This window comes from Cupressus sempervirens, chromosome 9, assembly GCF_028749045.1.
Source record: "Cupressus sempervirens isolate cs-2001-9-10 chromosome 9, ASM2874904v1, whole genome shotgun sequence".
In the NCBI taxonomy this organism is placed as follows: Eukaryota; Viridiplantae; Streptophyta; class Pinopsida; order Cupressales; family Cupressaceae; genus Cupressus; species Cupressus sempervirens.
Window position 1 is genome coordinate 401380582 of NC_143126.1, and position 136008 is coordinate 401516589.

Sequence of the window (136008 nt, forward strand, 5' to 3'; positions counted from 1 at the left end):
TATTTAGAAATTTATATTGAGATGCTAATTTTGGATTGATGGTTTTTTACACATATGTTTGTCATCAATGCCATAGGTGAAGATTGTTGGATATTAGATGGAATTGTAATTGTTTGGGATGTTGAAATTGATGTCAACATATATTTTATTTATGTATTGGTTAGTTTAGATAGACTATGATTTTGCATATTACAAGAAATTGGACAAAGCAATACAAATAGTGTATGACACTTCAAAGTATGTGAGAACAATAATATCATGATTAGTTAGTATAGACCATATGTCTAAGGTTACATGGTCTAATGTGCTGAGCTATTTAAGTTACAATTATTTGGTGAAGATTGGTTGCAAACTAGTGATAAAAAAAATTTTAAAAAGCCAAATATAGTTATTGCGTTGTGACTATAAGTTGGTTATGAGATGGAGTCTTGGTATGTTAGAATAATACATGGTATAAGACTCAAATTAGAGTATATTTTTGGATTTGTGACCTATTTGGGTCATATTGCAGCTAACGTATCTTGTATAAAGGAAAATAATTCTCCTATTGTAATATATAGATTGTATGGATGAAATAAAAATCTAGATGTGACCCTTGATGTTGGATATCAAGACATAGTTGAAGGATTGGTCAAATGCTTTGATAAAGGTATGAGTGGAATCTATGATTATTCCTTATCAACTTCAATAGAATATAAATCCAATTAAGTTATCGCCATTTAGTTCATGTAAGGTGGATTTGACCTTCTTAAAAATAACAAGTCTTTGAAGGAGGATTTAACCTTCACCCTTTGAGTAGTGTACCTAGGCAATGGGCCTTTTGTTCTCAACAAATCCTAATAGGGTTGAAGGACCTTTTAACATGGTTTTTATTTATTTAATAAGAACATCTCCTTTAACATGGTTTAATGTACTATATATATATATCTCCTTTAACATGGTTTAATGTACTATATATATATATATATATATAATCGACTCCTAACAAGGGCATTATTTTTCTAGTAATACATAATCTTTTGGTATCATCCTTGCAATGGTTCTTCCTTTATCAGGGTTTTCCTTGAGAACAAAAAATCTTGTGTCTTATGATGTTGGTTTATATCTTGTTTTGAACTTCTATATCTTACATTAGTGATTTGGTTGATAAGTATAAAGTTATAGATATAGCACACAACTAATTGACCCCTCTCTAGTCTCCCTCTTAGTGTGTTGTGTATATTTTTATTCCTAACAATTTTCTAGTCCCTTGTTTGTTCCTACAACTACATGAAATTAATTCTTCTATTAGTTCATGTAACCAAAGCGAATAGAGTAGTCACTTCATAGTAACCTTGAACTTTGTTTCTATGCTCATTTATGATTGGGTATTCAATAGGCTTACTTCCACATGTTTACTTTATTACAAGTTTTCTTCATAAGCAATAGTTAAAATGGGTACAATGGAGACTTAATGCATAGACTATGCAAAAGAAATTCAAGCTTAAACCCTTGTGTTGGCCTATTGAATGAGAACTTTCCATGGGATGAATAGCTCCTAAATGTAGATGTCCAATATGTATGGGAGTTGTACCAAATCATTGATCCATTTGGAAAAGTCTACACCGTGTATCCCTCACCTCCTCCCCACAAATTTGTTGAAGATCTGATTGAAAAGATCATTATTGAAGAAGGGAGATTGTTGATAAAGAATGTTTTCAATCATTGTTTTGTCGCTGATACCAAACCTGCTATTTTCTAGAATGACAATTGCTTATATGATCCAAGTACTATCACTTAGTTGATTGATGAAGAGGATTTAATCAATAAGATGTAACAAAAGAACCTAAGGGAAATGTTGAGTTATGGTTTTGTAATGAAGTACAAGGATCAGTTAAGACAATGGTAAAATGATGTATTGACAATACACTTGAAGATACAAAGGTCGGCTACACTTAGAAACTCTTAAAGAATAAGTTGTAACAAAGCTATCTACAAAGCTTGACTAAATTCATTAGTAGGTGCCAAGCAAGTTAGTTCATGCCAAGCAGATTATCAATAAGTGTCGATAAAATGCAAAATCTAGTGTGTGCTAAGTGAAAAAAAAGGTGCCAAGCGAGTTCAGGGGCTGAGCTAGACAAAATGTAATAGTGTCAAGCATCAACAAAATTTAGTTGATGCTAAGTGAATCCACAATAGGTGCCAAGTAACACAGTATGTGCCAAGCATCAAAAAGTCAATAGTGTCGAGCTGCTGCATTATTTGAGAAGTCAAAGATTTTCCAGATCTAAGCTGATAAGTCTATTACTTTGAATTTTGTGAACCAGATGGAAGATAAGGATGATGAGTCGGTGGTACAGAATTCTAGGTAAACTAGTTTTAGGCAAATACAGGTGGATTCCTCAAGATGTTTCTATAAGAAACAAGATAAGGGGAAGATACATTGAATCTTACCTAATCCATTCGAATCCAAAATAAGAGTGGGAAAGTTAGAGCGAAAAAGTACTCCAAACTCCTATTTAAGGAGTTATAGATCAAGAAGAAAAATGGGTTGGAGAGAGTGTGTGGTGTCAAGGAGAAGGCATCAAGAGGGAAGAATAGAGCATAGAAACTCTACTTCAATAGGTGACCATAGAGGTGATTGCATTGGCACAACGAGCATGGAGACTCAAGGAGACAAAGCTTGAAATGAGGATAAGCTGTCAGAACTACAGAGACTAAAAGCCAAGAAAATTTTTGAACTCAATTGAGATCTAAAATCTACAAGTTACATTGTGAGTTATATCAGATCAAAAGCCCTTATTGTTACTCTCTAGCAATTGTATCAGTTAGGGAAAAATCCTATGGACTTAGGTTGGTTTAATAGCTATTTTGTAAATCATTTAACAGGGTGACATTCCAAGCAAATGTTCTAAAGTTCTTTAACTAGGCTCACTTCTAACAGGGTGGTTGAAATCCCTTAACCGGGTCACATTTAACAGTGTGTTTTGTAGCCTTTAACAAGGTAGACCTTTCATAAGGCATCACTTTAGAAGAGTGAGAAAGGAGTAGCATGTTACTGGTGGTTTTTCCCAAATTGGGTTTCCACGTAAATCATTGTGTTATGTGTTGATCTTTCATGTCTTATTCTTGCATGTTGATTTATCAATAATTTTCTAAAAAGAATGTTTAGCTTGGATGCATGGTTAGTTTAATGGGCTCACTATACTTAGTGAAAAAAAAAATTATTAGGATATTTGGACCTTGAATAATTGATTCACCCCCCCCCCCCCCCCACCCTAGCTCAGTTATTCTAAAGCATTTCTAACAAAATCCAAGTAGAATAAAAAAAAATTCTCCATTTTCAAGGTTTCGCATTAGTTTCTCAATGATTGTATTTTTTTATTCAAAAATTAAGTTTTAGATATGTGATCCCTTTAGAGGGGTTATAGTTCTAAAGATGCTTGTACAATCATCTTTATGTAAATAATTATGTTTGAGGATTTTAACCCACTTTAAATGAGGGTTTTTTATGCATTTTACAAATTAATTTCAATCATAAAGCCTTACTATGTTCTTTAATACTCTTTATCCCAACTCTTTCCTCTTTGGGATTATCCCATGCTAATAGTGACATTTTCTTTTTGTTTGACATCCCTTTCCAAAAGAAGTTCTTTGGTGTTTATTTAGTTCTTCATTTTTTACTATTGGGATGTTTATGCAAGACATTTGGTAGATTGGAATTGTTGACAATACAAATTTTAGCATCTAGTAGCTTCCTCACCATGGATAACCATCTTCCTTTTGAGGCTTCTATTTTATTCCCAATTTATAATACTAATGGATCCCATGATTTGTAGACTGACAACCCTTATCTAGCGAGGGACCAAGGTATTTACAAGGTAGGTCACCTCCTTTGAAATTCAAAATGTTAGATATTGCAAATTTTGTGTTGCTACCAATACCAAAGAAAAAGGTTTCTAATGTATCTTTACTTATTTGGTATCTTGAAGCTTTTGTATAGACACTAGTACAATTGGGGGTAATTTTTGACGTTAATTTTTGATAGCAGGCCAATTTGGCTTGTCAAATTCATTTTTAAAAAACTGATCCTATTAACATCAAAATTTCGATGACAATTAATATTAGCTTCAAAATTTTGACATTTTTAGGGATATAAAAAAAGAGTGAAAATTCACTTCATATCACGCAGCAAAGAGCGGGCAGGAGGCTTCAGGCATGACCAATTAAGAGATTTTCAGTGCCATCAAAGTAAGCTTGATGGATTCATTTGCATTATTTGTGTCCTCTTCTGTTTGGAACTTGCTTTCAAGGTAAGGTCTCATTCTCTTATGTTTTCTTGTTAAATTTCAATGTAAGGGTTCAAGGTATTTATCATTTTTTTGTAAGGGTTCAATGTAATTTATGTTTGCAACTTGCTTAATATCAAGGTAATTTTTACTTTGGCCATCGATTATGGTGATTCAAACAATTTTGAATAGATTGCCTAATTAATATGAACATATAACCCTAGAAAAAAATTGGGAGACTTGTGGACATTAATTTTTTTCTCTTCCTTGATCTCCTAGTGAGAGTGTTAGTGAGAAATCTTCCATGGAGGTGTTGATACCCTGGTAATGGATATGTATGCACAACCGCTAGAAGAGCCTATTGGACCCAGTTTTCAATAGTGTAATTTTTATCTTTCCAAAGATTGGACGAACACCTAGATTTAGGATTTATCACAATTTTTTTATTAAGGTGAGAAGGGATTTTAAAATGGCCCAAACCCTTGAACAAAGGAATGGGAAAAAAGATTTTGATCCTCGATTGGATTCTATAAAGACCTAGCCATCTAAGATTTTTAAGTGTTTACTAAACCAAAAAAGTACCCTTGATGGTATGAAATGATAATAAAATGGGTCTAAGCCTTGATGGTATTTATGATAAACCTAGGATAGAAGAACTCAAAAATGTCTAAAATACACTTGATATTTGTTTTGTGGGTGCACTTGGACTTGGATGTCTTACACCTCTTAATATTCATTTGTGACTTTCTTTTGCATTTCATTATATCCAAAAAATTTAATTGATTGAACCTATTAGACTACAAAGATTGGTTCTAATGCTTCCTTAGCTATGCGTTGAACCACAAGAGTATTGTCATCCTCTTTATCCTTTGCATATCTATCATTGCTTCGTTTCCAACATTGGATTGGTCTATCTCCATTCTTCTCTCTATTTCAGTTTGGTTATTATGTTTCCATCTTCTATTAATGAGCCCTCTTCATGATAAATATGTGTATTGGGAATCACAGAGATGGATATTCATTCGCTTACCTATTTGACTTTCCTCCATGATTCCTTTGTATGATTCCAATATTTTAGTTCCTAAATTTTCATTTGAAAGTAAAGTTAGTTAAATGAGGTGACAAAATTGCATATGCAAATGTATGCATGCATGCATGTATGTATGTATGTGTATATATGTATGTATGTATATGTATTTATGTATGTATATGTTATGGTGGGATGAAGACCGAATCAACAAGAGTAAGGATTTTCCCACCAAAAGGATTGCTATTTCATTCCAAATTCATACATTACTATTCCAACCCCAGACTAGGTTGAACATAATGAATTTATAGGTCACAACTCTTGACCTTACAACTTCATCCTTCCATGCTTGATCAAAATAATGATCTGACTCTTACACTTCCAGATTGCAAGAAAAATTTAAGTTTCTTATTCCATATTAGCACTCTATTTTGTAAGGCAATGTTCTTCAAACACAATTACAGGTCATGTGAAAAGGCATAAAAAAATGATCAAGAACCTCTTTGGGATGTTGGAGAAGTTCTAGGAAAGGCATTTCTATCACCACAATATTTTCTAACTTCAAATGTCTCCAAATCCTTGTATTTGCATATGTTCATCATGGCACTTCTTTTAGGACAATGCACTAAGCTTCTTATAAATAATATGTAATGGTAAAAGGCCTCACTACTCATTGTTAGACAGTAAATACTGTGCAAATTCAGAATGAAGAATACATTGATTGTATGATTCTCATTGTATGGGGATTAGGGAAGGTGTTAATTTTTTCTTGGTTGTCTTGATAGTTATCTTATGGGTTTGAATCATAACCATTGCTCCTTGTGAAGAATTGACCATGAATCAGCATGTTAACTGTTGTTGCAAGTAAAAACATTGAATCAACACTCTTGGAAAAAAAGGTGACAGAGGCTTGGTTATGGTGTGCATGTGTGTTTGAACATTGGTATGCATTCATGAGATGTTGAAGATTATCTTGGAAGGATGGAATAGATGAGAGACTAACATTTATGAGACACATACCTATTTTTTCTAGGTGGTGGGTTAGTTCCTTTATCCCTTAGTCTCTTCTCTTTTGCATCTTCAATGATTTCATTCCACTCCAACTGTGGCACCATAGGAGGAAACTCGTATTTTGGGTTGAGCTTTAGAGCCCTTCTGTACTGGTCTCTCATAGTCTTTAGATGTTTGCAAACTATTTTTATAAGTTGGGCTATGTTCAAAATATTTTGACCAAATAACTCCTCCATAGTTTTTATGAGATGATCTTTTAATTTAGGAGCTTAGTCAGTCTAGCTTTTAACAAAAAAGAAAATTTTAACATAAAAAATTTAGTTCAAGGATGAATGTAAAAATGTAGCAACCAATTATAGAAACCATAAAAAAATTAGTTCAGAGATAGCAGTGGCATTGTTTTCATGTATCATATCAATTGTATAACATAAGAACAATCATTTAAAAGTGGTATCATAGACTATTTTTCTTACATCAATCATTATCAATTTTAAGTGTTTTTTGAGACTTTAAGGAAAGAAGTCAGTTGCACTTGAGTTTTGTAAGTTATTTGTACCTATTTCCCACATTTTAATAAAAGGAGACATTAAATCAAGGGCATTATCAATGAGGAGTAACACAGATATCAAAGGCATATATAGAAAGTTTCATAGGCATATTTTATGACAATGACAATGGAATCATATCAAAGGCAATGATAGAAAATTTTAGATTAACTGTTATGTACAACACAAATATCAAAATTATATCATCACAAGCTCATGGACATGAAATTGGTCTTTATATATACCAGGAGATCTTTTTTAAGTTGCTTATTACATATTTGCACAACAAAAAAATTGTTCCAACTGCATATATATTCCAAAATCTTAATAATAAAACAATAAAACTCACTCAACCCATGCTAAGTGACAAGCCATAACCTAGTTCAATTGGTGTAGTTACTGATTAGTTAGGTTGATTACAAATTCTTGTAGAATTGTCATCAGATTAGGTACAATAAAATGAACAATCAAGTGTTCCAACTAGCATTAACTTGACTGGTCTATTTAGACCCACTGATTATTGTCACAAGCTTTTAAACATAACTATATAAGGAGTGAGTTAGGACGTCTATAGGCTAACTTTACATTAAGTGTAAACTATAACACAAAGGTTGCACTAGGGTATTACAAGATTGTAATTATAGAAAACTACTTGATTCACCCGAGTGGGTGTATGATGCCGAAAAGTTGTATTAGGTGATTAAAACTTGTCAGTGGTTATAAAAATACAACTACATCAAAACAATTAGAAACTAGAACTACATATTTGTTAGAGTGAGTAGTTCAAGGGACTTGATCCGATGTATACGAGTATGAAGGAAGCCTGGTAGGTGGAGTATGCCTCCAATGTCTAAACACCTTGGACATAGTTAGGTAGCACTTAACCATGTATGCATGTATGTATTTATTTATTTATTTATTTGTATTTTTATTTATTTATTTATATATTTATATTTATTTATTCCACTTGGAATGAGTACCATTTAATTCACTTGTAATGAACTCGATTTCATCCCTTTCCACATCCTTGACCACCAAAATCTTTGTCTTGGACAAATAATACAGCGAAAGATCAGTGACAACATCTCATAGAATATTCTTCTAGATCAATAGCACATTGCATCCAGTGGCTTTGATCTTCTTTATCAGACCCAAAATATAATTCCTCTCCTCCTTCAAATTCCTATCCATCATTGCCACAATGTTCTCCTCAATGTCCATCTTGGGAGGCAAAATTTGGAATTGTATTATGCCAATCTTCACATTCTCAATCCTGGTGGGGCTTCCAGCCATATGGCTTGCTTTTTATCAAACAAAAAACCCTTAACCATCTTTGTATCATCAACAGTCCGACCCAATTTTTGCAAAACTTTGATGTCCCTCAAATCCACAATGTTAGGCTTCGCAGGGTCGACGACATTCAGGACAATGTCAATAGCAAGTGGGGCCAATAAGGTAGAATACCAACTGACAACCTTTATTTATTTGTATTTTATTATATTTATTTATTTATTTGTATTTATCTACCTGTATTTATTTATTTGTATTTGTATTTATTTATTTATTTATATTTATTCCACTTGGAATGAGTACCATTTAATTCACTTGTATCTATTCACAATGAAGGCAACAACATCATACTAGTTGTAATGGATGGTAATTATTTATTCTCTTGTTTGAAAGCATTCTTGTGTGCTTAATACTTTCTTTGTCAGTCCTTGTCTTTGTAGTTGTAGTTGTCTATAAAGTTCTAACCGAAGAAGAAAATAAAGAGCCAAGGTATGTTACACTAAATATTTTGTAATGAATTTTTGGCAAGTGGTGTCAAATTGATCTTGTGCTTAGTACATTTATATGACATTGGATTCTGTTTTTGTGAAGTAATTATCAAGTTACATTTTTCAAGTTGTTTTCACCTTGAGCTCCACATTGGTTTGGCAAAGAATGATTTCTCATTTTGTTGAAAAGATAATACACAATGAACAGTACATATAATACACATTATAAGAATAAGTTTAGCAAATCAAGACCAACAATGTTGTCAAAATAATAAATTTAAATTATTAAAGACATCCATTTTTAGCCTCATGGATCAAAATGCATTGTCTAAATTATTAAAGACATCCAGTTTTAGCCCCAGCTTCTCCTCCCTAAAGTGTTCAATAATAGCAATGGGTAAACAATTCAATGTCTTGGTAATGAACTTGATTTCATCCCTTTCCACATCCTTGGCCACCAAAATCTTTGCCTTGGATAGATAATGTAGCGAAAGATCAATGACATCATCTTGTAGAATATTCTTCTAGATCAATAGCACATTGCATCTAGTGGCTTTGATCTTCTTTATCATACCTTGAATATAATTCCTCTCCTCCTTCAAAATCATATCCATCATTATATAATCAGAGACCACAATTGATGCAAGAAGCTCCCCTTAATACCATAAACTCATAACAGAAACATAGAAACAATAGAAAATGCGAGAACAAAATAAGGACTTCTTATTTGCAATGCAGATGTAGAATTATAGAATTTGTAAGTACGATATGCTAACCCACAAGGGTGCCTTCAATACAATAATTTGCAAGATAGGCTGCAGACTATCACCTAGAATTGTCCTAGACAATGTTTGGGCCTTTCTTAAATAGCCAGTTTTATGCTGCCCGAGAAGGTTCTAGATGCTCAAACTTAATACCTAGGGCTAACAGATCCTAACAATACACATAGAGTCAGCCAAATACATCTTTGACAAATTATTTTAGAATTTTGGTAGCCCAACTTTCGAAGGCCATAACTCATGAACCATTGCTTCGATTGGCTATTATAGCCACTTTTCGGAAACACTAACTCATGGTCTACATGCTCAGAACAGCACCAATGCCCTTCCATTGAGTTTTCAGACCTCATCTAGGCACTCTAAAGACTCCAACCGTGAGCCTGAAGATTTTTTCTATAATTTTTTCCACCAAAAATCTGCAATAATTTCTCTGATACTCAAGCTAGAGAAATGAGATTTTTATGGTAGGCTTATATCTCTAAAATGAACCTTCCTGTAAAAAATGAGAATATTTCGAGCTCATATGACAAACTTACTAAAAATAGTAAGTTTCCATAAATAGTAACCTCTATGTCTACTAGCTCTTATTAAAATAGAAAAGACCGAAAATAAAATATTTTTGGGTGATGCAAGATTTCCTTTACACCTAGGATGCTCTTGCATCAGACACCCAGGGTAATTTGAGAAGTGACCCTGTCACATCTCAAGTGTTCAGAGGAAAACCAAGATGGTTGACCTCCTCCTTTACTAGCCATGATGAATCCTCAACGAGTCTCCCTTTCCATTTGATTAGATATTCCTCATAAGTTTTGTTTTTGGTACTTTTTCCAACATGATTGTCTAGTATCTCCTTAATCTCCTTTATAGTCGAACTAGATGCTGGAATGCTCCATTGTGCTTCTGCAACTTCATCTCCATTACCTCCTTCATAACACTCTATCAAATCTAAAATATTAAATACTAGTGAAATATTCAATTTAGCAGGTAACTCCACTTCATATGCATTGCTAGAATCATGTCTCTTCACTATCTTGCACAGTCCAAACTTCTTCATCTTCAACTTATTATATGTACCCACTGGGAAACCCCATCATATATAGACCTCTATGGGACAAAAAAAAAATTCTCTTCACTGATGACAAAGGAGAGTAGATTTTGTAATCTATTTTCCATAGTAAATAGTTTATAAATAGTATTAAATAGCATAATGGTCTAAAATCATCAATGTTATCAACTTTTTCTTTCTTTGGTATAAGGACTAAGAAAGTGGTGTTTATTTCCTTGAGCGTACTTCCAAAATTTATTACTCCCTCCAAAGCCTATGTAATCTCATCACCTAGAAAATGTCAACATTTTTGAAAAAATTGAAGTTGGGAGTCCATCTAGTCCTAGTGCCTTTTCTAGGTTCATTTTCATTAGTAATGCTTCAATTTCAACCTTAGATAATCTAGCCCCTAAACTCTTTCTTTTCTCATTCAAAGTATTCTTTGGAATAGTGCTAGGATTTTATTTCTAGCACCTAGGATTGATCCCTTCCAATTTCTTGGAGTATTTTTCATAATATATTATCACTTTAACTAATATCATATTGGTTCCTCAAATCTGATTCCTTTATTATTATTAATCTTAGTTATTCTATTTATCGTCCTTTTGTGTTTGGTGTTGTCATGAAACAATTTTATGTTCTTTTCGCCTACAATTAGCCAAGTTTATCAAGATTTTTGACATTGAAAAAATTCCTCCTTGGTCAAGATATCTTCATATTCAACTAGTAATATTTTTTCCTTAAAGAATAGGGATCATCCATAACTTTTTTTATTACCTCTTTATTGAGTTCTTCAATCTCTTCTTCTAATTTCACCTTCAACCCAAAGATGTTACCAAAGTGATCATTATTATATAACAACAAAATATTCTTTATCTCCTTGTGTTTGCTGACTACCCTAAATAATTTAGAACATAGAATTTTTATTCTCCTTCCATCATTGTTCAGTCAACCCCACAATGTTGTCATCTTTTAGCCACATCATTTCAAATTTTAAGGGGCATTTATTAGGCCTAGTGTCTTCGATGATGGATAGTTGAATTGGAAAGTGATGAGATCCAAATATAGGTAGATTTTTAATGAATAAAGTATTAGGGAGGTCAATTAGACTTCTCCAAAGAAAAAACATGTTGATTTTTTATGCTATGTTGTGAAATCCTCACCTATTGTTCCATGTGAATGAATCAATGGTCGTGTTTCTTTCAATAAGTTATTTTTGTGAACCCACTCTTTAGAATCCAAATGAGATATTTTCATGCACCCTCCCCACTTCTCATTGTGGTTTAATTTAGCATTAAAATCGATGCAAATGATACATACCTAATTAGGGATTGTAAGCAAATATTATTCTATTTCACCCCATACCCACCCTTTTTCTATGTTTTGTGTTGGGCAATATACATGTATGAGGAGGAATTGAAGGTTTTTTAATGCTTTAACCCACCCACTCCTCATTTTTTCTTGGTACATTTCTTATTTTGAAAGAGACAAATCTAGGGTCCCTAAGTACTGCCAACCCTCTAAGGCACCATTTGTTGGTGAACTAACTATTTCTTTAATGCCTATTTTTTTCCTAAAGTTTTCTAACTCCTTTCAATTAACTTTAGTTTTTCATATCATCATTATGCCCAAATTAGTTATTGTAATGCAAGATTTTATGATCCACTACTTGTTAGGGGCATTCATATCCCCAACATTCCAAGTAAGGAGCCTCATGGCTCTTTGGAAAGGACCTTCCTTGCATAAAACACAGATGTTAATTTAGCCCACTCCTCTGAATCTTGGCATTTGGTTCTCAACTTTGTCCTAGATTTTCTACTTCTTTCCTTGGTCTTCTTGGCACAATTAAGAGTTTTCATTCCACATTCCAATTGTTCTATTCCAAATGTCTCATTAACATTCTTGTTTTAAATGCTACAATTATTTATGTTGTCTCATCTTGTTCACCCTCCTCAAGTTCCAAGATTTTTGAGCAATAATGTTGTTAGCAATTTCTTTTGCAACTTTCTCTATGAGATTGCTAATTATTTAATTGTTGATTTAATTAATGTCATTTTTCTCATGCTTATCATTGTCAAGAAATTTATACCTACCTTCCTCCTATGAATCCTTATCTTCTTTTCTGCCTTCAATTGTCATTCTATTGGGTCCATCAACATTAGTAATAATAGTCTCCTTATCTACCATAGTCCCAAATTCCCTAATCACATTGTTAAGTAAGCCCTCTTCCATAAAATCTTTCATTCCTTCCATAGGAAGATGATACCTTAGCACAATGTACATTTCATCTCCCATAGCGACCTCGTCTCCTAAATCTACATTCCTAACCCCATCACTAATCCACTTTTGAGTTCCCCTTCTCATCAATCTTTACCATTGCATCTAATGGATGAGGAGTACTATAATCCTCAACTTCATGTGTCTCATTTTTCAAAGCTACTTCAGTGGTTTGCAAGACCTGCATGGGATCATCCTTTTCCAATTGGGCCTCATTATCTTTTAGCTCCCCTTCTACCTTTGGGTCCTCATGGATGCCCATTCGGTCATGATCTTCTATGGTTTGTGCATTATCCAAATGTCTAAGAAATACTAAATCCTCCTATTTTGCATCGAGGTTAATGATAATGTTATCATATGGTCTATCTTGGTTATCTCTATTCAAAATCTTAGTTAAGGGCTCACTAGCATCAAGTAGATTTTGAGTATTTGGTATGTTTAGAGTAACTATACCATGAATCTCACCACCGTATATTTTAGGGTTCAAAAGGTATATTGATTGGTTAATAATGATTTTAATTGATTTAGTCATGTGTGAGCTTAGCTCCAAGTTAACTAGAATTTTAATATTATATAAGACACAAAAATTTCCTCTAAACCTTCAAACCCACCTAAAAGATCATCTATCCTTATCAAAATGTAAACTATGTAGTCCTAAAGGTAGATTGGGAATAATGATCCATCTAGGTACTTTGATTTGTGAAAATATTTTGGTTCAAAATTTTGTTTCCATTTTAAGAATTTAAGATTATATTCTTTAAAGTAAATTGGCTTCTCATATAAGAATCACTTTTCAGAGAAATTTTCTTACGATTTATAAACAAAAATTCTCTTTATCTAGGGTAGTAAAACTAACCCAAACCCTGAATGATTCCTCAAGCCAGTGAGCAATGCATTTCACGGAGGACCTAAATCCACACCACTTTGCATATAGACCATGATTTTAGGAGCCTCTTGTCTGAATTTATTATCATCATGTATCTTATTTGGAGATGGGGTTTTTTGGGCAGAGGAGATCTAGTTGGTCAATTGTTAAGAGTTTCTGCAGGTATAAGAGCATTTTTTAAGAACGTGGCCTTTCAGCCAAAAGTCTTCCCCACTGGATTTTATTAGCCCTATATGTACACTGCGATATCTTGTTTGTGATGCAGATTATCCATAATTTGTTGGAGCTATTCCTCTTGTTACTAGCATTACACTATCCATAATTTATATAGAAACGAGTTTGTAATCATTGCACTACCCATCACTCCATAATAACATACAGTTTACCAGTGTTAACTGTGCCAAACATATGTTATTCCAGATTGGGTCATACATAAAATATAGAACAATAAAAACTATGGAGCATGCAACTTTAGAGAGAATTACTCCCAAGCTTAAGCCCAAAGTTTGAATGGCTAAGTTATCCAATGTCCTGAAAACTAATAACATATTTCCTTTATTATAGCTTCAAATATTAAATAACCTTAGATGAAGGCCTTGCTTTGTAAGTAATGTAGTTTAAGCGCTACTACTTAACAAAAACGCTATCGTTTGTCTTGTAACAAGAGTACTACAAAATTAGAGTCCCGTCTTATATGAAAATAGCAATAAACTACATAAGATTAAGTCAATCCTTAAGGCTCCTCAATTAAAATATAGTACTAAGTTACACATTTACACATGACATATCACATTAATAATATCTGAGAAGGAATTAAGATAGTTTTACACTATTAACGTGTAATTATAAGAAATGATTTTATTGATCTGCATTAGTCCAAGAGATGCCTCACTAGATAACATCAACCTAAACGATTCATCAAGCATATGGGATGCTTGTAATGAGAAGAAAGTAGAGGTAATGTATATAATTTCAGAAGTTCCCAGCAATAACTTTACAATAGAGTCATTTGGTAACATGGCACATGCACAGAGGGACAGAGATTTCATTTTTTTTTTAAAGGTATAGAAGCACACAAATAAGGTGTGACTTTGTTAAATTTGAGCAAGATTGGCAGGAGATAATGCAAATAATATAGAAGCTACTTTTGTAATTTGGAATGTTAGAACCTTTATAGTAGTCTCACCCGCAACTGTGAAATTTGTCAAAGGAATGAAGAGATTATTTTATAAACACAAAGATATAATTCTTTTGACAAAAAGTATAGAAGCACACAAATGAGGTGTGACTTTGTTAAATCTGTGCAAGATTGATAGGAGATAATCAAAAGAATATAGGAGCTACTTTTGTAATTCCGGATGTTAGAACAACAGTCTCACCTGCAACTATGAAATTTGTCAAAGGAATATAGAGATTGTTTTATAAACACAATATATGAGCATAAATAAAGCTATGGCTTTATTTATAGTTGCCACAGGATACAATTATAGGCACACATACCATGAACCCAAATTCTTAGTAAGTATGCTTTAAGGACCACTAATATTAGCCAATAAGACAGAAGTCTCTGTGTAAAATTGTAGCCTACGTAGTGAACATTTAAAGAATAGGACTGCAAAAAAAAATTAGGACTGCTCGAAAAAATGATAAAAGTTAAACAATTTGCTAATAACCTGCAAGTTCTTTATTCATAATCTACCAAAATATATTACAAAAGTATCATCTTAAACTGCCCCAATTCACTCTTAGGTGAAAACTAATTTTTCCATACTCTATTCACGATAATGTTTCTAGAGGGATTTTTACATGATGACTTCCCATCTTTGTTGAGACATGTTTTATGCACTTGTAAAACACACCTACTATTATGGATTTGAAATATTTTATAATCTAATTTTTGAATGCAAAATAATGGTTTTAATGTCATGGAATATCTAGAACTAAGGTGATCTTTTGACATTAAAGCTATGAAGTTTCCACAATCAAGCACATGGCCTAAAAAATGTAGTCAAATAAGATAGTGAACTGTACATCATTAATGCAAATAGGTCTTAAACATCTGCTGACTTTTCAATGGATACTAATTTATCACCAAGGTCTTAAAATGAAAATATAAATTAGAAAGAAATCCAACAAGAAATATCTTTCAAATGCTAAGCACTCATGACTATAGATAATTTGATATTTAATTTTGAGATTTATCTATAATATAAATTCAGTAGTTGTATTTTATGTTTTGATATAATATATATAAAATTTACAACACATAAAAATCCTATAGATTATTTTTCTCCAACAAAATTTTGTAGTTAGGGTAACAATAAACGCTAGATAGTATCATTCTCCACGATTAAAAAAATCCATTTAACCATTGCAACAATTAAATATGAACAAAGATAACCTTAATTTGGCCAAAAAAAAAAACCTCTTTTGTTTGAAAGCTACATAATTAAATCCCTTCCCAAATACAAGGTAAAAATTAGAATAATAAATGTTATTATGTTCAAAAATAACTTTATAGTTTATTTGAAAGAAACCAATAATATTGCCCTAAATTTTTGCCTAAATTATGAAGCAATCAAGTTATGTTGGACACTCCACTTGGTGTGCATTCGGCTATACTTGTATACTTATTCTTTTTATACAAATAATATTGTCTCAGCTCCCTTTCTCTGCTATTACCATCATAATTGAATATCTAATTCCTTAGATGATCATACAAGTATTGATTGCTTGAGTGTTGTAAAATAAAGTGTTTCCTCAAGTATCTCATAGTGAATGTTGTAGCTATCAACTCTTGGTGTTGCACTACCTTCCCTTTGCCACTTTTCTTAGATGTCTAAAAGTTTCACATTTCTCATTTCTGTCAACAATTTTGGATCTAGAGACATATCTGGCAAAGAATTTTGAAATTACCCACATCTCTACAATGTTGAGAACTGATAAAGGAGCATCAACAAAGATCCATAAATGTTGTGAGTTCTCTTGAGTTGGGTAACTAAAATTGATACCAAATGATGGAAAAGTATACTACCACAAAATGAGCAGTAGAAAGAAGGAAGTGGAGAACACGTTTCTACAAAATACGATGCATTTGAAAGGAACTTTATTTAAAGAAGTTTGAAGTACTCCATTAGCATTAAAAGAGTTAATCAAGCTTCATCCCTACTATCTTCCCTTTGTCCACCTTTGTCCACCTACAATTTTGTCCTTTGAACATGATTATATCAAATTAGTGGGATTCAAATTATCTACATTCTTAGTTGGTGCTTTTAGAAGCCGTATTATTTAGGCGAATGACAATATAAAATTTTACTTAAATTTGATACTATTGTTTATTCCTTATTCCTTAGATACTAAAGCTAGACATTGATACTGGGTTGCAATATCAGACACTATGATTTGGAAGTTTCTGTTACTACTTATATCATGTCCCATCTAATGGTCTCTCATGAGTAAAAGTTATTTTGGAATTATTTTTTGTGCATGTTTCTCTTCTCTATTGAGAATAAATTTTTTATATAGTGTATTGGTTGTTAGTAACTTCCAACCCGACAGTAATAACAATGAGTGAGTGTAATGGAAACATACCTGTGATAGAGTTATGGTAACTGTAGAATATGTTTCCTTCCACTCCCTGTCATTCTGAGGATTGAAGTCATCAGAAGAAAAATACATTAATCACATGCCCAACTCCCACTAAAAACTCCATTCCACACTATTATATTTCTACTATTGAGAAGGTGATTTGACCTGATATCAGAATGGACACTCTGTCACACCAAGCATTTAGTAAGAACTACTATCGCTTATACTCTCATAAGTTTACTCTATAATTTCTAAGATTTAATTTTTCCTTATTCATGCCATCTATTAATTTTATGTATCCTTGTCTCTGGAGTGCTTCTTCATCTACCACCAAATAACTTGAAAAACAAAAACATGCATACATGCAAAATGATGAAGTATATCCAGCCACATTATTTTTAGGTTTACATTTGTTTAATGTTGAAGATTCCAGCTGTCCATGATTTGTAGGTACATGGACCATTAATCTTTTTCCCAATTTTGTTAAGCTAAAAACATAAAATATTATCAACAAAATTAGCCACGACCAATTATAAAATAGAAATAAATACATACAAATATGTTTTAAGCAACAATCAAGACTTGGGAGTGTGCACAAGTCAAAGGCCTTAGGTTATGTATTTTCAGTATTATGTGTTAATTCAAGTAGATTTGAACCTAAGACCTTTTTGAAGAGAGACTCACAAATTACCATTGTGTTATACGATCTTGCCTAATATAACTTTGATTTACATGTCCAAAATATAATGCACATGAATATATATGCAATTCCAACTTGATTAGTTTAACTTCTGTAGATCATTTCTTGCTCCAAACACTAGTCATGGGTAATACAACAACTCCAGTTTAAGTTTTAATAAATTTTAAAAATTCTAATTAACGCGTCCTTGCAAAAATTGGAAGTCAACAAGTGTGAGCAGTATGAATTATAGGTTCTCAAAGAGAGCTAAAAGAAGTTATTTAAATGAAGAATTCAATAGCATATCCTCGAGCATCAAAATGTAATGTGGCAGCTCCATAGACTATTAAGAGCAAGTAATGGCATCCACATAATCATAATTAGTATTTTCTTCAAAGCTGAGGGTATGCGACATGGACCATAAGCACTTAGAGGTGGTTAAAAGAATATGGTTACATGAAGAATGGCACACCGCCTACCTAAGTATTAACATGCAACATGCTAGATTCATATGAAGAAGGAATCTTGTAAATTAAATCAACATTTGAGCCAATCTAATAGCAATATTTGTTTTAATGCCAAATGCACTTCAAGTGGTTACTATGTATTAGTTTTAGGAAAATTAGGTTCCCACAATCCATCCTAGTGAACTTTTAGAGATTATAGAGAAAACCATGTACAGATGTTTACATCAATATCTGAATTTTTTGAGATTATAGAAAAAACTATGTACAAATGTTGACATCAACATCTCATCACATTTCACAAAATCAATCTTCAAGAAAACTAAGGCAAACTAAATTGTGAAGATTGCAAATACCAGATACATATGTTGGCAGTGAGCCAACATCTCTCATTAGATCCGCAACATGGTTTAATAGCTTCATGTGTCTTCTACAAGTCTAGTGGTTGTATGGACCATTAACATGTCAATCTTTTGGTGCACAGAAATCCTAGCAATTAACAAGTGGCATCAAACTTTGGTCACAAGTTCAAATCATTCCAGGCCATGGTGAGTAATGTTGGGAGGGGGATTGTTGGCAGTGGGCTAGCATCACTTGCTAGATTTGCGACATGGTTTAACACCACTTGTGTCTTCTATAAGTCTAGTGGTTGTATTGGACATTGATAGGTCAGACTTTTGGTACAACAATTGTTAAAGTATGTAGCTTTGGTTAAACAAATCTCTGTGGTTGATGTATGTATGTATGTATGTGTGTGTGTGTGTATCCCTATTGAATTTGATATATATATATATATATATATATATATATATATATATATATATATATATATATATATATATATATATATATATATATATATGTATGTATGTATGTATGTATGTATGTATGTATGTATGTATCCCTATTGAATTGTATTCAACATTTAATAATCACTATTTATAAATCGATGATCACATATATATTCATCTGAGATCATGTCTTAGTTGAAATCGAAACATAGTCTAATCCTTGGTTGATCATAATTGATCTGCAATATAACATTATCAAGATGTCAGTGGACCGACCCTATTATGGTCGTGAGTGCAAGTTTAGACTATTTATTAAACTATCATTGATCGGACTTGCTAATACATCACCGAATAATTGTGACCATGAATGGTCACGTCTCCATTTGGAGACATGCCCATTCACCGTTGCCTTCAACTAGTATATATGCTCAATCGACCCCATATTGCCAAGCATCAAAATCAATAAATGTAAGCCAAATCTGCAATATTAGAAGAATTTAAGTTGAAGATTATTTCCAATACATTTCTGAGAAATCATTTGAAGAAATTCAGATCAAGTATTATTAAGTTTTGAACCTAAGACAAAAATTAGATATTAGTCAACATTATTCATTCTTGGCCTGTACAATCTGATATAAACTTAAAAATTTACATGGTATCAAAGCCTCCTTAAGGAATGATCAGATTAAGTTTGAGAGTTTAGATTTATATCTTGAATTATAGTCACATATCATTCTTCTAAGATGTCAAACATAATAAGATTTGAAGACTGCCTTGCACATGATAACAAATTTTCATCCTAGAAACTTAGAATAAGAATGTTGCTAAAAGAGAACAAGTTAGAATATTTCATGGAAGAAGAAAAAGGAAGAACCAAAAGATGATCCAGAGAGAACTCAATGGATTGAAAACAATAAGAAAGCCATGAAAATTATAGTTGGTGCAGTTCAAGATCATATATACCTGTTGTGTCAAAACATGAAACAACATATCACATGTTCAAGGCCCTTGAAAATACATTTATAGTTATTTATTTGGGCATAAGACTTGCCCTTAAGAGACAAATGAATCACATAAGCATGAATAAAGGAGAATTCGTAAATACTTTCTTCACGAGAATCACTAAATGAAGAGATCAATTGTCATCAGTTGGATATGAAATTGGCAATCAAGAGTTATCTCTAATAGCCTTAGGAGGACTACCAAATTCATGGAAACCATTTGTACAAGGCATAAGTGCAAGATCTAAACTTCCAAAAAGAGATTGATTAAGATCTGATTGTCTTCAAGAAGAGTCGAGATAGATGACTAAAGGAAAACAAAAGCCTATAGATGAAGACATTCATGTTCTCAATACCAACTCTCATAAGAAGGGTAAGAAGAAGAACCATAAAAGATAAGAAAAATTTCATGGAAAGGGATCTTCAAAAAAAAAAAAAGATTTGTCTAAAATTCAATGTCTCGGATGTAATCAATATGGACATTATGCACTAAACTTTCTTGATCGATCAAAACTTCAAGCATCATTTTCCAAAGTAGATAAGTCAAATGAAGATCAAAATCCTGAAAGTATGCCTTCTCCTCAGCTTTTTCTAGTGAAGTGTCAAACAAATCCAACATTTGAATAATTGATAGTGAATCTTCAAGACACATCAAGGGATATCGAGACAATTTAGAAAGCATTCAAATAGAAACAGATGAAGAAGTTACAATTGGAGATGATTCTGCACATTCTAGGGAGTGGGACCTGCACTATTAAACTAAAATCTAGAAACACTATTCAACTCTTAGGCGTATTTTATGTACCATGTATTAAAGGAAACTGTATATCTGTATCAGCCTTTGAAGATGATGGATACAAAATTACATTCATGGAAGGTAAAGTACTAGCATGGGCAAAGAATTCAACTATAAAAAAAGGCTCATACCATATGTATGAGACAAGGACTATTATATGAACTTTGCACTAAAACAAATCAAGCTCTCATTCATGAAACCTCAAACTCTAATGAAATCTGTCATCAGAGGTTAGGTCATTTCAACTTTCGTGCCCTAAACTCCATGGGAAAGTTAGTAACTAGACTGCCTAAATTAAGTCAATTTCACAATGAAACTTGTAAAGGTTGTGCCTTGGGAAAAAAAATAAAAAATTCATTTCCTATTAGCTTGAGTAAAATCAAAGATGTGTTGGAATTAATACACTATGACCTATGTAGACCCATGTCGACACCATCCATAGGAGGATTCTTGCACTATGTAATATTAGTTGATGACTTCTCAAGGAATACATGGATATACTTCCTTAAATGCAAATAATCAAAAGAGATTCTTAGAAAGTTTAGAGAATTCAAAGTTGTCACTGAAAACTCCTCTGGAAAGAAAATCAAAATTTTAAGAACAGATAATGGGAAAGAATACACTTGTCAAATATTCAAAGAATTATGTTCAAATGCTAGGATTAAGAGGGAGTTCACAGTTCCTTACTACCCTCAATAGAATGGGGTTACTAAAAGAAAGAATGTAACTATTGTAGAAATTTCTAGGGCTATGATATATGATCAAAATTTGAGTATGTCATTTTGGGTTGAAGCCTCTAATATAATAGTCTGCATTCAAAACAAATGTCCTCACTTACACTTGGGCAAAAAAACTCCTGAAGAAACCTTTTCTGGTGTAAAACCAAACATTAGTCATTTAAGGATATTTGGATGTCTTGTTTATATCCATGTACCAAAAGAGAAAAGGACAAAATTAGAACCTACTAGAAGGAAAGGAATTCTTATTAGTTATAGTGAATCTGCAAAGGGTTACAGAGTATACATTCTTGGACAAGTTCAAGTAGAACTCAGTAGAGATGTCATATTTGAAGAAGACATAAGCAAAAGGTTCAAATGAAATAGAGATGTATTGTACACTCAAATCCATAAAAGAGGTTTCTACTTCTAAGATTCTGAGGGAGTACCCTGAAGACACTTTAAATGAAAATGAGGTCCTTCCAAAGATTCAAGAAGAGAGTCTTGACAATAATCCTAAGAGGCCACTTTGGGTAAGAAAAATAATAAAGGAAGGGGATCAATTTCTAGAACCTAAGGGCACATTTAGAGAGGGAAAAAGACCTCACAAATTAACATGCAATGCGTTAATGTGTGAGACTCCTAACTCTGAACCTTCTAATGCTTTTGAAGCTATCAAGCATCAAGTTTGGAGAAATGATGTGATAAAAGAATATCAGTCAATACTAAAGAAAGATACTTGGGACATAGTTTCTAGAGCTAAAGGGAAATCTATTGTTTCATCCAAATGGCTCTTCAAAATTAAGTATGTTGTAGATGGCACCATTGAAAAACATTGGGCATGTTTTGTAGCTAGAGGATTCTCTCGAAAGGAAGGAACAAACTTTGAAGAAACTTTTGCAATAGTTGCTAGATATACCTCAATCATAGTTGTAATAGCCATTGCAACTACCAAAGGTTGGAGAATCCATCAAATGGATGTAAAATTTCCTTTCTAAATGAATCTATTGAGGAAGAAGTATATTTGGAGCAACTTGAAGGCTTCATGATTCATGATGTAGCTACTCATGTCTGTAAATTGAAGAAAGTTATATATGGACTCAAACAGGTCCTCAAGCCTGGTATGAAAGGATTGACAAATACCTACCTAGTCTTGGATTCTCTAAGAATGATGTTGATCCAAATATTTATTTTAAAGTGACTAACAATGATATGTTGATTTTAATCCTTTATGTTGATGACCTTTTGATTACAGGAGAAGACCACCTCATTAATCAATGTAAGAAAGAGTTGGCCTTAGAATTTGAAATGAAGAACTTTGGGATTCTTCATTATTTCCTTAGATTGGAAGTCTGACGGAAGTTGGGGAATATCTTTCTAAATCAAGAGAAGTACACTATTGATATTTTGAAAAGATTTGGAATGTGGAACTGCCAACCTATGTCCACATCTATGGAAACCAATTGACACAAACTATAAGAAGCAACTATTGAATCCAGACTAGTAGATCCTACCCTACATAGATAGATAATTGGATCTCTGATGTACCTTGTGAATACTCAACCAGATATCTACTATGATGTGAATACATAAAACTGATTCATGTGTGAACCTCGAGAAGTACATCTTGTTGTTGTGAAGCATATATTGAGGTATATTAAAGGTACTACTGGTTATGGACCTAATTATGAGAATACTAGTTTGGAACTACATGGATATACTGATTCTAATTGGGTTGGAAGTGTGAAAAACCAAAAAAGCACATCAAGATTTTGTTTCTATTTAGGATCAGCTATGGTCTCATGGATTTGTAGGAAGCAATCTTCAGTTGCTCAAAGCTCAACCGAGGTAGAATACATTGTAGCAACAATGGGAGCAAGAGAAGTAGTATGGCTTCAAAAACTTCTTATGAGTTTATTTGATGAGCCTCTAAAGCCTACCATTATTTATTGTGATAACCAAAGTTGCATCAAGTTATCTGTGAATCCAATATTTCATGATAGATCAAAGCATATAGAGATCCCTTACCACTATGTAAGAGACATGGTGGAAAGAAGAGCTATCCAATTGGAGTATATTAATACAAGTGATCAAAAAGTTGACATTTTCACCAAGCCTCTTCCAAAGGTGAAAGTTGATCACTTCAAAAAGAAACTTGGTATAGTTAAAATGTAAGATTTTGAGACTAAGTCTCAAAATTTTAATAATATTTATAAAGATGTTTAAAGTGTAAACTCTTCTATCATATTTGTGACTCTATGATTTATGGGCCTATCCTATATACACTATTAAAAGGTGGTGTTCTTTTAATGATAAATTGTTGACTCTAACAATATAAGGTGATGGTTTTATAATGATTAGATTACTATCATGATGAATATCATGTGACTTGATATTCATGGACAAGTCATGATAGTTAAAAGAAAATATTGATAGCTATCATGAGACACAATATCTACAATAGATCTTTATGTCTTCTTATTATGGTGAATATTATGAGACTTAATATCTATGGATATTGTACATAGTGTAAACGTATATTCAAGAAACTTTAATGTAGAATGCAGATAGATTGACAATGAACTAGACTAAACCCAAGAAATTATTATAAAAATGTAAATTCTATGAATGTCTCATGTTTCCTTAACTACAACTACTAAGAAAGCTCTCAAACTAGCATCTCAGTGACAATTCTGGAATGAGAGAATGCTTAGAATGCAGATCTACAAGAATGCATGCAAGATCTATGACTATAGTGCAGATTATATGAGGATAAAAACTCTTAGAATGCTATGACAATGGACATGCAATGAGCTAACATGTAATAAATGATGCTAAATGACATAGAAAAAATACTAAAATGCTATGAATTTGCTAGAATGATAGTGCTAAAATGATAACTCAGAGTGTGCCTATAGTGCAGATGCCTAAAACTTGGGTGCTTTGGATCTTGGATTTCTCTTCTATTTATAGGATTTTCGAAGGGGTTGGGGTAAGAATCAGGATTTTCACCTTTGATTGGTGGATGAAAGTGAAATTGAAAATATCTCATAAGAGACCAAGAGGAAGAATCCAATAGACTTGGTTTTGAGGATAAATGGGGATATTTCTAATTCTTTTAAATGAAAAAGGAAGGTTTTCTCTTTTGTGAGGATAATTGATTTAATAAATGTTTATTTATTTCCAAAACTTTGTTTTTTTCTTCCTCCCTTTATGAATTTCATTTTATGAATTTGAATTATTTTTCTCCTCTTTTAAAGTCAATTTAGGTCTTCTCGATTCAACAAATAATTAATGACTTGATGTAATTTTGATTTGAAAGTCTGTTGTGTTTCTTTTAATTTTCTCCTTGATTTGCATTGATTGATCGAAATTGCGTAATTCAAGTCTTTGCCAATTTTTGGGTGTCTACAAATGCCCCTCTTTGAGTTAATGTGCTTTGCATATTAGTTCCAACACTATCTTGATTTTTCTGATTTTAGGTCAAATTTTGATGATTGAATGATGTCTTGATGTTTTTCAGTTGTCATGGTATCTAATTGTTGGTGGTTTGATGTCTGATCTTTGATGATTTTATGTCTTGATTGTCATTGATTCTGTTGGTTGATGTTGCAATGTTTTTACTTGGATACCTTGGTTTGGGTTAATTTGATGTTTGAAATTTGGTTGGGGTAGAACATTTTTTATTTTTCAAAAAAATTTAATGCCCCAATTTGATTGCCTCGATTTGATATGAATATACTACCCCCTCATAAATGAAATTGGAGAAAAAATGGAAGTGCAAAAATTAAGTAGGTTCCAATTTTATTTCTGAAATGGTGGATAATTGACAAATAAAGATGGTCAAGTTTATTTATTGCAATACCCAATTTTCAAAAGGGAGCAAATATAAATGCCCCTAAGGAGGGTTAAATAGGTCACAAGACCTTTTACCCTTGTCATTTTCACACTCCCCTTTTTCATTCAGTGATTTGGAGCTTTGAGTCAACAAGGATGGTGTTCCCTTTATGAAAGCATAGATTTGAGAGGGGTCACAAGTACGAACATCCAACGGACTACGGTGCCCCGATAAGTTATCGAGACCCTCCATGTTTATTATTTTGCATTTGTACCTATGTTCTTGGAAGTTTGTGCAAATTTTTATGATAAATGTGGTGGTTTGAGTCTTTTAGCGCATTTACCTTTTCTTTTAGTGCTTTTGAAATATGTTAGTGCATTCAAGTGATCCTTTAGTGCATGCATGGGATGAAATAGCACATTCAAAAACCTAGTTTTAAAGTGCATATTGGTAAAATGTAACACATTTAGTGGTTTTAGTAGTGCATATGAATGATTTAGCGCATATAAATAGTTTTATAGCACATATGTGTAATATTTCGACACTTCTATTTAAAATAGTGCATTTTCCCTGTTTAATAGCACATGTGGGCACTATAATAGCACTTAGCAATCTTGTAGCACATTTGATGTATGAAATAGTGCTTTTGATAGTTAAAATAGCACATCCATCTAGTATAGTGCATATGATTGATTAGGTAGTGTGTATGTCCTAGAAAATAGCACAAATGATCATTGAAGAGCGAAAACTAAGTGTAGGGTCTAAGTTGAGCGTAAGATAATGCAAAAGGCTAGATGCTACATCTGTCAACCAGAGATCGTCAGAACGAGTAAACAATAGGAATTAGGTATTCATGAAGTGATATTGTAGGATCAGTCTGATGATTGATAGGTAAAGAGTGATGCCCCAGCTCAGGATACAGAGTAGGGAAAACAAACAAGTCTGACTCGAGATAGAGAAATACCAGTAATAGGCTCAAGATAGAATTGGTGGCTAGGTAGCTAGATATAAATATTAGACTGATGTCTGATGATCACTTTGTGACAAGAATTGATGTTTTTGTTTTTTTGATGAAAAATAGGTACATGGGTGAAAGCTCATGGTATGAGGACTATATCGGTGGCCTTTAGAGGTGGTAGGTCGATTATTAGGTGCAAACCACTAGGTGATAGATGGATGTGGGTTTAGTCATTTACTACAGATGACCCAGTTCTAAGTGAACAGGGGGCTATTGCCAACTGTGGTCGAGTGGTGGCACTCGGACCACAACACCTTTCGCTTTCCAATGGGGGAGGTGACAGTGACTCCCAAGGATGTATACTGAATATTTGGGATCTCGACGGTAGGAGATTTGGTGTACTATGATCAGACCGCTGATGGTACTACTTTTCAAGACTTGTTTGGGGATGACAGCATTGAGGATGACAGTGTATCATGGTTTCAGATGCTGTAATATGAGGCATTGCCAACAATTTTGGCTAGTTTGATAGGAGGATTTTTGTTGCTAGACCAATGAGGGTGAGGATGTCTATTTGAATGGGGCCAATTGATATAGGATATGATTGATCAACTACAGAGATTTGCATGGGGCAGCTGCATTTTGGCCCATTTATATCATGACTTACATCAGGTTGTATTCTAAAGCATCCTCACTATTAACAGGGGTGATTTTGCTATAGTTATGGGCATGGGAGAATTTTCCCATTATGCATCCGGTGTGTGCGACAACAGCCGCAGGGTATGTCGTACATGTATACTTATTCTAGTTGATCATGCAGCCCCATTTGGGCAAGATAGAGTATTGGGGGCAGATTTTGGATGACATTGATGAGGTTGTGTGGAGACCTTACCGGTTCAAAGAGCCATGGGCTGAGGACGATGATGAGATGTATACTTCTTTGGTCTAAGGTATTTGTTGGGCCAGACACCTGCAATGATAGAGCAATTTTGTTTCAAGCAGGTGGTGAGACAATTCAATCAACGATAAGGCATGCCACAGGGGTCACACATTATGCTCGGGTGCAGTCAGAGAGAGCGGTGTGGGGGCCAACTTTGGAGTATGAGGCTTGTCTAGAGGCCTTTTTTTAGATGATAGACACACCACAACCATGGGCATTGCAGAATGGGGTGGCAGACATAGGGATAGAGGGGGATTATGCATGGTGGTTTTGGGAGCATCCCTTTCCTAAATACATAGATCTGGCCAAGTCTATTATGGGGATCGATGACCCATCAAGTGGCGAAGAGGATGAGGATGGTGAGGGTGGTCTAGGGAGAGGTAGAGGGAGACAGCGGGCCAAAGTCAAGGTGAGAGGTGTGGTCAAAGCACGGGGGAGGTGAGGCTAAGGTCGAGTAGTTGTGGTACTAGCACAAAGGGGTTTGGCACAAGGTCCAATGCAGGGACCAATAGGTGCAGGGAGGGTTGGAGGGATCTGAGGTCATGGTGGTGTGAGGGTGAGAGGAGGGATGGTTGGGGGGGGTGGGAGCTAGGCTGTAGGACAGAGGTGTTGAACAGGTTAGGGCAGAGCAGGTGAGGGCCAGGTTGCCTGAGGATGTGTAATTTGTCTGGCGGTAGAGGCCATGGGTGCAAGAACCTATTGGGGATCTACAAGAGGCATAGCCACATGTACAATAGGTTCCACCAGATGCACAACTGCCACCAGAGAGGCCAGGGGGATCGACTGATTTGGAGGCTAGGATGAGTGCCATGGAGGCTCGTATGGGTGAGGTGTTGAATACATTACAAGCATTTATAGCTGCAGTGACACTGAGGCCACCACTACCACCACTGAGGATAGATGGGGTGTCGACCAGTCAGAAAATCAATGTTGCACTGATGATAGACGCGACAGGGCAAGCACCCCAAGAAGATACAAGTGCCCCTAGTGAGCAGGTACTGTCAAATAAGGCACCTACACATGGATGAGTTGACATTATGTGTTGTGACAGTATTCCTCATTATGTATGATTATTCTTTTGGTGTTCATTTGATACTCATACTTATGTACTTGGTTGATGCTCATGTGGATAGATGTTGTGTTTTATTGGCGTTCATGTTATTGGATCTGTTGGATGTTCTCATTGATGTAGTTTATCTTATATTCATGTGGATGTTGGCCTATGTATGTATTGTCCAATTGCTATTTTTTCTTTATGAGATATTTGAGCTTATAGATGTTCAGATGTGTGCACTTGTTATATCATGGACTCATGTATGCATGTGATGGTTTGATTTGATGGATATGGTAGTAGTAGATGTTGATGCATATATATATGTGAATGATTAATGGAGCATGACATATGGATAATGATTAAAATAAATGACATGGAAATAATGATGTAATAAAAAGGTGATGTGATAATATGAGTGTAATGTCATGAAATGAAATATGGTAAAATAAAATTGGATTTAATGAAATGAGATATAATGGAATGTAATAAAATGGAATATAATTAAATGATATTGGGTGTAATGTAACATGATGTAATGAGATGTAATGTGATATAATAAAGTGATTTGTAATGTAATGTAATGAAATGAATTGTAATGGGAAGAATGATGTGGTAATGTAATGAAATGTTGATAAAATGTGGAAAGAAATGGTATGTGATGAAATGATCAAAAGTAATGTAATGAAATGAAAAGAAATTGTTAAGTAAATCAAAAATGTAAGGAAATGGAATTAATATGATGTAATGAGAGGAAATATTGATATGAGGTATGATAAAATAGGATTGTATGTAATGGAATAAAAATTAATGTAATGTGATGTAATGAAATGAATTTTTTTGTGATGTGATGCAATGTAATGTAATGATATGTAATGAAAAGAAATTTTTTGTGATATGATGGAACGTAATGCAATGATATGTAATGAAATGAAGTTTGTTGTGATGTGAAAATAAAAATGTAAATGAACGAATGTGTGGCAAATTGTCATGGAAGGGAACATGGTAAAATGAGAATAAAAATCTGAAGATGGGAACGTAATGACATGAAATGATAAATAAAAATGTGAGAAAACTTAATGGGAACGTAATGAAATAAACTATGATAAAATGTAATGTGACAAATGGAATGTGAAAGAAAGTGAAAATGGAAGGAAATGGAATGGTTTGAGATCTAAAAGTTATGGGACGTGATGTCAACTTTTGAGATTCAAAAGCCACGGAATGAAATAGATGAAATGCATGAATTAAAGGTAATGTGATGAAGAACACAAAATGCAAGTCACAAATGTAGAAAAATAGGGAAAGTGAAATATAATGAAATGAAATGAACTGTGATGTGTAAGGAAATGAAAAGTAGGGGGGGGATGATGTGTGATGTTGTGAATTATGATAAATGAAATGGGATGTGACAAAATGAAATTGTTTGAGATTCAAAAGTCACATAATGCAGTAGATGATGTGGTAAAATGTGATAGTGACTAGAATTGTTTGAGATTTGAAAGCCACGTAATACAGTAGATGATGTGGTAAAATGTGATAGCATGGTGGCGATATTCTGAGGAGATAAAGCCCATGATAGTTGAGTGCTAAAAGCTTGCTTTGATGTTGATGGTGTTGTCTATTATTAGATAACCAATCATGAATTGGTTGAATGATGTCGTGAGGGCCTCCTTGTGTAATCTTGATTCATGTGCTAGCCATTTTTTTTAAAGAACCCAAGATAAAAATGTAAGCTAAATGAATGCAACTAACTGTCACTTTGTAAAGAGATAAGAAATTAATTGTCATCATAGAGCATTTAATAAAAAGTGACTAAGTACAATCACCACTAGCTCACTATGGTGATATGAATACTATGTCATGTCGAGGAGTACCAACAAACATGAACAATGTACAAGAAAAATATGACAATTATTAGAAAACAAAGTGGTACCTGCAAAAGAATAAAAATAGGCACGCAAATAGTCATATGTTAGATGAAAAACCAAATAAATATCATTGCTTCATCCTGGCACCTCTAGTAAAGCACATCATCGAGGCACTAGAAGTAAATAATAGTGAAAAAAACATTATTTGTGGACCAAGCATGATGTTAGTGGTGTGTAATAGTGTCAAGTTTGTTCAGTTTTGCCTGGGAGCAACTGGTGTACTAGTCGAATGAGCAAGTGTGGGATGTGTCAGCGGTGATTTAGTAGGGGCAATGTGCGTTGGCGAGAATTGGGGTGGCTAAATGTCAGAGCCAAGGGTCAAGTGTACTGAGTAACAGTGCAGCGGGATGCAGAGAGTGGATATGTGGAAGACTAGTAGAGAACAAGTCTCTGGTGAGTGGCAACTATAAGTAAGCAGATAACATGGGAATGGAACAAGGCGAGGTGAAGAGTAGAACGTGGCTATTGGATATATTAAGAATTTGCAAGAAGTGTGCAAGTGAAAATATGTCGGGCTCACCAGATCAATCACAACAGGAGGGTGATGCTAGCCAAGGAAGGTGGGTGAAGCAAGGGCGAAGAGCGAAGCACATTCGGTGAACCTTTGAGGAACTGGTGTATCAGTTGGAACTACAAGTGTTAATTCCAGAGCTAGGTGAAGCAAGTCATGTGGGACAAGGGTTAGTGCAACTCGAAGAGGTGGGGAGTAGGGCAGAAGAAACACCCTTGTCGACATTAATGATGTTGTCGAGGACTACAACGCAATAGCCATTGTAGGTGGTATTGGATGATGAGCCAATGATGTAGGTGGAAAATAGTTCACCTGGGATGACAAAGAGTATTTTAGGAGTAGAGGAGGGGATGGGGGAGATAAAATCTCCTGAAAAGTCTATGGGAGAATCTCGAAAGGATGCAGGAGGTGTTAGTGGGGTGAGGAGTCGATCACATCAGTTACTTCACCTTGGGATTTCGGGACAAGGGTCAATGGAAGGGGAAGCAAGCAATGTAAATGTGAAAGAGCCCTAGCTAGAAGCGGGGGGTGGAGATCAAGCATCAAGTGATGTGGAAGAATTACAAAGAATTTTGGTCGTAAAAAGAGTCCAAGCAGAGAATATAGAACAAGAAGCCATGTTTTTGCTGGGATTAATGGAGAAGGCATGGGAAGATGGAGTGGAAACAAATGCAAGATGGTTGCAAGAGGTGGTAGATGTAGAGTGGGCACAAGTAAAATCACTAGAAGTGGAACTATGTGTGGAGCAATCATGGGCAGAGGGAAATGACACGAGAATGCAGGCAGAGCAGTCGCAAGCTCAAAGATTGTAGGAATCTCTGAAGATGGTGCAAGTGGGTTTAGAAACTGCTTAGAATGAGCTGGTGTTGTCGTAGTTACAGTTTGAGTCATTTAGGGAGGCGATTGCAAAAGAAAACTCCCTGTCATTGAAGTTGTAGGAGCAATTAGCATTAAGTGACGGGAAGGTTAGATAGTTGTAGCAGCATTTAGGCAAGACAAAAGTAGACATGGAGCGTTGGTGAATGGTGACTGATCAAATGCAGTAGGAGCGAGATGTGGCCCAATGAGCAATCACTACACTGGGAGCAACCAAGCTAGTGGAGAATGTGTTCGTGGAAATGCACCAAATGAAAAAAGTACACTGGGAAGCTGCTTATTATATGGGACATTATCATCAAGCGTTCTCAAATGTGGACCGGCAAGAGATGTAGTTCGTGGATAGAAAATTCACACAACTGTTAAATGCATAATTGCATGGCGAGAGGTTTCCAATTCCCATGGATGCAGTATGGGTACGTAGAGGACAGACGTTAGGAGCTTCCTCTTCTAGAGCTGGGTCGAAAGAAACACCATTGGTTGGACACCATATCTTGCCACCTCCTCTAGGGAGGCCAAAATAAATAACCCACCAGACATTTATCAAATGTAAAGTTGTTGTTGTTGTAATAGTAGAATAAAAGTTTATGCCTGTTGTTGTGGAAGCAAAGGGACAACTAGTGTTTATTGTAATATATTGTCATGTTTGCTTTCAGTATTTTTGGAATATATTTGGATGTTTTTAGCATTTTGAGGAATATGTGAATGTTTTTAGGATTTTTAATAGATATTTGAATGGTTTTGTGATTTTTGAAAAATGTTAGAAAGGGTTTAATCTTCGTAAAAGTGGGAACAATATGATCTGTAGAGTACGGGTAGCCTTTACTAGTGTGTGGGGGAACAGGATGTCTGTGTGGGCTCTTAATGGAAGATGAGGAAAGATATGGTGTAATATTTGGGGAGTCGTAAGATGTAAGGCATAATTCTATGTATATTAATAGCCTTTACAGATGATTACAAGGCCAGCATTGGGATGTTTCTCTAAGTGTGTTCTGAGATGGATTCTCTCAAGGCCTATGGAAAGGCATTTGGGGACCTGAAAAAGGTGCTTGAGGGGCTTGAAAAAGGCATTCAAGCCTAAAAAGGTGCTTGAGGGGCCTAAAAAAGGTGTTTGGGCCTAGAAAGGCATTTGAGGGGCCTAAAGAAAGGCGTTTGGGCCTAAAAAGGCGCTTGAGGGGCTTGAAAAAGGTGCTTGGGCCTAGAAAAGTGTTCCAGGGGCCTAAAAAGGTGCTTGAGGGGCCTAAAAAAGATGCTTGGGCCTAAAAAAGGTGTTTGGGCCTCAAAAGGTGCTTGAGGGACCTAAAAAAGGAACTTGGGCTTAAAAGGCGGTTGGGGGGGGGGGGGGGGGGGGGAGGCAGGGTGGCTGAAAAAGGTGTTTGAGCCTAAAAAGGCACTTGGACCCAAAAAGGCACTGCAAGGGGCCTAAAAAAAGGCACTGCAAGGGGCCCAAGCTCTCACACTTACGCTTACTTATTCTATGCCCCTAGTTAAGTGAGGATGAAAGAGTTCGACGGATATCTCGACTTTCGAGATAGCATTGATATATTTTTCGAAGGGGTTAGACCAAACATGGCCATTGCAACATAAATAAGACTAATGATTCATTGGGAATTGTTGTTCTTGACAAGAGGAAGGAAAAGGGGACACCTCTTGCACTATTCAAGTTGTGCCAGATTTTCCAAAGCCCAGCGAGATGTTCCAGGACATAACTACATTGCTTCTTAATACCAGTGTAGCACACTGTATTCAAATATTTTATGTCCTACTATATGGCCTATTTGAGCTAAAGTGAGCCACGTTTAATAGGAATTTTGAGGTGTTGTTAATTTTTTGTGCTTTTGCAGCTATGTTTGGCAATTATGACCCCCTTTTGAATGGATTTGGCAATTTTTGATAATTTTTGAATTTTTTGATAATTTTTGGCAATTTTTGAATTTTTTCACTAATTTTTGGCAATTTTTTTTTTGGATGATTTTTGGGTCTGTGGGAGTGGAATGGAGGATTTGTTAGAATATAGGGGTAACCAAGACCATATGAGGCACATAAAGAGGCCATGAAAGGAGTTTGGGATATCAAATGGGTCGAGTGAGGGCTAAAATAAACATTAGGGATCATTGGTCAAGGTGGATAGCTGAGATGTGCATTGATTTTCCTCCAATTCATGTCTATGGTATCTCAATACATAATCTGACTCCATGTCTCTCCTGATCTGTTGTGCTTCCCTTTTGTGTTATTGTACTAGCTATCTCTATTGCAATGAACTACATATAAAGCCAAAGAACCACTAAATGGTAACTCACAAGTGTTTCTCAATTGGGTATATGTGAAATTAACTCGACTATGCTAGATAGGCCTTAAATAAGAAAAATTTGTCATAGAGACAGTTGGTCGAGTATTGTCGTGATTTTTTTCAGCATTGAAGGACTTGTGTTGTTTAGGGAAGTCCAAAGGTGCTATCTCTTGCTCCTTTACAAACCAAAGGTGGCATTCTTGCTTCTTTTGTAACCTTTTTTTTTTTTTGAAATTTTCCTGTCTTTATGATTTATTTATTTTGGTATTTTTGATGTGTTTCTCAAGGTTCTAGACATAAAATCTCTTGAGATGAATGCTATTAATGGGTTCTACTAGGTTTGTGCCATCACAATCTGAAAGTCTGTAAGTGCCAATCCCAAAGGACTTTATGATAATGTAAGGACCAATCCAATTGGCCTCCCACTTTCTTTTCTTTTCCCTAGCCGCTTGGTTCTTAGGGTTTTCCTGGAGCACTAGGTCACCAATCTGAGAAACACAGGGTTTGACCCTTTTGTTGTAATGTCTTGATAACCTATTCTGATACATTTTGAGGTGTTCATGTGTTGCAGATTGATGTTCTAAAAATTCTAGCTATTCTAGACGAGCCACTCTATAATCCTCATTTGGTAGGATGTCTCGAACAGTAACTCTCAAGGATGAGATCTCAACCTCTAAAGGAAGAATAGCTTCACAGCAATAAACTAAGGAGAAGGTGTTGCGTCTGTAGGTGTCCTAACACTCGTCTTGTAGGCCCAGAGGGAGGGGTTCAATTGTAAATGCCAATCTCTACCAATATCATTGATGGTTCTTTTGAGGATGTTGATAATGGTTTTGTTGGTGGCCTCTACTTGGCCATTGCCCTAGGGATAATAAATTGACGAGGAGTGGTGTATAATGTGAAATTTTTCACATAGTTCATCAATTATTTGATTTTTAAAGTACAAGGCATTTTTCGTGAGAATGGCATGAGGTATGCCAAACCAAAAAATGATATGGTTTAGAATGAAGGAAGAGATTTGTTTTCCCACAGAGTCAACAAGTGGCACCACTTCGACCTACTTGGTAAAGTATTCTATGGTAGTGATAATCCATTTATGTTCATCGAAGGAAGGTGGATGGATAGCTCCAATCAAATCAAAGCCCCACTAATAAAAAGGGCATGATGTGGCCAGAGGGTTGAGCTCTTGGGCTAGTACATGAACACCATGGATTTCACATTTTTTGCAAGTTTTGACATAGTCGATAGAATCCTTTTCCATGGTTGGCCAAAAATAACCCATCCTAAGAATCTTCTTTGCTAGTGTAAACCCATTGGAGTGTGACCCACAAATCCTTGCATGGACTTCCTGCAGAGTGACTCTAGACTCGTCCTTTTCAAGACATCTAAACAAAGTATCATCAAGACCCTTCCTATACAGCGTATTGGCCACCAAAGTGTAATGTGAGGTTTGTCGTATGAAAAATTTGTTTTGGTTACATGAGAGGTCAGAAGGAATGGTATTATCACAGAGGTAAGTGATGATGGGGTTAGACCAAAGGGAATCGGGAGTGTCTAAGTTGCAAATGATAAGGGAACTGGTTGAATAAATGCAGGTTGAACCATCTCTTCTACTAAGAACTCATACCACTCGTGCTGCTCTGAGAGCTGGAGTAAGGAGGCCAAGGTGGCCATAGCATCTACAGCTCTGTTTTTATCTCTGGGAATTTGTTCAAAAGTAATATGAACAAAACATGTCTTGAGGGTTTCAACCATATGTTTGTAAGGCAGTAACTTTTCATCTTTGGTCTGATAAGTGTCAGTGACTTGATTGATGATCAACTCGGAGTCTCCAAAAACCTCTAGTGTTGTCACTTTCCATTCTAAAGCTAGTTTGAGACCCAAGACCAAAGCTTCATATTTTACCATGTTGTTGGTGCAAGGGAAAAGTAGTTTGTAAGACTTAGGGATGGTAACACCTAGTGACGTGATGAACAAAATGCCGACGCCTGATCCATGATGTGTGTAGGAACCATCAAAATGGAATCTCCACGTTACTAGCTCTATCTGAAGAATGTGTGTGTCTGGAAAATCAGATAGGATAGGATTTGAACTCTCTATAGGCACATCTGCCAATTGATTGAAAATGGCCTATCCTTTTATTGCTTTCCTATCAATGTACTCAATGTCAAATTCGCTTAGGATCATCACCCATTTGGCCAATCTACCTGTTAATGCTATTTTGCTAAGAAGATATTTGAGGGGGTCAATTTTGGAGATGAGCTTGACTTTGTGTCTTAGAAGATAATGACATAGCTTTTGGAAAGCAAAAACTACGGCTAGACAAGCCTTTTCAATAAAACAGTAATTGAGCTCATGGTTGACCAAGGTATGACTGATGTAATAAATGGCCCATTCTTTTCCTTGGTAATTTTCTTGTGCTAGGAGGGCTCCAATTGATTTATCCATTAGAGAAATGTACAATAGCAAAGGTTTGTGTGATACTAGAGCTACTAACACGAGAAGATTCATCAAGTAGGTCTTAAGCAAGTCAAAAGCCTTCTGACACTGGTCATCCCACTAAAATCTTATATCTTTGTGTAGTAAGTGGATGAAAGATACACATTTTTCTGCCAACTGAGAAATAAACTGATGAACTGATTGAAGCCTTCCTTGAAGAGAGCACAACTGACTTAGGTTTTTTGGAGGTTGCATGTTGATTATGGCTTGGACCTTTTTAGGGTCAACTTCTATCCCTTTGGTTGAGACGATGTATCCCAGAAGCTTTCCTGATTTGATGCCAAAATAGCATTTCTTGGGATTGAGCCTAAATTTGAATGCTTCTAGGTCGGTGAATATCTTGGCCAGTATGGGGAGATGTTCTTCTTGACTATGAAATTTGGTGAGGATGTCATCCACATAATCTTCCATAAAGATATGCATCATATCGTGAAAGATAGTAGTCATGGCGTGTTGATAGGTGGCCTCAGTGTTCTTTAGCCCAAAGGCCATCACATTCCAGTAGAACATGCCCCACACACAAATAAAGGTTGTTTTCTCTTGATCTTCTGGTGCTATCCTGATCTAATTATACCCTAAAAACTTGTCCATGAGTGAAAACATGGAATGGCTTGCTGTCAGGTCTACAATGGTCTTAATTTTGGGAAGAGGGAAATCATCTTTGGGACATGCTTTCTTTAAATACTAGAAATCAATGCAGATGTGCATGCTACCATTCTTCTTTGATAGGGGAACAATGTTGGATATCCATGATGCATACAGCAAGGGCCAGATGAAATTGGTGTTGATTAACTTCTCCAACTCTGCTTTGACTAGTAGAGCTATATGGGGGTCTATCTTTCTATGCTTTTGTTTTACTGGCTTGATCTCCAAAGAAATGTTGAGATGGTGAAGGATTAAAGTTGGGTCTAGTCTGGGCATGTCTGTGTAAGACCACACAAAGTTTATTTGTCTTTCCTCAAAGAAGCAGACAAATGCATTTTGTTCTTTTGTGCCTAGGGACTGTGCTAAATAAATGACCCTCGGTTCTTGCTCTGTGCTAGTTTTGACTTACTTTGTTGGTTCAATCAAGATAGAAGATCTTACCTCGGAGTGTTCGGGTAAGGTATCAATCACTACATCCGTGGGTGCCACAATTGGGTTTTCACTTTGGGATGCATCATTTCTATTTGTTTCTATTTTGTTCTCGAGATAAGCTATGACTTGGTAGTGATCATTAAGGCCATGAAATGCCTGACCTATTCTAGTGTGATAGAGGTGATTGATATTATACCCAACTATATGCATCTCTTTTGTTCTTCATTGACAAGATGGTTCAACCATTTTAAGGTAGACGAAAACATGATAGTCTATGTCAAAATGAGGAATGTGGTGAGGCTCAGTTGTATCCCAGCTAATAAGCCCGAGATGGACAAGGAGAGTGGTTGGTAATATGGAAAGGGTCTAGTGAGGTTTAAAGACATGATTTCATTGAATGGCTCATACGTTGTATCCTTTAGATCTATGACATGAGCTTCTTCTAGAGTATCAGGATAAGTAGAGCTTGTGAGAGGCTTGTAGTAGTCATCTTCAACTTCTATAGGAAAGAAGTCAGGAAATAGGGTTTGAAACCAAAAACCTTCAACATGTTCATCATCTTCTAAGCTCCTTTGTTGTACACTGACTCTCGGTGAAGTGAGTCTCGGGCAAGAGGTTTTTCCTTGCGTAGCTAAACTGTCAGATGTGGGTATGTGAACAACATCACATTATTTTTCGTGGAGAGACTCCTTGGATAATGATTCAAATTCCCATTTAGTGGAATCATCATCATCTTCGTTATAGGTGGGATGTGAAACTAAGAGGGATAGATTTACATTTCTGATGTCATTTGTTGTCTAGCTATTACCATCCCTTTGTTTAGGTACCCACACCAAGGTGGAAGAGGAGGAATCACTATGCTTAGGACAAGCCTTAGAAGAGATTTGTATCTTGTCTTGTTCATCATACCCTACCCTTGTTTTGGACATGTTGGACCTAAATTGTGCTATTAGAGGTTCAATGATGCACGTCCCTTTCCCTAAGGGACCATCTCCCTTATATCCCATTTTTTTCATGAGATCAAAACCTTTTCCATGTGGGTGGGGGGAGATGTCAACATTTCTTTGACTATTTTCTTCTACTAAACTTGGAGGTGCTCCCCTTGCTTTGATAAAATGTGTGTGATAAGGCCTAGTGGTGGATGATGGTTTCCCATGAGATTTCAGAGAAAGTGGGGGATCAAATAAGGAGACTAAGTACTCGCCCACCCCTTTGCCTTGCAATTTACACTTTCTATCAAATTCTTTTATCAATCTATACATTTCTTCATAGTGTGACTATTTAGGGTCTTTGGATGATGATGGTGAAGGAAGGGAAGGACCCAAACAACCAACTTTCTATTTTCCCTTAGTTGATGTTGATGAGTGGTTGTCATTTCGACCGATAGAGCATGAAGATCTGTAGATGTGGACTGGCTGATGTTATCTGTCAGTCTACCAATTTCTTCCCTGTTATGAGGGATAAGGGAATTACAATATTGGGCAAAATGTTGTTCTCCGAGTATGGTCACCTTTTGACCCATGTAAGGAAATTTAAGAAACTGATGGTAAGTAGAGGGAACAGCCTACATATCATGAATCCACGATCTTCCCAACAAAATGTTATAAGCTAATTGTAGGTCTAACACCTGATAAATAGTTTCTTTCACAACTGGCCCTACTCTGATTGGCAGGATAACCATGCCTTCGGAGGATCTTTGCTGATCGTCGTAGGCTTTGATGGTGATTTTATTTCTTGGGTCAACAACATCCTCTAAATACCCTAGGGCTTTTACTAAATTGAGTGTGCAAATATTGAGGTCTGCCCCACTGTCAACTAATGCTCTCTTAACTCTATTTCTATGGATAAAGACTTTGATATGCAACAGAGAGTTTTGTGGTTGGATTACAGACATGTCATCTTGGGCTGAAAAAGATACACAATGAGGGGCAACTAGATTGTTGATCATGTTCTGAAATCTACTCACATCTAAGTCATTTGGCACTAAGGCTTTAGTGAGTATTTCTTTATGTTACGAGGAGATCTGTAATAGTTCAAAAATGGAGATATGGGTTGGAGTCTTAAGTAATTGGTTGACTAGGTTGTACTTAGGCAAAGAGGAAGTAAAAATTGCATGGTTGGGATTTGTCACATGTCTTGGTAGAACAACTTTAGAGGCTTGGCCTCGAGTGACATCATTCGATGATTGTTTCTTATTTTTGTCCTTAACTATGATAACATTCACAGCATCATCAAAACTAGAGATCATGTTAATGGTGTTGTCATAATGATGCACGCAATTAACCTTAGTCTGATTAGCTTTCGAGGATTCCCCCTTTTCATGGCTCGTGAAAGGGTTCTTGAAGGCCGTGTGGTCTTCATTATTGGTAAGATTGTTTACTTCGATGGTTCCATCATTGATTAATATTTGTATTGCTCCCTTAAGGGAAAAACAATTGTTTGTTAGGTGCCCCCTATTTTGATGGTAAGCACAAATGTGCTTGTCATTCCACCACTTCAGCTTGACTTGGGGTTCATAAGGTTTGGCCTCAAGAAGTACAATGAGTTCATCAGCCAAGAGAGTTTGCAAGGCACTTTCGCAAGACACCTCGGTAGGAGTATACTCCTTGGGTATATCAAAAGATTGATATCTGCGAGGAGGAGATTGATTGTAAGCGACTTGTTGATTAGACATCGAGGGAGTTTTCGCGTTAGATCGATAGAATGGACAGGCATTGTCTTGCCGACGTGTATTTGAGTTGGTGTTGTTGACGACGAGATACAACTGACTTAGATTGGTTTGAGTTTTGACATGGTTAGCTTCGTCCATCTCATCATTAGCGGTGTTCTTGTTGTTGTTTCTCCACCATGACTTTTGTTTATTGATTGTCCAGTCAAAGGAATTATGATTCTGTGTGGAGTTTTTTTAAAAGCTTGTACGATATTTTGATAGTTTAATGATGTCATTATTTAGCAAGGTCTCTTCTACCTTAGCGGCATTTTCTAAGGTAGTTTTGAATTCTTTAGGCCCTTGGAGTTGGAGCTAGTAATTCATCGATTTGGAGACACTATTAACAAAGATGTTAGTCTTCTCTTTGTTTGGTATGTCTTTGTGATACTTTGTGAATGTGTGTCTCCACTATTGTAGGAAGGTCTTAAATGACTTGTCGGGAAGTTGTTTCATGTTGCATAAGTCAATCATTGTAACTTCCCTTTCGATATTGTAGGAATATTGGGAGATGAATACGGAATCCAATTGGTCAAATGTTTTGATATTGGAGGGTAGCTTGGAGAACCACTCCATGGCTTGCCCTCCAAGGCTCCCATGAAACAAACGCATCAGGTATGTTGTGTCATGAACAAATTCCATACTCAGGGTATAGAATTGTTTGAGGTGATTTTGTGGATCTGATGTGCCAAAATATTTGTCATATTTTGGTATTTGTACATTTTGTGGGAAAGGCGTGAAGGTAATGTTCTTATCGAAAGGGAGAGGACACACCTTTTTGAGGTTGAATTCTATGGGTTGTGTCTTTCCTCGCTTGATCCTTTCCATCTCCATTTGTAGGTCTTGTAATTTTTGTGTGACAACATCGAGGGGTGACTCTTCTTTGTCTCATCTCAAGTCAGTCACATCAAAATCGAATGGCAATTTTGCACCTTGTTGTGTTAATGTTAGTATATAACGCTCCTTGTATTTCTTGAATATCTTGTCCATGATGTTGACAAGTTCGAGATTCTGTTGAAAATCTTCAATTTTAGTTTCAATACTCTTGTCATCCCATGCGACAGACAAACCCATTGTGGCTAAGGATTCTAAATTTTAGTTGAACAAGGGTGATTTGTGAGTAACTGTGTTTGTTGAGCGATCTGTTGGTGTGGTAGGTTCAAGCAGATTTAGAGGTTTTGTGCATTTGATGGTTTTGCTAGCTATTCTAGCACTCTCATATAGGCGATTGTTTTAGTTTTGTATCTACACTGGTTTTATGCGGTGGCATGAAATGTGAGTTGGATTCCTTCAATTTTCAGGTCTTTTCGAAATGTGAGGGTTCCCGTTGACTGCAATTTGTCTATAGTAACAAGCTAAGTTGGACAAGACATTTGCCAATGTTGATATGATGAGTTTCACTTTTGCGAAGTCAAGTAAGGGACGGATGTGTGTCTCCAAACGTCTCTGGCTTGATGTGCAAAATGAAGCAATGATAACTATTGGGTTGATAATGATGTTTGTAGCTCTGCTTGTTTCGAAAAGATGTTTTCGGTCAGTTATGGAATCTCTCAAACTTGTAATATACGAGCAAGGAAAAGGGTATCCAAATTTTTTGTTTGTTCACAATTATCATGCTTGCAAATGGCCTCTGTTTTATGTTTTTTCTCAAATGTGTCACAATTTTGATTAAATGTATTATTTAACAGAACGTATGTGCTTTTTAAATGCTCAAATGCACTATCTAAATTGTCATATGCATTGTTTGGGTTGGCAAATGCATTGTGTAAAGGCTTGGATGCATTGTTTTACAGGAATATGCATTATAACAGAGATCATAAGCATCATAGGAATATTCAAAAGTGTTGTTTTATGTAGTACATGCGCTACTTCAGGGTTGTTCTACAATGTTGTTGTTTTGGACTTGGTTTCTTAATGTCAGTTTAAAGTTGCATCTTTCGGAAGGACAATGATCCACACTGGTGTTTCTTATTAAATTTTTAAGACACATCCAAGCATAATAGTAGTATAAATCAAAGTAAAACATAAAACTGCACACACCTATAAATCGAAAGGAAAGAGCTTCCTAACAAGGTCATCTAAAGTCGGTGACTAGTGGGTTTTAGTGTTTAACCAACTATGCTTAGATTTACCTCTCTTGTGATAGAGAGTTTTCCACCAATGCTAAGGAGGTTTGGTGCAATCCCTTACGGGACTACTGGAGGAAGGCTATATTCCGAACATGGATGGCTTGCATTCGGTTGGGAATACAAGATTAGAGGCAATCCCTCTCACTGTCCCTGCTAAGGCAACTTAGGAGGTAGCCCTTCTATGGCTAGATAACCCTACCTAGTGGAAAGTAAGAAATGAAAATCACAAACACCTTTGGGAATCTGATCACTCGAGAAGAGTGAGAGCATATCCCTACTACTTTTGGCTTCTCAAACACAACAGACACAAAGTTTTAATCACTAGCCCTTATACTACTGAAGACAGAGGGGCTCCTAGTTGAGCTATGTGTGGATTCTTTCCTCATTCAATTGTGATTGATCTTTACAAAAGGTCAAGCATTCTGATCAACTTGAAGGAGTTGAGAGTGTAGGCCTACTTCTACATTAGACTAGTGAAATTGAATGCTTCTATTAAGCTATGTTTGGAATTTTGAAATGTCACACTTTATATTAACAAGAGTCGAGGTCCACTTACCTGATTCGGAGCTAGCAAAGGTTAGGCACATTTAGGAGGGTCTTTATTCCTGTCGTACGTTGTCTACAATCTAAGAGCTTTTGTTAACTCGGAGGGAACCTGTAAGAAAACGATATTCGGATGTGGAAGTTAGATTTAGGAAACTGTAATTTTTACCCGATGCGCTATAGGAATACTCATATGTGTTACAAGAAGCTTTGTACACGTTAAATCTATCAAATGCCCTATAATAAAAGCAAATGCACTGTAAAATAGTTTATATGCACTTCAGAAATTATCAATGCATTACAAAACTCTTTATAAGCACTGCAGAAAGATTAAATGTGTTAAAACAAAGTTCAAAAGCGTTAGAATATCTCTCGGAAGCATTAAAACAAAGCTTAAAAGCGTCAAAAGATTCAGATCTAGCTCTCATGTGTTCGAGGAAGACTTTGGGACTTTACTCTTGTCGATACGAAGCCTCCAAAACATTGTAGAACTTGTAATCGACCAGATCTGCACAAGGAAACAGCAAGAAACACATATTTATATTAAAACTGAAAGATTCAAAAATAGAGAGGCTTTGAGCTCAAGCCCCACGATGGGCACCAATTTGTACACAGTATAAATGCATATTCATGAAACTTTAATGTAGAATGCAAATAGACTGACAATGAACTAGACTAAACCTAAGAAATCGTTATCAAAATGTAAATTCTACGAATGTCTCATGTTTCCTTGACTACAACTGCTAAGAAAGCTCTCAGAATAGCATCTCATTGATAGTTCTAGAACAGGAGTATGCTTAGAAAGCAGATCTACAAGAATGCATGCAAGATCTATGACTATAATGCAAATTATATGAGGATAACAACTCTTAGAATGCTATGACAATGGGCATACAATGAGCTAACATGTAATAAATGATGCTAAGTGACATAGAAACAATGCTAAAATGCTATGAATTTGCTAGAATGATAGTGCTAAAATGATAACTTAGAGTGTGCCTATAGTGAAAACGCCTAAAACTTGGGTGTTTTGGCTCTTGGATTTCCCTCCTATTTATAGGATTTCGGAAGGGGTTGGGGTAAGAATCAAGATTTTCACTTTTGATTGGTGGATGAAAGTGAAACTAAAAATATCTCATAAGAGACCAAGCGGAAGAATCCAACAGACTTAGTTTTGAGAATAAATGGGGATATTTCTAATTCTTTTAAATGAAAAAGAGAGATTTTCTCTTTTGTGAAAATAATTGATTTAATAAATGTTTATTTATTTCCAACACTTCGTCTTTTTCTTCCTCCATTTTTGAATTTCATTTTATGAATTTGAATTGTTTTTCTCCTCTTTTAAAGTTGATTTAGGTCTTGTCCATTTGATAGATAATTAATGACCTAATGTGATTTTGATTTGAAAGTCTATTGTGTTTCTTCTGATTTTCTCCTTGATTTGTATTGATTGATCGGAATTGTGTAACTCAGGTCTTTGCCAATTTTTGGGGTCTACAAATATACCATGATCTCTTATGGTAGACATCATGAGACTTGATGCCAGTGCACATACCATGACTGAGAAGAATATCATGTGACTTGATGCTCTCAAGTATTTCCTTTAATATCACAAGCTAGGTGATATCATTTATATGAGGAGAATATATTGAATTATATATATGTGTACTTTGTATTTCCTAGTTAAGAGGGAGTGTTAAAGTATGTAGCTTCGGTTATACAAATCTCTATGGTCAATTATATGGGAATATATACATACCAATATGTTATATATATATATATATATATATATATATATATATAAACCAATGATCACATATATATTCCTCTAAGATTGTGCCTCACTTGAGATCGAAACATATTCTAATCTTTGGTTGATCATAATCGATTTGCAACATAACATTATTAGGTTGTGAGTGGACCGACCCTATTATGGTCGTGAGTGCAAGTTTAGACTATTTGTTAAGTCTATGTATCATTGATCGGGCTTGCTAATACATCACCGAACAGGTGTGACCGTGAATGGCCATGTCTCCATTCAAAGACATGCCCATTCACCGTTACATTCTAATAGTATATATGCTCAATCGGCCTTACATTGCCAAGCATCAAAATCAATAAATATAAGGCAAATCTATAGTATTAGAAGAATCCAAGTTGAAGATTATTTCCAGAACATTACTGAGAAATCAGAGCATAGAATCTGGAGAAATTCAGATCAAGTATTATTGAAGTTTTGAACCTGCAACATAAATCAGAAATTAGTCAACATTATTCATTCTTGACCTGTACAATCTGATAGAAACTTGAATTTTTACAACAACCACCCTAACAATTAACAAATACTACAATTTATTGTTCAAAATGCCAAAACTAAGTGGTCTCCTGAAACATAAAAGAAGGCTAAAGGCGGTGAGCCCTCATGGTATTTGTTGTTAAAATTAAGAAATTATAATTTGACACTCAGAGTCAGCTAATAGATGCAAATTTGAACAGACACACGAGATGTTAAAGAAGAGGAGAAGAGTTTATAAAGAAAAATAATAATAATAATAATACAGAACTATACAACTGCAAAGCAATTAAGGTAAAAAAAAAATTCTTTACTACCCCTTCTCCTCCCTCCACTTTAAACTCTCTTTTGTCTATCTTTTCATATCTTTTGGCTAGCACTCTAAGCTCAATCTTTTATTTCTTAATTTTTAGCCATTTGTACCATTGTGGCTCATCCTTTCTCAACGAAGTTACTTTATGAGTGAATTGAGGAGAAAGAATCACCTCCCATGGTGAACTCTTCTTTTGAGCTCTTCATAGTAGAGGACATCAATGGAAAGGCAAGTGATATAGAGGGGCTACAAGCTGAATTTTTAAAATAGGGAGTTGATCTCCTAGCTCCTCACGTAAAGGGGATCTTTAACAGGTTCATTCAAGATGACTTTCTAGATGATTGGACCACTAGTGTGGTTATACCTTTATTTAAGAGTGAGGATATTAACAACCCATCTAATTACCACACTATAATGGTCAACCCACTATTCAAAAAACTCTTTGGGAGCATGGTGGAACACAAAATCAACAAATGGGCTGAAATGAAAGGGAAAAGAGTAAAAGGACAAGCAAGTTTTAGACCAAGACATTCTACTATTGATCATTGCGTCACTCCTAGACATTTGATAGAGAAAGTATGAGACTGCCACGGGGGTAGAAGTTGTTTGCTGCTTCGTAGACTTCAAAAAGGCCTTTGATATGGTGCCTAGAGACAAGCTATGGAAAAGAATGGAAGAATTCGGCATCTCAAATGTGTATAGAGCAGCAGTGCATAGACTTTATGAGAAAGTTAGAGCAAAAATCAGAACTAAAGAGGGAATGTTGGAGTGTTTTGGGAGTGATATTGGTGTGAAACAAAGGTGCCCGTTATCCCCCACTTTGTTTGGCTTATATATTGATAAACTAGAAGCTTGGCCAAATGAAATTGATGGGGAAGGGGTCCAGTTAACTAGCTATGTGATGAAACTTCTTTATCCAGATGATCTAATCTTAATATCAAAAACGTCTCACAGATTAAAAGATCACTTAAAGGTGTTAGAGAACTTATGTCAAAAAGTGGGAATGCAGGTGAACAAATCCAAGACGAACATCATGATTTTTTATTTTTTTTTGAAAAGAAATGACGATCATTCGATTTTTTTTTTTTTGAAGGCAACCCATGAGAAAATGTGAAAGAATACATATATTTAGGGATTGACTTCAGCCATAGGCTCAACTGGGAGACTTGTAGAGTTAAAATGATACAAGGGGAATGGAAAGCGCTATATCTACTACAAAATAGATGTAAGAACACCGAGCTATGTGACTAGAAGACCAAGAAAACTCTATTTGGTTTGTTGGTCAATCCAGTTGTTCTTTATGGTTGCGAGGTTTGAGAGGGGGCAACATGACAAAGTGTGGGTGGAGACCACTAGAGAGGATCTAGAAACATTTAATCACTACTAATATCAAGGTCAAGGCATCTATCTTATGAAATCTTGTTAACAGAAACTGGTACGTACCTGCTAGAGGCGGCTGCCATAACTCAGTTAATAAGTTATTTAAAGAAACTTGACAATATGGACAGCCAATATTGGCCCAAAATTGCAATGCAATTCAAGATGATTTGGCTCATAGGAAGAAGACTTGGATGAAACAAAACATAAAGTGGTTAACCATGTGGAATATCAAGTTGCAACAGTGTCCTACCACTAACATAGAAATAAAGAAGTTTGTCAAGGAAAATTTTCAAAGTGCCATGTGGTTTCTTAACATGGGTCGGAAAAAGACACATTATATCAAAGTTTTCAATCCTTCTAAGGGGCGTGAGGATCAAGCATATCTGAGATCAGCTAATAATACTAATGCTAGGATGTTAATTGCTCAATTGAGGACTGGATCACATCATCTCAGATACGAGACTAGTAGAAGGGAGAAGCCTAAAGAGGAGTGGGAGGACAGGATCTTCAAATTCTGTAAAAAAAGGGTGGTGAGATGGAATGTCACTTTCTTACTAATTGCAAGGCATTTGAGGATATTCGAGCTCAGTACAAGGTCGTCTTAGGGGATGGCATAAGCTTACACAATTTGTTCGATGATGATAAGATACGACAAACTGTTGGTTTGATTGTCAAGATTCATAGTAAGAGGTTGGATCTGGAAAGGAATCAGGATTAATGCTTCTGATTTGTGGTCCCTAAGGCTGATGGTCTCGTGGATGTCATTAAAATCCTTTATTCATCATTTACCCACTGAGATTATCCTCCTTTCTTGGCATCTTCGGCATTATATTGACACGTCTAGCAATTGCCATTTTCACAAACTATCTTTCTTAAGTCATCCTAAAGATGGATCATGGGTTGTGATAGATAAAGTTGATGTAAAAAATTCAAGAGAGTTTTCACATAGAAGAATTATAAATTCATTTACTATACAATTTTTTGGTGGTGACAATTTTTAAGGATCATACCAAATTAGATGGTATGATAAGAAATTGCACCTGTTACGCATCTATTTAAATACTTTCATGGATTTCTTTCTTGCATACAATGTTTTGGGAAATCTTGATTTCTTGATCCAAAGAAAAACTATTATTGTTGCTAGCAAGCATTAATTTATTAGGGTATGTATACTGATTTTTAGTAAACATGTTCCTGCTTGTATATTAATCCAACATAAATCAGATGGCTGATTACTCACTCACACTGGATTTTAACTTCAATAGAGAAACTTGGCTGCCTTTTTAAGCTACATCAATTTTTCTCACCAAGAATTCTGTACATAAATTCTTCTTGTTAGTCAAATGGATAAGAACAGAATCAATGTTGCTGTACAAGAAGCATAATATCTAACATGAATGAATCTGAATTTCTGAGAACCTGAATTCATTCAGATTGTGTGCACTGTGGACTATAGCTTCAACGGGGAAAAGTTTCAATGAAGGAAAAACTAGAATTCTACTCATTATACATACAATTTCTAATCAAACTCCCAGTTTAAAGACAAGATTTACACAATAGAGATCCCTGCTTGAAAGAAAATTCTACTTAGAATCTTTCCTAGCTGACACTCCCTCTCAGATGGGGAAGTGTAGCTTAAAAATAAATTAGTAAATGAAATGAAAAGGATGATATATTTCGAACAGGGAAAGGTCAACTTTTTTTGTCAAGGCTCTCACAGATTTTTAACATTGCCTGACCGATTTTATTCAAAGCGGTAATTAATTCTTGTTGTGCTTTAACCTTGCACTCCTCAACATATATCAACCTCTGTACATTCATGGTGTGATCTTTCAAATACTTCTGATCTATTTCCATTTGTCGCTCCACAATGCTACAATACTTTTCATGGCGTTTGATGTGCCCCTGCTCAGCCATCTTAAGATGAGAAATGGTCTTCCTGTTGTTTTCAGTCAATGTTGGTCTAATGCCTGTGGCAGTGGGAACTGTTTTCCGTTTTTTCCCAGAAAAATGAGTCCCTCTATCAATGGAAGCATCTCCTCCATTCTCATATGGTGTCTCCAGCTTTGTATTCTTCTGCAGTGGGTTACTTCCGACAACAGTATCATGTTCTTCCAGTGCTCCATAATCTGAAGCTGATGTGTCAATAACCATGTCCCCAGGATGCACAGTTCGATTCTGACCAAAGTGTTTTTCCATTGCATCAAATATATCCCGTGTAAAATTTGCTGGTAACTTCTTATCAATGCGCTCTTTTGTTGTCATGTTCCAGTAGCTCTCTTGTTCAGATAGAATACTGTGTTCATAATGCCTAATTTTCTTGTAATCTGGCTGAATATGATCCCATCTGTCCCTGCATTGGGTGGCAGTGCGATTGAGGCCATTTGAACAGCATTGCATGGAGGTGTTCCTCCATTTCTCAATGGCTGATTTAGTCTGTTTCATGAAGCCACCAGGAGATGGAACATTCTTTTCGACTTGTTTTGCATTGATAAGAGTCAGTGTTTCATCAATAGTCCACCGTACTCTCCCCTTTGGTTGTTTCTTTTGTACTATTGTTTTCTGCAACTCACTTAAGGGTACAGCATCATGTACTTCTGCAGTCGTCACCTCATGGTTGTGTGGTATGCTAAAAGCATATGTAGCTTCACTGCTCCCTTGTGTACAAACAGAATTAGAAAAAGACTGTGAAAACATTTTCTCTTCTTGGAGGCAAATGTTTGCAACTGAATCAATCCTCCCCCAATACGATTCTCTGATGTCCTGGATAACAAGGATGTTCCAAGATTGGGTAGTAGGTGTGCTTGTCCATTACACCCAAATTGACTCAATAGAATATCTGAAAGAATACTGCAAACATTAAATCAACTATTAAGTATCTTGCAAACTTACAAATGCTACTTGCAGCAGTATGTTCTAGTATCAAGAATAACTAGGTAAAACCCAAACAAGAAAATAATTAAATAAAAAAGTTCCATATATCTTACTCTTTTGTTGCAGGAAAGCTGTCTCAATCAGAGGTAATGACACAAAAGATCGAGACTGAAAATTCTTGCGAGCAAGCTAATATATTTCCAAGTTAAAGGAATTTCTAATTCCGATCTGTATCATGTAGTAATCTACTAGATATGAGAAAATATATTTTTGGCTCAGGGTTGATCTGCAGGTGCTTTGACCTGAACATGTGCAAAATTACTAAAATGGAAAAAAATTTAAAACAACTGGTAGAATTATTTCATGTTAAATGTTGAACCAGAAAAGCATAAAACAAATAACAGATATCTTAAAAACACAAGAACACCAGAGATACCCTAGGAAAACAAAATCCTCCTCCGCAAGGAAAAAACCCAGCCACACCAAGAAAAATCTTTCTATTGAATTATGAACAAGTCCGAATACAATTCTAACAAAATAATTAAACTGAACATTCTTAATGAACACTACACTATCTTCTCTTTACAACAATATTGACCCAAATATACTTCACTCACAGGATAATCAAAGTCTTCACACAATACTGATAAAACACCAAACAATACTCAACTCTTTATGACTCGTGATAAACCACAGGATGATTAGATACACACGATAATGATACAAAAAAACGACCCTCTGCTAATAGTAATCACCATAGCATTAAGAACGCCTGCTACAGTAACAACACTAGCCACCATCACTTCAAATTCCTCACCAAAGAAAATACACTTCGGCTGACATATCAAAACGTCACTATAGGAAGTCTTGTCTATTACATAGAGGTGAAGCTTCATTGTTTTAGCCATGCACACAGCAGTTTCAACATTGTTGACTTCCCGATGACCAACAATAATTACAATAATGCAAACATAAGACGCTTCACTTACCAAAGCCACGCAAGAAGAGTCTCTTTGATGCCCAACAGCACCGCACGCACACGACATTATGATAACTGATGATTCCCAAGAATAAAACTCTTCAATCATCCAGATTCCAAACACACAAGGTCTCCATAAAATAACGGGACTGATTGAATGCAGTCTTTCAGCAAGCGAGTATATCTAAAATCAAACGCTATGACAATTTCAGATAGAAACACCCATCGCAGGTATAGTAGATAGCTTCTCCAGCTACCAAACTTCATCACTCCCTTTTAGAAAAGGAGATGTCTTTTGCAAAATACTTGAGCCATGGGATATCCTAACGTGACACTCACAATGGCTTCACCTTTTGGGAGGAAAACAAAATTTATCATGAGTCCCTCAACATGATAGCATCATGAAATCACTAAACATGATGTTCACCATGGCTACTCTCATGTGAGAAATAAATGTAAACACAAGCTCTCATCACGGAGTCATTCAACGTGATGTTGTCATGGAATCTCTCAACACGGCATCCACTATGGCTAATCCCACAAGTGGAAAGAGAAATATCTGTCTCAGAAGCAAACAAGGGCTTTACCTTAAAAATTTGTCTCAGAGAAATAGGCATTATAAGGCCTTTCACCTCACATTTCTTCGTCACAAGGAAATATGCATTATTAGCAAGTAGCAAGAATCACAAATGCTAAGACTCTCTCAGCAAGAGCATTGTTCTCCACAATGCCGAGCTTATCTTACTTCACTATGGAAAGTGACTTGGTGAGAATGTCAGTTGTTTGCTCATTTGTACAAATTTACTTAGAGTTGAATTGTTTTCCTTTGAACCATATCTCTTAATTCATGATATTTAATCTCCACATGTTTTGTTATATCATGAAATATTGGATTACATAAAGCTTCACATAGCTTTGATTATCAGAATGTATTATAGTTGTTTCCAAAGTCTGCCCAAACAATCCTGCAAGAAGCTTTGAAGTCACACTACTTCTCGAGCTGCCACACAAGCTGCAATGTATTCATCTTCTTCTGTATTTTAAGCCACACGACTGTTTCCTGTTGCACCGAGTAATCATAGTGAAACCTAAGCTGAAACAACCAGAGGTGTTTTTCCTATCACGGACACACCTGACCATATTAGAATCAGAATAACCTTGCAATTTCAGATCATTACAAGTATATTTTAGACCATATCCCATTGTACCACTCAAATATCTCAATATATGCTCCACTGCAACAACATGAATGTCTAGACTCACACATGAACTGAGTAAGAGTGTTAACAGCATAACAAATATCTGCTCTAGTATTGACTAGATACATCACTGATCCAATCAATTGTGTGTACATGTTGAGCTCTACTAAATCTAAACTAGTTGCACATTCATACAATGTTTTCAAATTTGTTTCCATAGGTGATGACATGGACTTGCAATCTGTGTACCAAATCTCTTCAAACGTCTATAGAGTATTTCCCTCGACTTAGAATAATCTCATTAAGCCTTTGCCACACTTCTAGTACTAGAAAGTAATGCATAAGACCAAGATCCTTCATCTCAAAATCAAAAGCTAAATATTTCTTATAACTGACAATGAGAATATGTGCCCCAGCAAGAAATAAATAATCAACACAGAGAACTAAATTAAAGCTTTATCATCAATTGTCTTGAAGTAAAGATTTAGATCTGCATTGTTCTTGGGAATCCCAAGCTCATTAAGTATTGATCAATCTTTTCATGCCACGCATGTGGTGCTTGCTTAAAGCCATACAAGCCCTCTTCAATGTGCATGCATGGGAATCATTCCCATGAATCACAAATCCATCTGATTGTTCAATAAACAGCTCTTATTTTCATCACACCATTGAGAAATGCAATCTTTACATTAATTTCATGTAATTTCTAGCATTTATTTGTTGTAATAGCAATGATAGTTTTGATAGAAGCATACCGAGCCAAATGAGCAAATGTCTCCTCATAATTTATACCTTTCTTTTGAGAGAAACCTCTTGCCACAAATCTTGCCCTATTCTTTTCAATACTCCCATCAGCTGCATGCTTGATTTTGAAGAGCCACGTAAAATAAATCACTGATTTTTCTTTACACTTAGGAACATCTCAAACATCATTCTTGATGATAAATTGATATTCTTCAATCATAGCATCTCTTCGTACTTGCTGATTTGATTCCTCCTCAAAACTTGAAGACTTGGACTCAATGATATGACACATTAATGCAACATAATATGGAAACTTATGTGATCTCTTTCTTTCTCTAAAGGTTCCACGAGGAGCTACATACTTTTCAGCACCTTGCATAATGTCTTTAGCCCACTGAGGTCTATTTCTATCTAATGAAACATTACTTCATCCACTAGTTGGTTCTATGGCATCAACTGGATCGATACATTCTTCTAATTCAGTAGACTCCCTCTGAATCTCAGAAGGAGAATCAGGAGTAGCAATGTCAATACCCTGCCGTGTTGCTCTATCTATCTCCATAGAAGACCCTTTCTATCTTTTGAAAGCTACTTCTTCAGATGATACGTCCCTGTTGATCCCAATATGTTTTTGTCCTAGAATGTGGGTCATGTAGGCCTTAAAAGACTCATTGTGACCAACAAAAAAAAAAAATTCTTGCCTAAGGTTCTAGCTTAGATCTTTTATCTTTAGGCACATGAATGTAAATAGGACACCCAAAAAATTTGAAATAACTAACTTCAGGTTTAATACATGTGAATGCCTCTTTAGGAGTCATATTTTTCAAAATTTGACATGGACTTTGATTCTGAACATAAACAGTTTTTCTGCAAGCTTCTGCCCAAAGAAAAGTTTGCAGATTTTGATCATGAATTATAGCTTTACCTACCTCAACAATGAATATATTCTTTCTTTCTGCAAATCCATTTTTCTGTGCGTTATATGAAACACAAAACTCCCTCTTGATCTCTACCTCAATACAGAAATTTTGAAAAATTCTAGAAGTATTTTCAGATCCATTATCTGATCTTAAAACTTCCATCCCTTTGTCAGACATGTTCTCAACTTGAGATTTGAACAATTTAAATCTTGAAATTACTTCAATCTCTTTAGATTGCAAGAAATGAATCCAGGTCTTAAAAGAAAAGTCATAAAAAAAATCATATAGTACAAAAACGAACTCGAGGATGCAACAGAAATAGGTCCATACAAATAAAGAACGAATCAGATCAAAAATTTCTTTTGCTCTACTTTCACTATTGTGAAAAGGACCTTTAACATTCTTAACTAAAGCACAACTTTTGCAAATACCATCATGCTCTTGATTAAGCTTTGGAAGACCAACAAACATCTTCTCCATGAAAGAAAGACTTTGGAAATCTAAGTGAGCAAATCTCTATGTCACTGCTCACTTGTACTAATAAAATCATGTGCTAAAGCTTGAATAGGATGAACAAAAAGTGTGTATAGACTCTCTTGCAAAACCCCAATTTCACACGGTGTCTTAATGCTAGTGTTTTTCTTCCATGCAAGCACTTTACCTTCAGCAAATGCAACATGATTTCCTTTGCCCTCCAACACAAATTGAAATCAGATTTCTCTTGATTTTCGGAACAAACAAGACATCACTCAAGTAAAGAGGGATGTCTGAATCTAGATGAGAAGTAGTCCAACTCCTTTCACTGAATAACAAGCATCATCACCAATTATTACTTGCAAATGAGTTTCGTTTTCCACCAAGTTAGAAAGATGCTTTTAGTATCCTGTAATATGACATGAAGCACCACTATCAATTAACCGAGCATTACTATCAATTGGAACATTGCTTGAAAGGGTTGTAATAAATAAAAATCCCTCTTAATTGTCATTAGATTCTTTATAAGGTGAAGCATCATCAACATTTGCAACAGCAACATGATGTTTTGGTCTTGTTTAACAATCTCTAGTAAAGTTACCATACTTGTCACATCTAAAACATTGAATTCTAGAGAGATCTTTCTTCTTTGGTTCAAGAGCTAAATCTGAATTTTTATTTGCACTCTTGTAATTTCCTTTTCTTCCTTTCCTTTTAGATGTTTGAGCAGTAAGAACATGATCTTCTTCATGATGAGATTTCAATCTATTTCCTCTTGCTTCTTATATGCATTTATCTTGAATGCAATCAACTCTAAGATGAGCAAACTTGGGTAATTCATCTCTTCCACTAATACCATGAATAAAAGACTACGAAGAATGAGGGAGACCATTCATGGGAAACATAACTAGGTCTTTATCTTCAATTGAATCTCCAATGGCACTAAGCTGGTCTTTCAATTTTGTAATCTTCATGTTAAGGAGATGATTGATTCTACTTTAGCCATTTTTATATGGATAACCTAGCATCTCATGGCCAGAGGCCAGCTACTATTATTTAACTCATACAAGTTGTGAAGATTCTCAAACATTTCTTTACCTCAATTCAAAATGGATAAAATAGGCACACGATGATACTTAATAGAATCAATCAATATCTTCCCTGTCATAATGTTATTCTTCTTCCATTGAGCTTTCTTAGTATCATCAGTTGGCTCAAGCACATTATCCTTCACATAGTTGAGAAGATCATTTTCTTCTGGTGCAATAATGACTCTGAATTTCCATGATGTGAAATTTAATGCACCATCTAGCCTATCTTCAACCTTGAGTCCATTCACCATATTTGAATATTTGGTATCTAGATCTTTACTTAAACCCACTCTGACACCATGTTAAATTTTGAGCCAAAATAGCATACAAGTAGTAACAATTATCTTTAAAACACAAGAACACCAGAGATACCCTAGGAAAGGCCTCCTCGAAGGAAAAACCCAGCCATGCCATGAAAAAATCACTTTATTGAATTATGAATGAGTCTTGAGTAAAATTCCCCCAAAATAATTAAACTGCACACTCTTAATGAACACTACACTATCTTCTCTTTAGAATATAATTGACTCAAATATACTTCACGCACAAAATAACCAAAGTCTTCACACAATACTGACAAAACACCAAACGATACTTGACTACAGATGACTTGTGATAAACCACATGATCAGATACACACGATAATGATACACAAAATGACCCTCTACTAATGTTTATCAGTATCACCATAACATCAACAACTTTCTGCTACAGTATCAAAGCTAGCCACCAGCAGTTCAAATTCCTCACCAAAGAAAATACATTCCACTGAGATATCAAAACGTCACTATAGGAAGTCTCGTCTATTGCATAGCGGTGACACTTCATTGTATTAGCCACGTACACAGCTGTTACAATATTGTTGCCTTTCTGATGATCAAAAGTAATGCAGACATAAGACTGTTGGCATAAGAGAGCCACACATGCACATGCCATTATGATAACTGATGATGCCCAAGAATAAGACACTTCAATCATCCAAACATTCAAGGTCTTCATAAAATAACGGGACAGATTGAATGAGATCTTTCAGCCAGTGAGCATATGTAACATCAAACACTGATGGAGATGACAATTTAAGATATAAACAATCATCACAGGTATATATAGGGACAATCTAAAGGCTTTCTTTAATGTAACCCACAACAAACACATTGCCTTGGCAAGATTACTGGGTTTTTTAAAAGCTTTGGTTTAGGGTTAGTCATTTCAAAAAGAGGGCCAAGAGAGATATTTGGAAAAAGATATTGGACAGAATGCATGGTTTACTAGCAAATTGTAAGGCCGCCAGTTTTCTAAAGTAAATACTTTCTTTCTTTAAGACAGGTTTTCAATCAATCCTTGTTTACTGGTTTACCATTTCATGTCCTCCAGCAAAGGTGATAGAGAATATAGTGGAAATCATGCATGATTTTCTTTGGCGTAGCACAAAGGTTCAATGAAAGTTTCCTCTTATAGTTTGATAGAAAGGATGCCTCTAAACTTCTTAGGCATAGCATGTATCAAGAATTGGAAGCTAAGTAACATCACCATCAATGATAAGATTGTTTGCCATATATATATATAAGGAATCAGGCATGGAGAATAGTTGTTTGTAAATAAATATTTCAATATCTTGGAACCAAAGAGATTTTCACAAGAACCAAAAATCCACCTTGCCTACTTGCCAATATGTTCACGACCACATTTTATTAATAAAAGAGCATTTTTAGGAAACATGGAAAGGAAAGAAAAAAAAATTGTAGTACTCATGGATTGTAGAATACACTTTGGATTTGGACAATAGCCTTGGGAGAAATGCAAAGCATTTTATATCGCGATTGGAAATGGTAATTGAAAGACTATTGGGCAACTGTTGTATGAGATATAGGCGAGTGTTTGGAAGGACCTTATTACTGTAAAGACTGTCCCTTCATATACTCTCATCTCAGTTAACTGCTTAGCTCTAAGAGACTAATGCAGGGACGGGAAAGCCACAATTATACTAGAACTACAAAGGTTTCAGATGATTACTCCTTTTCAACAAAATATCTACTGCCTGCTAAAGTCTTTCACTGCACCTACTTTTCAAATGCTTTATCAAGAATTTAAATATTTAAGGATTTTTCTTTGGTTTACATTTTATGGGAAGATCTTTACTAGATGCCTGTTAAATAGGCATAATTTTATGGTCCTTTTCAATTAAGATTGCTTTTAGTCTTTAGAATTAAAGATTAAACTAACCATCTTCTACACTGTTAAATTTCCTGGGAAATCGGATACAGATTTTTTAGCTCAATAAAATTTTCATGGATGAGCTTCAAGAATTACATATGCATCTTTTAGGTTGGCCAATTGAGAACTAATGCACTGTCTTACTTTGCATCTAGAGCATGGTTCCTTCAATGATCGATTAGGCAATTAACAGGAGAGGAATTGTACAATGGAGTGTTTTGGAGTTTCCTTGTAGAGCACTGACCTGACTTGCAAAGATATGAATGTCGTCAAGATCATCTATCAGTGGGTATCTGGTATACCTTTGACTATGAAGAAACATATAACTGTCATGAAATGGATCTCTCCTTCTAAACAGGTCAAGCTCAACTTTGAAGGTCCTTCTAACAGCAATTATTGAATTCCTCAAGCCAGCTCCAATCAGAAGTCCATATGAAAGAAACCAAATCTGATGCAAGGGACACATAATAAAAAATTAATATCATCACTGAAGGAGCTTCAAGGTTGGGGTTAATAACTGAACCTGAGAATTATATTCCCAAACTAATTATGGAAAAGGATTCTTTTGATGATGCCATGAAAAGTAAATGCATCTCAGTTTTATCGTGTGCATCTCCATTTAATTGTGTAGCAGGTGGTCTAAATGAATAACTTTTTCTATGGTGCTTTTCACTTGTTACTTCAGAAAAGCTGTCAGAGTGAGCCATTGGCTTTCCAACTTTGGTGTCCAGCTTCAGGTGATAAGCACCACAGGTGAGCCTCTAAGAAATCCTAGAGTTAGGCAGGTTTCTCAACAATGAGAATGAAGACATAAAAAATAACTGAAACTGGTTGGTTTTATTTGTTAGAAAATTAAAGATCTCCATGTAACAATATAAAAAGAGGGGACCTTAATCTGGCTTAATTGCATGACGGGTTATTCATTTGTATGGATTAAGCTGCTAATACTAACAATGATCAATGTAGTAACGGAAGAGAATGGTGTTGGAAGATACTTTCCTTATAGCTAGTAGTGCAATAAACTTGCACCAAATGCTGGCATGATTTCATTTTCATATGCTCTGGAGATTTGCAACATGGCCTGCTTTTGACAATGTTAAGCTTAGATCATGTGGAATTTAAATTACACTTTAATTTGCATGATATGGACATCCCACTTGGTGGTTTCTTCTTGCCTTCTTAATTCAACTCGCATTGTTTTTAGCAAGTTCCCTTTCATAAGTACTATTCTCTTAGTAAATATAGTTTTTGACTTGCACTGAGTGAGTCCATTTTGCCAAATTCTTATCTGATTCTACACAAGAATGAGCAGACTAGAGGCTTTCAGACTGACACACTGGTTGATTCCTTAGATTCCTAGATTGATGTGGTCTTACTCAGCATTTGTGCGTTTAACCCGTATATTGAATTGTGTGTTTATTAACTTTATTTATATAGAAATTTTCAAGCTAGCATTATCTGCTCCCTAGATCCCACTTCCAATTTGTAGGATTGCAGGGTTGGAATATTGAGATGTCCATGCCTTATTCAGGTCAGCATTCTTTTAGATGCTTTTGTCATTCATTTCTAGCATAAACTGTTTCTATTGGGTCCTAAGTCACAAGGTTCGAATTCGAATTTGAATTTGTCGATCATAAAAATCAGATGAAATTCAAAGGGTAAAAATTTGGGAAAAACTCAACATTAAATTTAACTTATATATATATATATATATATATATATATATATATATATATATATATATATATATATATATATATATATATATATATATATATATATATATATATATATATATATATATATATAGATTTATTTCTTAAATATAAGTAAAATTGTCAAAATAGTTTGACATTGTTAAATAATTAAACTAAATAACTCAAAATTAATTTAAAATAAAATATTATTATAAATAACAATTTTATATTAAATGTCATAAAATTCGGATAAAGTTCAGAAAGCGTAAACATTTGCTGAAATTCAAAGTTCATGGATGAAATTCAGCATTTCCTGCGACTTAGATTGGGCCAATGGCACAGTTTTGAATGGTGGGCCTTTCCTTTTTTTCTGTCTCTTCGTAGTGCCAAAATCCAGATAACTGATAAGTGATGGGAATTCTATAGACTTGTTGAGCCTTCCTAGTCTTATTTTCTGGATAGGATGGTATGGTTGTCTTCATCTTATCAGCTGAGGAAAAAGAAAAGATGGAAATTTAGCATCCAATTGAGGATAGGCCCTTTCAAATTGATGATTCTTTTTTCTTTATCCTTCATATCTTTTGAAAGTCGGAGTTCTCCTTCCTGGCGAGTTTGCTTTTGACATTTTTTTTGCGTGTTTGTGCTTTCACTTCCGTTAGGTTGCTGCTCTCCTTGTGCGCATTGTTACTGGCTTGCATTCTGAGGTTTTTCCTCGTGCATGCTTCCTTCCTTACAGTTGTTTTCCATCTTCTTGTTTTTGTTTATGTCTTCCGTGGGCTGGTTCCTTGAAGCATTTGTGTCATTTGGTTCTCCATGGTGGTGAACTAGGCCTTCCTCCTCTCAGCTCCTTGCCAAGGTATGTTGGGCCTCTCTTCTATGTCGTCTTGTACTTCCACCTTCTACATTTTGTTTGTGGTCGCATTGGCTTGTGCTTTGAAGTCCCTGTCTTTGCTTTGTCGGGTCCTACTTGGTTGCTTCTGCCAATTCTGTTGTTCAAGCTTCCTTGCCTGCCTTTTATGATGCCTACAATGGAATTTGCTGCCACTGAAACTTCTTTATCGTCAACCACACCTCCACAAACTTACAAGCAGAAACCATCAAAGGGTGCTTCCTTTTCTGGTCTTCTTGAGCGAGTGCTAATTGGAAATTGAGAAAAAGCTTCTTAGAAAAACTATTTCCACCCTATCTAAAAAACTCATAGACTTTACCTCTGACCACAATGTTTTGAAGAAACACCTAGACACTAACCTTCTACTGGTATCCAATGTTTCTTCGTAACTTTCCTTAGCCATTGCAAAAAACACAAAGATTAAACAACAGTTGGTCTCCAACCTTGAACAAGTTGCAAAGATTAAGGATAACAAAAATAATCAAAATGAACTAGACAACAAACCAAATTTCTTGAAGTAAAAAATCGAAACTAAGTTTAACTCCTAGACCATTGTTCGTAATAGCAGAAAACACCTCTTTTCGGCGTGGAAGCACTTGTTCAAGCCACATTGGTTGAGCACACCAAAAGAGTGTGCAAACTAAATTTGAAAGTTCTTGGTCTCCCTCCCTCAAACCCTATGATCATCTTGGGATTTCAGACATCACCTTAGATAGGGCTTGGTTTAGCTACGACAACACACTTTTCCTCTGGTTCTTGTCCTCTATGGATCACCTTCAAGTTCCCAGAGCTAGGAGGAAGCTATTCCCTCTCCCTACAAAGATCTTTCTCAATGAAGATCTCACCAAATCACAAGAGACCGAACTTAAATAGTCCAGGGAGCTTGTGGTATGAGCAAGATACAATGGAAAATGGGTAGTTATCAGGGACCTGAAGACGGTGACTAGAGACTCTTTCACTTTGGGTTGGAGTAACCAGGCAGCAACTATTGCTAAATGACAGCCACTAGTGCAATTGGGCATGAGGGAACACAATGGTGGTTCCTTGCATGTTAATTATTGGAACAGTAATGGAACGTTTTGGTCCTTGCAGGGGTTACTTCACCATGCTACTGGTTCAGTTGATCTTTTTTGTGACTAAGATGTATGAGAGCCCTACTCATCCACTTCCTGGTGTCTCTAGGTTTCACTGGTTATTAGTTTACATGGATGAGATTCAGTGCTTGGGTGGGGTTGGAGGTTTTAGTGGGGTTTCTTGCCTTATCAGTAGCCAGCTCTAGAATGTGACATTTGTTGTCTACTCCAACAACTTTGCCAAATTGATGTGGGTTTGCGTTTACCAAATGACTTCTCGCAATAGGGATATCTACATTGTCATTTGTTACTTTCCACCAACGTCCTCTTTCTATGTCATTCATAACGGGTCGAATGGAGACCCCTTCACAAACTTTGGTGATAGCATTTCTCAATTCTCTATTGTTGCGGACTTCAATGTACGGACTAGAGACCTGCAGACCCCCCTCTATAACTAAGTGGCAAATTCGATGTGCACTTCTAAGTCAAACTTGTCACCTTTGGGCCTCCAGAGATCCTCCGATGATTGTTGGGTCCTGATACAAAGTACGACCAAGACCTCCAGTTGTGTGAGTCCTCAACTTTGGTGATTCTTAACGGTCTTCCTTGCTTTCCGAGTTCCATCTTGTTTACTTATTGGTCTCATTATGGGAGTGCAAATAAGGCTGACTATTTCATCTCCTCTTCCTCTCTCATTACCCTTGTTATTCATTTTACAATCATCCCCTTCCCCTCGCTGACCATGCCCTCCTCAACCTTACTATTCGGGCCTACCCCCCTACCCTCCCCTCCCCTCACCCCCATTTCGCCCCCTCACTTCTCTAACCCCTCCCCTCTGCATCTCCCTTTTCTCTAACAAAGGCAACTAGGACCTCTTCATCCAACATCTCAGGCAACTCCTTCCCAGACCCTAAATGCACCTCTACCATGTATGACCGCCTTTTTGCTTCCATTTGGAAGGTCGCCCTCCTCTCTTCCCTCACCACTCAACCACAATGATCCCTCACCCGAAGCATAGTAACACCTACCCTATGAACCAGTGATACAATGATGATTGTAAGTCCTTCCACCACTACTTGTGCGCAGCTTCTATCCTCCATGTGACCTTTCCACAATTTAAGCTCTCCTACTACCAATTCTTTCGCTTCACAAAGTGCACCTTCATCATGCATTCATTGCCCCAAAGCCTTTTGGCCGACCTTTTTCACCTGCCACTCCCCCCTCTCTCCCACCTTAGTTCACAACTCCTTGGTCTCCCATACCTCCATGATATCCTTGGCCAACCCTCCATCAATCTCACCCCTTCCCCCCACTACCATATTTTCACTTACACCAAAAGCAACAAGACATTTAAATCCATGAACAGTAGTAGGGTCACGAATGAAGAAGGGTACTAGGCGGAACTCCTCAAACTTGGCATTATGGCTTTGGGTCCCTTTCTCACTGATCTCTTCAATAGAGTTGTATGCAAGGGGTTCCCATCCTCTTGGTCACAACATATCATCCATCCAATTCATAAGGCTAGACCAGCTTTAGATCCCAACAATTAAAGGACTATTATGGTTGGGCACACTTCCTCAAACTTGTTTGCTTCAATCTTGCATAACATCCTTTTCTATGAGCAACGACATCTTTAGGCTAGAGGTCAGGCAGGCTTTCGACAAGATTATCAAACCATTGAGCAAATCTAGACTTGGGGCAATGGGTTAGCACACTTCCACCAATGTCCCCAAAAAGGGTTGGGTGTGCCAAGGCCTCTCAAGTGCATGTACAACATTTGTTCCATCATGGCTATGAAAGCTGCATTTATGTTCCTAAAGCTATCTATTGTGTTTGAGAGTCTAGTCCAAGCAAAGGAACCTTGTCATATGTGCTTCTGTGGCACATGATGCATAACTCTTTTTGCCAAATTAAACTAGGGTGTGCTCTTCGACATAAGCACAAATAAATCCTATTGAAATCATGTAGTTAAGGATTCATTATGCATGTTGTTTGAGACAAGGGTAGTTAAGGATTCATTATGCATGTTGTTTGAGACAAGGGTTATGTTTATTCCCCCCTCCTTGGGCCCCTCAAAAGCTTATATGCAAATCATGCAAATGTCCAAAATCTTGGTTTCCTTACTAATTTCCTCCTCGTGCCATTTTCGAGAAAATTAATCAAAATTTCATTTTTGTCTGACTTTCTTGAGGGGGTACCCTCCTCTAGTATTGTCACTATAACACGACTCTTAGATTTGTCTCTCCCCCCAGGGCATCTTACATTTTTATTTTTTTTGATACAATGTCAATTCTGATACTGCATCAAAAAGGGGTAAAATGTAGACTCTCAAAATTGTCTTGTAACACTTATATTAATGTATATAATATTTTTCATAACACTATTTAATTATCAAATAGTTAATTATATTTGATATATTCAACTCCCTATTTAATCGAATTTATTTAATTAAATGCTTTCATTTCCCTAATGCATTTGAATATTATCCCCTAATGTATTAAATTCAATTTAATGCATGTTGCTCCAAAAATCCCTTTTTAAATAAATTTTTTTTTTTTTTTTTTCACAAGACTTAATTTTTCTAAACCTGATTTAAACAAATCCTAATTAATTTAATAATAATCTAACCCTAGATCCTACCCTACTAACATCCATTTCTAGCGAATAGGCCTATCCACTAATTAACAGAGGTTAATTAAACTAATTTTCCACTTCCTACAAATATTAGTCCTAATAATTTGCTGAGCAAATTTCCAAAAGTTGACTTTTCAAATCTGTCATATCCCCTACTTTCATCTAATAGAATTTACTAATAAAATAAATAAATTGATTTAATAATAAATTATAATATAATTTATTATTAAATTATCTATAATATTTTTATATATAATAAATAAAGAACAATTCAATAAAAGAGACTATTGCAAATTATAAAATTCAAAGAGACATCATATTTGATATCTATCAACTTATCCCAAATACTAACATCACATAATATATAATATTAATATCCATATCAATATTATGTATTAAAGATATTATGATATTCTCCATACATTAGATTATATAGAGACATAATTAATAGCCATTTAAGAAAGCCCAATGGATTACCAAGGGACCGTTAATATTAATAATAATTAATAACACTCACCATTCAACGGGTTAATAACTTGCATCCTCAGTCCAGTATTGTCTATGGGCCCTTGGTCGATTATTGACTACCTCCCTTGACCGGCATGAGAGATCTCCTTTCTATACATGTTGACGGCACAAAGGGACGTGTCTTTCACCCAGGGAATTATCACTCCAGATATATAAGGAGGAATCGATGGAGGAGACAAGGACCATATTAGGAAGCAAGTATCTGAACCAGTTTACAGAGATCTAGTCAGCAACGAACATAAGGAATAAGTCAGTCAAGGGAATAAGCATCTCATACCGTCATCATCAGTCTTGCCGGGAAGAAGCCAACCACTACATAAGGAGGGAGTTTCAAATATGAGAGGAACAATCAGAACAGGATACTGATGGTTAGAGTCTCAGCCCGAGTTTGGTAACGAGCATCCACATGCAGGCAAGACATCTGGAAAGGAACAATAAGCTCCTGACCACCCAGCCAAGCAGACAGGGATCAATACCATCCGATCATCCAACACACACGGCGTGAATACAAGCTTATATCATCGAACATATCATAAGAAAGGAAAAAAGTTATACATCATCCTGTGGAGACTTTACGGTAACAATTGGATAAGAATATCAAGAAATTATAAGCAGCAAGACAAATCTGGACAGATTGAATGCTTCTAGTATTCATGCCCAGTTGCAGTACACAGCAATCTATCCTATTATGGGACACATCATATACAGCCATGAGAATCAGTGAAGAAAGCTTTGAACAGTTTTTAAAGAGACTAGGAGTCTTAGTCAACGATGGGATAACTAACCATACAAAGGCAATACGAATATAATATTTATAAGCAATGAGGAGTTTGTAAGAAGGAATTGTTTGTTAGAAATTAAATATATTACAAACTTCCCATGAATGATAGGTATTCAGCAGGTATTCAGGGGAATTATCGATTCTTTCAAGTGACTTATAGTCAATTGCAAAAAGTGCCATAGAATTACACTGCCGCCAGTAACTAGTTTCGTTTGAAGCTTATGTGGCATTTCCTTGAAGTATGAATCTGAATATATGTACCAGACAAACAATCAAACTAAACCAATTTATGTTTATTGACATAGATAGGCCGACAAGAATGCCCACATAAGAATCAAGTCAATAATCAAGCTATGATTGTGCAAATAGATTCCAAGTCATAAATATTTCACATACTGTAGTGTATAGCAGGGTATTATCTATCACATTAGTTGATGGGAGAAAAGTGAGGAAAATTAGGACAGGAATCAGCATCTTAATGTGCAGCAAAGGTAGGAATTCCGAAAGAAGATTATAAATATTAAATAGTAATACAGTGGCCAGCATAGAGTGGGAATAAAAATCAGAAGGGATCAGACCGTTCATATAGACTCTGGCAGAAGTGGAAGATATCATGTGGCATTGAGATTCACAAGGAAGTAAGAATCCAATTATTACTGAAAGATGCTTAAGAATCCAATTATTAGTGGCATTGAGATTCACAAGGAAGTAAGAATCCAATTATTACTGAAAGATGCTAAAGAATTCAGGAAGGATCGATATATTCTGGGTCAATGACTGGTCAAGGCAGAACAGACTTGTTGGACTAGGATGCCTACATTCTGTAATTAATATAGACAACACTTTATCAATACATATATATATGCACAAAGGCCACATATTGGAAGTGTCGAAGAGGAAAACTACATCCTAGGAAAGGAGAAGAGTTAAATCTATATACAAAATAATAAGTATTACAAGTGTGATCAATCCTACAAACAGAGTGACTGCATCATAAAATTTACATCAAGTATATTGATAAGGATAATTATCCTCTAGTAATCTAATAAACATATTTATTATCTCTATCAATACCTTGTAAATTCCAAAAGCAATATGAAATATCATAGTAACAGAGGAGTGAAGGTGATTATTCTGAATTTCCAAGTCTATTTAGAATAGGGACATTAAAAAATCACACCTTATTTCCCCCAAACAAGGAGCTTTTACACTTCTTATGACATCTGTTACACTTTCTAAAAGTGTTAATTAGCCTTTTCCTCTCACATGCCTCTTACACACTTATATGTGTACTTAAAGTACACATTGACTCGTCACATCCCAAGTTGCTCAAACATCTGTGAGCAAATCTTGGATTTTGCATCGCTTATGTGTTTCCTTTGTGGCACCTATGTGGATGTCACATAGATGTCACCTCTTCAAGGCCCTCCAAAATCCTATAATTTATAAATAGAGCCTTTGTCTCAAGATATTTTCATCTCTCATTTTGCATTAGAATTATTATGCTACTATTTTTCTGGAGCATTTAGTTGTTTGCATGCTAAATTTGTTTAGTAGATGCGTTTATAGTTCTTAGAATTGTAGTTGTGTTCATTCATCTAGGTTTAGTTGAATTTAATACTTGTTAGATCTTGCATTTACTTTCATATTTACTCTCAATTTTAGTTGCATCCAGTTTCATCATTTGCATTGAATGTGGCAAGAGTAGTTGATTCCATAACTACCTCTTGGAACATTCAATAATTGATGTTCAAGAGTTTAAACATTAGTATCATTCTCTTTCCATTTCAATATCATATTAATCTATCTTACATTGTAGGTACACTTGTGTTGGGAGAGCACACCCACAATCCTCATCCATGAGCGAACCAACAAGGCTTGGGTGTACTTGTTGAGCTACTCCTAACTTGTGAAGAAGTCTTAGTCGAGTTTCAAGCTTTTATTTGCTATGTTTGGCTTAGTGATTTTGATCTCATGCATGTATCTTTGTTTAACTAACCTCTTCATTGTTTGAGCTTGATCCCAACAGGTAGGATTTTATCACATACACATGGGAATGTAGCAACTAGATTATAATGGATTCAACTTAAGGCGGTATTATGAAGGATATTTTGTCAGTCAACCATTGCAGGTTCAAGACTCACAATAAGAATAAATAGATATTGAGGGAAGACATTGATTTGGCAAGCAACAAGGTCCGAGTAACCCCAAACAATCTATCTTTGTGACCTGATAAAGACATCTTTGAGATCATAGTGAGAAAAGGCATTGATTTGGCAAGCAGCACAGTCCAAGTAACCCCAAATAATCTATCTTTTTCACCTGATAAAAATATATTTGACAGCATAGTAGACAGCTGAATGAGTACATGATGAGTACAATGCAATCAGTTTCATTGCAGAAAAAGAAGAAGCTCATTTCAAAACTTGCACCTCTATATTGACAGATGCCCTTGTTCTTTCAACAAAAGGTCTTTGGTTGACAGTGGAATAAAAGGCTCTTAGAGACAGATTCTTGGCAATTTTTCTTCATCCCTTGGTGTTACATCCCAAATAATGGATGTTGTTGATCTTCTCAAGTGTATTTTCAGGAGCACTTTGTTGCCCGGCAAAATAGATAGTTAGGCAATTACCAGTGCGGACACAGTTGTGTCGTTTCATTGGCACCATATCGGACATTATAAATGTCATGAACACTTATGTATTTTGGCATCATTGTCATTGTATGAAACATCATTGTTGTGTACGGAAAGCATTTGATAAATGAATAGTATTTTCCATTGATTATATGTTTCTTTCCTGTTCACCTACGGGCTAAACATTTGGCACCATTGCCAGTTCGAATCTAGAGTAGTATGGAAGGACAAAGATAAATGGGAATAATAGTACAAAACAACCGAAAGATGAATGAGGAAGACGAAACAGAAATTCTGGAAGGAAAGCACGAGGTAGCGCAAAACTTTCACATCCTGTACTGCATAGGCCTTGAAACCTTCTTAAGGAGAGAAGCCGCGAAGAACGAGGTTATGCCAAACAATGTGTGGGATGCTATGCACACAAGCCCAAACACGAACAAATTTTTAGACCAACTCCCCCGTCTGATCGCACAAGCCTACGTGGCACAGAAAAGACGCAAGAAGGAAGTAGAACACGAGGAACGCCGTCAAGATACCCTCAAGAATTTCTATAAGGAGAGAGATGCATGGCGTCGCAAAACGAAACCATGAGCTTTTGAGCCGTGGAACCAAGAGCACTTGAGTCTATAATTGTCGCTTGAGTCAACACATGATGTATACAGATTAAATAAATAAAAATAGTGTTCTGTTTTGTTTTGTTTTATAATGGTATATGTCAAATGCCCAATCTTTTAAACAAAAATAGGAACTTGAGGGAGGATGTTGACGAATTACAATCTGTGTGGGGGGATTTAATCCAAGCCGAGCAAAGGCGGCGGCTAAGACAACTTGTCGAAGATCAGATTGGGGGGCACTCGAAGAAATCACCAAGGGTGATTGAAGGCAACTGCATGGAAGGCGTCAGAACTGCCAAGGGGTGCCACAGTTCACCGGAACGACAAGTACGAAGCAACGAGGAGTTGCTAGAGGAAACACGGGACAGATTAACAGTGTTGGAGGAGACAAGAGAAGAGTTTCTACACTCATTGTGTACACCACTACAAGAGGAGCCTGTAAAGAAGTAGGGAGGGAAGCGAGGCCAACAGAAGACACCAAAACACAAGAAAGTGTCGGAGGGACACTGTACGGTGATCAGAGTAACCCACCGAGACCAACTTCTAATAATTCTGGGACACAACCAAATGGGCAGAAAAGGACGAGGAAAACAATTTCTCAAAAGCAAAAACTCCCAAAGTTCACAGGCAACAAGAAGGAAGACCCCGTACGGCATTGTTGTACATGCGAAATGATATGGACCACCAACTCGATCACAGATGCGGATGAATGGTTGAACTAGTTTCCAGCTAGCCTATGGGGAGTGTCGTTAGATTGGTTCTCTGACATGCACAAGGCCAAAATCTCCACTTGGGACAATCTAAAGAAAGAATTCCAAGCAAAATTATGACTGCTACGAGACGACAATGAGATTGTCGCTAAGATCTATAACTGTAAATAGGGGAAGGACACCATGCAGCCCTACAATCAAAGGCTCAAGGATCTTCTTAGCCAGATGGGTACTCAACCCGCGGATGAACTAAAGAAACGTTGGTTTGTAGAAGGCCTCTGCAACGCATTGAGAAGGAAAATGAAGATAGTTCCGCCCACATCATACACAGATGCCTACAACCGTGCCCTAAATCTAGAGAGTGAGCAAAAAAGAAAAGAAAAAGAAGAAGAAGAGAAGTAATTCCTCATCCTCCTCCGAGAGTGATGAATCCTCTAATGAGGGAAGCAGTGCAGACAGTGAGGAGGAGCCTAGCAAGAAAGTACAAGCCCTCCAAAAGGACTTGGAGCGAATGAGGAAGGAATTCAAATCCATGAAGGGAACTAGCTGCATGGAGGAAGGAGAAATTTGGTGTACGGAGTGCAAAGAGAAAGGTCATTCAAAGGGAGCGTGCCCTAAAAAGGCAATGTGTGATATCTGTTAGGTCTTGCATCATTCTATAAAGGAGTGTCCGTTCAACATGAAGACCAGAAGCCAACAGATACTATTCACACAGGAACAACGATCCACTTCTGGCACTAACAATGACACCCAGGGCAACAACAATGCCACATTTGGTGGCTACCGAAACAACTACCAAGGAGGACAGGCAGGAATGACAACAAGAATCGGATACAATATGATTCCAAGGGAAGGCCCATAATTCAATGTCGAGCATGTTACCAATGGGGCCACTTCGCCAAAGAGTGTGCGAAGAATGACACTCCTCAAAAATTATGTCGATGGTGTGGTCCAAGGGACCACGAAGACGCCAATTGCCCAAAACAAGTAAACCTCATTAACATTGACAAGGAAAAAGTTCTGGTTGTCACCCGCAACCAAGCTAAGCAAGCCACATATCCTGACCCCTGCACAGAGATGCAAAGATTGTGGGAGGCATGGGAAGACGTAGAAAAGGCAATGAAGGCTACGAATAAATAAGAAGTGCTCACACAACATAAAGCCTTCAGAATAAATAAGAAGTGCTCACAACTTTATAAAATTGATTGTCATTCATCTAAGTGAGATGAGCTTTGTCATTTAACTATAAAAAAAAGTTATCAGCAAAGAGATGAAGGTTTAGAATATTTCGTTCAAATTTAGTGCAAAAATTCATCAAATTCTTCATACACGTAGCAGTCAAAGTCATTTGTGAACAAATCATTGTAAATGAACATTCCTTCTTTCTTTAGTAAATCAATTGAAGACTTGTTTCCATTTATCTTATGTCAAATTGTCTCCACGACTCAATTGGTTGATTCAAGAAGATCTGTATATCTTATAGGTACACATTTGTTGTGGTTATATTGCATTTCAATTAGTTTGCAACTATATGTTGTTTGTAAAACCCTTTTGAATGCATTACATGGGAAAAGCATTTATGAATAATAAATTAATAAGAATAATTTACATTGTCATAAGTGGAAAGCTTGACCTTTGAAAGACAAAGCCTAGAACATCAAGCTTTTCTGAAACTGTCAGAAGCATGTGACATCACATTGATATGTTTGCTTTCTGAATCTACTGCATAGGATGAAAGGCACCCGTTACAATCATCTAATCATACATACATCTTATGTATAAAAAATCCTTTGAACACAAATAATTTTTTCTATTCGTCTATGATTTGCTTAAGGATATGTGGAAGCTGTTTCTAAAGACTTCATTTAAAATACCCCTGTTCATACAGACATGGATGCTTAACATTCTGCTTATGTCAAGATCTATCCATATGCTGCAGTGGACTATCACACAGAGGACTAGTGAAAAACAATTTGGGTCTAGCTTGTGTCATCAAAGGTCTAGCTCACTTGTACACACTCTCGGAAATAATGAGAAATATTTATTAATCTTAGATGATAGTTTCTTCTGAAATGGTTCTCAATACTCAAATCTGTTACTAGAATAAAATTTATTGATCATATTTGCATACAGCATAAGATCTTATTCTAACACCTTCCCAAGCCTTGCAGAGCTCAAAGAGTAGGAGAAAGGGCATCCTTGAAATAACCCCATAAGGTCATGAGGAGCCCACCAAGGGCAATTGGTTTTTGAAAAATAATAATAACAATAAAAACAAACCTATGCAGTTCTGAGAGAGCCAACCTGATTAATGAGAACAAAACAATTTATATAGGACTTTGTTGTATAAAGGGCTAATGTAGAACAGATTTAAACTAAATATATGTTAATTGCCCAAAACCATAGGGCAGAAATGAAATAAATATTGAGGAGGCCGACCTCACTTGAATGGTTGCCACACTTGATATAGTCACACCTCTTGGGCTTTTAAAATGGTATAAGTAGAAATGGAAGTGGGGTATCATGTAAAAGACATGGAACAGCAGACCCTAAATTTAGAGCAAAAAGCCAGGAATACTAACGGCTGTAAAGATATTGGATTTATGCAGAAACCTGTTAATGATCTGTCATGACCCCGCTTTGATGTATCTTCATTGCTTGTAAAAGGAAGCAAAATACTAACATATTAATGTACAGCAATAATCAGAAAATGGCCTTACTAATAAGACTACCCATTTTCTAACTTAATCAATTTTCTATCTTATTTGATTTTCTACACATTAGGGTCTCTTTCCTAGTCAGCACTGAGAGATATAGGAGTACTTAACAAGATGGATTCTCAAATGCTACATGAAGTGAAAAGGCATGGGAATCAAATTGGCAAGAGGCAGCAATCCAAATCAGCATGATAGCAAACGGAATTACAGAGAATTGTGCTTATAAAGATAAGTATTACTTGTAGCCCTTGCTGAGAGGCAATCACAATAACAACCATTAATTGTAGTGCCTCTCCCATTTGATTTTTGTAAGTCATCCTGATGGATGCAACCTTGATGCTCTTGCTTTGTGAGTGATCATGTTGGGACCCATGAGTGGTCTACAGACTCTACACCCTTGGGGTGATTGGATTTATATTACTATTACAGGAAGTTGATTATGCTTTATGCCTGATTTATGAGATTATGATGTATTTGACGGTTTCATTGACGTTTGTTCCAATGGTTACCTGGAGTTATATGGATAAGTTACCATATTCGCTCATGGCAGGGGAAATTTGAAAGTCGGTTCTGCCTAAAGTCTGGCGTGGTGTGAATTCGTGGTAAATTTGTAGCAGAAGTGAGGAATTTGTTGCAAAGTTTGTTAGCGGAACCCTAGTCGAATTTGCATCAACTTTGGAAGAATTTTGTTTATGGTCAACGCGCCCAGGAAGACTTTCCTACCATGTCAACAAATTTTCTTTGACTTTGACTGGACATTAACGTTTTAAAAGTTTAGTTTTTATTTTTATTTGTCGTGTCAGCCCTAAAACGACAGACATAACACAACAAAACAAAATAACCACGAGAAAAGCGACTAAAGCATTGGCAACACGAGAGAGTTGGAACATTTACGCACGTGCGAGAGAGTTGGATCCTCATTCTCTGCAAATTTACTTGTGTGTGGAACATTCGTGTAGGAGAATATCTCAACTTGTTTAACTATTTGCCTAAATTGAAACAAGAAACTCAAGCCCGACATGGTAGAAGAAATGGGCAGCAAGAGTATACTCTCTTAAGGTATTATTTTAGTTGTTTCTTACAAATACTTTAGCAACTCATAAATTTGATTAAACTATAGCTAAATATCAGCATAAGTATTGAAGAACTTGATATCACTATAACATTTTAAATACAAAACATTTATCCTTGGGCAAATTCTCTGGTCTGAAACACTTACAAATCACGTTATCATAAAATAAGCAGCACCAAAAGTTTATTAAATCTCCAACATAAACATGAACTATAACCACATAGATCAAAATTATGGGATCATCATCTATTCTATAAATATTATACATTTAATTCTAGATCATCATCTATATTATGATGCATGATCATTGATGATCTATTCTAAATAGTTAATTTGATTCAAGCTTTCTATGATTTCATTTTTCATTTTTGTTTTGACTTTTGTTTGTTTATAACTTCTTTGTAGATTCAAAAAATGGCTGCAAGTGCTTCTACTACTGGAAACTCCTGATTCAAAATAGATTGGTACTCTCCACTATGGAAATTTGTGGAAATGGTTCAACCAATGCCAAGTGGACGAGGTTATCTATGGATTTGCAGCCATTGCAAAGAGGAATTTAGTAGCTCTTATAGTAGAGTGAAAGCACATTTGTGCTTTATTCCTCAAAAAGGCATTAAATTTTGTAGAAGGAAGCCAAAAGTTGATGGAGTGGCACCTAAAAGCTTCCTTCCAAACCACATTGTGAACAAATACATTCAAGAACAAAAGCAAGCAAATGAAGCTGCTAGGAGGAAAAATTCTTCTCATTCATTGCGAAGTGGTAGACCTTCAAAGAAAGGAAAAATATCATCTATGTCATCAACATCCACTACCAATGAACCACTAGTAGAGGGCCATCCATTCTTGCATTCCCCTCAAGAACAGATTGTAAGTAAGAGACCAATGGGAGCCTTGGAAACATCATTTCAAAATGAAGCTAGAGACATTGCTGATCAAGCCATTGCTAGATGCACCTGTACAAATGGATTGTCATTTAATGTCGTTCGCTCACTGTATTGGCAATACATGGTGAGAGTTGTTAATGAGGTTCCAAAGGGGTTCAAGGGCCCTAGTTATGAGAAGATACACACCACTTTATTGGATGAGGAGGCATTGCGTCTAGAGGCTTCCATGCTGCCCATCAAGGATTCATGGACCAAAACAAGAGTGACAATTGTATCAGATGGATGGAAAGATGCAAGGAACCGTCCTTTGGTAAATGCTTTTGCAATGTCTACAAGAGGTGCAATGTTTCTAAAAGCTGTGGATTGTGAAGGAGAGATAGAGGATGGTCCTTTCATTGCAAACATTCTCATCCAAGCTATTGAGCAAGTTGGCCCTCAGGATGTTGTTCAATTTGTAAACGACAATGCAAAGAATTGTAGGGCTGTCGGCTTATTGGTTAAGGAGCGGTATGAACACATTTTTTGGACACCTTGTGTTGTGCATTCACTCAACCCAATGCTGCAAAAAATTGGCACTTAGGTTGAGTGGATAAAAAAAATGTATGAAGAGGCACAAGAAATCCAAATGTTTGTCACAAACCACCATATGACGCAAGCCATACTCAGACAATTCTCGAAATTGGAGCTCTTGAAGGTAAGTTCAATTGTTTAAAATTTGAACATGTTTTAGAAATTTAGTAACTTTAGTAAACTTTCTATGTTTTCAATTTTTTATTCTATTATTTTTTTTATTTTAAAATAGGTTGTTGAAACCCACTTTGCCTCCAACACTATTGTTTTGAGATGCCTTGTCAAGGTTAAAGAGGCATTCTCTAGTATGGTAACCAGTGCTAATTGGAGTGTATGGAGGCAATCTAATAGTGCCAAGGCAGCTGCCATAAGGGGATTCATACTAGATGAATCTTGGTGCGATCATGTTGAGCACCTTCTAAAGATCATCGAGCCTATATTGAGCATGATTTGATACACTAACATAGATAGGCCTTGCTTGGGTGAGGTATATGATGGCATTGACTCCATGATTGAGGACATTAGAAATATCTTAAATGAAAAAGAGCAAGATCCTGATGAAATGTTCTTCAAGGAGCTCTAGGTAATCATGGTAGAGAGATGGAACAAAATGACTATCCCTTTGCATTGAGCCCCAAGTTCTATAGCCAATCAGTCCTCAAGGGGAGTACCACCAGAGTTGCCCCATATGAAGATCCTGAAGTTTCTCAAGGGTACAAGGCAACCCTTCGAACACTCTTTCCTGAGCACCTACGACCTGCAGTGAGATCTAAATTTATGAGCTTCGCAAGCACAGATGATTGTGGTCTTGACACTCTTGAAGACAAGAACAATGTTGATGCTCATAAATGTTGGTACTTCTGTTGGTTCCCAAAACTGTAAATTGGAATCCTACGAGCCTTGCCTACTCAATGCTAGGATATCCAACCAGTTAAGGCCAACTTGATGGAACTGAACAATGCGGTCCGAGCTCCCTGCACTTCTGGCTCTGCAAAACCAAAAAGATTGTGATGCAGAGCCACACCTTGGAAAGCTCAGGAGGAATAATCACTCAACTGAGTTACTTCAAGGGGCACGTACATCACCCAAGATCGAACTGCCGCCAAACTCAATAGTCGATTATCTATATCCTTTCTAATCATTTGATTGCATGAATTGATAGATACAGGATTTAACACTAGACATTCATAAAAAATGGTTCTTCAAGAAACGCCATGTTGACACCAGGATATATATAAAAATTTGAATCTTCATATTCTCTGCTGCAAAACACAGAAGAACACCACAAGAAAACTGAAATTTGTTTCCAATGAAAATCCGTACCAACCCTCAAACCACTGAAACTTGCACAATAAAACCAAAACGCATTCTTTTCTCTCCAAAGTCAAATCTTCCAAAACTGAAAAAACACACTAAAACTGCAACTTTCTATCTTACTCAAATTCGAATGTTTTCTTACATAGCCGACTGGCTTATTTAAAACTGACTCTCCTTTTCTAATAAAAGGATGAGAAACGTTATTGTCTAAGATATTATGTTATATTGTGCCTTATATGATGTTGGGTATTCAGTTGTTATTTCCATTATTAAATGCTTAGAATAATTGGGAAATGAGTTATCCATATTGGATTCATGGGTTATTGTGCTACAGATATTTATCTTGTTCTACCCCAAGAAAAGGATAAGAATCCGAAAACCGCCTACTACCTATTATTGGAATCTGACAATCATGCAGTAGGCCACATGTTTTTCTTTTTCCATCCTCTATCCAAGAAAAGGATAAGAATTTGAAACTGCCTACTACCTATTATTGGAATCTGACAATCATTAAAACTATTCTAATTTAAAGAATCTACACCCGGTCCTAGGTGGCTATATCTGGAGAGCTCATCGAACTGCTACTCTAGGTATGCCACCACATGTAGGACGTTTATTGAAAACATTAAATTTAAAATACACAAAACATAAACCTTTCTTATTCTATTTCCCGCTCTGCTACTGGAGCATACTCCCCTGTAGAAAGAATCTCAAGTCCGCTTGAGATGAGATCGTGAACTGATGAACCATGTTTGCTAATTTGTTGCTCATCCATCCAAATAGCCTCTGTCACTGGTTTGTTCTTCCATTTGACTAGATACTGAGTGTATTGTCGTCTGCGTGTTTTCTTTATTTTTGTATCTAGGATTTTCTCCAACTGAGGTGGTGCTGGTTTAGGTAGTTGTTGCAGATCTTCTGTTACTGAATCTTCATGTACGGCTTGTGTTTCAAAACCTCTGTATTGTGTGAGATCACAAACATTGAATATGGGTGAAATACCAATGTCTATGGGTAACTGAATTTTGTAAGCATTATGTCCATATTTTTCCAGAATTTGACAAGGACCAACCTTCTTAGGTAGTAACTTTGTATTCTTCCTTTGAGGTAACCTCTCTTTCTTCAGATACGCCCATACTAAATCACCAACTTCGAATTGTACTTCTCTTCTTTTCTGATCAGCAACTTCTTTGTACTTTTGATTTGAATTTTGTAGCTGCAACTTGACTTGATCTTGGACCTCTTTAATAGCTTCAGCAAATTCTTCAGCATGTGAACTACTTGGAAAAGTATTTGGAAGTTCCCTCAGCTCGAGAATTCCTCTTGGATGTGTACCATACACAATCTGAAATGGAGATTTCCCTGTGCTTCTGTTCACTGTATCATTGTATGAGAATTCAGCTTGAGCAAGTATGGAATCCCACTTTTCTCCATGTTGTTTTGTAAGGCATCTCAATAGATTTCCCAAAGATCTATTGACAACTTCTGTTTGGCCATCGGTCTGTGGATGATATGCAGATGAAAATGATAAATTTGTGCCCAGTTTCTTCCAATGAGTCCTCCAAAAATGACCCACAAATCTGCCATCTCTGTCTGAAACAATATTTAGCGGTAATCCATGAATTCGCACGATCTCCTTGAAAAATAAATCTGCAATGTATGATGCATCTTTGGTGGATTTACATGGTAAGAAATGTGACATTTCACTGAATCTATCCACAACAACAAAAATGCTATCATACCCCTTCTGAGTTCTTGGTAATCCCATGACAAAATCCATACTAATACTTTCCCATGGTCGTGAAGGAATAGGTAAGGGCTGATACAATCCTGTATTGGTACTTTTACCTTTACCTTTCTGACAAATGGTGCATTCTTCCACAAACTTCCGCACATCCTTTTGTAACTTTGGCCAAAAATAGTGTCTACGAACCAGCTCTAAAGTCTTATCCAATCCAAAATGACCAGATAATGCCCCACTATGTTTCTCCTGTATGATATTATCTCTCATTGAACACTTTGGGATGCAAAGTTGTCCTCCCTTGAATAATAATCCTTCTTGAACCAGAAAATCAGAATATTCCCTATTGTACCTTTCATCCAGATTAATACATGCCTGATAAATGTCTTTGAAATCAGCATCATCAACATACATACCTTTCAGATTTGAAATACCTGTAGTTTCCAACTGAATTTGTGACATAGTCAAAGTTCTCCTGCTTAATGCATCAACAACCTTATTTGTTACTCCCTTCTTGTGCTTGATAGAAAATGTGAATGCTTGTAATGTCTCCACCCATTTCTGCTTAATGCATCAGCAACCTTATTTGTTACTCCCTTCTTGTGCTTGATAGAAAATGTGAATGCTTGTAATGTCTCCACCCATTTCATGTGCCTATGATTCAATTTCTCTTGACTGTTTATGAAACTAAGTGCCTGGTTATCTGTGTATACAATGAATTCCTTGGGTAGCAAATAGTGCCTCCATTTCTTCAGGGATTGAACAAGTGCATACATTTCCAAATCGTATGATGAATATCTCTGTTTGGCTTCATTGAGCTTCTCGCTGAAAAAGGCTACTGGTCTGTCCTCTTGACTAAGAACACCTCCTATGGCTATGTTGCTTGCATCACATTCTATCTGAAAGACTTTATTGAAATCAGGAAATGCCAGGACTGGTTGTCGGGCCACTTTTTGCTTAAGACGTTCAAAGGCTTTATTGGCTTCTTCTGTCCAAACAAATTTACACTTTTGGCCTCCTTTTATGGTGTTCAAAATAGGTGCACAAATCAAGCTGAAATTTCTGATAAACTTTCTGTAGAAAGTGGCTTGCATCACATTCTATCTGAAAGACTTTATTGAAATCAGGAAATGCCAGGACTGGTTGTCGGGCCACTTTTTGCTTAAGACGTTCAAAGGCTTTATTGGCTTCTTCTGTCCAAACAAATTTACACTTTTGGCCTCCTTTTATGGTGTTCAAAATAGGTGCACAAATCAAGCTGAAATTTCTGATAAACTTTCTGTAGAAAGTGGCTAAACCATGAAAACTTCTAACTGCTGCAATAGTTCTGGGAGTTGGCCAAGAAAGAATTGCACTTACCTTATCTTGATCCATCTTGAGTGTTCCCTTTGAGATCACAAAGCCAAGGTATGTCAGTTCCTCTCGCATAAAACTACATTTCTCCATATTGATCATTAACTTTTCCTCTTGTAACCTTCTCAACACCAAATCTATGTGTTTCAGATGCTCCTCTTTTATTTCGCTGAAAACCAAAATGTCATCTAGATATACGATCACAAACTTCCCTGTAAAATCCTTCAAAACTTCATTCATAAGCCTCATAAACGTACTAGGAGCGTTAGACAATCCAAATGGCATTACCTTCCATTCATACAATCCCTCATTTGTCTTAAATGTTGTTTTCCATTCATCTCCTGGCCTAATTCTTATTTGATGATACCCGCTTTTCAAATCAATCTTTGAAAAATATCTTGCTTTCCCTAAACAATCCAGTAAATCTTCTATTCTAGGCATTGGAAATCTGTACCTTATAGTGATCTTGTTCAGTGCTCTTGAATCTATGCATAATCTCCATGTTCCTTCTTTCTTTGGTGCTAGGACTGCAAGTACTGCGCATGGGCTTAGACTTTTACCAATCAAACCAGTCTCGAGCAATTCACCAATTTGTCTTGCCATTTCTTCATTTTGTTGTGGTGTTAGTTTATATGCCGCCTTGTTGGGTAATGTTGCTCCTGGTATGAGATCAATACAATGACTGATTTCTCGCACTTGTGGGAGACTTTTTGGTATTCCATCAGCTATAATTTCTTTGTACTTGTCCAGAATTGGTTCCACTTCGTCAGGTACCTTTTCCTTGTTCTTTTCTATCACTTCCACCTTCAAGTTTGAAGACTCCAACTCTGAATTTTCTTCCTTAGTCTGATTTTCAGCATCATTCTGCAATTTGTCCTTGAGTACAGGAATCAGTGCAAAGAGTGGGCTCTTCTTTCCTTTCACTTCTTTCAAGAATTTTTTCTTACCCATCACCATAACTTTGGCTTCTACGGCTTTTGCTTCTTCTTGACTTGGCTCAACTAAAGGTATCAGTTCAATGACCTTTCCATTCTATGTAATGGTATATGTATTCTTCACTCCATCATGATGTGCCTTGAGATCATATTGCCAAGGTCTGCCGAAAAGTAAATGGCATGCATCCATGTTAACAATATCAAACAATAATCTGTCCTTATAGGCTCCAATCTGAAATTCCACCCAAGCTTGCTCTTCTACTATAGTATGCTGCCCTTTATTTAACCAAGATATTCTGTAAGGATACGGGTGTTGTATTCTTGGTAGCTTCAACTTTTCCACCATTTCAAGAGACACAAAATTTTCTGTAGAACCAGAGTCCACTAGTACCTTACAAATTTTTCCTCCAGATTTACAGGTAGTTTTGAAAATGGACTTCCTTTGTGGTGGTTCTTCTCTGACAGGCCTTTTCAACAGTGTTCTTCTCATCATAAGTGCTTCCCCTTTTTCCAGATAACCATGATTGTTTGAATCTTCTTGTAAATCTGCTTCTTGTGCCAGATGTATTCTTCTTTCGCCATGAGCACTAGAGCTTGCTTTTTCTGGACATTTGTGTGCCATATGACCTTCCTGATTACAGTTGTAGCATCTTATTGGTCCATTCGTCCTTCCTGGTGATCTTCCTCTGAAATTTGGCCTTCTACCTCTGAAACTTCCTCTAAAATTATCAAACTTATTAACTTCATTATGCATCTCCTGTTGTGGCTGAAAATTTGAACTCCTTCCTGGAAATGTACCTCTTCCTCTGAATGGTTGTCTTCCTTTGCCTCTGTTATTATTTTCTTGTCTCCTTTTGATTTTCTCTTCCACCTTCAAAGCCAGCTGATAGCATTTAGCTACCGTGTTAGGACTTAGCAACTGCAACTCTTCTTGTATGTTCATCCTTAAACCATTTAGGTATCTTGCTACCTTGATACTCTCAGGTTCTGCAAATTTTGACCTCAGACTTAACTTCTGAAACTCTTCTGTATAAGTACAGACATCCATATCCCTTTGTCTGAGATTCTGCCTCTTCTGATGCAACTGTACCTCATAGTCTTCAGGGAGATACGTCTCTCTTATCATTGACACCATCTTCTTCCACGAACAGATCTTCCTCTTATCTTCTTTTACCCTTTCTTCTTGCACGAAATTCCACCATGTAAGGGCTGCTCCTTTCATTCTGGACTTGGCCAATTTAACTTGCTGCAATTCTGAAACTTTCTCTAAAATAGTCGATTATCTATATCCTTTCTAATCATTTGATTGCATGAATTGATAGATACAGGATTCAACACTAGACATTCATAAAAAATGGTTCTTCAAGAAACGCCATGTTGACACCAGGATATATATAAAAATTTGAATCTTCGTATTCTCTACTGCAAAACACAGAAGAACACCACAAGAAAACTGAAATTTGTTTCCAATGAAAATCCGTACCAACCCTCAAACCACTGAAACTTGCACAATAAAACCAAAACGCATTCTTTTCTCTCCAAAGTCGAATCTTCCAAAACTGAAAAAACACACTAAAACTGCAACTTTCTATCTTACTCAAATTCGAATGTTTTCTTACATAGCCGACTGGCTTATTTAAAACTGACTCTCCTTTTCTAATAAAAGGATGAGAAACATTTTTTCGTCTTCTACCCCAAGAAAAGGATAAGAATCCGAAAACCGCCTACTACCTATTATTGGAATCTGACAATCATGCAGTAGGCCACATGTTTTTTTTTTTCCGTCTTCTATCCAAGAAAAGGATAAGAATCTGAAACTGCCTACTACCTATTATTGGAATCTGACAATCATTAAAACTATTCTAATTTAAAGAATCTACACCCGGTCCTAGGTGGCTATATCTGGAGAGCTCATCGAACTGCTACTCTAGGTATGCCACCACATGTAGGACGTTTATTGAAAACATTAAATTTAAAATACACAAAACATAAACCTTTCTTATTCTATTTCCCGCTCTGCTACTACAGCAGATTGTACCTCATCCTAGACAAAACACTTAGATCCAAGATGCTTATGGCAGATTGATTAGAATGTGAATGTCTTGAAAGTTTTCCTAACGACAAGAATTATTGAAAAACTTTAAACTTGAAAATTATGAACTAAGAATAATAAATGTGATAGTGTTCAAAATAAAAAATAATTATAGATTAATGCAACAAATGAGTATATTAATCCTTCAAAGGAAAGAAATGAAATAGTTGCCAGCATATGGATTATGAATCAAGAGTCAAAGACCAGTGCTTAATTAAATGGGCAATCAGAGTCAATATTATAAAGTTCAATATATTTAAACTATAAATAGAATAACAATTCAAACGCGACGGATCAATTATACAAATGCAATTTTAAACTAGTCTAGAATGCACTTTCACTCTTGTGATATGGAGACAAACTAGACATAAATACAGAAATAATTAAATCATTTACAATATTTATGTTTATCAAATTTAAAATGCAATAATGACCTGGTCCACTTATCCGAATATTAAAATATTTATAGAAATTAATAAAACACATTTATAAAAGGACAACTTGATAATAATTTAAAACTATAAACAAATAAATTAAAATAAATATTTCTTACTAATCCAGAAATAAAATTGTACTGGAGACACTCCTTACGGATGATCCATCCAATACAATTCGACTCCAGAATTACACAAGAATTCATTCGATAATCCACCATCCACAAGCTTAGTTTAAAAATATCATTTCTTTACCAATGAAAAAATATAATATATCAAATGAGCACGAATTGAATAAAATGTATTTTTGAAAGTGAATATATTGTATATAATGTGCCTTCATACTTATATATTTTGGAAAGATGTTGGGTGCTTTTTAAACATCACACCCCTTCATAACAAATAACTGACTATAAAACTTTAATATAGTTTTGACTTAACAATTTTATAACTTCATGAACAGTGACATATATGATTTAGATGCGAGAATCCTCTGTCCCAATTTTGCGCATGTCCTCCTTTGTGCATCCTAAGTGACCCATGATATTAAAACCTTCGATGGACTTCATTGTTTTCCATTTTTTTAATAACTACTCCACTCTGTCCAAAATCCCCAATAGTTTTTTCTGAATAGCAATTGTATCACCTGGATTTCATCGCAATACTTCGTGGTCTTGAGTGACGGTATAGCACCCTAGTTTAACTCGATTGATCATCTAGAGTAATCGCTCAACCTTCCACACTCTTGTGAAATACCATGAGTTTGAATAATCGAATCATAGATGATTACTTTGGAAGCACATCTTTGACAGCAAATCCTTTCATTTACTCCAACTTTCTATGCCTCTGCAAATTTGGATGGAACCTTCACTCCTTGTGCTATCCTTTTAACCTGCAAATTTCTACGCACAAGGGTTCTCTTACGTAACTCCTTTCCATGAGCAATTCTCCTGAAGACTACGTGTGCTCCCATGGTTGCAAATAGGAAAATAGATACGGTGGATACTGTGTTTTTTAATTTTTCTTCTTCAATGTATCCTTGCATATCTAAACCTGCATCAATTACAAAGTACTATTAGAGATAAATCAAAACACTTCACCAACAAATTATAGTAGATAATATAGCTCGTGGCCCTCTCTGGACAAAAGAGACTCTAGACGGTACCCAAAAACTATTTAATTCAATTTATCGAACCAGCATGTGGAGGTGGGCATAGGCTTTGTGCTGTAGGTGAGGAAAATGCTCAAATCCTTTCTATATACTATATGCTTTCCAAACTTATTATTGTAACTGAAATCTGATACGGGTCAAATTCTGAAGATTAAGATTATATCCAATCTTGCCTCCAAATTCTTGCTCAATGAACTATCAAATTTCATTACACAACTATATTCATTGTCTGTGGCAGAGATCTTTGTTTTGTCTCTAAGTTGTTTTTGCTGCATGAATTGTCTGACCTGAGGCTCAAACCATTAAAGAGTTCCTCACTTCAATACACATATTGCTTCTTGCCATGTATGTCGCTGTGAATCTTCTGTGTACAGTAGGGAATTGATGGTTTAGAAACCCCCAATATACAGATATAAACTCCAACACATTGCCTCATCCAATCTACCGCACATACTCTACCATAACCTGTTGTTACTGAATATTTATGATGCCTGTGTGATTTACCTCTGCATAGAAAATATAGTTAATATGCTAAGAATGTCTACCCATCACTGTTAACATAATGACAGGACTTCATGCATTAATTGCTGACCATTTTGCATATAATAATCTACGATAAAACTCCATTTCAGAACAGTCTTTTGCAGGAATGGGTTAATTCCAGCATATCTGACTCTATCTCAACCAGTTCTTTGGGAAAGACTCTTCAGCTTAACATATATCAAACACAGTCCTTATAGAAAAAAGTACTATCCTGTTACAGCATCATCCACAAATTGATTGAAAACAAAAGAAATCCTCATTAACTTGGAAAACATTGAGTGATTTTCTGGACCAGATTCTCTTATGCATGTAACATTCTTCATGTTTCACAATTAATGAGTTTGGGTATTAATCTGAAAGTTCACCATGATGAGTCTGATATCAAGCTATTCTGGATAGTGATGAAATGCATGCCTATATGAAACAATTTCCCTTTCCATATTCTTTTGATCATGACTTCAAGTTACTTTGCATGATTTTATTACTGAATGAGCACCGAACAGAGACAGCAAGCCCAGGTATGTCGAATGGACAATATGTGTAATTATCTCTGATGTCAGTAATATTTTGTCATGACTGCATCCTCTATCCAGCAAGTTATGTATGTGAACTTAAATTTCTGAATCCCTTCTTGCTCCAGACTTCATATTTACTCAATCTTCAATAAAAAATGGAGACCCAAATTTTGGGCTCCATCAACTTCCATGGACAAATGTACCAACACTTGCAGCCCATTGCCATCAAAACTTTTATCATAGGTAAGTTCTTTAATCTTAAGATTCTAATCTCTAGTTTCTTGTTGGTAAATATTCAAAACTCTATTTTTTATTTTCTTGTTGGTAAATTTGCAAATCTTGATAGGTTGCTAGTTCATCATCATCTGAGAGGAATTGGAGCACATACTCCATTCACTCAATAAAACATAACTGATTAAACTCCAAGAAGGCAGATAACTTGGTGTTTGTGCATTCAAACTTCAGGCTCAAAACTCACAAAGAGAATACCTACAAAAAAGGGGAGGCAAAACAATGGGATATCGAACCAGAGGCTGCGGAGTTGGAAGTTCACCTTGATGCGCTTGCAATTGAAGATGGTGATCCTAAGATACATAGTGATGATGGAGCTGATCCTGAGGCTATGGCTGAGACTGCTAATGCTAATGGCACTAATTGTGCTTCTAATCAACAACTGCCTATTGATGATGAATTCTTTGATGATTTTTTATGATACATTGATATTTGATCACATATGAGACTATGACTGATAACTGATTACTGATTACTGATTAGTAATGTTGACATTGGTGTTTTAAAGTTTTTGAACTGAAACATTTATATTGTGATCTATTTTGACATTTTGTAATGCCATTCGAACAAAAATTAAAATCGTTAATATATGTGGTGGTGTATTTTGCTAAATTGCTTTATATTAGCATGGTAGTGTATTAACTTATTTGCTGCAACATATATTTACATATACATACATATACATACATACATACATATATATATATATATATATATATATATATATATATATATTCCTTCTACAGACAAACCCGAACCCATCCTAAAAGAATTTTGAGCAAATTTCAAACCCAAATGTCGAACCCACATCCGAACTGAGAACTTAGTTATATGGTATCACGATGTTGTTCCATGAGTAACCCTAAGATGTGAACACTGATTGCACTATGTTATTTGGTCTATTGCAGCTATCTTGGCTCCTGCAGCAGTGCTAGCTCACGTGCCTGACCATGTTGATCAGTGATATTTTGGCCATATTTGTATAATGGTTCTTAATTATGTTCTAAGGTGCATATTACATTTGAGGTTACTAATGTTGCTTCAGGACAATTGTCTAAGATATTATGTTATATTGTGCCTTATATGATGTTGGGTATTCAGTTGTTATTTCCATTATTAAATGCTTAGAATAATTGGGAAATGAGTTATCCATATTGGATTCATGGGTTATTGTGCTACAGATATTTATCTTGTTCTTTCACAAGACTTATGAAATGATGAATAATGATTAGTTAAATGAAATTAATTAGATGCTTCAGTACACGATTATGCTTACTCGTTGCTTCGGCTATTATGTATTGTGCATTTACACTTGATGTTTGTTTATCGCACGGGAACTTATATCCCTAACAGTGGCACATGGAGTTAGTGATTTGGCTGTTCATGTTGACCCAATGTCGTCCCTGTATGGGTGGCATATCTATTTAGATGTTATTATTAACCCTCCGGTAATTGGTAAATCGGATTCATAATGCATTATGTGATTTGACCCATGAGCATGTCTGTGCATTTAGGGTTTCGTAGTTGTCGCATAGAATATTAAATTAAATGCTCATTTAATTGATTTAAGGGACTTTTATTATTTGATTTAATCTAATTTATTTTGTCGACTAATTTGTCGTAGTTGAATTCCAAATACCTGGAATTGATTTATTTAATTTGGAAAAGGGGCCAATTAATCTATTACGTAATTTCATAGTTCCAAAAATCGCCATGAAATCGCCGAAATCGCGATAAGATTCATGGCTCCCGATTTTTTTGGAATCGAAAATCGCTGGTGGCGATTTTTTCGTGTGAATCGCCTGAATCGCCAAAATCGGCGATTCATGGCAAAAATCGCCATCGTGAATCTCCAGAAATCGGCCGCGGCAGCAAGGATAGAAAGTTCAATTTTTTTAAAAAAACACATGTTTTATTTGCTTTCTAAGTTGACTTTCCTCTTTGTTATAACCCTAAAGAGCCTTCTATTTGCTTAGTATGAGTAGAAGAGAGGAAGAGTGAGAGAGAAGAAGAGAAAAGAGAATCCATAGGTTTCCAACCGGCAAGAAGGAAGAGCACCAAAGAGATCAGAAGTCCATTTGGGGAGGCCATAAATTGCATTGGGAGCATTAAGGAGTCAATATCAACACTCCTCAACTCATTTGCAAGAGGTAAGTGTTGGTTTTTTTTTTGCATGTTAGTGTAGTATGCATTTTTTGTTAAATTTTTTTAGTGTTCATTTGCAAATCTTGAATGTTTTTTATTTTTAGTTTTACTAAATTGCAAACTAGGGTTTGTTGTTTTGTAGTTTTTGTTTATTAGTTGCAAACTTTGATTTTTTACATGAATTTTTTTATTGCAGCAGCCCTTTGCTTTCATTTTCCAATTTCCACAATGGGTAAAAAAGATGAATGCTGGAAATATAATGAAGAGTTTCCTGGGAGAACCAAATATCAAACAAAATGTATATTTTGCAAAGAAAAAATAAATTCGGGAGGTATCTATAGATTGAAATACCACATTGCTGGCATACCTGGCCATGATGTCACAGTTTGCACTCAACAAACCGCTGAGGCAAAACGCTCTTGTTTAGTGGCATTAGAAAAAATTGAACAAGACAAGTTGACTAAGAAAATGCAACTTGAAGGGTTAAGAGGTATTGGCTCCCGTGCTCCCACATCCGCAACCGCATCTACATCTGCAAGTGCATCTGCATCAGCTTCCGCATCCGTAGGTTGTGTTGGGGAGGGTTCTTCTAGGCCTCCTTTTCATCCTAGTGCTAGTGCTCATGTGAGTGTTAGTGGTAGTCGGTCTCATACTGAGACAGAGTCCAACACCAACCTATTGCGGCCTAGAGTGCGGAAAAGCAGAATGGATAGTTACTTTGTGCCCCGCACTACTCCTAGCTCCCAACCCACGCTTGAGGGCATGGGTTTGAACAAGGAGATTCATGATGCTGCCAGAAAAGAGATTCGCAAATTCTGGTACTTTTGCAACATTCCATTTATTGCAGCCAGGTAATTGATTCTTTTTTCTTTGTTATCTTCAAAGTTAAAGTTAAAAGTAAAAGTAAAACTTTAATTATATCTACTTGTTTTATGATTTTAGTTTTTGACATCTAAATTTCTAATCAATATCATTATCTATTTGTGACAGGACTCCTTATTGGCAGAACATGATAGATGCAGTTGCCATTTGTGGTCCGGGGTTTAAAGCCCCAACTGAGGCTGAGTTGAGTGGATACCTCCTGGAGGAAATGGTTGAGGATATGAGGCATGAGCTTGAGGACAACCGAAAGGAGTGGATCGAAAAGGGTTGCACCATCATGACTGATGGTTGGACAGATAGGAGGGGAAGAACACTCCTCAATTTTCTTGTATCCTGTGGAGGTGATTGATCATTCTACTTTCCTACATACATAATTTTGAATCGTGATTGACTATTTCAAATTTTGATTTGTTGATTGCTAATAGTAATTATAATTCGTTGTTTTGTTACTTGTAGGATATACCATGTTCCTCAAATCCATTGATGCTTCTGCTCATGTAAAAAACGCCACATACTTATGTGAGGTTATTGAGGAAGTTATAGCAGAGGTGGGGGAACAACATGTGGTGCAATTGGTGACGGATAATGCAGCAAGTTATGTTGTTGCAGGTAAACTTTTAACTTTTTAAGTTTTGAAAATAAATTTATTTGAATTTTGAACTTTTTCTAATTCTAACTTAGAATTTCTAAGTTTCCTAAGTTCTAAGTTCTAACATGTTTGAAATTTGAATTTCTAATTATCTTAAAATTGTTGTAGGCAAACTTTTGATGGAGAGGCACCCCACCATATTTTGGTCCCCTTGTGCAGCACACTGCCTTGACCTCATGTTGGAGGAAATTGGCAAACTTGAGTGGGTCAAGTCATGTGTGGAAAGGGCAAAAAACATATGTAAGTTTATTTATAATCATTCATTTGTCCTTAGCACAATGAGGAAGTACACAGGAGACAAAGAGTTAGCTCGTCCAGGGATCACGAGGTTTGCCTCGAATTTCATCACCTTGCAGTCCTTGTTGACATCAAGGGATGATTTGAGGAGCATGTTTGTTGGGCGGGAGTGGATTTCATCTTCCTATGCTACGACCACTGCAGGGATAGATGTGGTGGATTGCATATTTGATGATGATGGTTTTTGGAAACCTGCTAGAGAAATACTTAAGGTAATTTTATTGCAATTTAACATTTAATATTTTACAGTTTACTATGCTAATTGTTTAATGATTTAGTTTTACCTTATATTATTGAATTATTCTATGTTTAAGTTTTGACTCAAATTTTTGTTTTACTTTATATGTAGGCCACTGAGCCTCTTGTATCTCTCCTACGAACTGCTGATGGGGAGAAGCCCTCTATGGGCTACATATATGAGGGCATGGATAGGGCCAAGGAGGCCATTAGAGCTCAGTATGCAGGAGTGCAGGAGAAGTATGCCCCTATTTGGGACATCATTGATAGGAGATGGCAGAATCAGCTCCACAGACCCATCCATGCAGCAGCTTACTTTTTGAATTCGGCATTTCGTTTCCGTCCTGACTTCAAGGCGGATGAGGAGGTTCTCACCGGATTATATACAATGATCCAGAGGTTGAGTACTGATGAGGATAGCAGTGCTGCAATTATTGAGCTTGATAAGTTCAATAATAAAGAAGGGCCACTTTTCTCTAGCAGGGTAGCCATAGATGCTCGGGAAACAATACAGCCAGGTAAAAATTAAATAATATATTCAATGTTCATGAATCTAGATTCTAAACTTAAAGTTGATTATGTAATTTTAGAGTTAACTTGTAATTTGTAATTTGTAAATGAGACTAATTATTTTTATTTTCCCTTATTTCAGATAGATGGTGGCAAATGTTTGGGGCCACAACCCCAAAACTTCAAAAAATTGCCATTCGTATTCTGAGTCAGCCAAGCAACGCTTCTGGATGTGAGCGCAGTTGGTCCATGTTCGAGCACATCCACTCGAAGAGGAGAAACAGGTTGACAGTGCAGAGGTTGAATGATCTTGTCTTCGTTCATTACAACCTCCGTCTTAGGATCAGACAGATTTTGGGCACTGACTCCTCTCCGATCATTCTGGAGGAGATTGATCCAGAATCAGAGTGGCTCACAGAGGTTGTAGATCCAGTCTTCACTGAGGAAGACCGTGCGTGGATTGACCAGGTGGATATAGAGGCTGAGGCAGCTAGAGCACGTTCTTCAGGCATTGGTAGACGCACACGTGCACGCACAGACACAGGCCCTAGCGACATTCGTGAGCCCATCTTATATGCGGGAGATATGGCTCGACAGTCCTCTAGGACCTACATTAGACGCCTCGCTACTAGGCAGACTGGATACTCAGAGGCTGAGGCTGAGGCTGTAGCCGAGCTTGAGGATGATGTTGAGGATGATGATGACTATGAGCCTGAGGCTTGAGCTGGAGCCTTGTTTTTATATTTTGTTTACAGATATTGATACTGAATCATTGATAGACATATGTTTCAAAGTTTCAAACTTTCATGGATCTTCATCTTAGATTCTTACATAAATTTATGATTTGATGTCTTATGGATCATCTTACATACATTCTATGATTTAAATCATTATGATCATTTGATTTCTATTTACTTCAGCTAGCCTACAATTTACATTTTAGAATCTTAGATAACATAGTGACGTATGTGATGGATTTTATGTTTCATGTTTATGTATGTTAAGTTTTAACTTCTATTTGATGATGTTATAGTGTGCTTAAGTTATATTCAATAAAGGGTGCATGAAATAAGTTTTAAATTGTTAAAATCTTTAAATTTAAAGGGTTTTTTCAAATTTGCCGATTCATCGCCGATTCATTGCCGATTCATTGCCGATTCACGATTCGATTCGGCCTTGCCGATTCCGATCCGATTCCGATTCACGTTTCTTTGCGTAATTTAATATTCTAATTTATAACTCACTTTAAGAAAAGTGCTTATATTAGGCAAAAGTAAGTTTTCATTCTCACTTCTCACTTTTTTATTTCATAGTTTTGGAGGAATTCCTTCAAACCCTCTTTGAAGCATTTCACTGTTTTACTTGTAAGAAAAGTGCTTATATTAGGCAAAAGTGAGTTTTCATACTCACTTCTCACTTTGTTATTTCATGGTTTTGGAGGAATTCCTTCAAACCCTCTTTGAAGCGTTTTCATTGTTTTGCTTGTTGTGGGAGTTTGGCTCAATGGATCTTCGCAAGGTTGGTCTCATTGGATTCATGTCAGCATTGCTTCGCTTTGCCGAATGTTTCATCCAATTCAGCAAGATCTTTATTTAGTTCTTCCCATTCTTGGTTTTTACCAAACATAAGAAACACTAGGGCTTTTTCGTTTAATTGTTTTTACTTCGTTTTAGTCCATTCTTTCAATTGCCAAATGTTAGGGAGGGACAACTAGTGTTCCCCTCTGTTTTCACACAATTCTATCACTCAATTGGACCGGGGTGAGCACTTACTATCCATAGGGTTGTAGAAATGTAAATTTTGGCACTATTATGCTGCTGGTTTTTTCATGCATGCTTGGAAGTTGAATTTTATATGATTTTCCTTAGTTTGGGCATGTTTGTGAAATGGATTTTCAATTTCATCAAATTCCAAGGTGTTTTGATTTTAAGTGATCTTGGCATCACCTCATTTTGTGCGCTACCCAATTTTTGCATGTTGCCCTGTTTGGCTTGGTTAGCCCTTGCTACAAGAAGTAGGATCGCGGATTCGGAGTGATTATAGGACATTTCAAGGTATTTTATTTCCCGATCCAAAGTCATGTTTTCATATTGAGTTTAGTGGACTGGTGATTCTTGTCAAATTTGTCAATTTGTGATTTTGAACTTAATTTATGAATTTTAATGGACGCTTGGTTGTTTGACCACATTTTGAAAATGGGTTTTCAATTTTAGTGAATTTTAAGGAGTTTGAATATTGGGCATTTTTCTCTAATCTCCATTTGCATGCCATAGATATTTTGTTGTGATTTTGGAGGCATTTGTTTAGATTTTGGAAATGGATTGTAATCCATGGTTCCTTTCAAGTTATGGTTTTACTTCTTGGACATTGAGATTCGTGTTGAATTCGTACTCCCGAATTTAGGCCGGTTGAGTGTGTTATATTGTTCTTGGTGACCTATTGCACTATTGGGATTCCTAATGAATCCATACTCTTGGCAGGATGCCCGATTGAGAAAGTTACTTGTTACTTGTTTCATTTGTTGCATTTCTCATATCCAACCCTTGCATTGGTATTACTCGATTATATTTGTGAAGATGGTTGTGCCTACACTAAGTCACAAGGTCCGAGTTCGAGTTCAACAACTATGAGTTTCAAAAAAAGTTTGGCAAGGCAAAACATTGAAAAAAAATTGACAATAAATTCCCCTTTTATAATTTTCAAAAAAATATAAATTTATAACCCTGATTCCTAACTTATGGGAGTGTTTAACTTTGTAGACACAATTATAGACTATGCTATTTTTTTTACTTTTCTCTACTAATAAAAAGAATTAAAATAAAAGAATAATAAGTATTTTATCTAATCTTCACTAATAAAATAAAATTGTGAATATTACAAAATAAAAACTAATAATAAAGTATTGTAATTATTAATTAATTATCAATCATAAATAAACATACAAAATATTAATATCTTATTAATAATAAATTAATAAATATACATAAATTATACACAAAATATAAATGTTTTTGTACATTAAATACATACAGATACAAATATTTTACTGGTAATACAGAAATAATAAACATCAAATTTATTATCATAATCTTTCTTATGGGTATTTATTATCATAATCTTATATAATATTAAAACATAATAATAACAATAACAATGATTATTATAATCTTATTAAACTTTCCAACCTCAATAAATAAATACAAATGTTATTGAAGCGAGACCGTTTGGCGCAAATGGTTGTCGTGGATGACACAGGATCTGTAAATAAGGAGCGAATGGAGCAGACAAAGTAAAGCAAACGCAAACAAAAATGGAGTAGACGAACAACAAGAGGCTAGTAGACAAATGCCATCAGACACAACCCTCCAAAAATGCCGCAATATTCAACGATGTCGTGATGTTCAGACAATCATTTTTGCCCTAACCAAGCTTCATATATGTAGGTGAAGGGCATTGTTTTAGAAGCTTTTTTTGCCTAGAAACCCCAAAACAACTCCATAAGAATTTAATGATGAATTTAAACAATTTTTTTCATTTTTTACAGATTCGCTAAATTCCGAACCTCAAGCCGAAAATTCAGCGAACCCTGTGACTAAGTGCCTACACACAAGCACGTGTACAAGCATATGATATGATCTTGCGAGACCCGAATTCCTGGATATAGATCGGTTGAGAGATTGTTCATTTGGGGTTGGGTTGGAAATCTACATTGCCTACGGGCACTCATCGTGTGATGAGCATGGGTATGTAGGGTAGACATGTGGAGTGGCTTCTCTTGTGTACCCCGGCCCAGAAGTGGCCGACAAGGTAACGTGAAGAGGTTTAAACAAGTGATAACCAAAATTTAAAAATAGGATAATAAAACTTAATAATAAGTGAACACCTATACAATTTCACAGCACCTTGAGGGAGTTAGTTTGAGGTGTGGTGCCTATAAAATTGCCAATCTTCTGTACGAGTTGGTTAGAGAGCACAGTGTGATGGCCTCCCGAGGAAGCTGAGTACCGCATCAGGTGTGATGTCCTCTAGTAGGGTTGAGTTCCGCACCATATTTAGTTTGAGGTGTGGTGCCTATAAAATTGCCAATCTTTTGTACGAGTTGGTTAGAGAGCACAGTGTGATGGCCTCCCGAGGGAGCTGAGTACCGCATCAGGTGTGATGTCCTCTAGTAGGGTTGAGTTCCGCACCATATTTAGCTTGGGAGAGTCCTTACATAATTATCCCATAGTGGGTCTGACTAGTGACTTGATATACTGCATTGTCTTCATGATCATATAGTTATTGTTATCATACTTTGATTGGCGTGTGTGTAAGCGATGGGTGATTGTCTTATGTGGTTGTGATTGGGTTACTACCTCCATCAGCACTCAGGTGTGGGCCTGAGGGTACCACATGGTTGGGAGGCGTAGCTACCTATACCATTGTTAGGGACCAATGTACAAAGACGGTTTATTACCAATTCAGGGTCGGAGCTTGATGTTCTTTTAGATTCTTGGTTATCCAGAGTATATTCCTTGTGGTTTATGCTTTCCTTTGATGCATTTGATATCATGTTATGCAATGATGTACCATATCGCTTACTTGAGGCATACCTTTATCTAGATGTTGTATCTTATTGCTTATTTGATGTCTTATTACCACTACTATGGACTAGAGATGTTGTTGGTAGAATAGCATGTTAGATGTTCTTGATTATATTGCTTTGATCCTTATGGATTACTGGAGACTTATGTTGTTCTTGAAGCACATTTTTTACTTGGTGCTTATTGCTATGGATTATAGATGTAATTTGTGGTTTAGTATGTTAGACCCTTTGGATTCCTTTTATGCTATTGAGTGTGCATTCCTTGGATTTTGTGTATCCAATGCTCCCCGTTGTGAAGTTTGATTAAATTTAGCTTGTTTTTATGTTTTGGATGTTGTCTTTGAATTCTCGTATGACAGAGCATTTTATTGTACGGCTGATGCACTTCATTGTATGAGAATGCATATGCTTGCACGAGGGAACACTTTCTCATACAACTCTAGCATGCATTCATATGGTAACTGGAGAAAGCTCGTACAATAGCCAATTCTAGCTCGTACGATGATTGTTCCTAAATTGTCGTACAAGCAGTGAGTGTTTTTGCTTGAATTTTAGGAGTGCAATTTGGATATTTGGATACCCTTTTGGGTTTTGCACCTTCCCAAGTCAGAACAGATCAGATATAGATCACAGTTGGGTTCAGTTAGAAGATATCTTATATTGTGATGAATTTTAGCTGAAAATGAACTTGAATGGCTTAAACATCTAGGAATTTGTACCTTGGGTTTTAAAATGATCGTTGCATCTATGATTAGTATGATTAAATAAATGAACCTTGTATGATTAATCACCTAGATAAAAAGTAGGCATTGGTAAGTAGTAACGCTTGGGGATTTTTAGTTTGTTGGTTAGGTCAGTCTTCCATTGTGATCTTTGGATTCTTGTTGCATGTATTTCTGCATGTTTTAATGTAATTCTTAACAAAAAAATATGTTAGTCTATGTTGATCCTTGTTTCCAAGGATCTCCAAGTGGGGCATTACATCAATTAGGGGCAAAGGTCACATTAAATGAGTCACCACATTTACAAGGAGGGTGGTCCGTGCAAGAGACATACCCTTCCAGCTGACGAAGTCGATATATAAGCAGCAAGGTAAACATTCAATGAGACATTGATCAATGATAATTCTGATATAAGGAATCAGATTGAATTCTACAGTAATTGTGCCTTATGTCACTAATTTGGTATGAATGCTGAGTATTTTATATATACATTTGTAGATATTGATTTCTAAGTTAATACAATCACTCTTCTTATAAGCATCAATAAATATTGCTTACAATATGATTGATACTGATGTTAAATTCCTATGTGCACACGTAAGCGCACACACACGTGTGTGTTCATTCCGTAATCAACCAAATGTAGTGTTAAAAGAAGAAAATTGGGGAGATTTGGTTTACCAGCTCCCCCGAACTAAGTTTACTACACCAAAGGATGAACTGGTCATAGTTGGATGTTCCTGCCTCTTGCAGGCCAAGATGTGATTTGATTACCCCAAGGGATGTAACTAGTCGTGTTTGGATGTTCCTGCCGCTTGTGTTATAAGATGCAGTTTGCCATAATTTGGATGTTGTGTGCTTTTAGGCCCCATTAGTTTAAGCAATTTCCTGATACTCTTTCAAGTTTCCTACCAGAGTAAGCTTTGATTGGATACTTAGCTAGTTATAATGCTTATCATAATCTGCATACTAACTGATGTACTTGTCCATTATTTCTTAAATTATTAATGACTAATTAAGTTCATTCTAGTATGTTATTGTCGGAATCATTTTTGTGCAAAGCCAAGGAAATGCCAATTTGGGGACATTACACCTGGTATCAAAGCCACAAATTTATTTTGAATGCATTGCTGTTAGGCTTAACTATTCAGCCCTTTTCTTAAGTAGGTCAAAATCAAGTAGGGCAACGTTGCCTTTCTATATGTATGTGGCTTTACCTGCTCTGTGTGTATTATAAACATGCTTACTCCATGTGTGTCATAAGCACGCCCTTCACATGTATGCCTTGTGTTTGCCTCACAACTGATGGAGTTCAGCATGTTTACTCTATGAGAACTCAGGAAATCCCTCATATACGCTTTGTGCCTTTGTGTATTGCTTCATGCCTTTTGTGTATGCTTCATGCCTTAAGTGTATTCAGGCCTTATGTGTACTTATGTGTATGATTCATGCCCTACATGTATTCATGTATATACCTCATGCTGCATGCATTAAGTGTATACTCCATGCCTTACAGATATTTATGTCCATGCTTCATATAGTTCTACTTCGCATCTTCTGTTAATTTATGTGTTTTCTTCAAGTTTGAGGTGTTTACAACATGACTACTTTTCATGGGTGGGCATGCTTTACTATTTTCATGGGTGTGCATGCTTTACTAATGTATGCAATGTGCATTACATCTAATGGTTTCCAGAAATTTATTCCATTTGTGAATACTTATAACTGTTTCTAGATCCGTATTCTTGCATTCAAATGAGGTGCACTCCATTCTTAATACACACAGCACTAGATGTGTGTCATGCTTTTAATTCTCATCTTAAAAGGTGGAAAGCACACCCTTGCTATAATTCAAGGAGCTGTACATAGAACTAACCAAAACAGTTTCTTCCGATCAAAATTGATGAGAGAAAACTTGTCTTAAAATTACAAACCTTGCAAATTTCCAATCATTGGTTGAGATAATTCGCAATGGAAATAACAACAGAGGTATATGCCTTGAGTTAAAATCAGAGTTGCACAGCAGAAGTTAATTATATCCCATGGAGAATCTAAGGATGACAAATCTCCAAGGGTTAGTTTAGGGACCCTCACCTCTTAAGACATTGGTAAATTGACATCACTTGAAGATGAACAATTTTGGGAAGGGCAGACAGTCATAACCCTGCCACACCACGAGGATCCGACCAAGGGAGAAAGTAATTTTAGAAAATAATAATAATAAAATAAATAAAACCCTATGCAATTCTGTGACAGCCGACCTGATTAAATATAATAAAACAATTTACATGGGAGCTAGTTGTGCAAAATGCTGACTAAGATCAGATTTAACATAAAGATGTGTTAATTGGAGAGACCAACCTCACTTGAATGGTTGCCACATTTCATTTACTTGCACCTCTTGGGCTTTTTAAATGGTATAAGTGGTAACAGAAATGGGAGCATCATGGAAAACACATTGAACAGCAGACCCTAAATTTAGAGCAGAAAACCAAGAATACAAACAGCTGCAAAAATATTGAATTTATGCAGAAAACTGTTATTAAGCTCTCATGACCCCACCTTAATACATCTCTCCATTGCACACAAAAGGAAGCAAAACACTAACATCTCCATGTACAGAAAAAATCAGAAAATGGCCTTACTGATAAATCTTTGCCATTTTCTATCTTAATTGATTTTCTATCTTGATTGATTTCTACACATTGGGGTCTCTTTCCAAATCAGCGGTTTGTGAAATAAACATGTTACAGAACAAAATGGATCCCCAAATGCTACATTGAGTAAAAACGAATGGGAGTCCATTGGCAAGAGGCAGTGCTCCAAATCAGCATGATAACAAATGGAATTAAGGAGAATCATGCTTACAAGGACAAGTATACTGATAGTAATAACCGTTGTTGAGAGGCAATTAAAAAAACAACCACTAATTAGTGGAGAAGGTCACGTGAAATGAGTTCCCACTTTTACAGGGAGGTTGGTCCATGGAAGAGACATACCCTTCCAGCCAAATGAAGGAGATATATAAACAGAAGACTAACCATTCAATGAGGCATTGATCAAGAATAAATCTGATATAAGGAATCAGATTCAATTCCACATCATTGTGCATTACATCAATAATTTGGTGTAAATGCTGAATATTTTATATACACATTTGTAGATATTTATTTCTAATTATTTAATACAATCAGTCTTCGTATATGCATCAATAAATATTGATTACAAAACATCAATAATTATGCTATATTCCTGCAGATACGCATGTGCGCACACATATTATTATATACACATGTTTATTCCATAATCAATCGAATGGAAAGATTGAGTAAGTTAGGGAGATGTGGTTTACTAGCTCCCCCAAACTAAGTGCACCACCCCAAGGGATGGAAATTGCCATATTTGAACATTCCTACCTCTTGTGGGCCAAGAGGCAATTTGATTACTCCATGGGATGGAACTGGTCATAGTTGGACATTCCAGCAACTTGCAGAATAATGGTAACCCTAGGGGATGGAACTGCTTGCAGTTCGGCATTCCTGCTGCTTATGGGATAAGAGGCAAATTACCATGATTTGGATGTTGCATGCTCTCAGGCTTAGCCAAGTCGGGCATTTTACTAATGTTCTTTCAAGTTTCCTACTGAACTAAGCTTTGATAGTATAGCAGCCTATAGCTAGCTAGTCATAATGCTGAACATTTTCCGCTTACTCACTAACTGATGTTTTTCTCCATTATTTCACAGATTATTAATGACTAATTAAGTTCATTTAGTATGTTATTGTTGGAATTGTTGTTTTTGTACAGAAACAAGGAAATTCCAATTTGGGGACATTACAATCCTCTCATTAGTAGCATTACACAGATAATTAAAAAATATCTGAATGAAATAATGAATGAACAAGGTGCTCATTTATAGTTTACAAAGAGTGATGTTTATATTATGAAACAATTGTTAGAATTAGAAACATTCTAGTACGAGCAAGATTTACATATTTGACCACTAAATAAAACAGAAAGATATATACAGAGAATTACTCTAATACCCTCCCTTAATGGTCAATCTGTCTACTACACCAAGGAGCCCCTTAAACTTAACAAACTTATCTGGAAGCAGGGACTTGGTGAGAATATCTGCAATCTGATTTTCTATAGAAACATACTACAAATCCGCAGATCCATCTTCACCCAGTTAGCGGATGAAGTGACAATGAAGTTCAATATGCTTGGTTAGCTCATGGAAGACTGGATATTTGGCAAGTTTGAGCACCCCTTGATTGTCACAAAAGAGGGGTGAAGGGCCTGCTTGAGACATGTGGATGTTTGAAAGCATTGTTGGAAGCCAAACTAGCTCACAAGCTTCTTTGACTGTTCCACGATATTCAGCTTCTGTCAAAGAAAGAGATATAATATGTTGCTTCTTATTAATCCAATCGATAGCACTTGTGCCCAAACTTAAGACATACCTAGAAGTGGACTTTATGTAATCAACAGAGTTTCTCCAATCCGAATTTGTGTACCTGATGAGTTTGGGATCTTTGGCTTGTCCATATAGGATACCAAGTCTAAAGTGCCCTCAACATAGCGCAGGATGCACTTTGTTGCAGCCCTATGATCTGAAGTAGGAGTTGTCATGAAGCAAGATATATAATTCACTGAATAGTTGAGATCAAGTCTATTTGTAGTGAGATAGATTAAACTGCCCACTAGTTGCATGAATGCAGATTCACTCTCAACTAGAGAACCAAATTTGGCTGATAATTTCAGGCCTCTCTCCATCGGTGTAGAGGTGAGTTTGCAATCGTGCATTCAGAATTTTGTCTAGTAGATACCTAGCATATCTGGACTGAGAGATGAAGATGCTATAAGAGTGATATTGGACCTCAACACCTAGGCAGCAGCGCAAAAGCCCAAGGTCGGTCATGTTAATAGATTGGAATAAGTTTTGTTTAATTCCTTGAATCAAAGATGCCAAACTCAATTATCAGATCATCAACATATATAACCAGAAGGATGATATCACCACCAATAGCCTTGACATACGTATTTGAATCCAAAGGACTCCTCTAAAAACCCTGATCTATGAGGTACTTACCAATTTTCATAAGCCATGCTCGAGGAGCTTGTTTTAGGCCATACAGTGCTTTCACCATTTTTAGTACCTAGGTTCTTTACTAGCAACCTTGAATCGAGGAGACTACATCATGTAGACCTCTTCTTGCAACTCAACATTGAGAAGGGAACATTTGACATCCATTTGATGAACCTTAGCCATGCTAAGTTGTTATGGATAGGACTAATCTTTGTTGTTGAAGCAAAGGTCTCCTCATAATCAATCCCTTCATACTAAGAGAAGCCCTTGGAAACAAGATGAACCTTGTACCTATCCAAAGTACCATCAACCTTGTATTTGACCTTATAGACCTAGTTGCATCCAAAGGGTTTCTTCATGGGGGAAGACCTGGGAGAACCCCAAGTGTTATTTTCAGAAAGTCATGGTGCTCAATTTCCATAGCTTGTTCCCACTCATGTATTCCTTTTTTCTTTGTGTATGTTTGAGGCTCATATACACTATGAATTCTAGCCATGAGAGAAAGATTTATAGAATTAGAAGGTTTGATCCTCTTCCGAGCAACTCTACCCTCAATGAGCTCATCATCATCATGATCACCAATCATCTTAGTCCACCATTTAGGCCTAAGAGAAAGTGTAAACATTAGATACAAGAGGTCCAATAAGAACAGGTTCATCAAATAGAAAATCGAATGAATCCTGCAAAAAGTTAGGTGGTGCAGATGTATGTCTAGGTGATCCTTCAAGAAAAAGAACTGGTGCAAGTACAACAATAGTAATAGTTGGAACCCTCCCATTAGGTAGACCCAATGGAAGTTGAACACCCAAGTAAAGAGCCTTGAGAGGTCGATCCTTCGAATTCATAATCGAAGAAGAGATCTGAAGTGACCCTTATTTTCTCATCAAAGACCACATCTTGATTGAAGATGACAATAGTTGTGTCAACGTCAATAAGACGGTAGACCTTATGATTACCACTATAGCTTGTTAGTGGAAGCTTCTGGCTCTTGGCATCCAACTTAGCGTCAAGAATCCAAGCAAAAGCAATAAAGCCAAAAACTTCGAGACGATTGATTATGGAGTTACAGCTTGATCGGGTCTCCTTCAAATTCTTCTTCTTGACAGTCACTATAGAAGAGCAATTGAGAACATAGACAACAATGTTGATTGCTTCAACCCAAAATTTATTTGAAGAACTCTTGCATTCAAATATAGAACAAGCCATTTCGGTAATCATGTAGTTTCTAGGCTTAATGACACACCATTTTGTTGAGGGGTGTAGGGTATTGTAAATTGGTGCTTTATGCTACGTTGTTCACAAAAATGGCAAAAGGCAAAAGAACAAAATTCTCCCCCATTGTCAATTCTAAGAGTAACAATTTTTTGACCAAATTTTTTTTTCACAGATGCTTTAGACTTTTGAAACAAACCTCTGATCAAGGAAATACACCCATATTTTGCGACTAAAATCATTAACGATAAGTATGAAATATGTAATGTCCCCTTTTATCTAAATTGAGACACTGCTTGAATCTCCACAATTTTGTAATTGTAATTCAATTTGACTCTGATAAAATACTTTATTTTGATACTTAAATCCAAATTCAAATGCTTAGTACAATGGAAATGAATATAAATTCCAAATGCTTATGCCAAATACAATGGAAATAGATAATTAATTCCAAATGCATACGCTTCTAAACAATTAGAATGATTGCATAACAATAATCACAAATGTCGTATTTGATATGGCAATGAAATGTATGCTTGATAACCTTAATTGTTCTCTGATATGTGCTATTGATCCACACTAGTATACAAGTTGATATAATGGAAAAGTTGTCTCTAATGGAGAGATTATCAGGTACAATAATAAATGGATATTGTACAGGCTATGTCTAATCAATCTTTATTTCTATGCACTGACAATGAGGCCGTCTATGATATTTCTTGAATTGATTATGCTTCTGGGATGATGTCATCTCTGGTATAAATAAAAATGCTTGCACCTTAAATTGCTGCTAGCGATCGTTTGCTCTAAACAGGGTGATCTAAAAGGGATTTTTGTATTCTATATTCTCAAATCTAAATTCCATGATTACTTGGATGTGTTTGGACTTTCTCTTATAGCATCAAAACCAAAGGGTTGGCCTCTCTTGAGTTCGATGAGCCACGTCCTTTCTTGATCGATCCTTGCATAACAATCATTTGTTATTTCATTAATCGCTGCCTTCATAATCGGTTTGTACGTAATCAATATGTGATCTTTAGATGCTAATCACATCCCTTGGCATTAGTGCTAATTCCTTTTTTCTTAATCACCAATTAAGGGTTATTAATCACATCCCTTGGCATTAGTGCTAATTCCTTTTTTCTTAATCACCAATTAAGGGTTATCACCAATTAACTAATTATCAATATAATCATTTGCTTTTTGAATCGATGATGTCTTTTACTGATATTGTCCATGCTTTAGTAAATCTTCTTGTAATTACATTCAATCTTCATACCTTGATAGAGATTGATTTTCTCTTAATTGCAATTGATATCTAATATCCTTTGCTGCCTCCACACATCAAACTCTTCACAACTTCATCATATGGATTCTCATAATTGATCTGTTTGTTTATTATGGATAATATAACTAGGGAATGCCACTATATGACTGATTATGACGTTGACATTATTGATGATGACTTATCCTTTGAATATTTAGTTCCACTTTCAATCAATAGTCTTAAGTTGCTATCTTCTCCATTTGACCAATGCTATCTTTATTTCATTAATCATTTTTCTTTCATAAGCCTTAGCCAAACCAATTACTAATCAATGCTCTACAGATATAATCATTGAATCATTATTTACATTTGTGTGAGAATCTGTTGTCATGTCTTCATCTCTGCAATCATGGATGTTTGTGATCTTTGATCCCGATTCTCATCATGATTGTATCTCAACAGCATTAGTTATAGATTTTTCTGTCTCTACTTCTGGAACGGGAACAGTACAGTCTCCCCCTCTTAGGAGCATTCTTACACTGTCATGGTGATTCTTGGATCCTAAACTTGGAAGTGCCATCTCTGTAGAACATAACTGTGTTTATAAGAATGTTCATTAATCAAAATGTGTTATGATTCATTAATCATGTGGTCAACCATTGATGTCATCATTATACAACAATAACCACTCCTCTTTACCCAGCTTAAATATTCAGTATTTGATCTCTGTCGTAAGGGAAGAATCCAAATCTGAAGAGCAGACTCATAAAGTTTGATTAAAGAATACTTAGTTCCATCATTGTTGGGGTTTTCTATGTGATTCCAATAGGGTTTCATTGCTTTCTTGATTGAAGATGCACCCAGATTCCAAGACTTGTTTTTATATTCTCTGTGTGACTTCAAACTATCCTCTTCATACGCCTCAAAGAGGAGGTTCTCATAAACCTTGTTCACTTCATTTTTAAATAATGGATAAGGAGAAAGTTGAAGATTGTCTTTGTCTCTAAATTCAAATTCATCTTGTTCCAATCTCCCTTCATCTGATTTAGGTGGGTAATCTTTCAAGTCAATCCCATACGTTTATTTTCAACTTTTGTAGTTTATCAACCTCAAGATGATGTAGTGGGGCACACGAAGTAACTTTTGTAGTATTCATTTTATTCACAATTATAAGCAAAAAAGAGTTGTGCTTGATATCCTTGAACAATTTCTCATAACCTGAATTCTGACTTCTTGTTTGAAACTCTTTTATGCTGTCTTCTTTGGAAGACGTTTGTGATAATGCAAGTTCAGACATATGATTTTCATAAATCTGCTTGCTTGATTCACTTGTGATTAAAGACATGCATGAAGAGTCAATTATTTCTATCCCTTTAGATATGTTTGAAACTATTTCCTCTTTTGATGTGATGGCCTTGTCATCATCATGAGTCCAAGTATTCTCATTTGTGATAGAGAAGTCATATGAAAGATTGTCCATTCTCTGCAATGTTGGATGATCATCTCGCATTTTGACTTCTTCTCAGGTCTCATCTTTTGGTGTACCACTTCTAATGCCTCTATTTTATGTGGGATACCTGACACAACTGTTGTACTGCAATTATTCACATCGTAATCCATAATGCGTTTCTGCTCTTCACTTCCCCTTCTTAGATCCAAATGATAAATGCTCTTCTGCTTAGGCTGGTACTTTCCCCATTTTTCAATGTAGTCCTCTAAAGATATGATTTGTTAAAGTCTGCTATTCAACCAATCTACTTGCCATAGCTCTTGTAGATTGACTCAAGTAGGTTTATTGTTCTTTTGTTGCTCTTCTGTTGGAAGGAAAGTACGAAATGTTGGTCTAATTTTAAAGGTATGATGTCTTGAGTATTCATTTTTCCTTCTTTTTTTAATCCTAATTGTTATTATCGTCATTGGTTTGTAGTCCCAACAATCGAGTCAATTTTTCTTGAATCCCTTATTGACATTCTGTGAATTGATTCATACCATTGTTGAATTCTTCATTTCTTTCCATATTTGATGCTTCTTAAAATATTAGTTCCTCAATCGATTCCATCTCCACGGCTGGCAGAATTTTGTTTTCTAGTACCAACTCGTAGAGTCCAATTTTATCTAAATTGAGGCACTACTTGAATGTCCACAATTCTATCATTGTAATTCAATTTTATTATGATAAAATACTTTATTTTGATACTTAATTCTGAATGCAAATGCTTAGTCCAATATAAATGAATATGAATTCCAAATGCTTATGCCAAATACAATGGAAATAGATAATTAATTCCAAATGCATTGGCTGCCAATCAATTAGAATGATTGCATAACAATAATCCCAAATGTTGTATCTAATATGGCAATGCAACATATGCTTGATAGCCTGAATTGTTGTCTCTGATATGTGCTATTGATCCACACTGATATAAGGGTCAATATAATGGCAATGGTGTCTATAATGCAGAGATTGTCGGGTACAATAATAAATAGCTAATGTACAGGCTGTGTCTGATGAATCTTTATTTCTCTGTGCTGACACTGAAGCTGTCTCTGATATTTCTTGAATCGATTATGCTTCTGGGATGATGCCGTCTCTGACATAAATATATATGCTGGCACCTTTGATTGCTTCTAGCAATCGGTTGCTCTAAACAGAGCGATCCACAAGGAACTGTTGTATTTTATATTCTCAAATCTATATTCCATGATTACTTGCATGTGTTTGAACTTGCTCTTAGGCCATCAAAACCAAAGCGTTGGCATCTCTTGAGCTCGATGAGGCATGTACTTTCTTGATCAATCCTTGCATAACAATCAATTGTTATTTCATTAATCACTGCCTTCATAATTGTTTTGTACATGATCGATATGCGATCCTTGGATGCTAATTGCACCCCTCAGCAATAGCGATAGTTCATTCTTGCTTAACTACCAATTAAGGTTATCACCAATTAACTAAATATCAGTTGAGTCATTTTCTTTATTGAAGCAATGATGTCTTGCTGCAGAGCATCTTACCAAAACTAACCGTTCAGTAGGATCCATGCTGATCCCTTCAACATCTATTAAATAAATTCATTAACTAGAGGTATCTCATGAGGCAAAACAAAACATGTTTCGACAATACTTCACCATTTACATAGTCTGATTTCTATTCCTTAGTATATTATTCATAACTTTTGTTCCCGACATCTTCTTGCCAAACCCTTTGGAGGAATTGTTCCAAACTAGGCCTACTAAAACATATCCAAATCTGAGCCCAATCCAATGAATTATTTACAAGTTATGGTCTCTGCACCGGGACCCATTTTTGCTGTTATAAACCAGAAAGGAAACATGAAACCCTACCTAGGGAATCCAATATCTTTCTCAAAACAAAACCAAGTGAAACCAAACTAATTTCACATTGACAATTGGGGAGTCTAGTTTCAGAATCCATAAGCCATTAATTTTTCCAATACATAAATCATCACACAAGCACAAGTCTTTGCCTGCAACTCCAATGAAGATCTTTAAAAACCAGTTTTCACTAAAAGTCCATTACTCTCACAAATCTTAACCAAAACAACTCAAACAAAAAGGGAAGGAAAGCTTATTCACATATATTTCCTATGAATATACTTAGAGGCCCTAATACTTCCAAATGTGTCTATAACAAACTCTACAATAAGACTGTTTCCAGGGATTCTCAAATCTACAAACAACCACTTTCACCAAAATGCTCATAACTTATTCATTTCTTCACATAATCACTCCAAACCAAAACCAAAAGGAAGCTTATTCATCCTAACTTAAACAATATACACTTTGTACAATATTTCCAGGCCGTACATGTTCGTACAAGACCTGGAATCAACATTAAAATAGTTAACACCAATCAAAACAGAAAATCTTGAAGACACCAATTGATTCAAAATGATCTTCCCCTTCCCATTCATTGATTTGGAATGACCCATACAATGATTTTATAGTTATTGTGGTGGTTTATAACTTCCCACCGACCTTTTAAACCAGTAATCCTCCCCTTTACAACATTATGCATTTTTTGACATCTTATGCATTTTTGTGTTACAACTTTTTATGTTAATGTGACAACTTTGCTAGTTTAACTCCAAACTTAACAATTATTTGCATGGACACTAGAATCACCCTAAAATGGACTTAATAGACATTTTACATCAATTTTACCCCATATTAGGCATTCTTTCATATTTTGATCTTCTTGACCACATTAAGACCTCCTTGCACAATTTTGACAACTTATTACAAATGGCTTCTCTAGTCTTTACATCTTGACTTAGTGGACTCAAATACATCATAAATGACTCAAGTGTATTTAAATATCCCATATAAGGACTCATAACCTCCTTGTCTTCTTGTACTTTAGGTGCTCCTGCACCATGTCTTTTATAGATATTGTTTGCGCTTTAGTTAATCTTTTGCTAATTGTATTTGATCTTCATTACTTGATAGAGATTGATTTTTGTTTATTACAATTAATATCTAATATCATTCCGCCTCAATTTTCTGATAATTACAGTTAATATCTAATATCATTCCACCTCCAAACATCAAACTCTCACGACTCCATTGTATAGATTATCGTAATTGATTTATTTGTTTATTGTGGATAATATAAATAAGGGATCCCACTATATCACTGATTATGACGTTGACATTTTTTATGAGGACTCGTCCTTTGATTATTTAGTTCCTCTTTTAATCAATAGTCTTAAATTACTATCTTCTCCATTTAATCAATGCTTTCTTTACTTCATTAGTCCCTTTTCTTTAATAAACCTTAGCCAAACCAATTACTAATCAATGCTCTTCAATAATCATCATCGAATCATTATTCACATTTGTATGATGATCTGTTGTCATGTCTTCATCTCTGCGCAGGCTAATCATTGATGTTTGTGATCTTTGATCCCAATTCTAATTGTGATTGCATCTCAATTGCATTCATATTCTTCATTTGGTAATTTATTGATGTATGATATAAGTTTAACTTAAACTTATGAGATTTCTTATCGATTTTTCTGTCTCTATTTCCGGAATGGAACATTACAAAATACTTGACCAAGTAACAAAAGGAGTAGCCATAGGCCTACAGATATCAACAAGGACCAGTTGTAGTAACTTAGAAGTTCTCCAGGAGTCATCGCCCATAAACGAAATCCGATGTTTCTTCCCAACCTAACATGCTCCGCAAAATTCAAGGTTCTAGGTCTGGGTTTCTAGCAGTTTAGTGACAAGATCTTCCCAAACAAGCTGAGAGAGATAATGCACACGCTTAAGTTCCAATATCGTTAATGCTAGTGTACTAACAGAGGAGCACTTGGCAACCACGACAAGACCCTGAGAATCACCAGAGTCAACACAAGTTTGAATAAACCATGATCTTCAAGACCCAAGGCAATAGTAGACTAAGTCATCCAATCACTGATATTGCACTAATGTGAATTGAAGGTCATGTCTAGCCAAGGAGAATGTCTTAGAATTTGACTGACTGAGAGAAAAGAGTTCCATTCCAAGAACATAATACACATTGAGGAAAAACAAGTTCCTCCCTCCAAATTGAATTTGCACATTACCCTTTCTAACAACAATGTACGCTTCCCCTCCAAAAATAACAGAATCTGAGAACAACTAACGTTTGTTAACCAATCATGGTTATGAGTCAAGTGGTGTAAGGCACCTAAATCAATATACCAAGCAAAAGACTTCACATGGCCTACATGTCGTTTAGCCATGAAGGCATAAAAGGAATACTCACTCTACTAAGCGTGCTCCGCTACATTTGCTTTAGGCTGTGAACCACTTTGCTTAGCATTTACATCCAACGTTTACGACACTCAAGTTTAATGTGACCAAACTTATGATGGTAATTGCACTAAATATTTTTCTTCTTCAAGCCTTTTGATGATAGAGCAAAGGATTTTTGTTGAGAAGATTAAGAAAATTGTGATTTGCCTTTATACTTATGAAAGGATTTGGCTTTGAAGGCTTGTTCTTTGGAAGATGAACTGTTACCACTATTGAAATGTTGTTTCTAGCGATCTTGTTGTAACAAAGATTGGAAAACATCAAGTCAACATTAGTTAAAGCAATGTTGAAAATCTCAACAAAGTGATCATAGGAAGACGGTAGACTTTTCAAGGTGATCGCCACTGTGTCCTCTTCTTCTATTTTGTGTCCAATTGAACTAATGTCCTTGATTTTATTGAGAGGATCTTGCAAGGATGCTCGCTCATCCATCATGATCGTGAAGAGCATGTTCTCTGAGGAGAGAGCACAACTCCTATTAGAGGTTTTATGCAAATCTTTTAGATGCATCCAAAAATCTGCAGCTATTGCTAGAAGGAACTTCTGGCAGCTGATCATCAGTGACCAAAAGTTTGATGAGCACAAATGCTTCCCGATTTCACTCATCAAATTTGTCCTACTTGCTTTCATCTTCAAAACAATAAGTCTTGCCAAAAACTATTTTGTCAAGACATTCATTTGTATTTTTGACTCCCCTCGAGCAAAATATTTGTCAAAAATGTCATTGGGAAAACTAAGGTCAAAGGTGGTTGACCAAATGGAGGCACAAATATTGAGGCAAAAGACTTTTCAACACGAAAATCATGTAATCAAAGATAGAAAACAATTATTGATGTCAAGATAGAACAAAAAGTCGGGCACAGATCCAATGTACGGATTTTGGAGGACCCTAAAAATTTTGACAGAAACCTAGTAATCAGCTAAAAAACCTGCAAGGGATTTGTACTAAAAACTTGAATCCAACAAAAAAGTTTGGAAGAGTTGTAACAAACCCTAGCAGTTTGAGAAAAAAAATCAAAAATAGCTTCAAAAACAATAAAGCCCTAGAAGAGAATAGAACCAAATGTTGGTGGGAAAAATCGCTATGTAAACAAAAATGACCAAAATAATGGTCAAAGTGTGCAAAGAAATCAGACTACACAGACGAACATTGTTTGAATTGGGCACGTACAATAGGAAAAGAACCATCAAAATTGTTGATCGCTAGAAGAATGACCACATAAAAAGGGTCATTCGAGTCTATGACTGACATTGGCACCAACAAGAAACTCTCACCACACGAGCAAAGACTGGACATGGCAAAAAGAAGACTACAGAATCAACAATGGCCAAAACAAAAGACAACTAGTTGCATGAAAAGAGGAGCAGATGACAAAAAAATGTATTATTACAGTCATCAATCGCACCCCAAACCCAACACAAACAAGCCACAAAATTGTACAACTCAAAAACCCTAGATGCCAAAAACTAAATTTCAAAAAATTTAAGGTCTAAAAATTTCAAATAGAAATTATAAATCTTTCGCAAAGAATTTAACATGGCTTTGATACCATATTACACAGGTAATTCATAGATATATGAATGAAAAAGATATTCATTTATAGTTTAGAAAGAGACAATGTTTTTATTATGAAACAATTTTTAGAATTAGAAACATTCTAATATGTGGAAGGTTTACAATATTGACCATTTAATAAAATAGAAAGATATATGCAAATATATTTTTGTAATAAGTAGCCTATTCATTTAACCATGGTAATTATAGGAGCCCTTACAGACCCTTAAATTTGACAAGTCCTAAGAGATGGCATATTCTCTTACTAAGTTCCATAGGAATATTTGAGAGCACTGCATAACCCTAATCCCCAACAAACTCTCTCTCTATATTCTTCATTATACTTACTAGATGTCTAACAGTTTACAGTTAGTCCTTGTACCAGTTTGGTGGTTCTTATACCATTGTTAAGATTTCTACACAACCATGCTTTCCTCTCAAACCCAATATAATGATCTTACATTTTCTATGTTTCAACTTGAATGTCATCAGCAAGGGGAATGAAACAATGCACAAATATTTCATGTTTGTTAGTTAAACAATTTTTCCCTAGATTTTAAACCATAAAGAGGGAAATTCTTGATAAACCAATTGATTGAATTCCCACAAAGGCATAGGGAATTCTCTTCTTAGTATTGCTTTGAAATACTATTAGGCATTGCAAACTGTTAATAGAATGGAAGGTTTGGCTATTCTTTGTGCTTTGCAGAGGGCATATGCTCTGGGGTGGCGCAAGGTGATTTGTGAATCTGACTCTCAGGTTCTTGTGAATCTTCTACTTGAGAGGAAGTGTTCGGATGTTAGCTGGGAGTTGTCTTTGATAGTGCAATAGATTTTACAGGTTAGTTCTATGATGGATTCAGTGTCTTATACCCATATTCCAAGGGAGTGGAATAGGGCAGCTGATAGTTTGGCAAAGTGGGCATCTAGAAATGTAGATGGTTGGCGGATTGATGAGTGGGAGCAGCTGCCAGGTGAGTTACATCAAGACTTGGAGAGAACGTTGACAGAGGATGTAAGTGGAATCAGGGAGAGTTGATTTTGCCTCTACAATTTTTCTATGGTTTCTAGTGTTTCCTGGGGTTTAGGCCCTGTTCTGTTTTGTACTGCTTTGCTCTCTTCTTCAATAAAGTTTTTACCCCTCTTTTTTCAAAAAATACTATTAGGCACAACTACCATTTTGAAAAGATATTCATTAATTCCTCTTTTGAGGAAAATTCTTCCCAATGAGTATTTTTCTAGAAAATACTAAAATGCCTTAAATAATCAATTCATAAAAATGAAGAGAATGTGCAAACTGAAAAACCATTCAAATCTAACAACAATGATCATTCACATGATTAATCATTAAAGATGAAAGCAACTTAAGATTTATCCTTCTTCCCTCAAACTCTTTCAACCTCAAAACAAGATTTCAAACTATAATAAGATAATGCAAAGCTTTCACAAACGATTCATCTCCACAAGAACACAAATCGCTACAAAATAGACAGCAGTACCTATTCCAAAAAGACTAAAACATATAAACCTACAGAATTTTATATTACTTATCATATAAAAAATCCACCTAAAGTTCAAAGCAGAGATAATCAAAAATAGTTTTGGTTTTGTATCTACCGAGAGTCCACCCTTTCTAGAAGTCAATTATTACATATATAAGCTCCCCAGGGCTCGATAACTAAATCCAAAATCACCCGCCAGGAAAAGATAGTTTTTTTGGTTATCTAACCATGCTAACTGATTGAAAATAAAATAAAGTAGAGAAATTAAAAAATAGCTAATATCCAACTAGAAGACTCTAGGTGTCATGGGACTTTGTCTACGCCAGCAACAATCCTTCCAGCTTTCCATCTTTTGTATGCAGCAGTAAAGGATGAGATAACTGATTGGTGAGGTAGGCTGAGATAAGCAATCCTCTATTTCAGACTTCTTTCTCCTTCTTTAGGTCCGTAATCTTTGCTTTGTGCAATTCCAAGTGCTTCTGGTTGATTATCAACATGGCCTCAACATGTGCTATGTTGGAAAAATCTTGTCTTGAAGGCGTTTTCTTCCCCTGCATCTACAGAAATTTCTTCTGTACCTTCCAGACAATATCTTCCGTGGGGGTAATGGCGTCTTTATCCTCTCCTGCACATTGTTTATAGAACCACTTCAAGTCTCCAAGGATTATGTCATCTATAACCTCAAGCCCAGACAATATTTCTTTGATTTTGGCTATCCCCTACATAATTGCTTCATTTCTCCATTCAATACATTCCCTGATTACATAGAGAGTTTTATCATCCAAACTAGCCACAAGGCACTAGGAGAGAAACTTTTGCAGGCCATACTCTTGTATTTCTCCAATCCACAATACTTATCTTACCCAATTACCTCCCTCTTTCTCGTATCCTTCGATGTTTGATTCAACCTCCCTAACAATAGTAGAAGTCTCCTTTCGAGTTTCACTCAGAAGGTTCACTTGTTTTATTGTTTCGTCTTGCACAAATTGGACCCATTCTTCAAATGTCTTGGCAATAACTTTGCACTTTCGTAGGTTATCTAAAAATCGTTGGTTGGCTAGAGATTTAATGTCAACAATGGTGGACATCTCGTTAATTGGCTTTGGTTCTGGGTGCAAAATGGCATTGATGTACTGGGCCATATTCCTCACAGTTTCTTTCATGTCCTATTTGTCCTTGGCGTCTTTCCACACCCGATCAGATCTTTTTGTTAGATGCGTCGAATATTTTCATTTCCACTGTTCTAGTGCCCTTTCCCAAGTCTACTTTACATACCTCATAATCTTGAGGTGTCAGATCCTCTTGGAGTTTATCTTGTGGAGGTTTGGCGATCTCTACTGTTGGAGTTTATCTTGTGGAGGTTTGGCGATCTTGTGGAGTTTATCATGTCCTATCGCCCTGTGCTCTTGTCAAAGTCAATTTGAGACTCTATTTTTGCTTTCTTTGCTATAGAAGATTTTCCAAGACATTTACTTACTAGATCATCCATTGGCATGGAGAGTGGGACCATACTTCGCTTCTTCTCTACATAAAGTTTCTAACCATTTGGGTGTCACAGGTTCCTTTCTAGGTGTGGCAGTGATATCAATTAAAGCCATTGTATCTATTGGTGCACTTCCTCCTTCGGCTATTTCTTGCTGGTCTCCTGTAGTGTCAGACATATCAGGGCCAGGGATCTGCTTTGTTACTATCTCGGCTTCTGGAGAATCCAAGTCTATTGTGATTTCACTTCCTCTTCCACTTTGTGCAGCCCTTTTGCTCTTGGTATTCGAGCGAGTAGTTAGTTATTTTAGTGCTCATTGCCTTAAGTTGAACTTGAAGTTGAACTTGAGGAACAGACGCTTCAACTTCAACTTCCTTTTGCCCTGCAATAAAATCATCAATGTTATAGTTAGAGGTGACAGTTAGCTCTTTGGACGGCTTCTTTTGTCTAACTTTTAAGTGCTTTTGGGGTTTTCTACGTAGACACCTGATTTATTCTACCTTTCAACCAATTTTCTGTCCTTTTCAATACACTAGTCATTCGAGAATATAAATCATCTTCGTCTCTTTTGTTGCAATCTAGTTTAGGGATAGGGAAACACTTAATTTGCTCAATATATAGGGGATCAACCACCTCTTCTTTATCATCTTCTTCTACCCCATTGGTGTCAAGATTAATCTTGAATGCTTGTACTTGGCCCACAGTCATTCTTGACCATAATCTCTTCCTTAATTCGAATTCATCAAATCAATTAGCCCAGTAATCCTCTAAGTGAGGAACATGCCTCAGAGAGGATGCATGTTTTAGGTTTTCTTTGGCTAAACCCATGTAATCGAAGTCTTTTCTGGCAAAGTAGGGCTTGAGACACAGATTGGACATTGCCGACTTTGTCAACATAGCTTGTTTGACATTGGGGAATTTGTAGTGGCCAATTTCTATAGGAAATAGAAAAGCAGGAGTTTTCTTACTATTCTAAGACAAATCCGTAACACTGATGAGCTACCTACAGATTTCTGATAGGATGACATTATCTAGGCAATAGCGTGGCAATTTAGAAGGTTCATCAGTGAAGCCTCTGACTCTGAGATGAGTGAATCTAGGGAATTGGATATAATAACAACCATAAACTTTAATAGCCCACACAGATTCTTCAGACAGCCTACAATTTTCTCACCCCTAAAGCTCGAAAACAAGTTTCCCTAGAAACACATCATTAATTCTCTGGAATTCCTTATGAGGTTCCCTAGCCTGCAGGTTTCTATGGTACTGGTAAATAGTCATGTCATCTGTCCAAGGCTCATGTGGGAGACCTTCACATTCTCTAGATACAGGTAGGATGTAAACCAAAAAGGAGGACATAAAGAACGGGCCAAAGTTATTCAAACCCAAGAGACCTCTGTGTAACCCTTCAGCTATTAAATCTGCCCAATCAATGAATTTCTCTCCTTGAACAATTTTTTGGATGAAAAAGTACATCCAATCCCCCTAGTGGAAAGCATGCTCATTCCCCTTTATTCTATTGAGCAGAAACACTATGTCGGCAATTTCCTTGATAAAATGCTCAATGGTTAGCGGCTTGGGTAACCTTGAGCCTCCGAGTGTTGGCTTTAAAAGCCAAGTCTGTGCCACATTAGAGTCATAATCCTTCTTGTTTTCTCCTACAAGCGCTCGACTTCTTCAAATGTCCACGGCCCATAAGGTTCTTTATGAGGAATCTTTAAGGATGAGTTGACTGTAACCCTATCAATTCTAGCCAAAACTTCACCTGTGACTTTCTTGATACACTTGGTAAGCGGGTCATAACGGTTCGCACACTCAATAATCAATTATAGGCATCCTATGGCAGACGGGAATGTTGCAGCTTTTACCAACCCATTACTGGCAAGTTTTTGGTAAATGGGTCCACCCTATGCATTCTTAATTCTTTCAATCAACTTGGTTAAATCCACCAAGAAGGTGTCCCGAATCTCAGATAGGAGCTCAATAAGCAGGGTTCCTCAAGCTTAGGCTGAAAAAGAGTCATAATTGCTTTAACAGAGGACTGCAAAAATAAAAGCTGACAAGAAACTTAACAAAAACCAAGAACAAGAAAAAAAAAATACAGAGAAGGTTGTTTTACGCACTCACCAGTTTTTGCAAAGCCAAGCACTCCAGTTTTGTTCTTACCAGCTTGATGTTTTGGGCTCCAACAGGGTAAGATAAGCAATTAAAATAGAAAAGGGGAGAATTTAAGGAGTACGATTTCGGGAAATTATGGACAGATATGGAGTGTGAGAAACATTAATACCAACGTGTTCATTTACTTGACAAGACCTCTAAGCCGCTTTCAGTTAATTATCCCCATCTAATCAGTACGCCATTTCACTTCTAATGATGTCAACCAATCATTACTTTCTTTTCTGAAAATAACTTGTATTTTGACACGTGTTGCCTAGCTGTCACATTTATTGCCTTTTACATCTCAAGTTCGTGAAAGAATGTGGGGCCTTTCAAATCGTGTCTACTTACCTAACAAATTCCTGCAGAAGAAAACAAGAGAAAACTGTCAAGAAAAGGAAATCGAAGTTGAAGTTGAAACGACACTTTCTTGTATCGACTTCAGCTTTGTATAAGACATTTTGGGTCGATGGGAAGGCCGAAAGAGGGTCTTTTCTTTTTGCACTTTCACAAATAATGTTGACTTGAACTTGGGGTTGAAGGGGTAAAGGATCAAGTTCAACTTCAACTTGGCACAATTCAGATCTCAGCAATAACAATGGCGAGACAAACATGGGGGTAACAATGTTCATGGATAATATTGTATGCCATCAACCAGTAAAACTATATATTGAGGGATTTGTCATATGCAAATTAAAAGACATACTAGTCGGAACATAAAATAAACTTAAAAGTGATGCCCTTATATGTGAAGACCATAAAATTTCACAAAGTCCTTTTTTGTGGCTTCTAGGTAACGCGAGTGCTTGAGCAATTCAGATGTGTGTATTCGGACTTGAAATTTTGCATTTTTCTCTTACTAATCAAGAGGTTCCTGTTAAAGTTAAGACCCAGAAATAGAGATAAACAACAATACAAGAGTAGAAATAATACACAATGCATTTATCCTGGGAAAACCCTTCCATAAGAAGGGAAGAACCCAGCCACAATTGCAAAAGATTTCTTTTATTGATCAAGAAAAATGTTCACAATACAAGGCTTTCACTTTATCATATTTACAACATACCAAGCAATCATATAAATAGATTGCATAAGACTCTTCATCTTCCACATGAAGGCCTCTTAAAGTCCCAAAAATAAGACCCTTCATATTTCAACATATTCAATGCCTCTTCGCTTGACGTATGACACGTCTTTTTGCATAATATTAACTTGAATATAATCACAAATATCTATTTCAGCTGAAGATGACTGTAACAGTCATAACAACCATATTTCTATCTCATAAAATAAGAGATAAAGATCTCTATCGCAGCTACAAACTTCAACACTCCCTCTTAGCAAGAGATAGATCTTTAATGAGGCAAACACTCATCGCTGTAACCAAAGACATCAATCACATAACATATGTTATCTCAGTATACATAATTCACCATAGTTACTTCATAAGCACATAAGGTAAGAGTCATGAAGTTACATGCATGACTTTCATCATGCCTACCCGTAGTAGGTAATCCATCGTACCTACTTGTGGAGGGTAGAACAAGGACTTTTATCTCAAAACTTCTTCCAAAGAAGGATACATTTCCACCATGCCTACATGTAGAGGGTGGTCCACTGTACCTACTTGTTGAGGGTGGAACAAGGACTTTCACCTAAAACTTCTCCCAGAGAAGAATAAATCTCCATCATGCCTACAAGCAGTGGGTGGTCCACCTACTACTTGCAAAGGGTGGAACGAGGACTTTCACCTCAAACTTCTCTCAAAGAAGAATAAATTTCCATCATGCCTACATGCAGAGGGCAGTCCACTGTATCTATTTGCAAAGGGTGCAACGAGGGCTTTCACCTCAAACTTCTCTCAAAGAAGAATGCAGCAATAACTGAGATTTTCTCTTAACAAAGACTTCGTCTCAACAGGGACAACTTTAATCACCAAAATAAGATGGCTGATGGCTGACTATTGCATAAACTTGCAAAGGGTTGGACATCATCCTCTGTCACGTAACCTCCCTCTGAAGCTGAATAGTCTCCCTTTCTAAATATGATCTTCCCCTTTTAATAATGTGTCATCACTTTGTATCAAGAATACTGCAAACAGCATTGCATAATCTCTCACCATCCCTTTGCATCCTGCAACCACGAGGAATATTGATAACTCATGCCTATCAATGCTAAGAGAAATCACTATTTAAAAATTCAATATTCAAGAGCTATAATCATAAATACTTATCTCTTTGTGGTCTAATGCACACAAATATACACAAAAGAGATTTCATCTTGTACATCTTTTGGCTTATTCACAACACCTCTATATAGCTTTAGAAGGAATACCACAAGCTTCCAATGCTGTGATAATCTCTCAGACAATTTAGAAGCACCCACTTCACAAAGCATCAACCCCACACTGCTTTTGAAACACCAACTTCATGATGTCAGGGAATGGTAAAAGCATTTTGCTTTCAGAATTGTGGCTAGAATCAAAACCATAATTTGAATTTCACCCTACCTTAGGTTGAACTTTGTTAAGAAACATGTTCCTCCCATTTAACTCAAATGCATGTAACTCATCAATTGCATCTTCTATGGCTCTCAGATCAGAAGTTGTTACAAAGCCAAAACCATGAGGGCGACCAGTTTCTCTGACTAACAACACTTGGGCTTCCAAAATATTGCCAAAATGGCTAAAGGTGCTCTCCAACTCTCTATCGGTGGTGCCTTACGAAAGACACCCAACAAACAAGCAGAAACCCTCCTTCCTAGACATTGCTTCTACTTCTCTAATTCATGCCACTAATTATTCCTCTCCTCATGGCCATCGACAATGCCACTTTCATAGTCTTTGTGCTAAAAGGCACAAAGTTTGACTGCTAATTTTCACAGCTCGCTCCCGCTGAGGTGGAGGTCACCATGAGTCCACGGTCTTCCAACATGAATGTTTCCTTTCCAATCTCACACTATGATTGTTGCCAAATGCAATCTGACTCCTCACCTTAATAGTACGTTCTACCTACGAATGCTTTGCATGTATTAGAAATTCTCGAGCAGAACTCTACTTCTCCCTTTTCTTGCAGTCATGGCATCACCAATTATGCATGCTCTTCAAGAACAAAATGTAAATCCTCTATACATGCTAATAAAAGACAACCAAAACATATCTCCTCCGCATGCACTGATAGAAACCACAACACCAAAACTACTAAAATTTTGCCGTTCAAAAAACTCATCATTTGATGGCCACCACGACAGAAACAAATACATCATATAGATACCAAGTCAATGTTCAGCAAGGACATAAGACAAAGAACTAAAGAGGCCCAATGAGAAGAGGAATTTATCAACCCGACAATTATATCAATAAAATGATGCCAATGACATGTATAGTGCAAATACCACTACAACAGATGATAGAAGTTACAAGATTGACGTTTCATTTTGAAGTCACTAGAGGGTCCATCAAATGATAATCACATAACATGAATGAGTTTGCCACATAATCATCGTCATTAGCAAATAGAGAGTCACTCAAAGAGCTTTGCGCAAAAGATTGCCCAGCTCCAGCCAATATGAAATATTACTCACATCAAATTTTATCTCCCGTCGGTTCCAACTTGCATGAGCCAGGTCACAATCCCAAATCATCACGGGTTCCAAACAAAAATTTCTAAGAATAAAATGCACATGCTCAAAGAGTTGTTGGTAATAAATATAAAGAGCTGAACATTAATAATAAGAGATCACTGCTTAGAAATGATTATAAAAAAATACCCTCAATGGAATAAATGGTCCATCTCCATAAGGATATTGAAGCATTTATAAAGCTCAGTCATCGCTCCTACATTGACTAAAGATAAATAACAGACGATCTCCTCCAGATAGCTTATGCACGGGATTTGAAGATTAATATTAGATGATCTCCTATCCATATTAAGCTTCAATCAACATGAAAACATTACTCTGCTTCAAAAACAAAAGACACCGCGACAAGATCATATGTAGATCGTGAATGATATGAAGAATAATGAGACTATGTGAGATACATCCAAAGAAAATATATATCCTTCAATCGCAGAAGTAAATATAAGAAAACTTATCTACCCATTGTGACTCTAATCCTTAAACTATTGTGACTATTGTCAAGCTTGCTTTCCTTGATAGATGCTAGTGATGGGCCTCACCCCTTTTCAGATTGAACAGAATTAGGAGCTCAATGAAGAACGGATTGCTTACTTTTCCATCACCAAGTAGAGTCCAAAATTCGCCTAGAACAATGGAGGTGACTCGACACAAATAATCTCACGCTTGACATATTATGCAAAGTCCATCTCCTACTTGAAAGGCAATCAGAAATGCAAAGCTGCTATTAGCCTTTAGCAAACACAAATAGACTTATACAATCTCCTATACTGCTGTTATCAGAGACTCTGATACCATTTTAAAGTTAAGACCTAGAAATAGAGATAAACAGCAATACAGGAGCAGAAATAGTACACAAAATACACAATGCATTTATCCCGGGAAAATCCTTCCATATGAAGGGAAAAACCCAGCCACAACCGCAAAATATTTCTTTTATTGATCAAGAAAAATGTTCACAATACAAGGCTTTCACTTTATCATATTTACAATATACTAAGCAATCATATAAATAGATTGCATTAGACTCTTCATCTTCCACATGAAGGCCTCTTAGAGTCCTAAAAATAAGACCCTTCATATTTCAACATATTCAATGCCTCTTCGCTTGACATATGACATGTCTTTTGGCATAATATTAACTTGAATATAATCACAAATATCTCTTTCAACTGAAGATGACCATAATGGTCATAACAAACATATTTCTATCTCATAAAATAAGAGATAAAGATCTCTATCACAGCTACAAACTTCAACAGTTCCCACAAACATTTTTGAGAATCATAGATGTTTATGTTAAAAGAGAAATGCCACAAAGACACTGCAAGCTATGGCCCCAGAATTTCCAAACTAGAAGTCTGCTTGAACTAGGTAACTACAAAATATTCGTATGTGCGTAACTTACATTTTAAACTTAATCCATACCCTTTCACCCATAACCACTTAAATCATGTAGGAAGACAATTTGAAATTAATTATATAGGATTTTGAAAAGCATATCTAAATGCTTTAGTTATAGACCGTCGTAATTTTACAAGGGATTTTTTTAATTAGCAATCCTTTATGTACTCTGTCATAGTAGCCATGTTTACAAAAGAACAAAACACAAGGGGTACAAAAACAAGCAGAAAAGAATAAGATAAAGGGGAAAATGTATGAAGATATTTTCAACAGAATGCGTTTAAGCATGAAAAATTTAATACAAAATTTTTCATTCAGGCTAAATTTACGTTAGAGACTGGATCAACGTTCGCCAATGCTATGCAGCACAACAAATAGAATTTATAGTATGATGTAATATAACTTGTTTGCTAGAGTTCCTAGCACATTCGTGTGCATTAGGCATACAGTGTTTTTAAACTACTCTTTGCAAGGCATACATGCAGTAAAACTAATCATGATCGTTTACAAATGCAGTGTCATAAACCAAGCAAATGAAGTATTACAGATAAAGTAGGTCCTATGCAGCTGAATTTTGCTGCTCAATTCCATTAAATAAAACAATATCAGGTAGGGTTCATTACTTTGAACCTTGTATCGTATCGTGGAATTATGAAGGCTTCGAATGATGATCCAATTCATATATTACCCAATTGCCTAAAAAGCAAAACTTTGATAAGCGGTAACTCTGCTTTTGAAGACAACAAAGGTTCTCAAATTGGATGCCCAACCAGACAAGAACGTTCCCTGCGTTTGGCTACCACTAAATTAAAAATTGACGTTTAAAAAATTATATCTCGTAATACCCAAGGCGATATCCATCCTTCAAGTTTTTGAAAAATATTAAGTAAATTGGAGGAGAAAAACCCTTACCTGGTTTGTAAGAATTGAGGAAAATAATACACATCCTTAATATATTGTCGACTGCGTGTTGTGAATTTGCACGGATATGTTGCTGTCAAATTTGATAAGGAGATGAGGGATCTATGATGGTGGAAATAGAGTCGGCATTCGATGTTTTTGGGCTGAGAGATCAAAAAGTGTATTAAGGTGCCGTTCCCAAAATTGTCTTCGATGTGGAGAAAAACGAAAACAAAACACCAATTTTTAAGTCTTCTACGATATAAGATGGCTCTTAGTTTTGCTTGCTTAGAAAGGAGAGGAAGGAAAATAGAGATATTGATGAAAGAAGGAAATAATAAGAAGAGATATGAAGAGATAAAATGGATGGAAAGATGTGTAATATATAATAAATATAAAAAGAAGGGGAGGGAAGAGAATCTTTATTTATATAATTATATAAAAATTAGTAATTGTATCTTAGTGTGTAATCATAAAGTGGTTTGAAAGATTCATAAGAATTGTTTTAGTTTTTAGTTTCTATTATAGGCAAGAATACTATTGCATCCATTGTTGTATCTATTAGATGCAACTATAAAATATATTAGTTTAACCCTATAAGATTCAAGTATTTTTTTAGTTATTAAGTTTTTTATAAAGTTTGAATTTTTTATTATTTTTTGAAATGGAAAAAAGCTATTTAACTAAAATCTTATCGGCTCTCACTAATAATAGTAAGGGAGAAAATTAATTTTTGAAATCAAAATATCAAGAAAAATTTAAAGCTCTAACTTTTAGTATTAATTGTGTAATTAATATGATTGAAAATATCATAAAAGATGATGATGTGACACTACATTTACTTTATCATTTAAGAATTTGAGAATTTAAATTCTTTATAAAGTTTGAACATTTTAATTTTATTTTTTGAAAAACAAGAATAGTATTTAATTGAAATCTTAGTAGGTCTTACTAAATAGTAATGAAGAAATTTAATTTTTAAAACTAAAAATTAATGAAAATTTAAATTCTAACTTTTTGTATTAATTATCTGATTAATATAATTATTATAAAAGATATGTCACACCACACTCTCATAGACAAATACTATTGCATCCATTAGATGCAATTAAAAACTATAAAATATATTAGTTTAACCAATAAGATTCAAGTATTTTTTTAGGTTCTAAGTTTTTTATAAAATTTAAATATGTTTATTATTTTTAAAAATGGAAAAAAGCTACTTAACTAAAATCATATTGGCTCTCACTAATAATAGTAAGGGAGAAACTTATTTTTTAAAACCAAAAAATCAAGAAAAATTTAAAGCTCTAACTTTTATCATTAATTGTGCTATTAATATAATTGAAAATATCATAAAAGATGACTTCACACTACATTTACTTTATCATTTCAAGAATTTGAGAATTTAAATTCTTTATAAAATTTGAACTTTTTTATTTTTATTTTTGAAAAACAAAAATAGTATTTAATTGAAATCTTATTAGGTCTTAATAGTAATGAAAAAATTTAATTTTTAAAACTAAAAATCAATGAAAATTTAAAATTCTAATTTTTTGTATCAATTGTGCAATTAATATAATTATTATAAAAGATATGTCACACCACACTTTACCTTATCATTAATCAAATTAATAATAATAGAATGTACTAATTCATAAATTTTGATTAATTTTGTTCTTAAAGCATTGTCTTTTAAAAGAATTAAAAGTAATAAAAACTAAATAATGTAACAAAGAATTTTTAAAATTAAAAACTAAATAATATTACAAAGAATTTTAAAATGGTAGTTATTGTACGTCAATTATGTTTATTGTTTATATATTTAAAATTTAAAATATCTTATATCATTTTTGGTGTCAAGATGTTGATTAAATATTTAATAGTGTATAAAGAAGACAATTGATTGTAGTTTTGTTTTAAATAAAGAATTATTTGATGTTAAATATTTGTAAAAAAAAAAAAATATTTGGTAGTTTCCAATTTCTCTAGTTTTTTAGTCATATAATTCTTTCTTTTAAGATAAACAATTAGTTTTTGGTTTCTTACATTGCAAGCATGCTAAAAATAAAATAAAATTTATTGTATTGCAGACTCCAAGACACAAAGAATAAGCAATTTAAATTGTGGATATCTTTTCTATATGTAGAATTTAGTTATAACATGCTTATACTTTTATTAGGGTTTAGGTTGGTATTGTTTAACCTTGCACAAGATCTCAATGATCCATTCATTCACAACACATTACAAGACATTTATGACAACTTTATAATTGCATTCAAACTAGTATTATAGAAATTTTATTTATTATCTCAAGACTTCTCATGAAAAAACCAATAATGCAAAAAATGTGTTGCGTTGTAATGTATGCGTGATTTTTTTAGTGAAATTGAACAACATTTCTTGAGGACTTATGAAGATGTTTTCCAATCTCAAAACTCTTGAGGTTAAAGAATTCCATTTTGTTCTAAAATTATTTTACATCTTTGAGTTTTCCAATTTAGAGCTTGTTGTAACTTTTTTTGTAAAGGCATTGATGTCAAAATTCTAATGACACAAAGAAGTAATTTTGCACTTGGTAAGAGCTATAACTTATCTACTTGCATTCAACTACAAATATTTATGCAAAATGTAATAGTCTATGTTTCTCCACTGTCTTTAGTTCTTAAGTTCTATGTACAATAACAATTAATTTTTATATGGTTTAAATATAGTTCAACATCTAAAAGATCAAAGGATATAAAGAATGTTGTTCTAATACATTTTACATTCCTTCAAATTAAAAAGTTTATTCCTCCATCTCAACCTTTTGTTGCCACACTCTACAATACTATAACCACGACACATATGGCAGGAACTACGACGCTTTGCGTCTCTTATTTTCATTGCATAAATTAGTATAATGCATGAAATTAGTTTGCATTACTTAATATTGAGTGGTATAAAGTCTAAATTTTAAATCATGTGTATTAGAGACATAAAATGACTCCTAACTTAGCAAGACCTATTTTTAAGTGTCATCAAATGATGTATGAATCATGATTCTATAGGTATGATTTAAATGTCTTGATGAATGAGATTGTGATGGCGATTATGATTGACGAGTTGGATGAGTATGTGGGAGATTCTTGTTAGGATCTGGGTGGACTGGTAGCATGGCAACAAAGTGTTGGTTTGGAAAATCGACGGCAAAGTGATGGGTTGGATGCTCAGTAGCAGGATATTTTACAAGTGGTTTCTTCAAAAGTTAAGGTGGACACACATACCGCTAATCTGTGTTGGGGTAATTTCCCTGTTGAGGAAGATTTGGCATGTTTGAAAATTTTTGGTCATATGCCACAATGGGTTCTCTAGCAAGGAGTATGGAGGGATAGTGTGAAGTCGGTGAATATCTGCACTCTTCAAGTCTAGGTGAATCGATCGAGGGTTCAATCTACATTTCACCCTAGGACTATTGTGTTTAGAGGTATTATGGGTCCTCACCCTTCTTCTAGTGCCCATCCTGGTAAGTTGTTTGTTGTTGTTCTTGGCCCACATCCCCCTCATCAGTTTAAGCCTCAACATTTTCTCGCTTGTCCTACTTTTCATAGATTCAAGTGTAAGAAACCCTTTGTGCGTCAACCCCCATTTGATATCTGTTAAGATTCTCAGCTTACATTGCCTATTTTCGTATTGTAGGGAAGTCTTGTTCCACAATTTGTGTCTTCTCCTAACCAGAATTTAATTTTGAAACCCTCTTCTCGGTCGTGTCGAGCTCTCTTCACTCCAAATATAAGGTGTCCTTGCCCTAATTCTCCTTTGATTCCCTTCTAGAATCAAGAACAATAAGTTCCAACTCAGGGTAGCCCATCTCATTGGTTGTCTGAACCTAGGGTTGTATTTCCCTTTGATCTGATCAGTTCTAGGGTGGATCTATTACGTTCGTCAGCTCCTATTGGTATGCTTCAGTCTTTGGTGCAATTTGAGTCTCTGCTCTCTTGGGCTAGCTATTATTGGGTGGGTCTAACAAAGTTATTTTTGTTTCAGAAGGATTCTTTAGCCTTTGTTGTTATTTTTCACTCTCACACTCACAAAGCATATGTGCACAAGTTTAAGGGTTGGTTCTACAAGGGGTTTGGCATTACTACTATGGGTTGGATGCCCCATTTTGATGTATCTAAAGATTTGTCACAATTTTTCACTCAGTGGGTTGCATTCTCGAGTCTTCCATTAGAACACAAAGATCCCTCTCTGATTGAGATTATTGCAAATAAGCTGGGAATATTTGTTAAGCATGAGTTCCATTCTCTCAGTTGCATCTGGTTGTAAGTGTTTATATCCTCATGCAGAAGAGGGAGTCTTTTCCTATAGATATTTCAATTTGCTCAAAATTTGGGACCTGGGTTCAACAGATTCAATATTTAGAGGCAGCTACTATTGAAAAAAATGCCAACTCTTTGGGCCATTTTTCATATGAGTGTCAGCATTCTCTTCCAGTGTCACATGACATCTGTCAAATTTTTATTTTTAATTTAAAAATGTGCTTGTTTTATTTCCATTGTTCGACTTCAATATCACACCCTTTATAGTTGGTTCATGTTAATCAATGTTCTTTTCGTGATGCTTGTACAGTGGAAGAGTTGGATGTTCCTTCCCCTGGCTTGATATGGAGAAAAGATCTAGGGTGCAAGTAATGCCATCTAGTTAGAAGGTTATTCCTATATTTTCATCTCTGCCTCCTTCATTATTTTTCTATCTCTTTCTTGTGTGGATGATAGGTCTAGTTTTTCTTGCTCTTTTTCCTTTTCCAATGCTTGTGGCCTGACTTCTGGTGAACTTTTTGGCATCCATTGTATCTTGCTTGCGTATTTGTTCCTCTAAATGGTTTGACCAACCTCTAGTGTGTCAAGCTTTTCCTCCTCTTGAAAAGTAGGGTATCATCCAAAACTTGATATTTGTAGTCAACCTTTTGTCCCTACTTTGTCTTTTTCTATTTCCTTGCTAAATGGCCAAGAAACTTGTTTGAGGTCTAGTAGTGTCATTATTTCGGTAGTAGCTCAAGTCCTTGATAATATTTCTTTGGAAGAGGGTATGTTTGTGAATGAAGACATTGAGAAAAATTGTCTGTATGTTGCCAACTACTTCAATTTTTCTCAAGGATTATCCATTGCTTGATTGGAGAGCTGTCTTGCTCCTATGTCAGTCATTAAAACCCCCAAAAAGAGGGGTCATAAACCTCTTGCTTCCAAGGTTAAAGAAGAAATTGAAGCTGGTATTCAATCGACTCTCTTGGAGACCTTTTCACTTATTATTTAAACTAGGAGAGTGATGTGTTCTCCTACTTGACAATGAGGATTATGTCTTGGAATATTTAGCTATATAAGATAGCTCTTAGTTTTTCTTACTTAGAAAGGAGAGGAAGGAAAATAAAGATATTGATGAAAGAAGAAAGATATAATAAGAAGAGATATGGAGAGATAAAATGGATAGAAAGATGTGTAATATATAAAAAGAAGGGGAGGTATGAGAATCTTTATCTATATAATTATTTAAAAATTAGTAATTGTATCTTAGTGTGTAATCATAAAGTGGTTTGAAAGATTCATAAGAATTGTTTTAGTTTTTTCATTGCATAAATTAGTATAATGCATGAAATTAGTTTACATTGCTTAATATTGAGTGCTATAAAGTCTAAATTTTAAATCATGTATATTAGAGACATAAAATGAATCAAATGATGTATGAATCATGATTCTATAAGTATGATTTAAATTTCCTTATGGATGAGATTGTGATGGTGATTTTTATTGACTAGTTAGATGAGTATGAAAGAGATTCCTGTCAGGATCTAGGTGGAATGGAAACACAGCAGCAAAGCGTTGGTTTGGTAGATCAACGACAAGGTGATGGGATGGATGATCGATAGTAGGATGTTTTACAAGTGGTTTCTTTAGAGGCTAAGGTGGACATAGATACTAGTAATCTATGTGAGGGTGATTTCCCTCTTGATGAGGAAGATTTTGCACATTTGAGAATTTCTAGTCATATGCTAGAATGCATTCTCCAGCAAGGAGTATGGAGGGATAGTGTGAAGTTGGTGAAGTTTTGCACTTTTCAAGTCCACACAAATCAGTCGAGGGTTCAATTTGCATTTCCCCCTAGGAATATTGTGTTTAGAGGTATTTTGGGTCCTCACCCTTTCACCCTTCTTCTGGTACCCATCTTGGTAAGTCATTCATTGGTGTCCTTGGCCCACATCCCCCTCATCAATTTAAGCCTTGTCATTTTCCTGCTCGTCGTACTTTTCATAGATTCAAGCATAAGAAACCCTTTTTGTGTCAACCCCCATTTGATATATGTCAAGATTCTCAACTCGTATCACCTATTTCCATGTCGCAAGGAAGTCCTGTTCTGCAGTTTGTGTATTCTCCTAACTAGAATATGATTCTAAAACCCTCTTCTCAATCACGTCAAGCTCTCTTCACTCCAAAGATAGGGTGCCCTTGCCTTAAATCTCCTTTGATGCCCTTCCAAAATCAAGAACAACAAGTCTCGACTCAGGGTAGCCCATCTTGTTGGCCGTCTAAACCTAGGGTTGTATTTCCCTTTGATCTAATCAATTCTAGGGTGGATTTGCTGGGTTTGTTGGCTCTTATTGGTATGCTTGGTGGAATTTGAGTCTCTATTCTCTTGGGCTAGATGTTATTGGGTGGGTTTGATAGAGTTATTTTTGTTTGAGAAGGATGCTTTAGCCTTTGTTGTAATTTTTGACTCCCACACTCACAAAGTAGATGTGCACAAGTTTAAGGGTTGGTTCTGCAAGAAGATTAGCATTACTACTATGGGTTGGATGCCCCATTTTGATATATCTAAATATTTTTCATGGTTTTTCCCTCAGTGGGTTGCTTTCCCAAGTCTTTCATTGGAATACAAAGATCCCTCTCTGGTTGAGATTATTGCAAATAAGCTAGGAATATTTGTTAAGCATGATTTGGTTCCATCCTCTTGGCTACATCTAGTTGTAAGTGTTTGTATACTCATGTAGAAGAGGGAGCCTTTTCTTACAGATATTTTAATTTTCTTGAAATTTCGGACCTGGATTCAACAGATTCAGTATTTAGAGACAACTACTATTGACAAAAATGCCAACTATTTGGGCCATTTTTCATATGAGTGTCAACATTCTCTTCCAGTGTTGCATGACATCTATCAATGTTTTATTTTTTATCTAAAATTATGTTCATTTTCTTGCCATTGTTCAACTTCAGTATCACACCCTTTACAGTTGGTTCCTATTAATCAATGTTCTTTTCATGATGCTTGTGCAGTCGAAGAGTGGGATATTTCCTTCCCTTGGCTTGATATAGAGAAAATATTTGGGGTGCAAGTAGCATCGACTAGTCAAGAGTTTGTTCCTGTATTTTCATCTCTACCCCCTTCCTTATTTTTGTTATATCTTTCTTGTGTGGATGGTAGGTCTAGTTTTTGTTGCTCTTTCTCCTTTTCCAATGCTTGTGGTCTAACTTATGGTGAACTTTTGGCATCCATTGTATCCTACTTGCTTATTTCTTCCTTTGAATGGGTTGATCTACCTCTAGTGCATCAGGCTTTTCCTCCTCTTGAAGAGCAGGGTATCATCCAGAACTTAATGTTTTGTACTCAGCCTTTTGTCCCTACTTTGTCTTCTCCTATTTCCTTGCTAACTGACCAAGAAACTTGTTTGAGGTCTAATAGTGTCATTATTTCAGTAGCAGCTCAATTCCTTGATTATATTTCTTTGGAATAGGGTGTGTTTGTGAATGAAGACATTGAGCAAAATTGTTTGTATGTTGCCAATTGCTTCAATTTTTCTCAAGAATTATCCATTGCTCAATTAGAGAGCTCTCTTGCTCTTGTGTCTCCTGTGTTGGTCATTAAACCCCCAAAAAGAGGGACCATAAACCTCTTGCTTCCTAAGTTAAAGAAGAAATTGAAGCTGGTATTCAATTGACTCTCTTAGAGTCCCTTTCACCTATTATTCGAACTAGGAGAGTGATGTATTCTCCTGCTTCACAATGAGGATTATGTCTTGGAATGTCAGGGGTTTAAATGCCCCTAATAGGAGTGGTAGGATTAAAAAATTTATTTTATCCTCTCAAGTTGACATTATTTTTCTTTAAGAGTCCAAACTTTCTTAGGATTCTTTTGAGAAGTTTTGTAGGAACTAGCCTTCTTGGGAGACATGTTGTGTCCCATCTTCTGGAGCATCTGGAGGTCTTATTATCATGTGGAAGAGTAAGTGTATTACAGGGCATATACTAGTGTCAAAATCCAATTGGCAGCTCATTGAATTCAATTGGTTTGATGTTTTTTGTTTTTAATGTCTATTGGCCTTCTTCACCCTAGATAAACTCATACTATGGGAATCACTTACTGATCAGATTAGTAAAATTGATAACCTTCCATTTGTTATCAATGGTGATTTTAATGCCATTTCATATTCAATTGAAAAGATTGGGGGTAATGATATTGCTCAGAGGATCGTAGATGAATTCAACTTTTTTTATTCAGGATAATGCCTCGTGTGATGTTCTTTTTTCAAATGGAATTTTTACTTGGACTAATTGTAGGTCTGCTACTCCTATCTCTTCTATATTGGATAGATTTCTTATTTCTCAGGACTTGAAACTTCTAAATTTTAATCTTTCTACTGAAATTATGTCTTCTTCAGAATCTGATCACTTTCCTATCTCTCTTGAGTTGACCAACCCAACCATGCCAAAGTAGTGTTCCTCCTTTAAGTTTGAAAGTATGTGGTTCACTCATCCCCATTTTCTTCAGCTGCTTCGACAATGGTGGATTAGTCTACCCTTCTCTAAAGGTACCAAAATGTTTCAATTTTCCAACAAGCTTAGATTCATAAAATCCAAAATTAGAATATGGAATAAATAAGTATTTAAGAATGTGTTCCATGAAAAGACTAGGGTTGAAAATGATTGTAGTCTTATTTCTCACCATGTTATGAATTCTGGGATAGATGCAGAAGTAGCAGAGGAACAAAAATCTCTCCAATGCTATTGGGAAACACTATGTGCAAGGGAGGAGATTAACTGGAGGTAGAAATCTTGTGAGTTGTGATTAAAAGAGGGTGATAGGAGCACAATTTTTTTTTCATGCCTTTGTTAAAATTAGGAAAGCTTCTTCATCAATCTTAGGCATTAAAAGTGTTTTGACGAGGGATACATTAGTGTCGCAACAGGACATCAATAATGGGGGGTAGGTTTTTTCAAAAACTTACTTGCACCTGGTGTGCTCCTGACAGATAATAGGTGTAATAGGAATTTGTTACTACAGTCCATCCCATCTTTAGTTATAAGTGCAAATAATGATAATCTTATGAAGCCTTTTAGTATTGATGAAATCCGCTCTATTATTTTCTCTATGGCACCGAAGAAATCCCCTAGTCTCGATGGTTTCACCATGCTATTCTATCAAAAGTGTTAGGATGTGGTTAGTTTTGATCTCCTGATGGTTGTAGATGAATCTCATAAGAATGGATATATTCTTAAAATCTTCAATAGAACAAACCTCACTTTGATCCCTAAGTCAAAATCACCTCAAACATTTGCAGATTTTAGGGCCATTTCATTATGTAATTCCATATATAAGATCATAACTAAAGCTATCTATCTCAGGCTCAAAGCTCTAATCCCTAGATTAGTTTCCCCTCAGCAAGGAGATTTTGTTCCAAGTAGGGATACACCTAATGGGACTCTTGTTTCTTTAGAAGTCCTACATACTATTGAAACTTATCAGACATCTTCTTTTGTGGCTAAGTTATATATCATGAAAGCTTATGATAAAGTGGATTGGGTTTTTCTCTTGGAAGTCCTTTCCAAGTTTGGCTTCTCAGCTTCCTAGTGTAAATTGATTAAGAAGTGCCTCTATGGGGCCACTTTTGCAGTCATTATCAATGGCATACCTTCTCCCTTTTTCCAAGCTACCCAAGGAGTTTGATAAGGGGATCCATTTTCTCCTTTCTTGTTTATTATCATGGCTGAAGCTCTTAGTAGATCTATACTTCGACAACATTTGCTAGCCAACTGGAAAGCTATAAATATACCGAATTTAGAGGTCTTTGTAACCCATAATATTTTTGTTGATGATACGTTCCTATTTGGTAGATCCTCTATTAGTGAGGCTAGATGTATTAAGTAAATTTTATATACATATACTTTTGGGTTTGGTCAAGTCATTAATTCAAATAAGTCAAAAGTCTTTATGCTCTTTATGCCTAACTCATTTAAGCAAAGAATAATTAATATTCTTGGCTTTCCAGTAGATGAGTTGTCATCCACATACCTAGGGATCCCGCTCTTCATGGGACAAGTGAAACCTTCATTTTGGGACAATGTTATCAATATACTAAAGAGTAGAATCTCGGTTTAGAAGGCAAGGTGGATTTTTTTGGATTTGAGCAAATACACAAATCAAATCCACAAGCCCTCGAATCACCTACACGTAGAAAACCCATCACGAAGAAGAAAAAGACAAGAAGAGGCAAGGGTTTGGTCTAAAAATAAGAAAATTGTATTCTCAAATAAAATGTAAGTTGATATACAATATGATATGATGATGATATACAAATACACTAGGAGAGCATGCTTATAAAGGCCTCTAGGAAGCTTGTATAACAAGCTAGAAAGCAATAGGAGATAAGGTTGACAACTAAGCATACGTCCACAAAAAGGTGGGATATCCTCGATCAAGGTGAGAAGATAAGTATGACTTAGATAGGAACAAACTCCTATGTAGTCAACAACTCCTAGACTACAACTAATAACTAAATGCATTAACCTAAGTAAACTTAAGTAGAGTATAAATAATAACTATTTACTCTAACACCCACCCTTAAGTGCAACTTAGGGGAATGCACTTAAGCTTACAACAACTATGATGAAATGCATAATGGGTTCTGAAAATGAGGCCATGTTAGGTACTCATGTACAAATGCAAAGAAATGCAACCTCTAAAAATAGGGAAAGAGGGAAAATTGCATGGGAAAAACCCTCCCCCAAAAAGAGGTAAGTACACACATGCTGAAAAAAAACATGAAGGAAGGAAGGCCTCAACAATGCCCCCAAAGGACAACTTCCACCAAAGATGGCTCAAAAGACTCTCTCGAAACCATAAGTACAATTAGCAGCCCCCACCCCCAACATGAGAGATAGAAAAGACACGAAAGACCCTCAAAATAATGGAGCCCTAGAGAAAGAATCAAACAAATGAAATTCCAATGTAGAGGAAACAAGGGAACCCTTGAATGAGAGGGAAAATTGGAAGGCCTAGGTGATGCTCAAAGGAGAAAATATGAGGATCCTAAAAGGGAATCCCAAGGCAGGTGTGATGGCACTATCATGAATGTCCACTATGAAATCCATAATAGGTGCACCAAGAGGCTCGATGAAAGGAGCTGGAGGGTCAGATAGAGCTAAAGAAGAACCCTACTGAAGAGAAAAGACCTCAACTAGATGTGGTGTGGAAGTCAAAACAGGGATCTCAAGAATAATACAAAGGTTCAAGTATCCTAACTGCACCACATGATGCTCCTGCGAAAGAGAAGAGCCATGCTCCGATAATGGAGATGGTGGACCAAAGTGTGAGAAGGTGTAGAGATGAGTGGAAGGATAAATTTCCTCTATAGAAATAAGGCCTTCTATGGCACGATCTCAAATGAAGACTACATCTATAGTGAACTCAATTGTCTTCCCTGATCCACTGTGTGTAATCTGAGAAATCGAGAGAAGGTTTGCAGATAGAGATGGAACATACAATACATCATTGAATATACCATCCTAGATGTGAATTGAACCTTTCCTATAGACTAGTAGGGTAGTTTTATTCCCCATGAGAATATGAGGAATGGGAGAAGCCTCAAGAGTAGAGAAGACACCTTGAGAAGATGTCATATGGTGAGAAGCACCTGAATCTAGTATCCAAGGGACCTGTAAAGGGGATGCAAAGGATGCATGTAATGCATGACCCTTTCCAAGATCTAATGTAGAGGTTGAAGATATGGAAGAAGACTAAAAGGAAGACCCTTGTGAGGTAAAAGAGGATGGAGATGCAACAATGATTTTCTAAAGAAGAGCTTGCAAATGTGCAATCCATTTCTCATTGCCATCAAATCTCTTCTAAAAACAAAATGCTTCATCATGAGATCCTTTCCGATAATAGGAATAGGTAGGAGTCTCAGTCTTCTTTTTCTTCTTCATCTTAGAAGAAGAGGATGGACCAGTAGAGTGCTGAGAAGAGGAATCAGATATCTACTTTGGCTTCTGCTCCTATGTATCCTTGGTAAGCAATGCCTATGACTGTGAACCTATAAGTGAATCCATCTGAGTGATCTTAGATTGTTCCCATGTCAACCGATCACAAAATGTCTCAAAAGATAGCATTTGATGTTTGTTACCCAAGGCATCCATAGTGGAGTAGAAAGTGGAAGAAAAGATCTTATATTGTCCTCACAACTTTGAGAGTATCAAAAAGATACACTCATTATCTATTTTGTTTTTCCCACATCCTTGCAAAATTGTACGCAGATTTGAACTTCATCAAGAAGTCCTCAATGGTGAGAAAGTTGTCAAGTGTCAAAGAAATCAACTCTGCATCAAGCTGCAATGCTTGGAATTCATTCACTGTGCCAAACAAGTTATGAAACTTGGTTCGAATAGCCCAAGGAGTGGTCAAACCATCCAAGTGAAATAGTAGACTATCAGATATGTTCAGTGCAACCAATCCCATGACTTCATCCATTTTTTTTATGTGTTGAAGAACCTCAAAAGAGCATTGTAGAACATGTTGGTTTTCATCCAGACATGACCATAAGCCTCTTGACATGAGAAGCCTAGTCATTTGTGTTTTCCAAGTGTGATAGTTGTGCAGTGTGAGCTAGGTCACAGAAGGATCCAACACTAAGAGAAGAAGATGGAAGTAGAAGGGTTTTATTCTGAAGTAAATTAAGAAAATACCCCCCACAATTGATAAAGATATCCCTCAAATACCAAAGAAAACAACTATAGAAAGCACAAAAACTGAGAAAAGAACTTGGATTCTGGATGCAGAGAGGGAGCAAACTGAAGCCTCTACTTCAACACCAAAAATAGGAGCTCAATATTATCCAAACTAATTCTAGATTTGGAAAGTAGACAATAAATCATGCACTTAAAAAAAAAAAGCATTGAAATATGTGTCCACATGAGCCCAAATGAAGCCTTTGAAGGTGCAAAAAATAAGAATTTTGAGTTACAAAAAAATTCAGGAATAGAGATGTCAAACTTCCTGCACCAATGTGTAGATCACAAAATTCTACCCCAAAACAAAAATATTGCTTGAAAAAATGAGTCTGTATGAGGGAGATATCGCTATTTGAAAATCACATGTGTAGTTATTTTTTCTGAATCACCGCCATCGCACCTCCAAAAAATAAAGAAAAAAGCCCAAAAAATGTTAAATCTATTATGTCAAACCCTCTTTCTCCTTTTTCTCCAAATACTAAACAAGCTACAAAAAATCTAGCTCTGAGACCATGTTGGATTTGAGCAAATATGCAAATCAAATCCACAAGCCCTCAAATCACCTCCACGTAAAAAACTTGTCACAGAGAAGAAAAAGACAAGAAGAGGCAAGGGTTTGGTCTGAAAATAAAAAAATCACATTGTCAAATAAAATGTAAGTTGTTGTACAATATGATATGATGATGATATGCAAATACACTAGGAGAGCCTATTTATAAAGGCCTCTAGGAAGCTTGTAGAACAAGCTAGAAAGTATTAGGAGATAAGGTTGACAACTAAGCATACATCCACAAAAGGTGAGATATCCTCAATCAAGGTGAGAAGATAAGTATGACTTAGATAGGAACAAACTCTTGTGTTGTTGAAAACTCCTAGACTACAACTAATAACTAAATACATTAACCTAAATAAACTTAAGTGTAAATAATAATAATTTATTGTAATAGCTCTCTCTCTTTGTGGTAGAATTTTATTGTTCAAAATAGTTCTCTTGCCTATCCCTAATTATTATATTTTAGTTCTCCAAGCTCCATCGTCTGTTATTACTTTGAAAGAATCATTCACACTTTCCTTTGGTCTTCTAATATGACTAATACTAGAAATATTCCTCTAGTGTCCTTATAGAAGCTCTCCTCTAGTAAAATTACTAGAGGGGCTGGTGTGCAAAACTTTTCTGGTGTGAAGTTAGTCTAGAATATGTATTCCAAATATCAGTCACTATGGTGCCAAATTATGCAAGCCAAATATTTAGATTCATCTTGTTCTCATAGAATCTTTACTATTTCTAATCCCTCATTCAGGTTGTCTACTTGGAACTTTATGATGTCTTCTAGAGAAGTAGTCACCAAGTTCCTATCTTGGTAGGTTCATTCTGGCTTCAATGTATCTTTTTGGAAGGACTCTTAGAATGGGTGTCCTCCACTATGTCAATCTTCTACATTGAAGGAGGTTATGGGGGTGCCATCTTTAGTTTGGGGGATCTTTTAGTGGATTATGTGGATTATATTGACACTATGTCCGATAAGGTATGTTGGAAAGATCCTTTCTCTCTTCATATTGGAAGAAACTTGGATAGGAACCTAGCTAATATTCTAGCAAACATATTGGTTTTTGGGTTTAGAGGATGTGATAAACTAATGTGGTATCCTACCACTTTGTACTTTGTTAAATCTGGATATGAGGCCCTTCTATATATGTTCGAGTAGCATGTCGCCCATCGAGCCTTTATTTTCTATTGGGATAAAGGTGTCTTACCAAAAGCTAGAGTTTTCTCTTGGCTAGCTATCCAAAGCAGAATCCTTACAAGTGACAGAATAGGAAAACTTCATATAGCTAATCTATTTAAATGTGTTTTATGTGAACTACATTAGGAATCAGTTGATCATCTCTTTGTACATTGTCAATTCTCTCTGCAATGCTGGCATTATTTCATGGGGAAATTGTCTATCTCTTTCCCTTTTCCCAAATCCTTATGGGAGTTGTTTCAAACATGGCCTATATTGTTTACCAATTCAATCTTTGCATGCTTATGGATTATTGTTCCATCATCTGTTATATGGTCCATTTGGTGGGAGCATAATAAGAGAATCTTTAGAAAAGAGGTGGTGGATGTGAACATAGTAATTGCCATAATTGAGCGGCTTATCTCTAAATTAGTGAATAATTATGCTTTTGGTCATTTTAATAGGAATGCCATTTTCTCATCTTAGGATAGTTTAATAGTCTGGTCTTGGAATC

The 136008-nt window shown here is 35.8% G+C and overlaps 2 protein-coding genes across 10 annotated transcripts; one reads left to right on the forward strand and one right to left on the reverse strand.

Annotated features, from left to right (window-relative positions):
- Positions 1 to 48465: 48465 nt before the first annotated feature.
- LOC149538954 (uncharacterized) lies at positions 48466 to 121087 on the reverse strand. Of its 9 annotated transcripts, none has more exons than XM_089800345.1 (4): positions 120749 to 121036; positions 120467 to 120622; positions 49975 to 50163; positions 48466 to 49826 (listed from the first exon to the last, which is right to left on the reverse strand). In XM_089800345.1, the coding sequence occupies exon 4, from the start codon at positions 49682 to 49684 to the stop codon at positions 48680 to 48682; it is 1005 nt and encodes a 334-aa protein (XP_089656471.1). In that variant the 5' UTR covers positions 49685 to 49826; positions 49975 to 50163; positions 120467 to 120622; positions 120749 to 121036; the 3' UTR covers positions 48466 to 48679. The 9 variants fall into 9 exon arrangements, with proteins under 9 accessions (XP_089656471.1, XP_089656468.1, XP_089656469.1 ...); XM_089800342.1 differs by having other exon boundaries at positions 48466 to 49837; XM_089800343.1 differs by lacking the exon at positions 120467 to 120622 and having other exon boundaries at positions 48466 to 49837; positions 120749 to 121087.
- On the forward strand, positions 87830 to 90309 carry LOC149538955 (uncharacterized). The gene is made up of 5 exons (XM_089800339.1): positions 87830 to 88043; positions 88159 to 88311; positions 88460 to 88860; positions 88998 to 89403; positions 89538 to 90309. Exons 1-5 carry the CDS (start codon positions 87830 to 87832, stop codon positions 90116 to 90118), a joined length of 1755 nt encoding a protein of 584 aa, XP_089656465.1. The 3' UTR covers positions 90119 to 90309.
- Positions 121088 to 136008: the final 14921 nt, after the last annotated feature.

Coding starts and splice junctions, on each gene's coding strand:
- LOC149538955 (XM_089800339.1), top strand. CDS start 87,830: ATGATAGATGCAGTTGCCATTTGTGGTCCGGGGTTTAAAGCCCCAACT. Junction 88,044..88,158: donor TTTTCTTGTATCCTGTGGAG/GTGATTGATCAT, acceptor TGTTACTTGTAG/GATATACCATGTTCCTCAAA. Junction 89,404..89,537: donor TCGGGAAACAATACAGCCAG/GTAAAAATTAAA, acceptor CCCTTATTTCAG/ATAGATGGTGGCAAATGTTT.
- LOC149538954 (XM_089800343.1), bottom strand. CDS start 49,684: ATGTTTTCACAGTCTTTTTCTAATTCTGTTTGTACACAAGGGAGCAGT.